The sequence below is a fragment of the Lepidochelys kempii genome, chromosome 24, assembly GCF_965140285.1.
Source record: "Lepidochelys kempii isolate rLepKem1 chromosome 24, rLepKem1.hap1, whole genome shotgun sequence".
Taxonomy (NCBI): domain Eukaryota; kingdom Metazoa; phylum Chordata; order Testudines; family Cheloniidae; genus Lepidochelys; species Lepidochelys kempii.
The window spans coordinates 10,344,356-10,484,693 of NC_136403.1; the positions used below are offsets into that span (position 1 = coordinate 10,344,356).

Below are 140,338 nucleotides of genomic sequence, written 5' to 3' on the forward strand. Positions count from 1 at the left end.
GCCATTTTATTGTCCTACAGAGTAGTTGCGGCCTTGTTTTATATTCTTGTCTCTGTGCTTTTTGTAGTCCTCCTTTCCTTCTCCAGGTGTTCCTTCACTTCCTCTTGGATGTGGTACACTAGGTCCAAGGCTGATGGATTGGAGGAGGATGTGAGTAGTTATGGGTGAAATGAGTGGGGGTACCCATAGTTGACAAAGAAGGGGCTATGGCCTGTGGATGCCTGGTCTGCATTATTATATGAGAATTTGGGGTATGGTAACAGTGAAGACCAGTCACCCTAGTGATGGTTGGTGTAACATCCTAAATATTGCTCTAGGATCTGGTTGATTCTTTCCATTTGGCCATTTGACTGAGGATGGTAGGCAGAGGACAGGTGCACATAGACTCCTAATATATATAGGGGGCTCATGCCAGAAGTGGGCAGTAAACTGGGGACCCCAGTCAGAGGTGACATGATCTGGGAAGCCATGAAGACAGATTACATTGTTTATCTGGAGCTGGGCCATTTCCTCTGCAGAGGGTAAACCCAGGCAGGGAATGAAGTACGTCTTTTTGGAAAAGCAATCCACCACTGTAAGGATAGTCATCAAATCACTGGATTCTGGCAGTTCCACCACAAAATCCAAGGAAATGGCCTCCCATGACTGAGATGGGGTGTCCAGAGGTTGGGGGAGACCAGAGGTGTTTTGGCATGGGATCTTCATGTGGGCACAAACTTGCAGGAAGAGACAAAGTCTCTGTTGTGGGGCACAGATGGAACTACCAGAAGAACCGGGACATTAATCATTGGGTTTTGTATTGCCTTAAGTGTCCTGCCAGGGCAGAGTCATGGCAGAGTTGAAGAGTCGCCATTCTCACAGGTCTCACTGATGTAGTCCCTTATGAATGTGATCCGCTCCTGGTTGCCGTGTGGTTCTCAGTCGATAATGGCCATCTTGTTGGATGGAGTTCAAGAGGCATAGGCAGAGTGGATGAGAGTGAGCAGATCCTGGCAGTGAGTCGCAATGAGGAAATTATGGAACTTGAGAATGTGGGCTAGTTCTGGTCTGGGGCCTTGTGGGTTGGAGCCATATCTCTGGGACGAGACATCAGGCTTGGCATTTTTAGGTCTAGGGTGATAGGTCAAGATAAAGTTGAATGGGGAGAAGAACAGTGCCCACTGGAGCTGTTGTTGGTTTAGGGCCTTGGCCTTGCAGACACTCTAGTTTGTTGTGATCAGTAAACACTTGGACTAGATGATGGTCCCCTTCCAAGTACTGTTGCCTCTCTTCAAAGGCAGACTTAATTGCAAATAGCTCTTTGTCCAAGATCTCATAGTTTTACTCAGCAGGGGTGAATAGTAGGCGATGGGCTGCATTGCTTGCGTCCATGCTTCTGGAAGAGGACTGCCCAAAATAGCTGTGCTGGGGGCATTGGCTTCCACAATAAAAACTTGCATCATGTCTGGGTGGACCAATACTGGAGAAGTAGTGAAAGCAAACTTTAGCTGCTTGAATGTGTGCTGGGCCTTGGGCAACCAGTGGAACTGGCCGTTCTTCCAGAACAGAGCAGAGAGGGGTTCAGCTTATTTTGAAAAATTCAAGATGAACCTCCGGTAAAAGTTTGTGAAGCCTAAAAAACATTGTAGGGTCACACACATTGCAGGGGGCTGCCCAGTCACAGACAGCCTGGACCTTGCATGGATCCATCTTGATTCCTTCCAGGGACAGGATGATACCCAGGAACTCAGCTGAGGTCTGACTGGATGTGAACTTCTCAAGTTTAGCATAGAGACTGGGTATCATAGTCTCTCCAGAACTGTAAGGCTGTGATTGGTGTGTTGACCAGATCATCTGAGAAGATCAATATATCGTCTAACTGACCCAGTAGGTCTTATAGCGCATCATTAAGGCTAAGATTTTGTCATGCATATTTTTAGTAAATGTCACGGACAGGTCATGGGCAATAAATAAAAATTCACGGAAGCCTGTGACCTATTCGTGACTTTTACTAAAAATATGCATGGCAAAATGGGAAGCTACTGGCTCCCCACATCACCAGGGGGGCCTGGCTCAGAGCTGCAAGATTCCCCCACTGCCTGTGGCTCCCAGCTCAGGACACCCCTGCCACCTGTGGTGGCTCAGAGCTCCAGGGCACCACCACCGCTGACTGTGGCAGCCCAAGAGCTCCAGAGTCTCCCACCGCCTGCAGTGGCTGGGAGCTCCTGGGGGCCCTGCTGCCCATGGTGGCCATGAGCTCAGGGTCTCCCTGCCATTTGGGAGCTGTGGGGCACCCCTGTCCCTCATCCTGGTTGGGAGCTCTGGGGCACCCCTGCTGCCCTCTGTGGCTGGGAGCTTGGGGCCCCCACAGTTCCCAGCCACCATGGGTGGCAAGGGAGCCTACAGCTCCCAGGTACTGGGGGCTCAAGTCACGGAGGTCTCTGGGAGTCACAGATTCCATGACCTCCATGACAAAATCACAGCCCTACACATTGGTAATGTAGTGCTGGAACATTGCTGAGGCATTAGTCAGTCAAAGTGGCATGACTAAATATTCAAAGTGGCCATAGCAGGTCTGAAAGGCAGTTTTCCATTCATCCCCCTCTTGGATATGGACAAGACTGTTGTCAGGGTTCCTTCCCCACTCTGAACTCTAGGGTACAGATGTGGGGACCCGCATGAAAGACACCATAAGCTTATTTTTACCAGCTTAGGTTAAAACTTTCCCAAGTCACGAATTTTCCTTTGTCCTTGAACAGTATGCTGCCACCACCAAGTGATTTAAACAAAGAACAGGGAAAGGACCACTTGGAGTTCCTATTTCCCCAAAATATCCCCCCCAAGCCCTTACACCCCCTTTCCTGGGGAGGCTTGAGAATAAACAAGATGAGCACAAACCAACCTTGAATTTTTAAGACCCAAAAAACCCAAGCAGATTCTTAAAAAACAGAACTTTATTAAAAGAACAAAAAAAAGATAAGAGAACAACTCTGTAAGATCAGAATGGAAGATAATCTTACAGGCGGTCAGATTCAAAACATAGAGAATCCCTCTAGGCAAAACTTTAAGTTACAAAAAGACACAAAACCAGAAATACACATTTCCTCCAGCACAGCGAATTTCATAAGCCAAAACAAAGAAAACCTAATGCATTTTCTAGCTAGATTATTTACTAACTTTACAGGAGTTGGAGGGCTTGCATCCTTGATCTGTTTCCGGCAAAGGTATCACACAGACAGACAAAAGCCTTTTCCCCCTCTCCAGATTTGAAAGTATCTTGTCCCCTCATTGGTCAATTTGGGTAAGGTGCCAGCCAGGTTACCTGAGCTTCTTAATCCTTTACGGGTAAAAGGACTTTGCCTCTGGCCAGGAGGGATTTTATAGCACTGTATACAGAAAGGTGGTTACCCTTCCCTTTACATTTATGACAACTGTAAACTCCCCAGAGATTCAGTTCAATGAATATGTGCGTGACCCCCACGCAGTCTAATAACTCAGTGTTTAGGGGTAGTGGGTAACAGTTCTGGGCTGTTATGTGATTTAGGGCTCAGCAATCGACATAGACGCAGAGGCTGCCATCATTTTTGTATGAAAAGGACTGGTAATCTGGGTAATTACTAGATAATCTGCTTTGATCTGTTTGTTATCACTTCTAATCACTTAAAATCTTTCTGTAGTTAATGAACTTGTTTTATGTTTTATCTGAATCAGTGGGATTTTGAGTGAAGTGTTTGGGAAAATCTCAGCTCAGCTAGCAAAGGCTTAGTGCATATCTTTCCCACATTGAGGGGGAAGCGAACTATATTAATGAGCTTGCGTTGTACAGATCCCTGTGCAGTGCAAGACAGTATAATACTGGCTGTATACTCCAGCAGGGGTGCAAGGCTGGGGAACTGGAAATTGGCTGGTGCTCCATTATTGATCTAAGAGTGGCTTAGGTAAAGCACTCAGGTAACTCAGTTGGATGTGTGGCGCCACCTGCTGTCATGTTTGGTGATAACAGGGCCTGGCAAGGCTGGCTGAGTCACCAGCAGAGCCATGTGAGAAAGGCAAATTTGTCACCATCAGAGATCCCTTGACATTGGAGGATGATTGTCTTCCATAAAATGATAGCCAGTTGTTGCTGGAGGATCCGCAGGTGGCTAATGAGACTGATCTGGGATCCCCAGCTCTTGCACTATTGGGTCAGACATTTCCCAGTGGAAGGTGTGGATCTGGATTGTTGAGTCAGGCTGTGACACGTTCCTTCCTCCTTTTCATTTTCTCCATTGCCTTTTGTCTTTGTTGGATCTGGAAATACTGGGGTCCTTGCCCCAGTGCCCATTTCCATTTTGGTCAGTCGTGGGCTTGGGTTTCCCATGAGTTTATGTCAGTATTGCACTGGAAGTTACAGTCCCAGGATTAAAGTTCCCCCAAGCCAATAGCTTAGCAGGTGGGTGCAGTTGTGACATCTCTGTTTCATAGCCAATGGTACACAGGAGAGGGACGTGCCAGGATCAAGTCCAGCTGCCTTTGGGTGCCCAACCCGATGGATTGGTGCCCTTTTTGCAGCTGGGTGAGCTAGCGGTGGCCTTTCATTGTGAGACTGAGCAAGTGCCAAACCCACAACTTTCAGGATTGTAATCAGGCATCGTGACCACTCAGTCACCACAGTGCCAGCATGCTGAGACATCACGCTGTGTTTGTTTCCATGGCAGTGCTAGCGTCTCCATGCCCTACCCCTGTCTTAGCCATGAGGGTGAATCTGGTTGTCCTTGATGGGAAAAGGACCAAGCTAGGATTCATTCTGTGCTGCTTCCCAGACTCCAGCTCCTCTGGTCTTTTTGCCCTTCTGTCTCTGGCTCCGCTGCACTCTCCCCTTCTTGGACTCTCCCTTGGTTTTCTGCTTCCTGGAATCTGATCCCTGCTGGGCCTTCTTCTTTCTGGGGTTTGTTTTCCAGGGCTCATGTCTTCAGCTCTGCTCTCTGCTGAGCTCTCTGGTACTAAAGAGATCCCTCACCATGGTGACAGCGGAATCATTGAGATTGATCATGACCTCATTGTGTGGATGATCTTCTGAAAGAGCACAGCATTTTCTGGCCACCATGAGGGCTGTGGAACTATCCAAGTGGTTGTTGGCTCAACTCATACAGCTGGGCACATGCTGTATGTTTGCGCTGGCAGCTGTGGGGAGTCTTGAAATGATTCCTTTGTTGGCGGGCCTCAGGCTCCACCTCAACAAGTCAAATCTCGTTCCCTCTTAGTCAGTGCAGTTCATGGGGGCAGTTCTCGATTCAAAGGCAGAGAAAGCCATCCAGCCTTCTACAGCCAGGCCCTCAGACACCACAGGACATGCTCTGAGAGAACGTCCGGCATAGACACCTTAACACACTTAAAACCACCTTCACCAAACAAGGACACTCCACCAGCAAAGTCAATCTCATCATGGAATGGACCATCCAGCTACCCTGAGAGAACCTGCTTCAATACAGAAAACTGCCCCAATGACTACACACCCCGGGTTGTCACCTAGCACGCTACACTGAAACGTATATGGCGTATCATCAAACAGTTACAACCTGTCCTTGATGGGGAGCACATCCTGAAAGAAATCATTCCCAACCCCTTCTTCTGCCTTTAAACAATTCCCAACTTTGCCAAGCTCATCATCAGAAGCAAACTCTCCACAGACCAGGACCCCCCAACTCAAAGCAGCACCAGCCCCTGCCCAAACAACAGATGCAAAACCTGTAGCCAGATTTCCACTACTACGATGATCAACACCTCCTGTTTGACTGCTCACCCACCTGCTGTGAGGTGTAGTTGAATTCATCGCACAGATTATGAACAATTTTCTCTGGACACAAATACATTGATTCAGAATCACAGTCTATGTACATATCTCATGATAATTATTGAATTTAGAACATTACATGCTTTCATAAAAGACCTTATGTGATGCTGTATGGAATATGTGAGACACTTTATATTATTATTAATACCAATATTATTAAATTGCAATGAATCATGCCAGATATGCTGTGTAAGATGTCAGTGGAAATGTGCGATTTGCCAAGTATGATAGGCTTGTTTATATGTTTGTATCACCTTTGCATTGTGAGTTATAGATATACTGGGTATATCTGTATTTCAAAACTTGTGCTGTGTTTCTGGGTGACACCCCCAGACAGATTGGCATCATCACTGCCTAGCCTGTTCAATGGCCTGTCAAGGGTCATCAGCTGTACAAAGAACCCATTGAAAGAAGCAGGGCCTACACCTTAGAGTCAGCAGGACTTGTAGGGGCATGCCTATGCACAGGGGACTCCAAGGTTTTTCCATGTCATGTGCTATGAGTTGTTGTTTGGGACAAAGGAAGTACAAGCTGCGTGGCAACGGATATAAAAAGGCAACTGCATCATCTCCATTTTGTCTTCAATCCTGCTTCTCACCTCTGGACTCACTTCTCTGCAAAATGAAGCTCCTAACAAAGGACTGAATGACCCATCCAAGTTTTGGATGATTCCAGAGGTGTCAAGGATTCAAGCCATCAAACTCACCAATACTGCTAAGAACCTGATATATGGACTTTGAAGTCTCTGTATGTATGTGACTGCTTTACTATTGAACAACACTCTTCCTGTTCTTTCTTTTTTCTTTATAATAAACCTTTAGTTCTAGGTACTAAAGGATTGGCTGGCAGTGTGGTATTTTGGGTAAGATCCAAACTAACATTGACCTGGTAATGTGACTGGCCCTGTAGGTCAGAAGAACATTTTCTATAGTGAGCAGAGGTTTGAAATAACTTCTCACTGTGCTGGACCCATGTGCTGATAGGAAGCCAGACAAGTGGAATGCAATAAAGGGGGCCTGCGTGATTTCTTTTTCAGCTTCTTGATAACCAGTGGCGGGGATCAGGAGCACAGTTTGTGATGGTTGGTGAATATAACTGCAGTGTTACCCACCAGTTTTGGGAGAATCAGCTCTCCTTTTTGCAGCCTGCCCTGACCTTGGCATTTTCAGTGAGGGCTACCCTAGGCACCCCGGGTCACATCTTCCTTGGTATGTTTTTATAGTCTAGTAACAGTGTATACAATCAGAGGAATTTAACTACTTATTTTGGGAGTTTAAACCTTCTTTTCTCTTCTTGGAGTGTCTGGACTCTGATTGCCTCAGGGGAATCTTCAGGGAATTTAGTGGTCACAATCAAAGAAGCTTCTACTGAGCACCTGTGAAGTGCAGTTTTCCCAAAGGCTTATACTCTGGCCGACTTTGGGCTGATTTTCACCAGGCTGGCAAAAGGCACATCCCTGACCCAAAGACCATCCCAGCTCCACTACATGGCGGGCTAGAGCAGTTCAGCTAAAATGTTGTTAGAATGGCATCACGTGGGGAAAACAATGTTCTTGGTCTCACAAACCGCTGAACCATTTGGCTGAAAATAGTAATGATAAAAAAAAAAAAATCTGCCATGAGGCAGACAGCTGGCATGGAAAACTCCAGCCCAAAGGGTTGAAGTCTGGCAAAGTTAGATGGAGCTGAGAACAGGGTCTTGTCGTGGGCAGTGTGAGGCAATAATAATTGGGTGCGCAACCAGCCCCACCAATAGCAAGGGGAGGGAGCATAGCCTAGTGGATGGAGCATTGGACTGGGAGACTTTCGGTCTATTCCTGGCTCTGTCAGTGGATTGCTGGATGACCTTGAGAAAGTACGTCTGTGACAGATGCAGAACTACAAAGACAGGGACTATTCAAAGACTTTTGTATCAACTTTATCCGTGTGATCGGTACATGTAGGGGCTGGCTAGTGATTGTATTCCTGGCTCCATGGATGAAATAAAAGTTTTTTCCCAAGGAAACAAAGACATCAGGTGGGTAATTAATACAAATCTCCAACACTGAAACAATGCCAGTAACAAGGCTTGTGAAATTTGGCCCACCTGGGGAATATCATTGACTGGTCTGACCTGGTTCAAGAGGCATAAGAAAAAAAAAGTAATTATACTGTATAAAAGATCAACCTGATCAAAGGAGGGTCCAAGAACTGACTTGAATTGGTGACCAGACAGGACCTGTGGCAGGATCTGAAGTACTTAAAAACCTGACATGGTCACCCTGGGGGCAGTGGTGACCACCAGCTGAGCTAGACCTCGGATATGTCGTTTACTGGGTTCAGAGATGTTTGCTCGGAAATGCTTTTGTTGTGAATAAACGGGACTTTGCTTTCTGAAAGCTGGCTGGTCACTGCCTAACCCAGCCATGGCCCGGCAGAGAACAGGGCCGCAGATGCTGAACTGACCCCACCTCTGCTGAGCTGATCGTTGTGAATTGCAGCCTCAGGCCCCGCTCTGAAGGCAGGGGATGGCAGAATCCAGCCCCAAGAAGAGTGACACTCAGAACCTCTCAGCCCCCTCTGTGTCTCAAGGGGAGTAAATCACGCTGAGACCCCAGCCCACTTCACATTCTTTATTTGCATCACAGATGTCTACAGCTGAGGCCATAATTCTCCTCCCAGGGAGCAGCTTTGGCTGGAGCCAAGTAGCATCCTTCACTGGGTCACGCTAGCCTTTCCAGACTCAGCGGTAGAACAGCAGCACTGCGGATTCAATCATCTCCTTGGATACGCTCCAGTGCTGATGGGTTCCGTAGCCGTTCCAGTCAAAGGCAGGGAAATCGCCGCACTGAATCGGGTTCCCTTCTGGGAAGAACCCTCCTCCACCTATGCAGTGCTGGGGAAAGAACAGGAGTTGCCAGGCAGGAGCAGAGCAGGGGCCCATCCAGCTGCTCTCCTGTCTCCAGGCCAGTGCCAGCTGCTTCAGAGGAAGGTACAAAAATAATCTGCCCACAGAGAAAGTTACCTCCTGACTCCCTGCAGTCAGAGGTCAGCTAATGCCTTGAAGCATGAGGGTTTAAATCCCTTCCTAACTCTTGGGACCAGAGCCTCCATTGCCCTGACTCTTGTGAAGTCATTTACCCTTGTGCAAAGTGGGTTCAAAGTGCTCCCAGATGCCAGCGTTTGCCACTCCCTTTGTACTGGTGTGAACATTTGCACAAGGGGCAGGGCCAGTTTAGACCATTGGGTTTTGTTGTTGTTATTTATTATTTGCATTGCAGTACTGCTTCGGAGTCCTAGTCCTGGGTAGGCTCTCTGGTGCTAGGTGCTGTACAAACACAGAACAAAAACATGGCCCATTCCCCAAGTTGCTCACAATTTATCCCTTACCATTGGAGTTTGGGGGAGACCTGCACTGGGAAGGTTGGCAAGGGCCAGAAAGCCTGATGAAAGAATCCCTGGGGGAGGTTCTCTGGCATGTGCTATGCAGAAAGTCAGACTAGGAGATCCATCATACTGACCCTTGTGGCCTTGTATCTGTGGATCTGTGAAGTCACCAGAGAAGGGGCTGCTGGGGAAGGGGCTGCATTGGTGTGTATCACACCCTAGAACAGAAATCAAGTCTTGAGCTGGGGAGGCAGCATGGCCGAGTAGATACAGCACAAGACTGGGACCCCCCTTAAATAACCTTGTGACCCTCTGCAATTCCCTTTTTGGGTCTGGACCCCCAATTTGAGCAATGCTGGTCTCCCCCGTGAAATCTGCATAGTACAGGGTAAAAGCCCACACAAGATCAGCTTTCACGGGGGAGATCCGATTTCACAGTCCATGACACATTTTTCATGAGCATGAATTTGGTAGGGCCCCAGCTACACCTCCGAGCCCCATGGACCTCTGTGGGTCTGTTGGATCATATTAAAGAAGTTCTGTATTAAAATCACAAATGAGTTTGATTCCCCATTGTTTAAATTCCAGGGTATTACTAATTAAGAGGTCTCTTGGTTTTTGGTACTGTTTCTCTCCCTCTATGTGTGAAACTTGCAAGCTGCTAATTGTGTTAGTACATCCTAAGACAGAGTCTGTTCTCAAAGCAATTCTTTGTAACAACAACCACTCACACAGAGAGAGTCTCAAAGCAATACTCTGTAACAACAGAAACAGCGCCCAGAGACTCGTCGCCCTTTTATTGTATTCATCTCGCTTTGTTAACAATTGTGATTAAAATAGAGATAGAGGATGTATGTGGATGGATGCTTGGTGTGGATAATAACTGAATGATCAGGGAGGTGCCAGCCTAAGAATGCAGTGTCCATCGGCTGAAGAAGGCGTCAAGTGGAAATAACCAGAGGATCCCCGGAGGGCAGACTGGAATCCACCCAACAGCCTCAAGAATGGGAGAACCAAAGAACAAGAAAACATCTGGCAGCACGGAGCCGTCAGGAATGTGACATCTGCTGATTGATTCAGCAACAGCATGATGAAGCAATTCCCATAGACTGGCATAGGAAGAAATGCCTATAAAAATGGACTCTAGAAAGTGAGAACTTTGGGGTCTGATTCTGCAAACCAACTTCCAGGAGCATCAGATGTGCATCTGACAAGGCCCTGCTCCCTCCTCATGTCCAGGCCACTTGGCCAGTGGCTTGGCATGAGCAACTCTAAGGCTGGTAACTATGATAACAACCTTACAGAACCTATGTGTGTGTGTGTCTGTGTGTATGTATGAATGAATGTGTGAATAAATATGAGATTGAATGGAATGTTATAGCTATAACTAATTGCTTACTATGACTCTTACTGTATTCACAATAAATGTGGTATTTTGCCTTTTCCCCTTTAATAAGATCCTGCTGGTTTTTAATTTATTGGTATAACAGGTCAGGAGCAGACGGTGAGTGGGTTTGATTCACTCTTGGCTACCCATGGCAGATGCTTTGGCTGCAGGCCTCCTGCTGGCAGAAATTACACCTGGGAAGACTTCCCAGTGGTGCAAAGTGCCCACAGCAGCTTCTGACATCAGAGCTCCTGTGAGCTGTTCCCTCCCAGCAAGTCTCCCCAGAGGAGAGATTTATCATCCACCCCCTTGGCCTGTCCTGGGGGATGATTGCCTCCACGGGTACAGCTGTCCCTGCTGGCACAGGGGGCACAAACTGGACCTACCCTGCGCCAGTGCCGAGCTAAAAGCAGTTCTTTTGCAGCCGGCCAGCTCTGGCAGTGACCCTCGGCAGCCCCAAGGCTGATCTTGCTCCCCAGCTAACCCCCACGCTGGCCAGATACTCACATGCTCGGTGTTACAGCCGGTGACTTTCACCCCAGCACACAGAGCCATGGCCGCCTTCTCAGTGTTAAACACGCGGAACTGGATGTAGCCGGGGATGAATTCAGCTGGTGACAGAAAAGGGCAGGTCAGGACCATTGTTTGCTATGGAGAGGCAGAGAGAAGGAACAGTGCGCCGATCTCAGTCAGCCCCCTTCTGTAAGTCCCTGTGTGTGAACTGGGAATGCCCGGGGACTACGGATCAGGAACTCCAGACCCAGAGATGATCGGGAATTACCAATCTCAGCTGGGCTGGTCACAGCTCTGTCACTTGCAGGTCATCTTTACCTTCCTAAGAGCTGTTTTGTGTGCAGTTGCCATGTAGCAAGTTAAAGTGGGGAACACACACCATGCTCTCTCCTGGGGATTTTCCATTTGCTCTCTCTTGTTTCATTGTTTTCCCTTTCTCTAAATCGGTGATACTCCGACTGCAGCTTGCCAGCTTAATTATTAACCCGTCTGAGTCATTAACCAGTCAGGAGGCTTTTACTGTGTTATTAACCAGTTAAGTTGTCAATTGGCACTACGTTATTAACTTCTTTGCTGTGAGAATAATATATAAATATTTTGCCTTTCATACTGTTGAAATATGACTAGTAGTATAATAAAGGAAACAATGAATTCACACCCCTGGGCTCTTTTGGGTAATGTTGATCACCAATTTGACTCCTGAATCTGTGAGGTCTGAGTATCACTTCTCTAAAACGATCCTCCAGACTGGAACAACAGGCCCAGGGATTAAATTCAGAGGGAGCTGTCCAGGGCAGAGCCCTGGTAATTATTTTCAACCCCCCTGGAGCTTTTATAGCATGTTGTGGGCGGGGAGATGTGGTGGGGGAGGCTCCGGGAAATACTCCTCGGGGAATTCTGTGGCACTGTGCAATGCAGAATTTTGCAGAAATTAATGTTTTTTGAGCAAAAATTCCTTTCCCCCACAGAAATGGGCTGCAGTGCTGCTGGCCACCAGTAGGGGCTGCTGGATCCAGCCTAGCCCAGCTCGCCCACAAAAGACACTGCCAGGGCAGGGGGAGAGAGCTAGAGGGTTCCCAGCAGCTAAGGGAAGGAGACAGCACCCAGGAAACTCTGTGCAAGCCCTGCCTGGGACCCAGCATTAGCTTGTGTCTCCCTTTGGATCCCTGGGCTCTGAGGAGGAGGGGGCGGGGGCGGGTGCCTGGGCTGGGGGGGCCCTGCAGCTGGGCTCTGAGTGGTAGGGGGTTCAGGTATACTGGCTGGGGGGGCCTGCGGCTATGCTCTGGGAGGAAGGGGGTTTGACTGTCTGTCCCCCCGGTTGGGCTCTGGGGGACAGGAGGTAGAGAAGCAGGATCTGGGTTGTCATAGGGGTTTCTTTGAGTCTCTACTCGTGGGGGAAATGTTCGTGTTTCTGTATTGTTACAGACATACTTGCTGACAGGTTTTTTGAAATAAATTGCCAAAATAATTGAAACGGGCGTGATAAGTAAAATTTGCAGAATTTTAAAATATTGTGTGCGGAATTTTTAATTTTTTGCACAGAATTCCTCCAGGAGTGAGAATTTAAGCCCAGGGCAGGGCTGTGTGGCGGGAGAGGCAGAACCCGCACGCTCACTGCCAGACTTACTTCGGCCGTTTGGAGAGTAATAGTTGGCAGTTTTCTGGGCATCGCCATAGTCGTAGATGACGGGCACGACGGGGCCATTGTTGGTCTTGCAGACACCAGCGCCGTATTTCACTGGGTATTTCTGGAAGACACAAACGCAGTGACAGTGTTTCCCCCAGGAATTGAAATTAGGGGTGTGTGTTTCAAATGTACGGGGGGGAGGGGAGTCAGGGCCGATGAGGGGTGAGACCATGAGGGTGAAGGTGGGCTGTGTGGCACCATAGTAAAAACTGTTTCATGACCATTTTATTAGATTTTAAAATCATCACACAAATTAAAGTTGGCTATTCAAGCCTTCTATGAAGCACTACGTCTACATCCTTCTTGATTTCTTGTTATAATTTTGCACAAGTCTGTTAATGAACTTCTTGAATGCAATGCATTCATCTTTGGTGGCTTCTCGTGTGTATGGTACTTCCATTCCTTCAATTGATATGCTCATTACTTCATTCACATGATCAGGCAGAAGGCGAGTTCTTTCAAAACACAAAATTCTATTCAATGATGAAAGAGAACGCTCAACTGTAGCTGTTGTGACTGGGCGTAGCAAGAGATGAATTCCTACTTCTTTCAGCCCAGGAAACATAACATAAAGATCGGGTCAAGCCACTAGTGATGATAAAAAAGAAGTTGAAGTCAAATCTTCATTCATTTCTCGTATGATATTCTACTCTTTGTTCAAATTCTCTGTTCTGTCGTGAGCACATGGCAGCCCCATTGCTGGTCGTGCCTCACTCCACTCAACTGTCCATGTTTTATAGGACAGGGATCTGTAAAAGCTCCAAAGAGGTTGAGTAGAATCTAGAAGTTGCTGTTGTAGATTTAAGAATCAAGTCTGTGTACTTTTTCAGTTGTCTTAACAAACACTTCTTGTCCTCTTCACTTAAGGATTCAATATAAATGCCTTCATTAGTCAACTTCTGAACTGAAGTCTTTGCTTCTTCCAGTAGTTTTTCAATGGATAGCTCTCTGATTGATCCAAATGTAGCTTCTATTGCTGGACAAAGATCTACTACTGTTGTAGCAAATGCCTGGATGGCATTGTTTAATGACCCAAGAGGTTTCAACAGTAGACTTACAAGAGAGAGAATGGCAATAGTCTTCTCTGAACGTAGAAGCAAAAGTAATCCACCAACCTCACTACTTAGATCCATCCCATAGAATATCAGGGTTGGAAGGGACCTCAGGAGGTCCATCTAGTTCAACCCCCTGCTCAAAGCAGGATCAATCCCCAATTTTTTTCCCAGATCCCTAAATGGCCCCCTCAAGGACTGAATTCACAACTCTGGGCTTAGCAGGCCACTGCTCAAACCACTGAGCTATTGCTTCCCCAATCTTGGTAGATACTTTCCAAAGCCAGTAATAATGGCTGGAGTAATTTTAAGACAACAGCCAAGGATCGCTCATGAGAAAGCCAGAGGGTTTTCCCAGGTTAGACTAATTTGAACTTCAGTCCCAGTGTATCTTCTATATTTTCCAAGATATTCAGTCTTTTTGGACTCTTGCTGAAAAAAGAATATAATAAAGACATTAAATGTATAGGTTTTTTTTAATGTCTTTTGAAGGGTCTGCAGCTCGTATTAGCGCTACTTGGAGTAGATGGCCTCTGCAGTGTGGACAGCAGGGACTAGGGTTACACCTTTCTCTGAGCAAAGCTTGTGCTCCACCATGTCTTCCAGAGAAGTTTGCAGCTCCATCAAATGCACAAGTAGCCATCTGTTTGGGGTCCAATTGACAAGCATTTAACTCTTCTAAGATGTGGGTTGTCCCAGATGTACCCAATCTGTCTTCTATAACTTGAACATCTAAAAATGCATCTACTGGCCTATGACTGACATCAAGATAATGTACACAATGACTTAATACTTTATGACCATTTGCACTGGTGCATTCATCAGCCATGTATGCAAATTTTTTGAATGTGGTGAGAGAGTTCTTCACTTTTTCAGCTGTTGAGTCTTTCACTGTTGTACCACAGGCATCTAGCCCGTCTGTTGAGTTTCTTGCAGAAAAATAGTGAGCGTTTGCTGATCTTGTTCGGAACCAGTGTTCAACTTCAGGATGAACAAGTGACCATGCACTTAACATTGGCCTCCAGTTTGCAGTGTGTGGTATCTCTTGCCTAAATAGAAAGTAGGATGCCACAGCCATGTTTGTTCGCATGAACTGTGTTGTGTCTCCAGCATTCTTAACAGCCTCATTAACACTCACCAGTTGGTCAGTGGAGACTCAGAGTTCAGAGGTGCTTTCACATGAGTTCACCTCCCAGGTGGGGGGCAAGAAGGCACCTTGCTCGTTCCTCCAGCTGCTCACTGTTCGCTCTGGCCATGGCCACTGTTGTTCGTTGTGCCACTGTTCGCTCCATCACTCTGTTGCCAATGGCCCTGCACCGTCACCTTCTGCTGCCACCTGCCACTGTGACCTCTGCGAGTTGGTCTCTTGAGGTTCCACCCAGCTCTCAGTGATTTCAGCTGAGCTCTCAGTGGGGGAACCTCTCTGCTAGAGCAGACTGGGCCGTCTCTTCCACAGAAACACTGTCCCACAGCAGGTCTAAGCACTTAGACCTGATTCTCAGTGATTTCAGCTGTAGTGATCACTTAACAGAACAAAAGACTCTCTATGGAGCCTAATCAGCTCTGTCTTTAAACGGTGGAGAGGGGAAGATCAAACAGTACTTGTGACTCAGGCAGACCATCAAGCAAAACACCTGTCCCCACCCTCTCTCTTGATGCCCTCAATCGGCAGAGGCTAAGTACAGTTCTAATGCCCTTTACTCAGACAATAAGAATAACAACATTTCTTTACCCCCTGCATTCAAGTGATTTGTAACCCAACCCCAGCCAAAATCTATCACTTGGGCAACACAGCTCTATTTGCTGGATACCTAGGTAGGTTAAGTGTGAATGTAAATACAAGCTGGTCCGGAAGCCTTTCTGCCCAGCTCATCAGTAGCTGTCAGGGAGAGCTCATTTAGACTTTTGTTTACAAATCATAATTTGAAACTATTAGGTTGGCCAACATCACCAAAATGAATGCACTGACATGGCCATAAAAACAACAGCTGTATAAGGAAGCTAGTCTGTGTTCATACATTTCAAATCTATTATACTTTTTCAGATACACGTATTTTATCATACACTGTATATGCTTTTAAAATGTGTATTAATGTTTCAATTTCAATTCACATTTCCAAACAATCACTAAATTGGTAACACTGCATGTAACTAGTTCACAAAACTGGGGGCAGGAGGCGTGTTGGGGAAATTCAGGAGGGGTAAACACCCCCACAGCGGGGGTGTAGGGAAATCCCTGCACAGCGAGCATCCAGTGTTAGTTTCCATCCCTGTGTCAGGGCAGCTCCAGCACAAACAAGGCAGCCTTGACTAACACATGCTCGCTGGGTGATTTGTTCTGTCACGGCTGCTGCTGCTCACACGGACCAGCCCTGGGGCACAGCAGTGATCCCAGCAGTGGGCAGGGAATTCTGGCATGTCAAGGTGCCATTTGGGGTGGATTTATCGCAGCCTGTTTGGGGCAGGGACTGTTGTTCTGTTCTGGGTCCGTGCAGCCCCTCGCACAGTGGGGCCCTGGTCTCTCGGGAGTCTGCTAGGGGCTGGCACAATGTGGGCAGTAAGTGATAATAGGTGAGAATCACCATCTGTCAAGCCCCATTGCCCACCAGCCTGGCACTGAGGAAATACCCCTGCTAGGATGCCTGAACCCCAAAGGGCTCAAAGTTGGGTCGAGGGCTTGGTCTAGCACCAGAGCACCTGTGTTCACTGGCCCCCCATCTCCAGGGTGTGAGGTGAGGTCAGTCTCCGTGGACCGTTCAGCCTTTCTGCTGTGTCTGTCAGCACGTCAGTGCCAAGGGGGCGGCGGGTTTGAGACGTGAACACCAGCAGTTGTCTGAGACCAGCCAGCTCATCTCATACCAAGGTCACAGTCAGATTCCAAAGGCCTGTGCCGAGGAGAAGGCTCCTTGTCCCATTATCAGCCCCTAGTCCCCCAGCATGGAGCGCTTATAGAGTGTTGAGGGTTTGCCCACCCCAGCTCCTCCATCTACACTGGGGCCAGCAGAGCCACCCAGCCCCTCCTGCACATGCCCCTCCAAAGCCCCCAGCCCAGAACCATCACCTGGTAGAGTTTGAAGAGGTTTCCCCCCTCTGAGGACAGGAAGCCAGTCTCAGTGTGGTACCTCAGGATGGACCTGTTCTTCCATTCTTTCAGGGGTGTCTTGTTGGTTACATGCCACACGGACAGGTCCTGGGATTGCAGATCGTAATAACCGGGGTTCTGAAAAGTGAGGACCCAGTTGAAACCTCTCAACCCTGGTACTTATCCAGACCCCCCATGACCGGGGCACATCACCAGCTGTGGTATATTTATTGTGACACCCGTCCTGTGAGGCAAAGAAGCATCTTCCCCCATTGTACGGGGGAGAACTGAGGCACAGAGACGAGGTGACTTGCCCTAGGTCACACAGGGGGCCTGTGGCAGGGCAGGGAATGGAGCCCAGGGCTACCAAGCCTTATGCTAGTGCCTTGACCACTGGGCCATCCCTCCATATAACCCCCATGCCGGTGTCCCCCACCTCCCCATGTGCATTCAACCACTAACACACCCTCTCTCCCCAGCAGGGAGCTATTGGCCATGGAGAAGGGGATCCCACCTTATAGTCATCACTGGTGGAGCCCACCGCAGAGCCGAAGGTGTTGTAATTGGCCCAGTTGCCCTCTCCCTCTGGGTAGTTGCTGTTGCTCCCCTGCTGGCTGGACCAGCGATCGCCTGCGGTGCACTTGCCATAGGCGTTGTTCTCGTGCACGCTGGCCACCAGGGTCCAGCCGCCCCCCTTGGTGGTCATGTCGCAGAAGGTCTGGTAGGTCTCGCCATTCTCGGTGCGCAGGGTGTAAATCCCATCTGCAGGGAGCGGGGTGGGAAGGGGGAGCACCGAGCTGGTCAGCCAGGGCCGGGGAAAGGCCCCCTCGGAGCCAGCCATTAAATGGGAAACACGCCCAGGTGAGGAGCTTCTAGTGCGCTGCAGCAGGACGCAAACCCATAGTCACTGGAACAGGACGTGCCCCTGCACCCGGGAGCAGAGCGGCCCGATTCCCAGGGATGCTAAAGCCCCCTTGGCAGCGGGAAGTGAATGCAAATTAAAGGAACTCCAAAAGGACAGGGTGATGGGGCCTGAGCCTTTCCACACACGAGCTGAAGCACTTTCATGATCCCGGTGTAGTTACAGTGCTACAACTCCTTAGTGTGGACACAATTTATACTGGCTTAAAGGGGGTTTATACTGGGCTAGGGGAAGGGAAATAGACTATCCATGTCTAAGGCATCTTTCTCCCAGTATAACTGTGTTCACACTGGGCCAGGATTGGTATCAATATATCAGGAAAAACCATCCCCCGGCCTGACACAGTGACACCGGGACAGATGCCATGCGCAGACCAGGCCTAAGTGTAACTGAGAATCAGGCCCAGGGGCAATTTGTACTAAGGAAAGGACCCAGGCCTCACTCAGAGCCCCCTGCCCCTCCTGCTGTCCATGTCCCCACGCTATGTCCCTCCTTTGGGCCTGAGCCTGCCATGACTCGATCTGGGGGCTGCACGATGGGTGGAACTGAGCCAGGCAAAGAGTCTGCCTCCCACTGGCTACGCCCGGACTGTCAAAGGGGCTGAGCACCTGCCCTGGCCTGGATGTCACCTGGTGCTGGAGGGGCTCAGCTCCAAAAGCAGCCTCTGTCCTCCCTGTCTGAGTCCTGCACGCCCTTCCTCCAGCTGAGACTCACACCACGGTCCATGGGGGAAGGGGAGGGGAGATTTTCAGAGGCACACACTGGGCAATGGGAGTTGGGTGCCTCTGTGCCACTTGTGCCTCTGAAATTCTCTGCCAGGGGAGACCAGCTGGACCCTGATAAGGCAGCAGGAGCCCTGAAAAGCTTTTCTCTGCCGGCAGCTGCTGTGCGTGGCAGGGGCCTAAGCAGCAGGGCGCTGGCAGACAGCTGAGGTCTCGTGTCACTCGTTTGCATTGTAAAAATCACCAGCGGGGCAAAGACAGCCTGGCACCTGCCCCAGCAGGAACAGGAACACTGGCCGGATCCATTTCAAAGGCTTATTGGGCTATAAATTGAAGTTTCCTTCACCTGAGGAGACAAGGAAAAGCAGAACCTGGGACTCATGAGGATCCTGACTAAGAAGTAGCCAACCACTGCTGGGAAAGGAAGTTTGGTCGGGAAACACCTGGAACAAACCTTGTGAAGTTACGTCTTTGCCGTTAGAAAGTGTAGTTTTACTTTTGTTTGTTGGGAGCCCTTTCTGTCTGGAGCCCGTCTACGGGAATTCATTTAAAACCTCTCTCGCTTTACTCCAGTCAACTGGTTTGACTGTTTATCTAACCCAACCCCGTGCTTTGACTGAACTGAGGTGCTTGTTAGCTCCAGTCAAGATAGTTCCTGTCCTGTGCAGTGCTAGGGGCCGTGCACTGTGGAGAGACGTCTCCACAGAGCTCAGGGGCCGGAGTTTACTGAGTTACTGGCTAGGCGAGGTTTAGGCTGGGAGAGCCCTGAGAAGTTTGCTGGCAAGGCAGACAGGCTGGAGCAGAAGGGAGCTGTCAGCTGCAAATGGGGCTGGCAGAGCTTGCCGAGTGTCTCACAGCCAGCCCTGGTAATGCGGTTCCCCACTTTGCCCACAGGCAGACAGGTGCTCCTGCTCCCAGCACAGAGCTGCGCGGGTGCATCTGAACTGACTGGACCCAGCTGTGGCCTTTACACTGGGTCTGGAGAAGGCACCCAACAGAGGCAAAGCAGCTTCTGCAGGTCTGGGGATGTCGCCTCCGCACTCACCTCCAGCCTCGTCCCACGTGGCTTTAATTTCCTTGCAGCTGCAGGGCAGGCTCTGGTAGCTCTGGCCACTCTGGGAGCAGGACGTGTCTTTCCAGTTGTCCAGCAGGTCACGGATGGCATGTTTCAGTTCAGCAGCACCCACGCTCTTGGCTGCACAGGGGGTGACTTGGGGTTAGTTAGGAGTTTTCTCTATTATTATGTATGGGGCCAGAATGGCTTCAGAGTGAAACGTTTTATACTTAGATTGTCAGCCATTAGGGGCTGTTCTGGGTTTGTACAGCGCCTGGCACCACAGGGGCCTGGTCCAGGACTGGGGCACGTAGGCATGACCGTAACACAGAGTAATAAAAGTAATACCTTTTATGTGCCCTCCTCTGCAAACCTGGGCTCCAGGATATGGACAGAAGAAATTCACTGGAGCAGGTTCCTTGTGAGCTAGGGGTGGACGGAGGCTGCCTGCCAGTTAGGGTTGTTATTGCCTCAATTGTGTATCAGCAAAGGCTTCCCTGTAGCAACCCCGCCCAGCTCGTCCCCTGCACTTATCACCCGAGAGGCAGGGTCAGAGTTTGGGAGAATTATTTCCCAGAAGAGGAAAACTAAACAGCCACTTACAGCAAGGGGCCACTCTGGTCACTGAGATGAGCAGCAGCAGGAGAGCGAGTTGCTTCATTATTGACTTTGCAGCAGAAAAAACAGAAAATCATCTGGTTAATAGCCAGGCTGGTGCTAGTTAGTGTCACAGAACAGAGGGTGGGGGTGGCTCCTCCCCAAATCTCCTGCTCCCAAGGCTGTGGGCAATGTTGGCTCTCTGCATAACCTGCCCATGGCACTAAAACACCCTGCAGCCCTTGAGTTCAATGGGGTTTTGCCAGAGTGGGGATGGCCTTGCAGTGACATCCTTGGAGCAGTTTTCATCTTCAGAATGCACTGAGGGCTCAGCGATGGCTCAGTGATGGGCTGGTGGGGTGGGAAGCTCAGGGGAGCTGTGCTGGGAGGGGAGCACCGGGGGAGTGCTTCTTGGGGTGCCGGGAGGAATCCAAGTCTCATCATGTGCACAGAGCAAGCCCTGACCCTGCACTCCCTCTGCTAACGGAGCCTCGCATCGCCCCTGTAGGGTGGACAGGTCTCGTTATATCATTTTGCAGATGGGAAAACTGAGGCAGATAGAGCCTGACCTGAAGCCCATTGAAGTCAATGGAATGCCTCAGACTGGCTCCAGTCAGCGCTGGGATCAGGTCCAGAGAAGGGAAGCGAGGAGATCAGAACCCAAGTCCCAGCTCAGGCCTTTTTCTAGGAGTCTCTCCCTTTGCTTTGCAGCAGAACTGGTGCCCGCACATTTCACTCATGCTGTGGAACCTGCATGCCCACAGCCCGGCCGCACCGTCATGAGCCCAGCCAAAGGGCCCTGCCACACAGCTACCCAATGCGAGAGGGCGGCTTGTTAAGGCTCAGATCAGGAGAGCTGGGTTCAATTCCCCTCTCTGTCACTCACTCCTCGGGCAGGTGATGAGCTCTCTCTGGGCTCAGCTCTCCAGCTCTCCAGCTCTCCAGCTCTCCAGCTGTAAAATGGGTGAGAACTGTCCCTACTTCACTGGGTGCTCTGAGGATAAGCCCACTGAGGCTCATGTGTGCTGGGGAGCCAGACGGACCCATGCTGATGCTGTGTAATAATAATGCCCAGTGCTGTTCATGAATGGATCTCAGAACACTTTACAGAGCAGCTCAGTAGCATTATCCTCATTTTACAGATGTAGAGAAACCAACAATGTCTTGGGCTTTTTAAAGCTACTATTTGTCCTGTTGCTATATTGCTACGTGACATCACTGAGGAACATACTAAGGGGAAGGCTCAGGACTCACCTGGTCCCTCGTTCCAGTGTCGCTGAGGGGTCTAACTGCAGATTTCAGCATCAGAAGCTTCTGACCAGAGAGACAGAGCTATTTCTCTGTTGCACCAATCGCAAATCTAATATTTATACAGAGTGGAGCCACCCAATAAAAGCAAACACTACTTACAAATACCAGAACTCTCCAGCCACGTATGCAGAAGCTGGGCAGAGGGTTTCCAGCAAAAACACTAAACAGGGTCAGATCTAGTTCATGTTTTAGGTACCTTGGAATCATAGAATAGAATCATAGAATACCTTAATGTACAAATACCAATGTATTGCCCTTCAAAACAGCCTCCTCCAGTCCAGCCAGGAAACTCCGGGTTGATGCACTAGTACGTGACAGGCCTGACATTACCGCATTATTACTGATTATTTGCATACTGTGGCTGAGTGTTGATTCAGGTGGTGGAGTTGAATGCTCCTGATGAAGCCAAGAAGGAAGTTGGAGCTCTGTAGATCCTCCACGGCTATAATAACAAGGCAGGTGAAAGCAGTAACTTTGCTATTTAGGTTTCATTTAAACAGTGTCTCTGCCCTTTGTCATAGCTCTGGAACAGTCCCTGTAAGGACTCCTTCAGTGCACCAGACCCACTTTAGGGACACACTCTCACTAGGGGAAGCCACCGAACCTTGGAGCATCCCTGTGTCACACTGTGAGCTCCGTTCCGCGAGTCCGCCTGAGTTGAACACCTGAGAGAGACTTGAACACCCAAAGGGAGCACTGCACCCCCATCTTCAGCATGTGCAGTGGACTCTCAGCCAGCATGGTGAAAGCAGCAGGGTTTATTAGCTGTCTGGAACATAGCATGGCAAGTCCTTGGTTAGCCAGAGAACAGAGAGTTACAGCCTGGTCCATCTGGGTCAGCCCAAAGCACAGAGCCCTCGGACCCCACTTCAGTCCCAGTGCAGGAGCATCTCTTGACATTCCCATTGGGCGCCTCTTCTATACTTTGTTTTTGTTCCTGGCAGTAGTGCAAGTATCATAGAATCATAGAATCATAGAATCATAGAATATCAGGGTTGGAAGGGACCTCAGGAGGTCATCTAGTCCAACCCCCTGCTCAAAGCAGGACTAATCCCCAATTAAATCATCCCAGCCAGGGCTTTGTCAAGCCTGACCTTAAAAACTTCTAAGGAAGGAGATTCCACCACCTCCCTAGGCAACACATTCCAGTGTTTCACCACCCTCCTAGTGAAAAAGTTTTTCCTAATATCCAACCTAAACCTCCCCCACTGCAACTTGAGACCATTACTCCTTGTCCTGTCCTCTTCTACCACTGAGAATAGTCTAGAACCATCCTCTCTGGAACCACCTCTCAGGTAGTTGAAAGCAGCTATCAAATCCCCCCCTCATTCTTCTCTTCTGCAGACTAAACAATCCCAGTTCCCTCAGCCTCTCCTCATAAGTCATGTGTTCCAGTCCCCTAATCATTTTTGTTGCCCTTCGCTGGACTCTCTCCAATTTATCCACATACTTCTTGTAGTGTGGGGCCCAAAACTGGACACAGTACTCCAGATGAGGCCTCACCAATGTCGAATAGAGGGGGACGATCACATCCCTCGATCCGCTCGCTATGCCCCTACTTATACATCCCAAAATGCCATTGGCCTTCTTGGCAACAAGGGCACACTGCTGACTCATATCCAGCTTCTCGTCCACTGTCACCCCTAGGTCCTTTTCCGCAGAACTGCTGCCTAGCCATTCGGTCCCTAGTCTGTAGCTGTGCATTGGGTTCTTCCATCCTAAGTGCAGGACCCTGCACTTATCCTTATTGAACCTCATCAGATTTCTTTTGGCCCAATCCTCCAATTTGTCTAGGTCCCTCTGTATCCTATCCCTGCCCTCCAGCGTATCTACCACTCCTCCCAGTTTAGTATCATCCGCAAATTTGCTGAGAGTGCAATCCACACCATCCTCCAGATCATTTATGAAGATATTGAACAAAACTGGCCCCAGGACCAACCCCTGGGGCACTCCACTTGACACCGGCTGCCAACTAGACATGGAGCCATTGATCACTACCCGTTGAGCCCGACAATCTAGCCAACTTTCTACCCACCTTATAGTGCATTCATCCAGCCCATACTTCTTTAACTTGCTGACAAGAATACTGTGGGAGACCGTGTCAAAAGCTTTGCTAAAGTCAAGAAACAATACATCCACTGCTTTCCCTTCATCCACAGAACCAGTAATCTCATCATAGAAGGCGATTAGATTAGTCAGGCATGACCTTCCCTTGGTGAATCCATGCTGACTGTTCCTGATCACTTTCCTCTCATGTAAGTGCTTCAGGATTGATTCTTTGAGGACCTGCTCCATGATTTTTCCGGGGACTGAAGTGAGGCTGACTGGCCTGTAGTTCCCAGGATCCTCCTTCTTCCCTTTTTTAAAGATTGGCACTACAAGTAGGGTGGTACTCTCCAGTACAAGATTTACAGTTTGCACCAGTGTCAGTGAGAGGAGAACCAGATCTGATATTTGAGGTTTAAAAAGCAAAGTAACAACTGCAACAGAATCTTTAGAAATTCATTGCTGTATTTTCTATCCAGCTAGGGAATGAAATTCTGACATTTGGTAGGAAGCTCAGGGGATTTCCTGGGGATGTCGGGGTCCTGTCTCCACTTCCCTCCATAGAAGGTGTCTTGATCTTTCTCTCTCCTCCTCTCTGGCTCATTTCTCAGCATCCACCTCGAAGGCTTTGATCAGCACCCTCTGGACATTGGCAGTCACCTCATCCATGAAACTCCTCAGCATCTTGTAAGTGGTAGCAAAAGACAGTGCTCCAGATGCCATGGAGTCCAGCACAGGGACAGAGCGCAGCACCTCCTTGGATAGCTTTGGCACCTTGCCACCTGCCTGAATCAGCAGCTGCACCACCAGGTTTCTGGAGATCTCCTTGGACAGTGGTGCCCTGATAACAGCCTTCATCTGTCCCACCGGCTGCCCCACTTCTGCCGCCAGCTTCTCCAGAGAGTCATCGTCCAGGCTGACCTGGCACAAACCCTGTTTTGCAGGTCACTTTTAATTTCACTTCTAACTCCGTGGTTAGTTAATTAAGGCTCATTAAGAGCTTGCAGACGCTCAGGTGAAATGGACGGTTTAAGTGCAACGTTATGGTTTGAAGGAGAAGAGTCACTAACTGTTTTAGTAACCTTGCAGGGTCCTGGCGAGGACGTCCACATCGCAGGAGATCAGGAGCCCTGGGATGGGCGCGGCGTGGACACCGCATGCCACAGTGGAGACCAGCCACATCTGCTTCAGCATGGCAGCCTTCTTCTTCTCCAGGATGTGCAGGGAGATGTTGGGCAGGGCCATCAGGAAGGCATGCTGCTTGTGGTGGCTCAACTCCCTCTCCAGCGTCTCCCCCAGGAGGTGGAAGTCGTACTTGCTGAAATCAAAGGCTGAGAGGAGGAAGACCTGGGGTGAGCGAATGCCTTGGGCCTGCAGACCCTCCAAGCAGTTCTGCCGGATCTCCTGCAGCACCCCCACCTCACTGTAGCTGGATGGCCGGCGCCTGAGGGAGGAATCCAGGTCCACGTCCACCTTGGAGTGGACAAAGTAGAAGCTCTTGTCCATGGCCTGGATGTGGCAGGCCAGAGCAGCGTGGTTGGTGGTGAAGCGCTGCGAGGCGATGATGAAGAAGATGTCGTAGCGTGAGAAGCCGACCTGTTCCAGGTAGGCGTCGGGATGGAAATTGGGTGTGCCAATCCCTGGCAGGTCCCAGATGGTCAAGTTGGGGTACTGGGGATGCTGGTATGGAGTCGGCTCCCTGGTGGTCTCCACCACACCGGTGCAGGCGGCACCTGCATCCTCATCACCCAGGCCCCGCAGGGCGTTGATGAAGGACGACTTTCCGGAGCCGGTCTCACCCGTGATGCCCACGTCCAGCTGGATGCTCTCCAGCGACTCCAGCATCTCCTGCAGCCTGGAGGCCACTCCGGCGAGGTTCCCCTCCTCAAAGGCAGCTTTCAGGGCCTCCAGCTCCTCCCTCGACAGCTTGATGATGCCCTCACTGCTCTGTGAGGCCATGTCGGCTCCGGCAAGCTGCTGCAGCCCCTGCCTTAAAGAGGGAAAGGCCAGTTCTTGTGTGAGTTCCTGGGAATGCTGAACGCTGAAACCCTTGTCTAGGTCTTTGTCTCTAGGCAGCTCCTCCCAGAGACCCAGCCCCATCCTAGCCTCCATCTTCTCTGGCCCAGCCAATGGCACCCCTCTGACCTCCCAGAAATCCAGCTCCCCCTCAGCTGAGATTCCCACCCAGGCCTCCATCTCCTCCAGCCTGGGCTATCACAGCTCCTCCCTCTTCCTCGCTTCCAGACCTCCACTCAGCAGGGATCCCCCCTCCCAGCCTCCATCTCCTCTGGCTTCCAAGAACATCCAATGCCAGCATGGGCTGGCTTGGGGGAAGGGCGTGGGCTTGAAGCAAGAGCAGAAGTGAAGCCATTTCTGCTGCACCAAATTGTCATGTGAAGTAATGAGCAAGGAGGAACTTTTCACCAAGGCCAGTGCCACAGAATGGGGCAGAGCCATCAAGGAGGAAGTTGGTGACTCCCAGTGGGGCTGAGAGAAGATGGAAACTGAGGCTCGGACTGAGCGAGGATCCCTTACTCTGACAGTTACATTATCAAAGGTGAACGTCCCACCCTGATCTAACCACTAGACCTCACTCCCCTCCCAGAGCCGTACATCGAACCCAAGTGTCCTCACTCCCAGCCACTCAGCTCCCTCACCCACCTGCCCTCCCCAGGGAGCTCTGAGTGCAGAGATGGTTCTGGCGAGGGTTGTTTAATACACCAGCAGGGAACAGGCTTCTTCCCACACCTCAGGGCAAGTTACTCTCATTCCCACTGGGCCGGCCTCTGTCCCCAGCTCTGCCTGAGGGTCCCCCAACATCTTATCCCCAGGGGTGTCTGCCACAGGATATGATCACATCTTATAGCCACATGCTGATTGGCTGCCTGTGCCTTCTTATGTGATGTCACTGGCTGTGGTGCCACCAGACTCATCACTGATTTGCATAAAGGGTAACCCTTCGCCCATTCGACATAAAATGGGTATCCCTCCGCCCAATATGTGCATAAGACAGGACAGAGCAGGGAAGGTACAAACAAAACAGTTAGTGACTCTTCTCCTTCAAACCATAACGCTGCACTTAAATCGTCCATTTCACCTGAGCCTCTGCAAGCTCTTAATGAGCCTTAATTAACTAACCACGGAGTTAGAAGTGAAATTAAAAATGACCTGCAAAACAGGGTTTGTGCCCCACGGGGCTTGTTTCCTGCACAGGGGACCCACTCCAAGGCTCCTTTCCCCTGCCAGAGCATTGCAAAGAGGCCTTGGTGTAATGGGGAATCAGGCCCTGGATGGTGAGAAGATGCCTGGCAGCGCCCAGGAGCCACAGCCGTGGAACAGGACCCCATGGAGCTAGGCGCTGTACGTTAGTTATTAGGTGCATTACGGTAGCACCCACGAGCCCTGGCCATTGACCAAGTCTCCTCCTGCTGGCATAGGGTGTGTCTACACTGAAGCACTTCAGCAGTGCAGCTGTGCGACTGTAGCATTTGAAGTGTACACATGGGTGGCGGGTATAATAGGTTAGGGGAGTTTTTGCTTTATTATGCCACATGCAGCTTCCGGGGTGGCTGAGGAGGCAGTGTCTGCTATTCAGTTTCCTGGGTTCATCAGTCATCTCCCTGGACTCCAGAGAGATTACTGCTGAGCCCCAGAAGCTGAGTAACACATACCAACTCCTCAGCTGCCCCAGAACCTGTATGGGGCATCTCAAAGCTTCTTCAGACAAGAGTGAGAGGCTTTTCCTGCAGCGGCTTGAGCTCTGGGGAGGGGAGGTGTGGCACGGCTGTGGCTGGCCCAGAGCAGCTCCAGGCAGGTGGGCGGGGGTCCTTGGGGCACCTCTGGGCAGTGTGGGGGAGGCTCAGGGCTCCGACTGTGGGGGAGGGGCCCGGGCGGAAGGGCAGAGCCGGGGGCTAGCCTCCCCTAAGGGGGGCTCCATTGGCCACCCATGAGTGTACACAAGCCCTTAGTTGGCACAGACATTGTGTGTTCAGGCTGGCGATCTACTTACCTCCCTAATCCTGTTTTACAGGCCTCCCCCACGTTAATTTGGGGGGGAGGGATAGCTCAGTGGTTTGAGCATTGGCCTGCTAAACCCAGGGTTGTGAGTTCAATCCTTGAGGGAGCCATTTAGGGATCTGAGGCAAAAATTGGGGATTGGTCCTGCTTTGAGCAGGGGGTTGGACTAGATGACCTCCTGAGGTCCCTTTCAACCCTGATATTCTATGATTCTATGATTCTATAATTGCTCACGTCAAGTCTGGCCTACACTCCAACGCCTTTTCTTTACTTTTCTTTTCTTTTCTTTATTAGCGTTTCTTTCATTGGCACCAGAGCCCTGCCTTTCAGTGCTTTCTTTTTCACATTCATCACCCAGCAAGACATACCCGAAAGCACAATCGTCTCAATCCTTTGAATGACCAAATGAACCCCTCCTAGCGTGGGCCTCTATAAAGGTACGTATAGCTATTCCCATATGGGAAGGGGAATCAAATAGACCACTAGAGGGCACCTTTACATTAGTATACACTAGGCGTGTCCCTGTATAACTCTTCTGGTGAGTGGGCCGCTTCTACCCCAAGAGTTATACAGAGCCTCAGAGTGACCAACACTGGAGTTGAGAACTGACCGGTCAGCCACACACCGTATTTGGAACGGGAAGTATGCACTCAGGCAGCAGCCGGGACAGCAAGTACAGTACAGTCCTGTGTTAAAAGTAAACTACTTAAAAAAAAGGGAAAGCAGCGTTTTTCTTCCGCACGGTAAAGTTGCGAAGCAGTCACGGTTCAGCTGTAAACTTTGGAAAGAATAATGACAATGTTTTGTTCAGAGTTACGAACCACCTCCATTCGCGAGGTGTTCGTAACTCGGAGGTTCTACTGTGCCGGGACAAGAACTGTGGACAGACCTGGCCTGAGGCCAGAGGTAATTAAATTACCTGTGAGACCTTATGCTGAGCAGTGCACACACGTGCATCCTGGGCGTCAACCCCTCCCTCCCACCAGGAGCACTCAGCACTGGGCTCAGCCTCTGGCAGGACAGGGACCTGCGCAATGCAAGGGGAGTCCCCGTGACTCGCAGAGAGGGAGGTTAGATTAGAGAGGGGAGCATATGAGAGGAGAAGGGGGAGGGGGCCGACTTCCCATTTCCCCTCACTCTGCTCACACTTCGTGTACCAGTGGGGAATAGGATGAATCTGGCTGGGGACCTGCAGGATGCTCTGTCCAGGGTTAATAAGGTTCCCTCTAAAAGGCGATCACTCAGAGGGGTGTGGGTGTTGGGGGTGGGGGGTGCATCCTTTTGAAACTTGTCCCTAACAGCAATATCCTGCATTTATACGCCACCTTGCATCCTAAAAGGTATGAAAGGACTTTGCAGATTGCACGCATAAACTCTGGGGTAGGACACAGCAGCTGTTAATAGCACAAAGCAACACTGCACAATGGCTTAGGACAGAAAGGGATGATGGATCCTGTATCCAATTTAAACTATTTCAGGAAGCTGATTGCAAATTGCCCAAGGTGGAATATGGCCAGGACACTGACTTCATATCCCCTCCTCTTGAGAAAAATCCTGTTGGCTCTTTAATGGGAATTGCAAGTGATCCAGACCTTGATTTCATCCATTAGGTTCATGACACCAAACCCTGACACCATGCTGGGCTTTTCTCCAGTGTTGACTCAGAGAAAGGAGCCTGAGTCACTCCTTCCGTTTCCAGTACCAGCTGAGTTTTCCCTGGGGGGGTCTCACCACCACATTAACTTTGTTTTGCTGGTGAAATCTGATGAGACTGCAGCCCAAGGCTGTACTGCTGTGAGCACAAACAGGGGCAGGACCTCTTTAAGGGACTGATTTGGCTCATCTTGAAGTCAGTGCCAAAGTTCCCATGGACTTTAATGGCAACAGGATTGGACCCTTAGTCCTTGACCAGCCAAATGGTCCCTGAGCATGGGCGCTCAGTCCTGGCACAACATGTTAAGCAAGTTCTCTGGAGTCTGGCTTACAGACCTGCTGCCTGTGGGAGCTACTACTCTGACTCAGCAGCTCTGCAAGGCTGGAGAAAGGCAGCGGGGAGAAGATGAATGGACCTAGGATGCCAAGCCTTTCCCAGGCTGGCTGAGTCTTTCGTGATTACCACTGGTTTGCATTTGGTTTGACAGCTCCAAGCCAAACATCCTGTTCCTGTAACGTTATCAGAAATGAAGGGGAAACAAAAGTAATGCAGGGCCTGAAATAGGCTTCAGTGAAAAAGCCGGAAGAGAGCTTTGAGCAGGCAAAGTGACCACGATTTCCTGTCTCATTCTGGCCCTGGCATGTTGGTCAATTTTGTTGCTCTGCAGCTGAGTATAGACACATGAAGCAGGCCAGGAAATTCCTCCTGACTGTCAATTAAAAGCAACTCTTCAGTGCCCTCAAGAAGGATATTTTGGATGGGTGATTTTTCTCGAAGTGACTCACCCCTCCCTCTTTAAAATGAACTCCAACCTCTGCTATTTACTGGTCCAAGCTTTCAGATGCATTTATTAAGAGACAGAGCAAGGTTTCCTTCCATCTGATGCTCTTTGCTGAAATGGGAGAGGATGGTTTAGTGATCTAAACTCCGAGATCCTCTGGAATTGCAGGTTCATACTCTGGCCACCAACTCATCTTAGTCTGTCCCAGCCCTCGCTGCTCTGCATGGACATGACAGCTCCCCTGGCTCTTTTGTGTAAGAGGAGCTGTGCTAGCCCTTCTGTCCTTGGGGAAAGTTTCTCTTCCCCCCTGATTTGCAGCATGCTGTGCTGCTCTCAGTTGACACCCTCCACCCCAGAGGTGACTGCATGTCCAGGGGCCTATAAGAATGTGGTATGTCAAGATCTTTGGAATAAAAGGCATTCGAGAAATGTACTAGTGCATCATTATTAGGAGTACCTGGTCCTGGAAGGATACCAGGGAGGAGGAGTGTGTTATTTGTATAGTGCAGTAGCTCCCAGAGGCCCCATCCGGAACATTCCTCCTTCAGCTAGATACTGTACAAACACATATGAAGACACATCCCTGTCCCAAAGAGTTTACAGTCTAAGGCAGCGAGGGTAGCAAAGGTTGAGTGACACAGTAACGCACATCCATTGCAGCTGTATATCAACCTTCATTTGACAATATTACTTTTAATTCCAGCATCATCTCATGAATGAGACTGCGGCCTGTCATGCTAACAGGTCATGCTCATTTGTGCTCCTCTGTCTCTCATAATTTGTATTGCCCTCTTGTCTCATAACCCCACCCCACCCCATGTAGACAAGCTGTTAGATTGCAAGGTCTTTGGGGCAGGGACTGTCTTTCTGTTCTGTGTTTGTACAATACAGTCCTGCTCCATGACTAGAGCTTCTCTCCGCTGCCACATTCCGCAATGATACCACTAATTATCATTATTATTACTGTATTAACTAAGTGCTACCTCCCCTCATGTGTCACTCTACTCAGCCTCCCTGATTTTTTGTAGGTATAGTGGGAGGGGTGCCTGTGGGAGGGATTTAAAGGAGACATTAGTGACTTTCCTGCAGAAAAGAAGGTATGGAGACATTTGTGCAAAGAGCTGGGAACAAGATGGATGGACCCGGCCCCATAGGCAAAGCAGAGGAGGCCAGAGGTACTGCGAGAAGAGACAAGAGCGAACACATAGGTCTGCAAAGGGCCTTGAAGACGAGCACATGACATCTGGATTTTGACTGCAATGAAACGTGGTGTTGATATATTCAAAGAGGGGGTCAGAGCAGAAAGCAGGCAGGCGATCACAGCAGCTGTGTTTTGAATTGGTTGAAATGGGGCGATGTGGGACTTAGGGAGAGGAGGTGGTTATAGACAGATGATTCCCTGGTTTCTTCATTCCCTCCGAAGCACCTGGTGTTGGCTGCTGTTGGAAGACAGGATACTGAGCTAGGTGGACCATTGGTCTGACCCAGTATGGACATTCCTATGTTCTTATAACAAACCAACCAGGCTCTGGCGCAGGAGTGGATGATGGGTTTGGCTGTCTGAAAGAAAAGGAGAAATCTTAGAAATGTTCTGGAGGGAGAAGCACCAAGCTTCAGACACACTGAGATGGATGGGACAAGAGAGAGGAAGGAGCTAACGGGAGACAAGGAGGAGAGTGATGTTCTCAGCTAGGACAAGTTGGAAGAGATCCAGGAGATTGGAGAGGAAAGAGCAGAAGTTCAGTTGAGGCAATGTTACGGTGAAGCTGATAGCAAGATCTCCTGGGAGCAAGGTCAGAGTCAGCCTGCGATGGAGGGAGTCGTGGAAAGTCAGAGCAGGGGTTCATCAGCACATAGGAGCTAGATGGAATCGTGTGAGAAGACCAGAACACCCAGAGAAAGGGTGAGGGGGAAGAAGAGATGGGAGCTGGCTTGGAGCCCTGTGCCAGTCTCCCAGAGACGGGTAAGAAGGAGGCACAGCCATGCACCAAATGAGACGATGATGCTCCAGTCAGAGCGGCAGGGAAGAAAGAGGCAGGGAAGCCCAGGAAGAATAAGAATTCCAGCAAGAGGGTGTCCTCGTCCAAAGCAGCAGAGCCTGGTGTGCCCAGCAGGGTGTGCCCAGGCCCTGAGGTTTGGCCAGGAGCGGCTGTTGGAGGCCGTGGGGAGAGCAGGTCCAGTGGAGCAGAGGGGGTGGAAGGCAGCTGAGGGGGCAGGAGGTGGAGGTGCAGGAGAGGAGCTCCAGGCAGCGGTTGTAACTGTGGTGTTCAGTGTTTAACAGTGAAGCAAAGGAGGACGGACCGGTAACTGCAGGGGTGGCGTGCGGGGGCTGTTAAGGTGGGGGGAACAAGGCACACTCTTGCTGTGAGGGAAACAGGCCAAAAGGCAGCAGCCGATGAAAGGAGAGGGGCAGAGAGAGGCTAATAGCTGGGAGGGGCTGAGGCCAAGAGAGCCAGAAGTCGATGTTAGAGAGGAGGGAGGATGGGGTGGGGGGGGTGACAGGTGGCAGGGGAGGGGGAAGAGTCAGGGGCCATGTTGTTGGAAGGAGCAGGAGGTGGGAGGGGCGGATGCAGAGGACCAGAGGTGGTGGCAGGGTCTGTGTTGGGCGATAGGTATTGGTAAGAACAGACAGCGGGGAGCCAGGACTCCTGGGGTCAGTGCCTGGCTCTGCCATTGGCTCACGGCCTGGCAGCGGGTTCAGTCACTTCGCTTCTCGGTGTCTTACGTAGGGGGCATCGATGCGCCAAACCGCAGCAGCCAGCATTAACCACCCATCCCCCACCAAGGCCAGGCAGGTAGGGAACCTTCCCACTCCATCCTGAAGGGGGCTGAGGACCTCCACAGTCCTGTACCCCAAAGACCTGCGGGGCTCAGCCACCGAGTCATACTCAGCACAGCCCTGGTGGATAGGACCAGGCTGGAGTTTGGGTGAACTGGGTGTAGAGGGCTGGGGCTGCCATATAAATCCTTTGCAAGCCTCCTCCATTCTCTAAAATATGCTGCTTTTTCCGCACCTCTCCCTGGACGCTGACTCTGTCAATGAGTGATCATAGCTCAACTTCCTGATATTAATGAACACCCCCCGCAGCACCCCAGAGGCAGGTTAGCAGCCTCCTATCACCACCCTTGCCTTTCTTGGGGTATGTCTACACTTACAATGCTACAGAACCACTGCTCTGCTTCAGTGTAAACACTACCTACGTAGATGGGAGGGATTCTCCTGTCGGCGTAGGTAATCCAGCTCCCCAAAGGTGATAGCTAGGTTGATGGAGGAATTCTTCTGTCGACCTAGCACTTTTCTCTCCAGGGGTTAGGTCGCTGTAGCGCCGTCTCTCAGGGGTGTGGATTTTTCACACCCCTAAAATATGTAGCTATACCAGTGTAAAGTCCGAGGTGTGATGGGGCAAGGCCAGATGGCTATAGAAAAGTAGTGGGAGATAGATATATTAGCTCCAGGCTAAACAAATCCCTGGTACCAGGATAAGTGAAATGGCAGCTGCTCCAGGTCAATTAAGACACCTGGGGCCAATTAAGAACTTTCCAGAAGGCAGGGAGAAGGCTAGGTTGATTGGGACACCTGAAGCCAATCCGGGGCTGGCTGAAACTAGTTAAAAGCCTCCCAGGCAGTCAGGGGGGTGTGCATGTCAGGAGCTGTGGGAGGAAGTTGTGCTGTTGGAGAGACTGAGCAGTACACACCATATCAGGCACAAGGAAGGAGAACCTGAAGTAAGGGTGAAGTGGAGCTTGAGGAAGTGAGGGCTGCTGTGGGGGATGTAGCCCAGGGAATTGTACATGTCATGTTTCTAAAAGGTCAGCTACCATAGCTGATACTATTAGGGTTCCTGGGCTGGAACCCGGAGTAGAGGGTGGGCCCAGGCTCCCCCCCCCACCTTTGCCCCCTGATTAATTACTGAGACTGGGAGACAACAGAGACTGTGCAAGGAAGGATAACTTCTCCTCACCTCCCTCGCTGGCTTATGATGAAAATGGCTCAGTAGACTGTGACCCTTGTCTCTAGAGAGAGAAGGGTTACGTGCAGGGTCACAGTGAGCCTCTGACGCTAGCGAAATCTGCAGGGGTGCACGGTCCGTCACAAGAGTAAATCGCCGGCCTAAGAGGTAATAACGCAGTGTCTCCATAGCCCATTTGACAGCAAGGCATTCTCTCTCGACTACTGGGTATTTCTGTTCTCTTGGGAGCAGCTTTCTGCTTAGGTAGAGGATCGCGTGTTCCTCTTCTCCCACCATTTTTAACAGAACTGCCCCCAACCCGATCTCGGAAGCGTCTGTTTGTAAAATAAATTCCCTGTTAAACTCTGGAGCTATGAGTACGGGGTCATTACAGAGGGTCGTCCGAAGGTCTGTGAATGCCCCCTCCGCTGCGTTGGTCCACTTTACCATGTCTGGACCTTGGGCCTTCACCAGGTCCATTAGGGGACTTGCCCTAGTGGCGAAGTGGGGAATAAAATGTTGGTAGTAGCCTACCATGCCTAGGAACGCACAGACCTGCTTCTTTCAGGTCAGCTGAGGCCAGTTTTTAATTGACTCTAGCTTATTTGTTTGGGGCTTCACTATGCCCCTTCCCACAATATACTCCAGGTACCTAGCCTCTGCTAGCCCTATGGCGCATTTAGCGGGATAAGCAGTGAGGCCAACCTGCCTTAAGGTGCGCAGTACTGCCTCAACTTTCTCCAAGTGGGTTCCCCAGTCTGGCGTATGGATGATGACATCATCTAGGTATGCAGCTGCATAACTAGTATGGGGGCGCAGCAGCTTATCCATGAGGCGCTGGAATGTGGCTAGGGCCCCATGTAGCCCAAAAGGGAGGATGGTGTACTGGAATAGCCCATCTGGGGTGGAGAATGCTTTCTTTTCTTTAGCTTCTTTGGTCAGAGGAATCTGCCAGTACCCTTTTGTCAGATCCAGTGTAGTCAAGAATCGGGCACTACCCAGTCGGTCACCCAGTCCGTCGATGCGCGGTAGGGGGTGTGCGTCAAACTGGGATGTTTCATTCGGTCGGCGAAAGTCATGACAGAATCTCATGGTACCGTCAGGTTTAGGCACTAGAGCAATGGGACTGGCCCACTGACTGTAAGACTCTTCAATAACCCCTAATTCTAACATTTTCTTTACTTCGGCCTTGATTGCTTCTCTTTTGGCTGCTGGGATTCAATAGGGTCTCAATGTTACCTTGGCTCCAGGGATTGTGTGGATATGGTGATAGGTCTCAGTCATCCACCCTGGTTTTGTAGAGAACACATCCTGGTTGCGATTAATCATGTCGGCTGCCTCGATCTTTTGGATCGGCGGCAAGTCGGATGATATCCTCACTTGGTCGTGTAAGTTATCCTCCTGGGGAAGGGTCTCCTGCATGACTAAGCATGCCTCTTGATCATGCCAAGGTTTTAGAAGATTGATGTGGTAAATTTGCTCCGATTTCCGGTGGCCTGGCTGCCGCACCTTATAGTTCACCTCTCCCATGGCTTCGATTACTTCGTAGGGTCCCTGCCACTGGGCCAACAGTTTATTTTCTGCTGTGGGCACCAGTACCATCACCTGATCCCCTGGATGGAACCGTCGAAGCTTCGCTTGGTGTTTATAATGGGTTCGTTGGGTCTCCTTTGCTCTCTCCAAGTGTTCCCATACAATGGGCGTAACTCGGGCTATCTGATCTCTCATCTGCAGTACATGCTCAACTATGTTCCTTCTGGGATTTGGCTCCTCTTCCTAGGCTTCTCTGGCTATATCCAATATGCCCCGAGGGTGGCGCCCGTATAGTAGTTCGAATGGAGAGAAACCCGTGGAGGCTTGCGGAACCTCCCAGATGGCGAACTTGAGATAAGGCAATAGGGTATCCCAACCTTTCCCATCCCAGCTCACCACTTTCCTGATCATGGCCTTGAGGGTCCTATTGAACCTTTCCACAAGGCCGTCTGTTTGCGGGTGGTATGCAGAGGTCCGTAGGGCTTGTACATGGAGCAATGAACAGAGATCTTTCATCAACTTGGACATGAAAGGTGTCCCTTGATCAGTCAATATCTCCTTGGGTAGCCCAACCCGGGCAAAGATCTGTACTAGCTCCTTAGCTATTGCCTTGGAAGCTGTGTTGCATAGGGGGACAGCTTCCGGATACTGGGTTGCATAGTCCAGTACAACAAGCACATGTTGGTGGCCCCGAGCTGTCTTCTCTAGGGGCCCTACCAGATCCATGGCTATCCGTTCGAAAGGAACCTCTATTATTGGAAGAGGTATCAAAGGAGCACGCAAATGTGGATGAGGGCTATGTAACTGACATTCTGGACAAGAGGTGCAGTATCGCCGGACATCTTCATGTACTCCTGGCCAGAAGAACCTCCGCAGGATCCGTGCCTGGGTTTTCTCTACCCCTAGGTGTCCTCCAAACAGGTGACTGTGGGCTAGACTCAATATGGCTTTGTGATGTTTTCGTGGCACCAGAAGTTGTTGTATCTCTTGCTCCTGCATTTGCACCACATGGTACAGGAGATCTTTCTTCACTATAAAGTAAGGTCTGAGACCCCGGACCTTCCCATCCACGGGTATCCCATCGATCTCGGCCACCTCTTTCCTGGCATTATCATATCGGGGTTCATCTGCCTGGTCCCGCCCAAAAGTCTCTCTCCCAGGACTAACCTGCCCAAGCTCCCAGGGGCCGGCTTTTGCCGTAGCTGCGCCTGCAGTCCCTGTCGGCGCCCACACACCCATTGAGTGTGTCCCAGCCAGTGTACTGTGGATCCATGACCTGTTTGTAACATCTGTCTGGGTGAGACACTGCTTGATTCAAATACTGCTTAGTTTGTAGACCTCAGATTGTGAATTTATTTTTATTTCTTAAGTAACCAACTTTGATCTCGACACTTGTGACTTATAAGCACTTAAAATCGATCTTTCTGTAGTTAATAATCCTGTTTTATATTTGACTTAAAACAGTGGGTTTTGGTTGAAGTGCTTGGAAAATCTCGGCTCAGTTTACAAAGACGAGTGCGTGTCCACTCCACACTGAGGGAGGGGCAAACATAATGAAGTTAAGAGGGGAATTCCCTGTGGGGAATCAGATATGTAATTCCCGTGTCTATGGAGACTAGTTCAACATTTTCATGGAAAGCCATGTAGTAGAGTAGGGGCGGGCAAACTTTTTGGCCTGAGGGCCACATCAGGTTTCCAAAACTGTATGGAGGGCCAGTTAGGGGAGGCTGTGCCTCCCCAAACAGCCAGGCATGGCCTGGCCCCTGCCTCCTATCCGACCCCCCCCCACACTTCTTGCCCCCTGACGGCTTCCCCGGGACTCCTGCCCCATCCACCACCCCCTGCTCCCTGTCCCCTGACCACCCCTGGAATCCCCACCCCTGACTGCCCCCTGCTGCCCCATCCAACCCCCACTCTTATTCCTGACTACCCCGACCCCTATCCACACCCCCGACCACACCCCCAAACTCCCCTGCCCTCTATTCAACCTCCCCTGTCCCCTTACTGCGCCGCCCAGAGCACCAGGTCAGGCCATGGCTCTGCAACTGCGCTGCCCAGCCACCCAGAGTGTTGCGCCGGTGGCATGACGCACTGAGGCTGCGGGGAAGGGAGAAAGTAGGGGAGGGGCCGGGGGTAGCCTCCCAGACCAGGAGCTCAGGGGCCGGGCAGGAGGCTCCTGCGGGCCGGATGTGACCCGCGGGCCATAGTTTGCCCACCTCTGTAGTAGAATGTGATTCAGACACTGCTTGGAAGCTGAGGCATTAAATTATGGGGAAACCCACAGATTTTGCAGACCCCAAATGCTGCCCTTAATCTGACTGTAGCTGAGACCATGCATAACTCATGATCTGCAAAAAAAATTTCCCTCATAATCAGCTTCAGGAAAGTTTTCTTCCCACTGAGAAGGGCTGGAAATGGACTCTTTCTTGAAATATTATAACTGAGGTGGGCCTTGACACTGAAAGGGCACCAAAAAGTGAAGGTTTGCTGAATGCCAGCACTGAGCACCAGTGTTAACAGTTTCAGAGTGGTAGCCATGTTAGTCTGTATCAGCAAAAACAACGAGGAGTCCTTGTGGCACCTTAGAGACGAACAAATTTATTTGGGCATAAGCTTTCGTGGGCTAAAACCCACTCCATCAGATGCATGGAGTGGAAAATACACCGGCAGGTATAAGTATACAGAACATGAAAAGATGGGAGTTGCCTTACCGAGTGGGGGGTCAGTGCTAACGAGCCAATTAAATTAAGGTGGAAGTGGGCTATTCTCAACAGTTGACAAGAAGGGGGGAACACCAAGGACGGAAAAATCACTTTTGTAGTGGTAATGAGGCCAATGTAATCAAGGTGACCCATTTCAAACAGTTGCAAGAAGGTGTGAGTATCAGTAGGGGGAACACTGCCAACCACATCTGGCCAGGACACTTGCTGTATGTCTCAGCTAAAAGTCTGCACCTTACCCTTACCCACCTTAACATGCTGGGATATTGACGCAGAGATGAGACGGCTACCTCAAATCAACACACACACACACACCCCAACAGCACAGTTCTACACAACAGCATGCTGAACTGTGCCCCCTCAATCCCTATCACTCACATACAAACCCACCCAAAGCCTAGCTGGATGTCAGCACAAGGTCAGCTGGCTACTGAGACAGACAGACGGCATAGAGCACAAGAAATTCATAGCAAGTAGGTTAAATAATGATGGGCATACTCCCCGTATCCTGTATACACATTTTAATGAGAGAAAAAATACATGAGCCAGTATAGTACAATACATTCAAGACATTAAGGAAAAAATCTTAATTTCTGTAGCACTATGTATATTCAGACATGCCTAGAGCTGGCTGGAACATTTTAAAATAAACTTTTTTTCATCCAAATATGCTGTTTAGTCAAAGCTGAAACATTTCACATAGTTGTACTGATTCTGAAGAAATCAGTTTGAGTGGAAGGTTTCTGAGGTCCAGGGTGGACTATCCAGTCAGAGAGCAAGACAGCAGAATTGAAAACCTGACCTTTCCGAGCGGAAGAAAGACATTTGGACACAATTCTGTTGGAAAGGTTTTGTTTTCATTCCAATGTGGAACAAAACCAAGTTTCAAACCCTCAAAAGTTGTCTTGAGAGGGAATTGCCTTTCTCCAGCCAGCTCTGGCAATGACCTATTCTGCTTTATTAATTCCTATAGACGTGGCACTTTGTCCCCAGTGCATGGCGGTATTTGCCATAAACATTCCAAGGATGGCTTTTATCCCACCTTCTCCAAGTGCAAGCACCCGATTGGCTTTGCAATGTCATGGGGTATAATACCGCTGCTTAAAGCTTTATTTAAAAATAAAATTTTTAAGCATTCAGCTCAATAAAAAAAAAGGGGGTGTCTATTCTTCAAGGAGGACTTGTGGCACCTTAGAGACTAACCAATTTATTAGAGCATAAGCTTTCGTGAGCTACAGCTCACTTCCTCAGATGCATATATGATATGCATCTGAGGAAGTGAGCTGTAGCTCACGAAAGCTTATGCTCTAATAAATTGGTTAGTCTCTAAGGTGCCACAAGTCCTCCTTTTCTTTTTGCGAATACAGACTAACACGGCTGTTACTCTGAAACCTATTCTTCAAGGGTTACATTGGCAGAAAGAGATCCAGGTGCTCCTAGAATAAACAGCTCTGCACACTTCAACATTTTGTCCAAGCATTGGTAGAAACTGATGTACACCTTCTCCTGGTGTTTCTGGAGCCTGTTGCTGGACCAGTGGAGAAAAGTGATCCAGAGGCAATACCCAAAACAAGCCATGTACGATAAGAAGCAATGGGAAGGGAGCAGCATTCAACTATACACACGAAAGCCTTGATCTGATGGCTCAGGAACGCAGAGGGATGATTTGCTCCTGATAAGCCCTAACAGCATGGTCAAAAATTCCCTGCGCTTACTCTAGTTGCGATACCCAGGTATGTTGCTCTTATGAAAAGATTCCAACTGATGCCCAGCTGCAATTGCACCTTTTGGTAGGATTGCTGTGTGCCCGTCTGCCAGGGCTAGGCAGATCCCAAAATGAGATTGCACTTGAAAACCTAATATTTGAAAAGGGGTCCTCTTCAACTTACCTGCGAAGCTCTGAGGTCAGGGGCCTGTCTTTCTTTTGCAGGAGTTTATGGGATGACTTATATCTAACACAGAGCTTTCCTGTGCCTACCACCGGCCCTATCCATCAGCGATGGCACCAGTTCTTTCATGGAAAATACCAGGCCTTGAACTTGGGACTCAGCAGGGGAAGGTGAAGTTTTAAAATGTAAAGCCCTGAGGTTCAGAATTCCATGGACACAAATGGCCCATCACACAGGGAGCAGGGAATGGGTGTGTGGGGGCCAACAGGGACTGCAGGCACAGCTACGGTAAATGCAGGTACAAATCAGGCACCCGAATATTCACAGGCAGTTCTGAAAATCTGGACCTGTCAATAATTTATAAAAATTGTGCTGTAAATTCACTGCTGTGGGTTGCTGAAGGACCACCTTAGAGGTGGGGGCCCTCTGTCTAGTGATGGGCCAGAGGCAGCGCGGGTACCAGCAGGAGAAGTACATTACCTCCTGCTCCACTGGGACCTGGACGGAAACCTACCAACCCTTTTCCCAGGGTGTATTTATTCACCATCAGAGGGCAATGATCTGTGCACCTGCAGCCTGGATGGGATTTGAACTGGGAACCTAGAGGTGAAAGCTAATCGTAGCATCTCAGCCTGGCCCAGTTCTATTTCTGATCTCAAACACTGGCTTCAAGAGCTTTTCAGCTCTTTACAACTCCAGTGAAAGGGGGAGGTGCTATCCTCAGCCTCATCACTCCCTTTATCAACCTGTGTTACTACGCCTACCCATGTGCAAAGGAAGACCAGCCAAAGGGTGACAGCAGAACCTAGCAAATGCCTTTCCTCTGAGTCTGAACTGAGCCGCCCTTTAGCCCCACGCCATCAGGCCATCTAAGGGAAATGTTATACCCACATCTCCATCACTGATAAACCAGCAGCCACCACTGAGGTCAGGCCAGGGAAATAGAGGCCATGTGGCAGACATGGAGCAGGGAGCCGGCATAGTATTAAGTCTCTGTCTGTGGAAGCACAGACGCTGTGGTGTGGGCCACCTCTGTGCACCAAGGCAAAGCCATCAAGGCAGCCAAAACACATGACCAAAGCCAGTGACTTACAAGCACAGAGAAGGGAATATTCCCTGCTCCCCAGGACAGACAATATCATTACCAGGGAGCAAGCGAGAAGTAATTCTTCCACTCTACTCCGCACTGATTAGGCCTCGGCTGGAGTATTGTGTTCAGTTCTGGGCGCCATATTTCAGGAAGGATGTGGACAAATTGGAGAAAGTCCAGAGAAGAGTGACAAAGATGAAAACATGAGCTATGAGGGAAGATTGAAAAAACTGGGTTTGTTTAGTCTGGAGAAGAGAAGACTGAGGGGGGACGTAACAGTTTTCAAGCACAGAAAAGGTTGTTACAAGGAGGAGGGAGGTTAAATTGTTCTCCTTTAACCTTTGAGGAGAGGACAAGAAGCAATGGGCTTAAATTGCAGCAAGGGTGGTTTAGGTTGGACATTAGGAAAAATTTCCTGTCAGGGTAGTTAAATACTGGAATAAATTGCCTAGGGAGGTTGTGGAATCTCCATCATTGGAGATTTTTAAGAGCTGGTTAGACAAACACCTGTCAAGGGTGGTCTAGATAATACTTAGTCCTGCCATAAGTCCAGGGGACTGGACTAGATGACCTCTCAAGGTCACCTTCCAGTCCTACAATTCTATGATTCTCCATTGGTCCAGAGGTTTCCAAGAGATGCTCAGGAGGGTTTAGGTGTTTGCATTATAGTTCTTGACTGTACAGGGTAGACAAGGTGCTTTGCTGCTGAAGGGAACCGTGCATGGAACCGTACCTTCGTCTCACTGGAGACTCGCTGTGTGGCATTGGTGACAGGCACAAGGGAAAGAATATCTACAGATCTTCAGCACCGGAAACACAAGAGAGGTGGGATAGGAAAGGCTGATCCTGCAGAGTCTCGGAGCAATGTACAGCTAGGGGAAGGATGTCTTACATGTAAACGAGCAGGGGCACAACACCCCCACCCCCAGCATTTCAGCATGTGGGGGCAACTGGGAACCACTGGTTTCAACAAAGTTGTTTCTTTGCTGAGACTGGGGAGGAACTCATATAAATCACTCTTGGGACACCTGCTCCCCCTTCAACCTCATTCTGCAGAGGCTGTACCCAGGGCTACAGCTGGGCTCCTAATTGGGCTTGGTCTGGAGGGTTTCATAGGTCTCCTGGTTCTGAGTGCTGAGCCCCTGTAAGGAAGAAGAGGAGACAGAAGTGGTGGTGGGGATTAGGATTTTGGTTCCAAATGGGACTCATGAAATAATTCAAATTAACTAAGCCTGGGGCTAGGGGAGTGAAATCTTTGGGAGAGATGGAGCCGGTGGCTGAGCTCCAAATCCGACTCCAGAAGCAGGGTGGGTTTTCTCTCCAGGTCAGACTAGAGCTGGAAAAGCCTGTCCAGGCCCCCCCGCCCCGCCCCGCCCCGCAGTGCAGGAGTGTTCCCTGCTTTATGTGCCCAGGGCTCAGCCTCCTCTGACAGCCCTTCACTCTAGGTAGAACATCAGCAGCTGTCTCGGCCATTCCCTGCAGGTCTCACGAGATGTTAATACACGTCTGAATCAGGTGCACAGAGCAAGGGCCGGTTTGTGACGCTGCCCAGAAAAACCTCCTGCTCCTTACTCAATACCCTAGAAGAACCTAGAAAAGGGCTCCCGGATATAAGCAAAGCAGCAGAGTCTGAGCAGCACAGCAGCACAGCTGATGTTTGCATTGTGGGACCCGTCCAAAAATACCCAAAACACAGTGTTTTCATGCTGGTGAGAGGGACCAAATTGGCACCCCCGAGACTCGTGCCCTCTAGTCACCCACAAGGCAGCAGCAGCATCTCCCTCTGGTAATGGCCCTGCCCTACAGGGGCACTATCAGGAAGCTCAGTCTTTGTGCTGACTACCAGCGAGGTGTCCAATTAGTGCCGACGGTGGTTTGGTGATGTGGATACCTGCCTAATACACAATGGACTGAAAACAGCCCTTGCAGTGGCTGTTACCACAGTCATCAGATGGAGATGAGTTTCAGCGTTATTATGGAATAACATTGATTAATTAATTCAAAATACAGCTGTGCCATATCAATTGCATCCTCTTGGCACCTTGGGGGCTGGTGAAAGGGACCAAGTCCTATGCAAGTGATTGCATGTGGCAGCAAACAGGGTGGGGAAGTTTGGGTACTTACAGTATAGATCCCTTCTTCTTTCTGCTGCACAAAGAGAAAGAGAAAGAGAAAGAGAAAGAGAGATAAGTCAGAAGGAACAAGAAGCAAAATAACAGAAACAGCCACTTCCTCCCCCACACTGTGTTATGACACAGACTGGGGGGGAGACGGGGTCTGTCTGCACCAACCAACCCCCAGCTTTCACCCAGCTCCGACACTCAGCCCAAAGCTGGAATTCTTGGAAGCTTGAAAAATAAGTTAACTTTCTTTCTTTTTCTTTCTTTCTATGCAGCTGCCTCTGCACGTGTGGTTTTGGCTGGATGCAGAAGTGGATATTCTGAACTATCCTGGGCCTACAGTTTTTTTATTTCATCCCATTCCTCCCCCTTTCCACCCCCACCCCCCACAGAATTCCCCTCCTGTCTTGTGTTTTTCACCTATTGTTTGTTCCCCTGCCCCCCACTAGCCACACCGGACAGAGGGAGCTCCGTCAGCCTTACTCAGCCATTAATGCTTTCAGGCCCCACTCCTCTTTGAATTACCCTCTGCCAGTATCTCCACGATACCAAGGTGCTTACGATGCTGCCATGTCGTATATTGTGGGGTTGGTCTCGCCACTGGCTGTAAAAGAGCGTAAAGGACTCCCAAGATACGATGTGTCTGTGCACACAGCTCAAAATCACACCAGTGTCCCTCCGGCACTGCGCTCCTCTGGCTGGCGCCCCACAGCAGGGCAGCTCTCCTGCGGTCTCTCGCTCACTCTGTCTGAGCATTGGGTGATTTTCCTCTGTCTTCCCATGGCCTCACAACCGGTCCCCACTTAGTATCAATATGCATCAGTACTGGGCCCTATGCCGTCTTCCTCTGGGCCATTAAGGAACGTATTAAATGAGGCAATGCCCAGCACTGATCCCTGTCACCTCCCCCAGCCAATTGCTTTAATCATGTGCCTTTTTTAACCCCTTTAGCCAGTTTTCACTCCATGTGCCTCCATGCCAGTTTACCTGGCCTTTTCAAGGAAGATTTTGACAGAGGATGTGTCAAACACTGCACTGAAATCCAGCCTCTGCTGCATTCTCTTGACCCAGGAAATTCATAACTGCATGCAAAAGGCAATCAGCTCTGTCTGGCATGAAGTGTTTGCTATAAACCCTCTGCGCTGCCCATTCCTGGAGGCCTCTCCATTTCCTTTGGTATGGGGTGCTCATGGCACTCAGTGGTTTATTCTCACATAGCTAACAAGGTGGCTACTGCTGTGCGTGCTCTGTACCAGAGCTGCCTGGCAGTGGCCTGTGCTGTCTTCCTAGCTCAAACAGCCAGCAGCTGAGTTCTTCTCAGCCAGTCTCTCTGGCTTCCCCAATCAGGCTGGGGCTCATTTTGCAGCCAGGGGCATACACGCCTCAGGATGTTTGGAATCACTTGGTGGATTCTCCAAAAGCTTAGATTCTTCTCCGGGGGGATCAGAGTCCCAAATCTCCAGCCAGATTTCTCAGGAAACTTCCCATGCTTCGAAAGAGAGGGAGACACCCTGAGCACAACCTGCCTCCAGACACATCGGGGCGGCTGGTTCAAACCAGGGGCACAACCAAGTTAACTGAACATTTACAAACCACTTCCAGCCTGAGAATGGGGAATGCCTAGGCAGACGGGCATCAGGCACCGTGAACCTTGTTCCCCAGCCCAAGGGGATAGAAATGAGGGTTTGCAGGCTCTATTTCAACTTGCTCAGGTGAAAGGAGGAGGAGAGGCATATCCCACCTAGCCCATGCACCCGGGCATCACGGGACACACTACAGCAACTCCTCCAGGGCTTTGCCCGCTCCAGCTTTGCTCCTGTCTTTTTATATGTGTGTGCGTTTAACGCTGATTAAAGGTGCCACGGGGCGGGAGGGGCATAAGCCTGTCATGGAGTCCCTGGGCGATGCTCTGGAACTGCTCCCTACGAAGCCAGGCAGGACTCTGGGGAAGTCTCCTTTCTGTGAGCAGACTGTCTGCAGGACACACAGCTCACCGGCTTCGACCTTCCTGGGTCTGACCTCGGAGCATTCAGCATCCTCTGCCCCTCCCTGCGCTTCCCCCAGCGAGTCCACCCAGGCAGGCTCCTGGGGAAGCCAGAGGGTCCTGCACCCCAACTCCGCAGTCAGACGTGACTCTCAGCCAGCCAGTAAAACAGAGGTTTATTAGACGACAGGAACATGGTCTAACACAGAGCTTGTAGGTGCAGAGAACAGGACCCCTCAGCCGGGTCCATTTTGGGGGGCAGTGAGCCAGACAACCACATCTGTACTTCACTCCATGTCCCCAGCCAGCCTCAGACTGAAACTCTCTCCAGCCCCTCCTCCTCTGGGCTTTGTCCCTTTCCCGGGCCAGGAGGTCACCTGATTCCTTTGTTCTCCAACCCTTTAGCTCTCACCTCGCAGGGGGGAAGGGCCAGGCCATCAGTTGCCAGGAAACAGGGTGTCGGCCACTGTCTATGTCCAGACCCCTGCACACACCTGCCTTCTAGGGCTCTGCAATGATCATACATCCTTATCCCATCATCTAGATATTTAAGAACTGCCTAGGGGAAACTGAGGCACCCTCACACTATTCAGAGGAAACATTAAGAACAGTCCCACTTCGTCACAAAGCCCACTGAGGACAAATAGCCCCATCCCTTCAAATGAGGGAGTGGCTACAAAGTGCAGAAGCCAAGTGGAACAACAAATGAAAAAAAACAAGAATGGACGTGAAGGGCAAAGGTGAAAAAGAAGGGAACAGGCTAAACCTCAGCAGGACTAGAACAGAGCCGGGACTGTCCCCCGGGACACATTGTGACACAGCACCAGTACATCACGCACAGATCTCAGAGGACTTTGCAAAGGTGGGTCAGCGCCATCATTCACATTCAGAGACAGGGAAACTGACTTGCCTGCAGTCAAACTGCAAATTAGTGGGAGAGGTGGGATTAGGTTCAGGGTCCCTTGAGTGTTTCCCACTGCCCCACATGGCCTTCCTGCTCTGCAGTGTAAGGCCCCAAACATCAGCACAGAACAAACTCATCCTCAATGTGCCCATGCAAAATTACTCCCCACCCCAGCAAAGCCCTTAGCCCCTTGGCCCCACTCCTCCCAGTGGACCCCAAGAGGAGAGCTGTGCTGTGCAGCGCAACCAAAGACCCCGCAGATCTGGGCTCTGTTGGACCAGGGTCAGTGAGACACCGACGAAAGCAAGAGATGCAGTGGATGATTTGAACTGTCTACTACGCCCACAAGGCCCTGGCAAAGGAGTGACCGACAGGAAGCAGAGAGGACTTACACTATAGGCTGTGCTGGGGACAGCTTTTGAGGCATTTCGAACCTGGAGCTGAAAAAGGAAACGAAAAGCATGAATTAAAGAACAAATAGCCCCTGAAACAGTTTGGGGGCAGATTCTCAGCTGAAGGGAGGGACGCGGGGACTTCCAATATCCAGCAATATAGAGCAGCCCTGGGGCTGCACTAAACTGCACCAGCTAAGTCTGGACCACATGCTATTATATCCCTCAGCACTGGGACCGGTATGGTCCCCATCACTGCCATAGCTAAGCACCTCCCACGCCTGGCGGTGTTTCCCTCACACAGCCCTGGGAGGCAGTTCAGTGTACAGATGGGGAGATGAGGCACAGGGGCTCTGGGGCTTGCCTCAGGGCACACTGGATACGTCCACACTGCAGCAGGGAGCGTGCTTCCCAGCTCAGGCCGCCAGACATGCACTAGCTCCACCCCAGCTAGTGCAGCCCCAGCAGCTGGGCCTCGCCACCCAAGGACGAACCCAGAGGCTCCGGGTGGGTTTGTACTCAGGCAGGCACGGGCCTGAGCTGCTGCCGTGGTCCCCCTGGCTACACGGCCTTTTCCACGCCTGTCGACCCTATTGGCGTAGATGCACCTATGGCAGAGCCTGGAATTGGCTCCAGGTCTCCCCCCGAGAGCCTGAACAATTGGGCCACCCTTCTTTCTGAAAGGGAGGGGTGATGCTCCCCCGTGCCAGCTGGGTTTTGCTGGAGTGTCTCATACGCCACTCACCCCTCATGTCTCCCCTCCCACCTCTTCTCCACCCCCTGTGCTGGTAGCCGACAAAAGGGAGGCGTAGGAGTCAGCTGTGCCGGCTGGGAGCTCCTCTAGAATAACCCCAGCAGAGAGGCCAAGGGCCAGCGCGTTGCAAGGGGAGCAGAGCAGTGCTGAGAACTGGCCTTTCTCATCTCTTTTTACTCCCATTCCATTTTTTCCAAAAGGTAAATTTGCTGCTCCTAAACGTGAGAGCCAGCAGTGCTGGCTGGTGTGAGACAGACTGGGCCAGCTTCCCCCACGGCTCTGCCAGTGCACCTCGGTCTGGAGCTGCCGCTCCCCCTGCAGCACTGCTCTGCTGAGGCTCCCCAAGCTTTGCCCGGCAGAGGCCCTTGTCCCCCGAGCAACCACGAGCCACTGAGGAGATGGAGCCTCCCAACCCCATGGTGTTTCTGGAGCAGAAGGGCCGGAACAGTAACCCTCCGCCCCCCGAGCAGCAGGCCCGTCGGGGGTCACCTAAAGAGAGGCGAGAATGGCCAGGCCCTGGGACTCACCTTCAGGCGGCAGTAGAGCACTGTGAGGATGATGCCATAGATGAACAGGATGGCGTCCAGGACGTAACACAGCTCGGGTTCGGCCAGCGCCTCTGCGGGGAGGAGAGGTGTCGTTAGCTTTCTGGTGAGGGGGAGAGGGAATGCTGCATGGGGGGGCTGCACCGCCATCGTCCCGCCAAGCCCAGCAGGAACGGGCATTCCAGGGCACAGAATGAGTCACCGCAATCCTGGCATTTGCTGGAGAGTGGAGCAGCTGCCCAACACCAGGATTTGCAGGCTGGAGCATCGGTGCAGGACCAGGCTCTCGCGCTGCCCATGTCAGAGTGAGTGGGCAGCTTGCCTTCAAGGCAGGAAACATGGGACCTCTGCTGAGGTTTCCTGCTGGGTCAGGGACTGAGCCCCGTCGCATCCAAGCCGGATTTTGGTGTACCCCAGCCCCACCAGAAACGCAGACCCTCGAGGTGGGAAAGGCCTCTCCCAGCAGCTAGCCGCTTCTGCCGCCCACCCAGCCACTGGAGCCCGCTCCTCATTTGGCCAGCCCAGTTTTGAATATCCCAAGTGATGGGGTTTCCACCACTTCCCTGGGGAGGCTCCTCTCCCCTGGCTGATACACCCTTCGCTCAGGGCTGAATTTCCTCATGCTTCCCCCTAAGTCACCCTTCGGAGCTCTTCCCCTCCTCAAACACCTGCAGACGAGTATCCGTCCCACCCACCCAGCCCCACCCCAGGGCCCCCCTGAGCGAAGCTAGACAGTGTCAGCTCCTTCACTCTCCCCCCAGCCCCTGAAACTCACTTTTCTCTGAATTCCCTCCAGTTTGGCTGCATCTTCCTGGCCCTGAGGTGCCCACACCACACTTTACATGTGATCACACCGGAACTGGATGGATAGATAGATAGATAGATAGATATAGAGGGGGTGTATAGGGAGAGAGAAAGAGAGAGAGAGAGAGGTGGGGTGTATGGGGATAGACAGACAGATAGAGGGGGTATATGGGGATAGATTGATAGATAGATAGATAGATAGATTAGATGGGGGTGTATGGGAAGAGTTTGATAGACAGACACAGTCAGACAGATAGCCCTGCTTTGTGATGCAGTGCCTTTGCTGATGCAGCTCGGTATACCCTTGTGCGCATCCTTGCAACCCCACACCCATCACTGCTGGTTCTCGTTACCAGGCTGCCCTGAGCCCCTCACTTAAACCAGGCTGGACAAAGTGGCCCATGGGGAACCATCCCACACTGGCCCCTTGGGGAAGGACTGGACAATCTAATGGGCCTCTGTGGACTTACAGCCATTAGACCAAACAGCTGGCGCAGACAAAACCATATCCCTGCATTAGTTTGGTGCTAACTAATGAAATTCCCCATTGGCCAGTGACAGACCTGGCACCCCTTCCGGACCACGTTAGGCCCTTCCAATACCAGGGCTGAAGTCCTGGCCCCATTGAAGTCAGTGAGAGTTTGGCCATTAACTTCAGCGGAGCTAGGATTACACCTCAGATGTTCATGGCTCAACCAACCAGAGAGTGACTCAAAGCTCTTTGTGGGTCTATCATGTTGCTGGGAGGAACTTGGCGCTCTGGCTTTGTTACTAGAAATAGCTAAAGAGCTTGGCTCCAGACTAACAAGTTTGGAGTTATTTTAAAGTGACACTGTGAAGGGAACAGTCTCCAAATCTGGCCCTCCATGTCCTCTAAAAATACATGTTTACTTGCACAGTATCCTCCTAGCAGACTCAAAGAGTATCACTGGGTTTGAATAGAGATGGGATGATGTTTTAGCCAGCAGGGACATTCTAGTTATACTAGCCAAAATAAGGACAATCAGATCTCATGCTTCAGGGCATTGTGCCTCATGGGTCAGGAAGGAAGTGGCCTTTCTCCTTCCTCGGAAAGATCAGGTTCTGTCCTCTGCTGGAGGCAGGATCATGGGTTGGATGGACAGGTGCTTGATGCACTGTTTCCAGCCCTCTGTTCCTAACTGCAATGATATTATTACCCTCTGCCTGCCTAGCGACAAACCCTCTAGTGCTGTGAGATCTCCAGTTGTCTCACCCTCTGCCCAGGACTCTGGATCTCCTGTGCTCTGGATGTGAAGTGCACCTGACACAAGGAGCTGGGAGATGTGGGAACCTCAAACCTTCCCATTAACACCACAAGGAGCTTGGAATTTTGTCCTGTTTCCTTTCATAGAACAGACATGAGTCCAGGGCACAGTGGGGAACGCAGCATGCTGGAAGCTGGCAGAGCTCAGGGCAATAACAACCAATTTGAATGCATTGGCCCCTCAGGCCTTAAGACATCTGGGAGCCTTCAGAAAAGTTACTCTACAAATAAACCACAGAGGAAGGGCCCATGAGACCTAGTTAGGGCCCTTTGTTTTCGGTTTTTATTTTATTTAATTTTTCCCAGGAATTTATCAGTGTTTATTACTACAACAACAGAAACAGCTGAAAATGGGTGCAAAAAGCTATTAATAATATTTCTGGGTAAATATCAGGGTTTATTTTGGTGGACGGAAGGGCAGGGAGGAAAAGCATTCTGTAGATTAACTCTTTGATTAATAAAAAGAAAAGGAGGACTTGTGGCACCTTAGAGACTAACCAATTTATTTGAGCATGAGCTTTCGTGAGCTACAGCTCACTTCATCGGATGCATCACGAAAGCTTCTGCTCAAATAAATTGGTTAGTCTCTAAGGTGCCACAAGTCCTCCTTTTCTTTTTTTCTTTTTGCAAATACAGACTGCAGCTGCTATTCTGAAACTCTTTGATTAATGGAACTCAGTGTGGTTTGCTGCAGAATTAAAATGCTGACAGCTTGAAATGTGTCCATGGGGGGGGGGTGAGGTTCATCAGCATGTTCAGGTGCACATGCACTTCAGAGCACTACTTCATACGCTACAGGACGCAGCACAGCCTAGTGGTTAGAGAGTGACTGGGAATCAGGAAACTGAGTCACCCACCTATAGCAGTTGCTCAGAGATCTATGAGCTGAATGCACTATCAGCCCTTTGCATGTGCCTAGCAAACATATCCGCGAAACCTCCCGGCACCCACTAGGCAAGTCAGAATCATTATCCTTGTGCTGAGGCTCAGAGGGGGAAGTGACGTCCCCAAGGTCCTTAGCCAGCCAGCTGAGAGCAGACCAGAACCCAGGCGTCCTGATTCCTAGTGCACTGATGTATAGTCCACAGAGAGATCCTGGCGGCAGTCGGCTGCTCTTTTTCCATGTTGGGGTGGGCAGGGACTCAGGGCACAATGCTGATCATGCAGGGCTCCTTGGTGAAATCAGCCTGGCCTTCCCGGAGAACAGACAGTCGGAGAAGAGAGGGAGTGGGGGAGGTCAGAGCTTACTGGGGTACGGCAGGCACCGTACGGCCAGGGCAGAGAGACTCCCTAGCCTCCATCACTGCATGCTGGGAGATGGGGGCTCCAGGAACACCTCGTATCTGGACACAACACTCCGAATCCCAATGGCTCTGGCTGCAGTGGTGGAGGGGGGCCACGCTGTACCAGCGCTTAGCTCCCCGTGCTGCCTGCCGCTCAGATCACAGGTTCGTTTCAAGTCTTGGAATGGGGCTGGAGTCTGGTCACTCTGGGCCCGTGCACTCCCCAGCACGCTCGTCCTTCCAGCAGAGGCATTCGGGCTCACGGAGCCGGGACCCAGCTTTGGGGAGGGGGCGTTGTGGGGGAGGGCCTAATATGGCTGCAGCGTAGCCCAACCCTCACCCTCTCCCCAGGACATAGCAGCACCCGGCCGTTCAGACAAGCGTTATGTGAGGTGCCCGACAGACACAGGCCCCCCGGCCCTGCCACTGTGAAACCAGCTGCACGGAAAGGAAGGGTCCTGCCACCTTGGTCTCACGAGAGGCTCCAATACTGAGATGAGAAACCCCTCCCCCCTGGGCCCCCTACTCCCCTCCAACCCCCCGAAGCCACCCAGGAGAGTCCTCTCGCAGCACAAAGCCAGAAATGAAAACCACGTCCGTGGCAGAAACTTGTTTCGAGCACTTTAGCCAACCGCTAGAGCGTCATGAAACCACAAGCAGCAGCGGCGGCCGGGGCGTTGTTTCTGCAGCCGGGATGTTGTCTCTGTGATCGCACCTGAGGCACTGAGCGGTAACAGGCCTCGCTGACAAACAATGTCTGAATCCTCTGCCCTTCCCCGGAGAGGCGAGCACACAGTGCCATTGCCAGGGCTGTGCGTCCCAGGGGCTGGTACAGGACTGCAGCGGCTTTCCCCAGCACTGGCCTCTGCTCACTCCCATCACCCGCCCGGCACTCACACCGCTCAGGTTTGGCCCGGCTGCCCCGCTGCCAGGACGAGGGGGGGGCCAGGCCACATTTGAGCGAGTGGCATTGCAAGCTGGTGCACGAGGTCACAGTACCATTCAGTTGGTTTGGGGAGTTTTTTCAGTGGTTGCAGGCCCTGAGCTGGGGCCTTGCTCATGACAGCTCTGTTCACTAGACACATCTGGAGGGGTTTCTCTGCTTGCCCCACGAGGAGAGCGCTGCATCCCCAGCAGCCCCAGGTCATCCCGTGACACGCTGGCAGAGGAGATGCTTGTTTTCAATGTATCAGATGGCATGGCTGTGCCCCGCACCCCCACCGGCTCATGGCCTCTATGCACCACAACTTTCTTGAGTTCATCCTTGTCAAGGTTCCTTCCCCACTCTGAACACTAGGGTACAGATGTGGGGACCAGCATGAAAGACCCCCTAAGCTTATTCTTACCAGTTTAGGTTAAAAACTTCCCCAAGGTACAAACTTTGCCTTGTCCTTGAACCGTATGCTGCCACCACCAAGCGTCTTACACAAAGACCAGGGGAAGAGCCCACTTAGAGACGTCTTCCCCCAAAATATCCCCCCAAGCCCTATACCCCCTTTCCTGGGGAAGGCTTGATAAGAATCCTCACCAATTTGTACAGGTGAACACAGACCCAAACCCTTGGATCTTAAGAACAATGAAAAAGCAATCAGGTTCTTATAAGAAGAATTTTAATTAAAGAAAAGGTAAAAGAATCACCTCTGTAAAATCAGGAGGGTAAATACCTTACAGGGTAATCAGATTCAAAACATAAAGAATCCCTCTAGGCAAAACCTTAAGTTACAAAAAGACACAAAAGCAGGAATCTACATTCCATTCAGCACAGCTTATTTTACCAGCCATTAAACAAAAGGAAATCTAACGCATTTCTAGCTAGATTACTTACTAACTAACAGGGGTTGTGAGTCTGCATTCCTGATCTGTTCCCGGCAAAAGCATCACCCAGAAAGACAGACTCTTTGTTCCCCCCACTCCAGATTTAAAAGTATCTTGTCCTCTCATTGGTCATTTTGGGTCAGGTGCCAGCTAGGTTACCTTAGCTTCTTAACCCTTTACAGGTGAGAGGGTTTTGCCTCTGGCCAGGAGGGATTTTATAACACTGTATACAGAAAGGTGGTTACCCTTCCCTTTATATTTATGACAATCCTTTTTACAAAACTATGATAAATTGTTTACAGAGTATGCCTTGTGACATGTCCCTAGAAAACTCATAATTCGCTGATCATTATTGTCCTGGTAAAATATGTATAGCAACATTGTATGTAAAGTTATAAGATTCTCCTGTATGATGTTGCTAAGGCATATTTCAAATCTGGGGAAGCAGCCCAAACCACTTCCTGAGGCTTTGTCTGCACTAGCACTTTTCTCAGCAAAACTTTTGCCAGCCAGGATTTGAAAAAAACATCCCCCTGACCAACATAAATTTCACTGACAAAAGTTTCAGTGTGGACAGAACTATGACGGCTCTCCTGCCGACATAGCTAACGCCGTTCATTGGGGGTGGTTTAATTATGCTGGCGGGAGAGTTCTCTCCCGCCAGCATAGAGCGGCTACACGGGAGACCTGACAGTTGCACAGCTGTACTGGAGTGTAAGGTCTGTAGTGTAGACATAGCCATCTCAGAGACAAAAGGCAATCAGATTCCTCAGCCAGTTGTCAACAAAATCAGATGGACTATCACCTGAGTAAGTGGCCATTCTTTGACAGGAAGAAGGGTGTGAGTGAGAAATTTACATCTTGGCAATCAAACAGCTGGCGGGGGAGATACTGTGTAGATAGACTGGTTGTCACCTGAACCCCAGCTGAAGAGCAGATTAGCAGCTGAAAGGAGGCCCGGAAAAGAAGAAGAAAAGATATAAAAATGAGGAACAGACACCCCAAATGATCTCTCCCTTCATCTCTACTCACAGCATCAACAACATTTGAAAGACAAAGAAAGCATCATTGAATGGGGGGAAGGGTCCTGGCTGGGGAGGAATCCAGCCACACTGCTGTGAGCATGTGGTGAAAGAAATCTTTGCTTTGAATTCACTTAGCTTCTTAAGTTAGGTATTAGTTTGTGTTTTACCTTTTATTTCTTTATAACCAATTCTGACTTTTATGGCTCATTACTTGTAATCACATAAAATCCATCTTTCTGTAGTTAATAAACTTGTTCTATTGTTTGATCTAAACCAGTGTGGGCTTGGATCGAAGTGTTTGGGAAACTTCATTTGAGATAACAGGGCCTGTGCATATAATTTTCTATTGATTAAACGATGGACTTTCTAGGAACTTGTATTGTCCAGAAGGAAAGAGCTGAGCAGTGCAAGATGCACATTTCCAGCGATAAATCTGGGACTGGAAAGTTGTTGGGGGTAAAGTACATGCTAGAGGCTGTGTGTGAGCAAGGCCAGGAGTGGGTGCTCTCACAGCAAAACAGTGTAAAAGGCATTCACGGTTGGAGAATTGAGGGGACACCGCTATTCACCTATCCAGATTGTACTCTGAGGAAAGTCACACTTCTGGTTTCAGGTCCCAGCCCCAGCTGCATCGCTCACCCCACCTCTGCAGCCTTTCCTGGTGGGGCACTGACTTGGCTTGGAGGATGCTCAGAGCTTTCTCTGCTGGCTCTGAAATGTAACCAGAACTGGATCCCCGGGGCCTTTTCTGTTTGGTCTCTCTGCCAACATTCAAGCAGGTGAACTTTCATTCCCACCCATGTGCCAGGGCAGGAACCCTGTGAAGCTGCTTGGGCAACCGCCTTGGGGTGCTGGGGGTGCTCGGGAGGGACCGAATGGGGGGAGGGAGGCATCATTGCAAAGAGGAGCAGCAGTGTCAATGCCAGCAGGTTACACCACGGACTGCACTTCAGCTACATGGGGCTGCCTGGAAGTCTCTGCGAATTCCCGGGTAATGCAGCACAAACACTCAGTGCCAGCCCCCAGGGAGCACCTAGGCACAGTGCCACCACCACGAGCACCTGGGCACCTCTGGCCACTTGGCCACTCAGGGCTGGTGACAACTGACAGGGGGTGGCCTCAGGAGCCCATGAAGAAGCGGGGCCAGAGCCAGCAAGTGGGAAGGAGCAGCTCTGGGAGAGGTGAGGCAGGCCCCACCCTGGAGCAGGAACAGCCACAGGAGCGAGTGGGGAGAGGCAGGCCCCGAGGCCACGCGGGAAACACAGGCGCTGGGCTGGCCTGCGGTTGCTGTTCCAGCCCAACGAGGGTTCTGTGGGGGTGAGGCACTCCTCTGCTCCCTCCCGTGCAGCCAGCTCTGGGGCACTGACTGCCTTCGGCTGGTCACTTCAGGTCACCAGGAGGGAACCCGTCTGCTTTGCAACAATAAGCCAGGAACAGCTGCTTTCCAGCAGTGGTGGGAGGGGTTTGGGGCGCACAGAGCCTGCGTCATCTGCCGCTGCAGGGAGCTGTCGGGGTGTTGCCGTCAGAGGCCACCTTACAGCGCATTGCTGGGAAACAGTAATGAAATCTGCCGGCTCTCCCCCAGACCCTGGGCCACGAACAGCTTTGGGGTCCTGCACAAGGGGACCTCTACAGAGGTGGGTGTAGGAAGCACCTTCGCCCAGCGTGGTCACCATTGCAGAAGGGCCCAAGTCTCATTGACAGTCCCAGGGAGAGTCAATGGACCAGCTAAGGGACACAGGCACCTTCAAAAATGTAACCCCGTGTCTTTGCATCTTCCCCAGGCAGGGTCCTGACACACTGCTTATGTGTGTGCACATGTGCATGTGAGTGGGGTTGTGCGTCTCTGAGTGAGTGTGTGCACACAGGTACGTATCATTGACGAATATACACTGGGCCGGCAGATCTATCTATATATATCACATTACCAATAGGTATTTTCCGCACCATACGTATATCGGTGTGCAGTAAGCACATAATTGTGATATAATGGAAGTTATATTGCTTAAATTGGCCTCACCGTTTTATATACCCCTGCTCACTTGTGCTACGGATCCCTTAACCTCTTGCAATCACTGAAGTAAGTGTTGGCGTAAGTCCCCAGGGAAGCTGTCAAGCCCAGGACAGACGAGTTACCATAGGAACAGGCATGCACCGGAAGGTCCCAAAGGAAGAGGCCAAGACATGACTGTTCTCCCCTGCTACAGAGCTAGTTCCTGCACATCGGGGGGCGGGGAGGAGAAGCAGAGCGGGGCGGCGCATTCAGGGGAGGAGGCGGAGGCGGAGCGGAGGTGAGCTGGGGCCGGGGGTGGGGCGGGGAGCTGCCGGTGGGTGCTCTGCACCCACCAAATTTTCCCCGTGGGTGCTCCAGGGCTGGAGCACCGTGGAGTCGGTGCCTAAGGTGCCACTTTTGGCCGGTTAAATTTAGAAGCCCTTTTAGAACCGGTTGTCCCTCGCGGAACTACCGGTTCTAAAGGGGCTTCTAAATTTAACAACCGGTTCTGGCGAACCGGTGCAAACCGGCTCCAGCTCACCACTGAGTACGGCTACACTCTTTGTTCCTAGCCGTGTTAAAACATATTGTTTGCTTGCGCCCAAGTACCAAGTGATCCAGATCACTCTCTGTCAGTGACCCGTCCTCTTCATTTACCACTGCCCCAATTTTTGTGTCATCTGCAAACTTTACCAGGAATGATTTTATGTTTTCTTCCAGGTCAATTGATACAAATGTTAAATAACATAGGGCCAAGAACTGATCCCTGTGGTACCTCACTAGAAACACACCCTGTCATAAATATAAAGGGAAGGGTAAACACCTTTAAGATCCCTCCTGGCCAGAGGAAAAACCCTTTCACCTGTAAAGGGTTAAGAAGCTAAAATAACCTCGCTGGCACCTGACCAACATGACCAATGAGGAGACAAGATACTTTCAAAAGCTGGGGGGAGGGAGGAACAAAGTCCCTCTCTCTGTCTGTGTGTTGCTTTTGCCGGGGACAGAAGAGGAATGGAGTCTTAGAACTTAGTAAGTAATCTAGCTAGATATGCGTTAGATTCTGATTTCTTTAAACGGCTGAGAAAATAAGCTGTGCTGAATGGACTGTAGTTTTCTGGTTTTGTGTCTTTTTGTAACTTAAGGTTTTGCCTAGAGGGATTCTCTATGTTTTGAATCTGATTACCCTGTACGGTATTTACCATCCTGATTTTACAGAGGTGATTCTTCTTACGTTTTCTTCTATTAAAATTCTTCTTATAAGAACCTGATTGCTTTTTCATTGTTCTTAAGATCCAAGGGTTTGGGTCTGTGGTCACCTATGCAAATTGGTGAGGATTTTTATCAAACCTTCCCCAGGAAAGGGGGTGTAAGGTTTGGGAGGATTTTGGGGGGAAAGATGTTTCCAAACAGGAAATATATATACCTGTTAGACATTTGGTGGTGGCAGAGATAAAGTCCAAGGGCAAAAGGTAAAATAGTTTGTACCATGGGGAAGTTTTAACTTAAGCTGGTAAAAGTAAGCTTAGGAGGTTTTCATGCAGGTCCCCACATCTGTACCCTATAGTTCAGAGTGGGGAAGGAACCTTGACACACCGGAGGATGACAATTCCCCATTTACAATGACAATTGGAGACCTATCAGATTTTTAATCAAACTGTCATGCAGTATCACGCCAAACGCCTCACAGAAGATTACATCCATTACATCAACACTGTTACTTTTATCAACCAAACGTGTAATCTCATCAAAAACAGATATCCCATTCCTTTGACAGGATCTACTTTCCATACAGCCGATCTCCCAAGTCTGAGTCTGGAATCCCATCCCCAGGTTTGTTTGTTTGGATCCCGAGTTAGGCTAACAGGGGCATATGAGGATCCCTTATAGAATCATAGAATATCAGGGTTGGAAGGGACCCCAGAAAGTCATCTAGTCCAACCCCCTGCTCGAAGCAGGACCAATTCCCAGTTAAATCATCAACCCTTCCAGCCTCAAAAACCAGAGGCAGAACACACACATCCAAGGCAAGGGGTTACACCCATCCCCTGGCCAGGCTGGCTTCCCATTCTTATTTAACCAGTCCCTCCCCCCATGCACCCTGCTCCCATTCCCCAACCACGGCCCATCTACCCATTCCCCAGATCTCAAGGGGAGACAGTGGAGTGATTCAGTCAATCGGCTGGTAGCGAAGGGGAGTGTTCCAGGACCCATGGTGTTGCCTTCGGATGGCATCCTTGGAATGCTTCCATATTCCAGACACACTGGGCATCCGGGGGGGAGCTCAGGAGGGGGAAGATCTGGTGTTTATGACCTGCCTTCGACCTCAGAGATCCCAAAGTACTTCCCACACTGGGTCCCAGCAGCCCTGCAGGGGTGGGGCAGCCAGGCGACAATCCCATTGAAGGCAGTGATAGGGAGGAGGGAAAATGCGGGACAGAGGATTTCTGTGCAAACCCTGACTTTTCGGATAGTGGCCCAGGGTCTGTAGGGTCCAGGCTGAAGGGACAGGGCTGGGGAGAGAGTCTCAGCCCAAAGGGAACACTCTAGAGAAAAGGCTTCTCCACTGAGAGTGTATAACACACACGATGGGGTTGGCAGAGGGGCCATGTGGGACAGAGGGGGCTCAAGGTGAGTGGCATGGGGCTGAGCAAGGATGGCAGGGAGCTGAGATGTGATTCCCTCAGTCCTAGAGCTGGAGCCACACTGGCTCTGGGTGCGTCTGTGCATGAGTGACGGGAGCCCTCCGGGAGCAGCCGGTCTGCGGGATGGTTAGTGGGACTGTATGTGGAGAGCCTGTGGCCTGCAAATGCAGATGGCGTGCAAACGAGGGCCAAGGGAACTGGCCCCACCCTAGCCCAGCTTCCCCTGGAACGTAACTCAGAACAGCAGCTGCCGGCAGGGCCTGGGCAGGGGTCCGTGCAAATGAGGGCCAAGGGAACTGGCCCCACCCTAGCCCGGCTTCCCCTGGAACGTAACTCAGAACAGCAGCTGCCGGTAGGGCCTGGGCAGGGGTCCATGCCAAGCCAGGGGGGGAACAACACTGGGCCTTTGCCCCGCTCCAGGGCCACAGCTGCACGTGGAGCTCCCATTAACAAGCCACGTGAAACCATCTGGGTGTCATTAGGGGCTGTTGGGCAGGGGATCACTTGTTTGGGTGTGACTGGCTTCCGCTTGCCCCTGGCCCCAGGCAGCCTGCCTAGCCCCAGCCCCAGCTCTTGGCTGCCCTGGGTGGTGCTCGGTGGGGTTTCACTTTCGGCACAGGGTGTCCAGCCTTGCAGCGGGAGGCGGGTGCAAAACAAAGCAAGAAGCTGCCCCCAGAACTGCCCCTAGTTAAAGCTCAAGCCAAAGCAGGTTGCTGCCCTGTGCCCCTGGCGTGACGGCCCTGGAGGGGCCGGTTTAGCACAGGCCCCTTCACCTCAGGACCACCCCCAGCACTGCGTGACCCCTGAGACGCCAGCCCTGCCAGTCAAACCCGCACTCTGCCCCCTTTCCAGGCCCCTAAAAGCCTCCAAGGTGCTTAGTCACCAACTCCTCCAGATCTGAAGAACCATCACTGCCCCTTTAGAGGTGCCCAGCCCAGGTCTGAAGAACCATCACTGCCCCTTTAGAGGTGCCCAGCCCAGCGCTGGCTCCTCCAGAGCCAGAGGGGAAAGCAGCCCCCAGCCCCACCGCAGAGCTCGCACCCCCGAGGCCATGAGCCCCTGGGGATGGAGTGGCTTCCAGGGACCGTTCAGAACCAGCCCTCGAAAGGCTCGCCAGGCGCAGGGTCGGGCAGGACCCAGCAAGGCCCAATCACAGGCTCAGACCTGCTCCCAGCCAGGCGCTGCCTCCTCCGGCTCTCGGGCTTTCAAAAGACTCGGGACCCCCAGCAGCCGGCTCCCCGGCCTCCCCGAGGGTGCGCTCAGCTTGCCCTGCACACGAGGCCTGCCCCCGCGAGAAGGGCCAGAGCCCTGGGGCCGCCCGCAATGGCTCCCCACCCCTACCTGCGCCTTCGGCCCTGAGGAGCAGCAGCAGGCCGGCCACGAGCCACATCTTCATCCTGGCCGGCGGGGTCAAGCCAAGGAGCCACCGCACGAGTCCGATCGCTCCCTCGCCGGGGCTGGGATGGCAAAGGCAGCAGCGACTGCTCCACTCCGGCTGCTCGGCGGAGACACACTGTCCGGTGTGAGCTGGGGCTGGGCGCTGCAATTGACTCAGCAAGACGCCCCACAACCACAGAGCAACTCCTTCCTGCACTCCCCACTCGCTCCTTAACTCTTCACACAGCCCGAGCCTGGGCAGTTCCCTTTTCTCCAGGCTGCGGTTGCATTAGGGAACTGGCCTGGGTTCACGTGGGCCCAGGTCCCTTCCCGGAAGGGGCAGGGTGGGAGCCCACTGGTAATTGCTCAAGCGCTGGCGGAGCTGTGTATCCAAGGGCTGGGTGATGTCATTGACCCAGGCCACTGAGGGGCCCTTGGGGGCTGGCTAGGGCTCGGATTGGGGGCTGGTGACTCAGGCTGGTTTGAATCCATCCCGGCACCGCTCTTGCCCAGCTCCATCCCATCGCGCCTGCGTAGTCCCCCTAGAGAACGCTCCCCAAGCACTGCGCTCGGGCCCAGCCGGGGGCTGCTGCTCTTTCGCTCTGCTGGGTTTCACACCAGGTTCCTGACGAGGCGGTGCCCAGAGCCAAGTGCCATGGCTGGGTTTGAGCTAGCCCAGGTGGAGTCGTTCACACCTCACGCCATGGAGTCGCAACGGATCCACTTCAGCACCTTGCTGAGGTGCTCTGCCCTTCCCACGGGGCCCCCAGCTCCACACCAGCTGCCCCCTGGCTCCAGACCCAGCGCACAGGCCAAGTCCTTCCTAACCTCTAGGCTTCAGGGCCCGAGTGATGTGCCCCTGCCCTGGTGCCCTGCCTAGCAGGTACCAACCTGGCAGGGGGTAGTTCTCTGCTAAGCGGGATCAGGCTGGGGCAGGAACAGTCTGCCTCCCTCCCTGCAGCTGCCTCGAGCACCCTTTGCCAAGCCCCATGGCCAGCCTGTGCCCTCTCCTCTACAGCTGGGCCTGGCCACTCTGGGCTGGGCATGGGGGCCCTAGCTCCAGCCAAGCTGGACTCTCCTTAACTCTGTCGGGTTCTGACTTGACGCAGACCCTCCCCCTGGGATCCTAGGAGGAGGCTAAAGGCATTCCCGCCCAGCAGGCTGCAGGACAAGCAGGGGCTGTGGGGCTGAGCAGCAAATCCAACTTTCAAGGAAAAAACAAAAGTCTTTTTTTTTTTCCAAGTTTGTTAAAATCGTGCCACACCCTGAAGGGCCGGCACCCCCTGGGAAGACTGGTGGGGGTAGAAACGCAGGGGCTGGTGAGAAGAGGAGGATTGGAGAAAGAAGGGTACAGGCACTCCTTGCTGCCCCCCAGCACAGGGCAGGCTGGGGAAGCAGCTGGTTACAACAGGTCTGACACAGCAAACACAATATTATCTCTGCATGTGACGCCCTGGAGCAGCTTTATCTCAGCATCAGTTTCCAGAGCTCAGGGGAAATGCCCATCTGCAGCCAGAGGCATTTGCACGAGTTTGCAGCCCTCCGAGTCCTCTAGGTGCGCAGGGCGCTCGCCCGCACGGCCCTGGAATGGTCACAGAATCCATCCGCAGCCGCGGGCACCAGCATCTCGGCTTCTAGAAAGGGGAACCAGCCCTCAGGACTGCAAACGTGCCGTGAACATAACCGGCGCAGCCATATCTGAGGGGAGCGCTACCCCAGGGTCACCCTCTCCCACCCCAGTTTATGAACAGAGTCAGGGCAGTAACTGAACCTCATGTCTCCCACCCCCTGCCCCCAAGAGCCGGGTACCCACACTGGGACTGAGACCAGCCCCAGGAGTTTCACAGGAGCCAGCTCGAACCAGAGCAGCGAGTCAGCCAAGGCCTGCAGCTGGCAGTTGCTGGTTGGGCCCCGCAGGCACCCCACACTGGCGTCCCAGGGGATTTAATCCAGCCTGAATCTAGCCCAGTGCTGGAGTGGCCCCGGGAGCTCCTGCCCAGTGCCCAGCCCCCTCCCTACGGCTCCACTGCCCCCCAGCTGTGCCACGGAAGCATCTCCACAGTGCGTGGCCCAGCCGAGGGGGCCAGGAGCTGATCAAAGGGAGTAAAGCAGGATTCCACCCTTCAGCCCTAGAGGATTGCAGCCCCCAGGGGACAATTGAATTGTTAGCCCCCCGCCCCCGCACATGCCTTCTCTGACACATGGCATAATAATGAAATGCCAGCCTGGGAAGGGGAAGGAAGGGCCCCGACCATGAGTCACCATCAGCACAGCCAGTTCCCAGTGCTACCAGGACAGGCAGCTGCAGGCTCAGATCCTTCTACTGCCCCCAGCACCGGGCAGTGGCATACCAGCCAGGGGCCCTCAGATGACCCTGGGATGAGGATTTTACCTTCCAGATACCAGGCAGAGGAATGGCTTGAGAGCTCCTGGGGGGAGTGGTGTAGGGTGGCTTGGGGGCTCTCCCACAAGGCCCTGGCTAAGGTGTTGAACCTATAACAAAGGGTTCATCTTTCTCACCTGTGTCTCACTGCAGTGCACCAAGTGCAGGTGTCTTCGTTATCATCCCACCACAATCCTGCCCCTTGCATTCACCAGCTGCCTGGCACCAGCTCTCCAGCCAGGACCACACCTGACAGCTGGCAATGAGCCACAACACAGGCCGTCCCTCTGCCCACGCACAGCTGGCCACCTGATCAGGTCACCTCGTAAGTGCTGATCTTACCCCAGGAAGGTCGAGTGTCCTTCCCCTCTCCCTCAAGCAGGTTTCCCAGCCCCTAAATCATTCCTGCAGCTCTCTCCTGAGCCCTTTCTAAGCTGGCACCAGCCTGTTGCAGCATGGGCCTCAGCCCTGCACACAGGATGAAGCAAGTAGCGACTTCTGCCGTATCCAGAAGTGATACCACCTCCCTACTCCCGTCTCTACCCGCGAGGAGTGCAGCAGCTCTCGCAGCACCCTGGGAGCTCATCTTCAGCTGGTTCCCCACCTCCTTTCCACTATCCCCCATTCCAACCCAGCTTCCCTTTGCCTCTGCGTGGCCCACGCTGTGTTCCTACCTGCACGGCCTTGGACGCGGATCGCTCCAACCCAAGCAAGGGATCCAGCTGGTGCTGTGTACGGCACCTGGCACGGGTTACTGCTCCACCACTGCAGGGCAGCTGCCGGTCGTACCAGCACTGACTGCGTGTTTTATTTTCCTACAGCCCATCACCTGATACACCAAACCGCAGGGGGCCGAGAACAGAGCCCTACAGGACCCTGCTAGAGCTAACCCCTGGTGTGATGCACCCTCACCTGCACGTAACATCTCTCAGGGACCAGCCCATGGCTAGCGTGACTGTGCAGCATTCACATTTGAACCAGGATGCCAAGAGGGACTACGTCAAAGTCCATTACAACCTCCTCCTCTTAGGCAAGGGCTTTGATGTCAGAACGCAGCAGCGCTGCGGGCAGGACTGTTGGCGAGGAGCTGGGCTGTGCACTGGCCAGAGGCAAGAGCTGCTTGGGCTGCCACTAACGTGCCAGATGTTACAGGCCGGGATAGGCTGGAGGAAGAGCATTGGAGGGGCGGGGGGAAACGAGCGTTCCCTCAAGACCCGCCAACACCCCTTGCTCCAGCTGGGGCTGCAGGGCAGCTTGCTTCCATCAGGAGGGGAGGGCCCTGGGCAAGGGGACGCAGGGGCCAGAGGCTGCGACGGGGGATTCAGAACAAGGTGGGGGTGGGGAGAACGTCCATAGAAGAGCCAGGACCGAGGCTGCAGTCTCAGCCCACAGGGGGAACGGCTGCTCCCCCTCCACAGCAACAGGAAGCTGGTGGGGGAAGAGCCCATTTCACCCAGCCCAGAGCAAACTGCATTATGACAGGGATCCCCCCGACACACATACACACTCACCACATCCCCCGGCTCCCCAGCGTTCAGATAGTGGGGGTAGGAAGCACAGGAGGTGAGAGGTTTAAGAGGAAACTTGAGGGCTAGAGCAGGGGGCAAGGTGCAGGGGGTGAGGAGGGACACCAGGGGGACAGCCGCACTGGAGCTGTGACCCGGATGAAAGGAGGCTGCCCACCCCCCATCAAAGCAGCCACCCCCCCTCCCCACGCCGCACCAGCAAGCTGCCTGCAGCTCCAGCCATAGGGGAAGAAGGCGATTCCTCATTCAGTTTCAGTTTAAGAACCAAACCGCAGCAGGCTGCAGAGAGAGCTTTATTCGTGCAGCCCCATGCACGGAGAGCAGCCAGTGCACACAGATGTGCGTGCACACACGGCACGACGTCCGGCTCAGACAGGCACCATGCACATGGGCAGGGAGCAGAGGTCGATGCACCAGGGCTTGCAGACAGCCGCCCGCAGGCCCAGCAGCTCATCTGTCCACCTCCCCGAAGACGATGTCCTGCGTGCCTGCCGAGGAGAGGGGCTGTTAGATGGTGCAGGGCAGAGACTCCTCTTGGCACCCAGCAAGGCAAAACCAGCCCTCCTGGCCCCAGGCACAAGGCCCCTTGCCCCACGCCAAGCCCCTTCTTCGGGGGTCACGCAGGATGGGCATGGGAGCAGCGCCAGGGCATTGCTGGGGGTTTAAGGCCCGTCACGCAGTTCTGCCAGCCTTGCTTTGGCCGGAGGGGCTCTCGTGGGCCCCCCCCACCAGCAGCCAGGGAGCCAACAGCACCTCTGCAGCAGCCAAACTCCCTCAAGCCCCCTGCAGGGGAGCTGGGGCACCCAGCACACCAGCAGACACTGCCCTACTGGCTCAAGAGGAGCCAGGGGTGCCAGGAGGCATGGTGCTTGGAGTCAGCAGGGCTGTGCCGGGCCCAGAGCACCCTAGATCTGGCTCCCTGCTTAGCCCTGGCATCTCAGGAAGGCTCCTCCCAATCAGCTGGCACCCACACGCCTGCCCAGCAATGCCAGCCACTCTGGATCACCGGCCCCCTCTCCTCTCTGCTGCTCGCTGCCTGCACCACCTCCCTCTCCCTCCCCCTCCCCCTCCCCGTGCCCGTTGCCCTGGAGCCCCAGCACCCAACATACCGATGATGGCCACCACGTCTGCCAGCATGTGGCCCCTCGACATCTTATCCAGGCCAGCCTAGGGGGGAGAGAGCGAGCAAGTGAGGAGCAGCCAGACCCAGGCCAGCTGGCTCCATTACCCCAGAGCCCCCCAGCCAATGCAGAGCTACACAAGTGCTGCCAGCTGGACCCAGAGCAGTCTGCCTGCAGAGTGGGGCAGGAGCCTGGAGCCCGCTGGCCCTGCGAGCTGCTGCCTCCCAGCTGAAATGGCTGCTTTCTGTTCTGGTTTCCCTCGGGGCCCCGCAAAGCAGCTGGGGCAAGGGCTCCGGAGACAGGCCAGCCCAGCTCCGGAACAGCCCTTCCCCCAAGGAAGACACACCCTTGTGCCAGCACTTGGGATGGAACAGCCTGGCCCTGGAATTATCCTGCAGGGAACAATCCTGTGCTGGAGGTGGGGGGCGCCTCCCCCTGGCAACCAGGCAACTGTCTGGAAGTGCAGAGCTACACAGCCCAAGCTGCTGTGGTCAGGACAATCACTGGCCAGGCTGCCATGAGGCCTGGACACCCAGGCCAACCGGTCTCATCTCATGAGTTGGGCTGGGGCGGGGAGGCTCCTTTTCCTTTCTCACTTAGCCCCCTCACCTACTTCCCCAGTGCCATGGTGGGCAACTGGGGTCAGCGCTGACTCCCACGGAACAGCACCCCCTAATGAGCTCCCCAGCACAGTGCTGGGGCCTGTGCTGGCTTAGAGAGAAGAGACCTCCACTGAGCCACCCGGGTTGCTCCTGGGAAGTCTCCCATCCCCAGCCCACTCAGCTTGTGGAGCTATGAGCTGTGGGCACGTAGAACTGATTAAATTGTTTTTAATTGTTCACTTTATTAACATAACTTCATAAATAAAGTTTTATGAATGAAACTACATTCATTCATAAAGCCAGGTACTCCAATAACTGGCTAATTGAGTTTCAATTTCAATCTAACTGCTGCGTAAATCACTGAAACTTGCACTGCTTCAACATTGTAACTTCTGTTCACTGTCTGCCATTCCTTCCACTTGTCCATGGTGTAACCTAAACTCCATTTTAACTTGTCCCAAACTCCATTTTAAAATGCTCACTTCATTTTTGCAAAACCCTGCTGTAATCTGATTCGTGTAGTTTAGATGTGTGAATGATGGAATCAAGCTCCAGCCCCGGCCCGTCCTGATGAAATAATGTGTAAACACCCAGCAGCTGAAGATGCAGACAACAGCCCTGACAAAGTAAGAGGAGTCCACCCTCAAAAGAAGAGAACAAAAGTACAACTGAAGGAACATCAAAGCCAGGTCCCAGGCTGAAAGTCATGTCTGCAATTGACGGGTGATCAATCACACCGGACCCAGAGGCAGCGTGACAAAGCAAGACCTATAGACTCTGGATCCAAACTCAACCCTACAAAAAGGATGGATGAGATGGAAAACTTTGGAGGTAACATTCCGCTGCCAGCATGGAAGGGCATGGGTGCATGCCCCACAGAGACCCAGCCCTTCCTTGTGCCCGGCTTTCCTGGCTGGTTAACTGCCACAAGCTACGAACCCAAGCCACGAACTCAAGCTACATTCAGGACTGGTAACTATCTAGCAGCTGCAGAACGTGTACGTGTGCGTGTACGTGTGCATGAATAAACGTGACATCTTGTCTTGTCCCCGAAACGATCCTGTGTAGTTTTGTCTGTGTAACATTAATGGTGGAGAATGCAGTGGGGGGAGCAAGCACAGAATCCACGATTATTATAAAAAGTGGTGTGCACCCCGCCAGCTTTAGTAAGCCTGGCACTATAGGAAAAAGATTGGAAACTTTCAATTAATTAACCAGAAACTCTGAAGGAAATAGGAATTTTGGTTTGAATCTTAGTTGAATAGTAAAATTGCTGTGCATTGAGAATTATAATTAAAAGGTATACACACCCTCGGTCATAGCAGGGCTGAGAAAAAGGGGAGAGGTTTAGCATCCTTCTCTCCACCCCGGACTGCTGGGGGGAAATAACTGGAGGTGGGTATACCCCCGGTCGTAGTATGGTTGGGCAATAGGAGGAGGACTTAGAGATCCTCGCTCCAAACCGAAAAATCCTAGGTACATACACTCTCAGCTGTAGCAAAACTGAGCTTAAGAGGAGAACTTAGTGTTTCTCTCTCTGATCCTTGGAAGGATTTTTATATTTAGTGTATGAACCCTCGATGGTAGTAGGCAGAGTGATACAGAGGGAGGCTTAGCGTCTCTCCCTCTGGCCCAGAGAGGGTTAAGTTAAGTTGAGATTACTGGTTCTGTGGATGAAGGGAAAGCAGTGGATGTATTGTTTCTTGACTTTAGCAAAGCTTTTGACATGGTCTCCCACAGTATTCTTGTCAGCAAGTTAAGGAAGTATGGGCTGGATGAATGCACTACAAGGTGGGTAGAAAGCTGGCTAGATTGTCAGGCTCAACGGGTAGTGATCAATGGCTCCATATCTAGTTGGCAGCCGATATCAAGTGGAGTACCCCAAGGGTCGGTCCTGGGGCCGGTTTTGTTCAATATCTTCATAAATGATCTGGAGGATGGTGTGGATTGCACTCAGCAAATTTGCGGATGATACTAAACTGGGAGGAGTGGTAGATACGCTGGAGGGGAGGGATAGGATACAGAAAGACCTAGACAAATTGGAGGATTGGGCCAAAAGAAATCTGATGAGGTTCAATAAGGATAAGTGCAGGGTCCTGCACTTAGGACGGAAGAACCCAATGCACAGCTACAGACTAGGGACCAAATGGCTAGGCAGCAGTTCTGCGGAAAAGGACCTAGGGGTGACAGTGGACGAGAAGTGGATATGAGTCAGCAGTGTGCCCTTGTTGCCAAGAAGGCCAATGGCATTTTGGGATGTATAAGTAGGGGCATAGTGAGCAGATCAAGGGACGTGATCGTTCCCCTCTATTCGACATTGGTGAGGCCTCATCTGGAGTACTGTGTCCAGTTTTGGGCCCCACACTTCAAGAAGGATGTGGATAAATTGGAGAGAGTCCAGCGAAGGGCAACAAAAATGATTAGGGGACTGGAACACATGACTTATGAGGAGAGGCTGAGGGAGCTGGGATTGTTTAGCCTGCAGAAGAGAAGAATGAGGGGGGATTTGATAGCTGCTTTCAACTACCTGAAAGGGGGTTCCAAAGAGGATGGCTCTAAACTGTTCTCAATGGTAGCAGATGACAGAACGAGGAGTAATGGTCTCAAATTGCAGTGGGGGAGGTTTAGATTGGATATTAGGAAAAACTTTTTCACTAAGAGGGTGTGAAACACTGGAATGCGTTACCTAGGGAGGTGGTAGAATCTCCTTCCTTAGAGGTTTTTAAGGTCAGGCTTGACAAAGCCCTGGCTGGGATGATTTAACTGGGAATTGGTCCTGCTTTGAGCAGGGGGTTGGACTAGATGACCTTCTGGGGTCCCTTCCAACCCTGATATTCTATGATTCTAAGTTGTAAGTTGCTCTACCAGGAGTTAAAAAGGGGAAATTGCTCTTTCAGGAGTGAGAAGGTTATAGTGTATCAATTTGGTTTTGCATTGTGGTTTGTTGTTGTTCACAATTGTTGGGGAAAATGTTTAAGAAAATACAATCTAAAGATATCCTTAAAGAAAAACAGAAAATATTGCCTTTTGTACAAGAAGCCACAACTTTTGAACTAATATTGCAAAAATTCGGACACAACCCTTGATCTGGTCAAGTGTTAGCTGATGTCCATACAATTTCAGACCTAGAAGACAAATTGGCTGGGTACTTATGGATATATAAACCCTCAACTCCAATGAAAAAGGAAGCAGCCGCAGTTCGGCTTCTATGGAAAACCTGTAATGAGCTATTCCTTCAACTGGCTGAATGTAAAAATGAAAACAAGAAACTGCACCAAGATTTACAAGTCTCTGCTGCAGAAGCAGAGAAATGGAAATGTATGTCCATTAATACCCAAACCCAGTTAGATGCCCTTAAGGATGGGTACAGAGAGTTAAAACAGCACTCTCAGATCTTACAGGATCACACAAAAGAAAAGAAGAGGAAAAAAAAATAAATCAGGAATTACAGGGAATGGTCAAAAAGTTAACTTTAGAACAGGGGAGAGCCCCTGCTGACCATACTCACTGTAAATCACTCATTAAAACAACTGGAACAAAAATTGGGATTTGCAAATAGACAAATTGCAGCAGTAACTTCAGGAGAAGGGACATTCGAGACCCCAGAAGGGGCAGACTTTTGGGACCCCTCTGGAGATTGGGAAGGGGCTATTTGGGTAGATTCCTCCTCCCAGGGCCAAAAATGCCATTGCAACAGTAACAAAGAAATCCACCACAACCATGAGAGAGGGTGGTGAAAGTGAAACAGTAACAACAGTGCCTGTTTCTGCCTCAGATCTCCAGGCCATGGCAAAGTGACTGGGGATTTTAAAACAAGAACATTTTTCTAGATGGAGTATTAATGCCCTTTTACTGGGAGAAAGGGAGGATTTAAACTCACAAGAAATGCACTGCTTAATGAGCATTGGTGCAGCCCCAAGTACCGGACACACTGTGGCAGAGACCGAGCAGGGTCTGCCATGGTGGGAGCGCTGTGCTTATTTGTTTCTAAGCTTCTATCTTTCAGCCTCTGAACCAGAACATCAGGAGAGCTGGTACCAGCTGAAGAGTTATAAAACACCTGGTTATAGTGTCATCACAAAGTCTGTGTTCAGTGTTGCATGTTCTGTGTCCGTCTTTGGTGGGGGTCCTGTGCTAGCATTGAGTCCAGAGAAAGAGAGCGGGGATACTATACTAGGTAAAGGGTAAATGCCTTTTCCTCTCTCTACTTCCCCCATCCCCAACCAAATTATCACTTACACCTCTGCCCAAGAGACTTTGATCCCCAATGCATCAGGTTTATTTTTGTTAGGTTCTCTAATAATCATTTTGTTGTTTATTTTTATTATTGATACATGTGTATTGTCAGTGACATTTGCTTGTATTGTTAATTCCAGACTTTCCTCTATGCACTCTGGTTCTACTTCCCCAAGCCCTGAAGGGTAGTTCATGGGCCCCATAACCTGTAAGACCTTGGCCTGTGATTGTAGGGCCCCATCTTTCAGGTCCCCAGAGACCTCTTGAGAACAACTGTTAGGAATAGGGGATTCTGCAACATTTTAGCAACTAAACGTTAGTTTAAGTCCAGATCAGTTTTACCTTGCATAACAACTGTGGTACACCTACAAAAGCTATTTGTTGTGCGTACTGAAGGGTTAGGGTTCACTTCTATTGTTTGATGGCTAATTGCAGCATCAAACTTGGGCCTCATTTTGTTTGTCACTGTACCCAATTATTGTAATGATGATGGTTTTATTGTATTCCCAATTATTATAGTTATAATTGTGTGCATATAAGTTTATATTATATCTGGTGTTTAGTCAGTTGTAATGGTTTTAGTTTCATTTGTTTGCAACAGATCACCTGTGCCCTACAATGACAACTAATGATCCTAGATCAAGGGGCAGAGTGTTGTAGGAGCAGCCCACCTGGTCAGCAGTTCTAGATAGAATTCTTCAGCCCATCACCGTTCTATTAGTAATCCTGACTGTTAGGGTGGTTCTAATGCTCTGCATGTGCTCCTGGATAAAACAGATGTATTTTAAGCTAAAACCACAGGCTCACATTTATAGCCTTAAAACAATTACATAAAACAAGGATTCACGATGTGACGGAGAGACTGCCGAGACTCATCAAGCCCTCGGATCGCTACCCCTTCCTGATTTGCCACGTGCGCACCAATGATACTGCCAAGAATGACCTTGAGCGGATCACTGCGGACTACGCGGCTCTGGGAAGAAGGATAAAGGAGTTTGAGGCGCAAGTGGTGTTCTCGTCCATCCTCCCCGTGGAAGGAAAAGGCCCGGGTAGAGACCGTCGAATCGTGGAAGTCAACGACTGGCTACACAGGTGGTGTCGGAGAGAAGGCTTTGGATTCTTTGACCATGGGATGGTGTTCCAAGGAGGAGGAGTGCTGGGCAGAGACGGGCTCCACCTTGCGAAGATGCTCTTCCCTCTCTTCGTAAGCAGGCTGGCTAACCTAGTGAGGAGGGCTTTAAACTAGGTTCACCAGGGGAAGGAGATCAAAGCCCTGAGGTAAGTGGGGAATTGGGATACCGGGAGGAAGCATGAGCAGGAGAGCGTGAGAGAGGAGGGCTCCTGCCTCATATTGAGAAAGAGGGATGATCAGCGAGTTATCTCAAGTGCCTATACACAAATGCAAGAAGCCTGGGAAGCAAGCAGGGAGAACTGGAAGTCCTGGCACAGTCAAGGAATTATGATGTGACTGGAATAACAGAGCTTGGTGGGATAACTCACATGACTGGAGTACTGTCATGGATGGATATAAACTGTTCAGGAAGGACAGGCAGGGCAGAAAAGGTGGGGGAGTTGCATTCTATGTAAGAGAGCAGTATAACTGCTCAGAGCTCAAGTATGAAACTGCAGAAAAACCTGAGAGTCCCTGGATTAAGTTTAGAAGCGTGAGCAACAAGGGTGATGTCATGGTGGGAGACTGCTATAGACCACCGGACAGGGGGATGAGGTGGACAAGGCTTTCTTCCGGCAACTCATGGAAGTTACTAGATCGCAGGCCCTGGTTCTCATGGGAGACTTCAATCACCCTGATATGTGCTGGGAGAGCAATACGGCGGTGCACAGACAATCCGGGAAGTTTTTGGGAAGTGTAGGGGACAATCTCCTGGTGCAAGTGCTGGAGGAACCAACTAGGGGCAGAGCTCTTCTTGACCTGCTGCTCACAAACTGGGAAGAATTAGTAGGGGAAGCTAAAGTGGATGGGAACCTGGGAGGCAATGACCATGAGATGGTCGAGTTCAGGATCCTGACACAGGGAAGAAATGAGAGCAGCAGAATATGGACCCTGGACTTCAGAAAAGCAGACTTTGACTCCCTCAGGGAACTAATAGGCAGGATCCCCTGGAAAATAACATGAGGGGGAAAGGAGTCCAGGAGAGCTGGCTGTATTTTAAAGAATCCTTGTTGAGGTTACAGGAACAAACCATCCCGATGTGTAGAAAGAATAGTAAATATGGCAGGCGACCAGCTTGGCTTAACAGTGAAATCCTTGCTGAGCTTAAACACAAAAAAGAAGCTTACAAGAAGTGGAAGATTGGACAAATGACCAGGGAAGAGTATAAAAATATTGCTCGGGCATGCAGGAGTGAAATCAGGAAGGCCAAATCACAGTTGGAGTTACAGCTAGCAAGAGATGTTAAGAGTAACAAGAAGGGTTTCTTCAGGTATGTTAGCAACAAGAAGAAAGCCAAGGAAAGTGTGGGCCCCTTATTGAATGAGGGAGGCAACCTAGTGACAGAGGATGTGGAAAAAGCTAATGTACTCAGTGCTTTTTTTGCCTCTGTCTTCACGAACAAGGTCAGCTCCCAGACTACTGCACTGGGCAGCACAGCATGGGGAGGAGATCACCAGCCCTCTGTGGAGAAAGAAGTGGAATTCTTTATTTAGAAAAGCTGGACGAGCACAAGTCCATGGGGCCGGATGCGCTGCAGCCGAGAGTGCTAAAGGAGTTGGCGGATGTGATTGCAGAGCCATTGGCCATTATCTTTGAAACCTCATGGCGATCAAGGGAAGCCCTGGACAACTGGAAAAAGGTTAATGTAGTGCCCATCTTTAAGAAAGGGGAAAAGGAGGATTCTGGGAACTACAGGCCAGTCAGCCTCACCTCAGTCCCTGGAAAAATCATGGAGCAGGTCCTCAAGGAATCAATTCTGAAGCACTTAGAGGAGAGGAAAGTGATCAGGAACAGTCAGCATGGATTCACCAAGGGAAGGTCATGCCTGACTAATCTAATCGCCTTCTATGATGAGATTACTGGTTCTGTGGATGAAGGGAAAGCAGTGGATGTATTGTTTCTTGACTTTAGCAAAGCTTTTGACACGGTTTCCCACAGTATTCTTGCCAGCAAGTTAAAGAAGTATGGGCTGGATGAATGGACGATAAGGTGGATAGAAAGCTGGCTAGATTGTCGGGCTCAACGGGTAGTGATCAATGGCTCCATGTCGAGTTGGCAGCCGGTATCAAGTGGAGTGCCCCAAGGGTCGGTCCTGGGGCTGGTTTTGTTCAATATCTTCATTAATGATCTGGAGGATGGCGTGGATTGCATCCTCAGCAAGTTTGCAGATGACACTAAACTGGGAGGAGAGGTAGATAAACTGGAGCGTAGGGATAGGATACAGAGGGACCTAGACAAATTGGAGGATGGGGCTAAAAGAAATCTGATGAGGTTCAACAAGGACAAGTGCAGAGTCCTGTACTTAGGACGGAAGAATCCCATGTACCGCTGCAGACTAGGGACCAAATGGCTAGGCAGCAGTTCTGCAAAAAAGGACCTAGGGGTTACAGTGGATGAGAAGCTGGATATGGGTCAACAGTGTGCCCTTGTTGCCAAGAAGGCCAATGGCATTTTGGAATGTATATGTAGGGGCACTGCCAGTAGATCGAGGGACGTGATCGTTCCCCTCTATTCGACACTGGTAAGGCCTCATGTGGAGTACTGTGTCCAGTTTTGGGCCCCATGCTACAAGAAGCATGTAGAAAAATTGGAAAGAGTCCAGCGGGGGGCAACAAAAATGATTAGGGGATTGGAACACATGAGTTATGAGGAGAGGCTGAGGGAACTGGGATTGTTTAGTCTACGGAAGAGAAGAAGGAGGGGGGATTTGATAGCTGCTTTCAACTACCTGAAAGGGGGTTCCAAAGAGGATGGCTCTAGACTGTTCTCAGTGGTAGCAGATGACAGAACAAGGAGTAATGGTCTCAAGTTGCAGTGGGGGAGGTTTAGGTTGCATATTAGGAAAAACTTTTTCACTAGGAGGGTGGAGAAACACTGGAATGCGTTACCTAGGGAGGTGGTGGAATCTCCTTCCTTAGAAGTTTTTAAGGTCAGACTTGACAAAGCCCTGGCCGGGATGATTTAATTGGGGATTGGTCCTGCTTTGAGCGGGGGTTGGACTAGATGACCTCCTGAGGTCCCTTTCAACCCTGATATTCTATGATTCTATAAAGTGTGACCCATTCAATACCCCTGGATTGAAGGGTCAAAAGGGGGACAATGTAGATGGTAAATGGTTTTTAATTGTTCACTTTATTAATATAACTTCATAAGTAAAGTTTTATGAATGAAACTACATTTATTCATAAAACCAGGTACCCCAATAGCTGGCTAATTGAGTTTCACTTTCAATCCAACTGCTGCTTAAGTCACTGAAACTTGAACTGCTTCAACATTGTAACTTCTGTTCACTGTCTGCCATTCCTTACACTTGTCCATGTTGTAACCCAAACTTCATTTTACTTGTCCCAAACTCCATTTTAAAATGCTCACTCCATTTTTGCAAAACCCTGCTGTAATCTGATTCGTGTAGTTTAGATGTGTGGATGATGGAATCAAGCTCCAGCCCCAGCCCGTCCTGATGAAATAAAGTGTAAACACCCAGCAGCTGAAGATGCAGACAACAGCCCTGGCAAAGTAAGAGGAGTCCACCCTCAAAAGAACAAAAGTACAATTGAAGGAACATTAAAGCCAGGTCCCAGGCTGAAAGTCATGTCTGCAATTGATGGGTGATCACACTAGACCCAGAGGCAGCATGACACAGCAAGACCTATAGACTCTGGATTCAAACTAAAGCCTACAAAAAGGATGGATGAGATGGAAGACTTTGGAGGGTAACATTCTGCTGCCAACATGGAAGGGCATGGGTGCATGCCCAACAGAGACCCAGCCCTTCCTTGTGCTCAGCTTTCCTGGCTAGTTAACCGCCACAAGCTATGAACCCAAGCCACGAACTCAAGCTACATTCAGGACTGGTAACTATCTAACAGCTGCAGAACATTTGGTGTGTACATCTGTACACACAGGTATTAGATATTGGTTATTGGTCTTAAATCCAATTGTGTTATTATAATAAACGTGACATCTCAAGCGCACTGTTTTTGTGTAGGTCCTACAAAAACAGCAGTTACAGTTTGCCCCTTTCTCAAGCATCCTGCTTTAGAAGCTGCAGGGCAGCACCACCCTGTGACCCGGCCCAGCAGGAATGCCAGCTGCCGGGCTGAGTCCCTGAACGGAAGCACCTTCCCCAGAGCAGAGTTTCTGGGCCAAGACCGCAGTATATGAAAATTCACCAGGAAAGTGTGTCCTGAGCTTGAGCCATGTGTGTCAACAGCACCCTCGCCTCCAGCTGGCGCCCAGGATGGGTGCTCCGGCCTCCCCTACAACGGCTGCCTGGGGCGTGTCCCTACGGCCTCCCCAGCCCCACCGACAGCCACCACCTCTCATGGCAGGTGGGACTGGGGCTGCACAGGTAGGGCCTGAATCTCGACCCCAGGCTGGGACCCGGCGTTTCTTGCTCCTCGGCCAGGAGCAGATCAGGCTCTGCAGGACTCCGGTGATCAGCACCCTTCAGCCCAGGAGCCCTAGGTCGCAGCCTGTACTGGCCTCACCCCTACGTGGGCCCAGCCACCCTGCACAGCAACGGGGCCCAGTGAGCACTGCCCCCCAGAGCCAGGCTGGAGCTGCTCAGCAACAGACCCAGATCTGTGGGTTGAACCTTGCCAGCAGCACCACTGGCCCAGGGCTGGCCCTGTGCCCAATGCAGCCCCTTGGCGGGCTGAGCTTGGCTGCCCGCACTTCCCTTTTCTGTGCCACGTGCCTTAGCAGCAGCTCGGGGCCCAGAATAAGCCCACAGCTCAGTGCAGGGGAAGCCATCCACAAGGATGGGCAGAGCTCGGATAGTGCTGGGCACCTAGCGCCGAGTCACTGCTCACAGGGGCTCCCCGTGCAACACGGGGAGCTGTAGAGTCCCGGCAGATCCATAAAGCGACATGCCCAGGACTGCCTCCGCGGCACCCCTAAAGGGAGACACCCACCCCCTCCCCCAGACTGCCCCCACGGCACGCCTAGGGGGCAGGATAGCCCAGTGGTTTGAGCATTGGCCTGCTAAACCCAGGGTTGTAAGTTCAATCCTTGAGGGGGCCCTTTAGGGATCTGGGGCAAAAATTGGGGATTGGTCCTGCTTTGAGCAGGGGGTTGGACTAGATGACCTCCTGAGGTCCCTTCCAACCCTGATATTCTATGATTCTAAAGCGAGACACACCCAGGACTGTCCTTGTGGTGCCCTTAAATGAGGCACCCGATCCCCTTCCCCCCCCAGACTGTCCCCGCAGCACCCCTAGAGCGAGAACCCCGTCCCATCCACCAGACTGTCCCCACAGCACCCCTAAAGCGAGAATGCCCCCCTTTCCAGACTGCCCCGGCAGCCCCCATCCCCAGGGAATCTCTTACCAGGTGAGCGAAGCCGGGCGCCTTGATCTTGCAGCGGTAGGGGCGGCTGCTGCCGTCGGAGACCAGGTAGACGCCGAACTCGCCCTGCAGGACGGAGTAGGGAGTCGGCAACAGAGGCAGAGGCTCTGCAGCCCTCACAGCCAGATGGCCGCGCCAGGCAGAGGTGCCCAAGGTGGGGTGGCATTTGGTGCCCTCCTCCCACAGGGCCTCCCTCTGCACCTGCTGGGTCGGGCGAGGCAAGCCTGTCACAGCTGCAGCATGAGAGGGGGGCAGGGGAGCCCACATGGGCAGAAGGCAGCTGGCACAAAGGATTCTGGGACACATCTAAACCCAGCAGCTCATCACATAACTAAGCAGAACCAGCGAGTCATGCGGGGCAAAGGGGCAGGAGCCCCATGCCAGAGGGGAGTGTCTTGGGTTGGGCCTGTCAGTGAGCTACCGGCATAGCCCCAGGACCCCATCTGCAGCCTATACCCACAGCTGCCCCAGAGACGTTCCTGGGAATCCGACCCTCCCCTCCCCGGGGCAGGGGGCGCCGATGAAACGTCACCAGTGCAATTGCCAGCCAGTAACAACACACTCCTGCTGTCCTCTAGTGCCAGCCCATTCCCACGGGCAGTGCCAGCAGTGGCCAGCCAGGCTCCCGCTGACTGGGGGGGGCAGCAGCTCTAATGCACCCCCAGCCGTCTGGACATGGCTGCAGGAGCCCAGACATTTCCCATGGTTTGGGATGGCACCGGAACATGCCCCTGTCCCCATAGCCAGGGCTACATTAGGGCACAGCCAAGGGGGCCATGACTCCGCTGCCCTGTGAGGGAGGAGAGAGCCCAGGGCAAAGGGCTGTACACCCCGCCAACAGAGTACCTTGGGGGCTTCGATGGCTGTGTACGTGGCTCCGGGTGGCACCTGGTAGCCCTCTGTGTACAGCTTGAAGTGGTGGATCAGCGACTCCATGGAGGTCTGTGCAGAAGGGAATTCAGAGCGTCAGACAGGTGGCCTGGACTGCCCCAGCCCTCGGCTACAGACACAGCAATACCCGGAGAAAACATTTCCACGGGTCCTCGCCCCAGCATGGACACACAGCCCCCAGCAGGAAGGACAGCCGCCCTGGGATGCCGCAGCAGGTGGGCAGGCAGCACTGGACAGGCCTGGGACTGGAGCCAGGGCTCTGACACTGACTCATGGCACAACACTAGCCCAGTCACTTTGCTTCTCTGCGACTCGCTTCCTCTCCTCCAGAAACACGGCTGCCGAGATTCCCCAGCGCTGCGAGGGGCACGGATGCTGCCGTGCATATCACTACTCACTACCCAGCAGCTCTGGGCAGGAAGTGACCAGGAATGCAGTTCCCAGGCCTGGGTGCGGGACAAGCACCGCTCCTTCTCCATCCCCAGGAGCCCAGTCTTTAGTGACAAGGGGTCAGGGCCCCCATCTTGGGTCCCATCCGGGCAAAGACATTTCTTCCCCTGTGGGCGACAGCTCCCCTGACCTGCCCCCATCCCAGAGATGGCAACAGTGTTACCAGGGGCCCCCAACTGAAGGCAGTTTCCATCTGGATTGTGAGTATTGCGGTAGGACGAGAACAGCCCCGTCGCTGCACAGAGCGAGAGGCCCCATGCTGAACACACACAGCAGACTCAGGGTGAAAAAAGGAAGGGCCATTCTCCCCCTTTCGCAGATAGGGAAACTGAGGCAGTCTGAGGGCTAGCGACAGCCCAGATCACACAGGGCAGACCTCGGAGCTGAACCCAGGTCTCCCAGGTTGAGTGCTGGTCACAAGCCCATCTTCCTTCTCATCCTCATCAGTGACTCATATTGTGGCAGCACCTGAGAGCCAAGCCCAGCCCCTGATGTGCCAGGTGCTGGACAACTTCGAATCTGCTAACCAAACAGCCCTTTCATTTGCCTGCTCTCCCAGCACCCACAGGGCTCAGTGCTCCATAGCGAAGCGGGGTCACACTACAGGAACAAAGGGAAACCGGAACCGCCCATGGCCAGCTGCTGCCGGTGGCTTGCAGCCATCTTCACTCACCTAGCCAGAGACCCAGGAAGCTGTCACGCCGTGGGGCTGCTGGCCCACTCCCCTTCCAAAGGAACCCCCCTCAGAGAAAGGCACGAGAGCGCAGCACCGGTGTTCTCCAGCTGGGCTGCAGCCCTGTGCCCCCTCCCATGAGGCCAGCGCTGTGCCCACAGGAAGGAAGTGTCACAGCTGAGCCTAGAAGCCAGGCATCCTGACTCCTCAGGGCATCCACCCACCCCAAAGGCAGGAGCCCTGCCCCGCAGTCCCCTGCTCTGACACGAGCCCCTCCTCCCCGAGGCTGTCACAGACGTGTGTTCCCTCCCCGAGAGTCGAGGCCCCAGGAGCGGGAGGCCCCGCGTTCCTTTACCTTCATCTCGGATCTCTTGGGAGGAGAGATTTTGGCATCATCCACTTTGATCTCCCCCTCAGGCATCTTGTTGAGAGACTGCAGGATGATGCGGAGTGACTGGCGCATCTCCTCCACCCGGCATAGGTACCTATGGAAATCAGGCTTAGCCTGGGCAATTCCAGCCTGCCGGGGTCCAGGCAGCAGGACTGACTGGAACCCTGGGCACCGCACGGAGGAGGGTGCTTGGTTTGAGCCACACACAGCCTGGCAGGTGACGCCCAGCCCTGCTGGACTCTCGATGGAACGGACGCTCTGGGCCCCATTGGCCTGCAAAGGGAGCTGCTGTCACGTGGCTCAGGCCACAGAGAGACAGCAGAATGGATAGACGCCTCAGGGGGAAAGGAGTGAGCCTGAGAATGGTCCCTGTGCTGCAAGGGCAGCCTCTGGGCATGTCCCTGAGCAATGAGCACCTCCCACGGGACACGGCCCTCCCAGGTTTAGCCCCCACCCGGAGAACTCAGCATGGGACACGGCTCTACCCATGGTCAGCCCCTCATCCCCAGACAGCTCACCACAGCACACGGCCCTCCCTGGGGTCAGTCTCCCCTCCCTGGAGGGCTCACCATGGGACACGGCCCCACCCAGAGCAAACCACCACCCCACACGTGGAAGGCACCTGTCATAGCAGTCACCCCGTGATCCAATTGGAACGTCAAACTCCACCTGGTCGTACACGTCGTAGGGCTGGGTTTTGCGAAGATCCCACTGGATTCCAGAGCCACGGAGCATCACCCCACTGGGAAGGGCAGAGAGGGAAGGGTTAGCCGAGCAGCGGGACCCAGGCTGTGTCTCCACCCCATCCGGGATCCTTGCCTGGCAGTGGCCAGCTCCAGACACGGTGGACGAAAGCGTAACCCTTCCAGGGGGCCATTCCCAAATCCGCCACCCAGAGGAAGTTTCTACTTTAGCCTGGGCACTTGGCATCAGCCTGGCAAGAGCTTCCGACGCTGATTAAGCCCCACCCTGCCAGGCCGCTATTAGCCCATCATTGCTAGGGAAACCGAGGAACAGCGAGGGGTCAGGGGCAGAGTCAGGTACAGATCTCAGGACTCTGCTCGCCTGGGTCTAGTCACTAGGTGGCGCTGCCGGAGGGAAAACCACCAGCAAGGTATACTGCGGCAGGAGCGAGGCATCCACCTCCTTTGTCCCCAGCCAGCTGCCCGGCTCTCTGCACGTTGGGGGAGAGGGGTGTGGGGGGGCTCCAACACACTGGGGCCAGGCCTCCTCTCCAGGGGACTCTCCACGACAGGAGCTAGCACCCAAGTGGCCCAGCGGAGCTCCGCCTCGCAGCCTCAGCACAGAGCCAGCTGAATGGGCCCCAGACGCAGCCCCCTATCACCTCTAGGGGTGCCTCTGACACTCCTCATGCTGTACCTACTCCAGGGCACCCGGGGGGAAGCCCGAAGCAGCCCCAACGACCGCTGCCCTCCCAGACCACAGGCATCTCCTCAAGCGCATGCGCTGGGGTCTCTCGCTGCTTTCGACACCATCAACCGTCCACTGACAAACCAGCAAGGCCGGACCATAGGGGAGCGTACGGACCTCATCGTCCCGGGATGCTCCCACCCCCACTCCAGCCTGCATTACAACACGTTGCCCTGGGCAAGGACCGTACCTAAAACCGTAATTGAGAGCCTCCTCTGCGGTTATGACTCCAATGTCAACCGTGCGATTCTTCCAGATCCGATTGTTAGTGAGCATCTGCCAGGGGACAGGGAGTGAGCACAGGGAAACGCCACCCGGCACTCGTTCCGAACATTCAGCCCGGCTACTCACAGGCACATGTACGATACAGCACCCAAGCACCTGGAGGCACTTCACCCCACATATATACCCTCCCCATCGCTGGAATGCGGCCAGCTCTGAAGTGGAACACAGCAAGTGTTAACAGACCATGTTCACTTCACACTCTGCACCTCCCTCAATTTCCCCTGCAGTTGGAGATGGGATTCTGCTTTTCCCACTCTTGATAGTGATGTAATCACAGGAGGTTTGACCTCGCCTAGGACACCAGAATCAACACCTTGACTGAGGAAGAGTGCCATAAGGTCGTCAATGACCACAAATTACCTAAGAGATGATCAAGCGGAACAGCCCAGCCGCCAGTTTATAGCACCTCCACACACGGCGGGGCCTGCTAAGTATTTAGCTCTGCCATCAGCCTCCCTGCCCCCAGACACATACAGATTTCCTCCCCCCTGTAAAAGCACACCCCACCCCGTGCTCCCTTCGTGGCTGTATTAGCTGCTCGCTACAAGGAAACCTTGTCTGGACTGACTGAGCAGCGCACTGGGGGCTGGATCAGTCAACACAGATCTGGCAGAGGTTGCAGGGGCCAATCCTATATTGGCCTGACCCAGGGTGGGAGAGGGGATGGAATGCACAAAACCCTTCTCAAACCTTAAGACATGCGGACTCCTGGGGCTGGAGGGGAATTGGGGGGGGGGGGGGAAGAGACACAGAGGATTCCAACGTTCCCAGGTCCCAAGCAGGGGTCCCCTCCCTGGGGAACAGCAGGGGCTGACTGCAGAGAATAATTCCATCCCCAATTCACAAGGCAACTCATCCTGGGAGCCACACCTCTTCCAACTCGTCGATCCGGATGGAGAAGTTCTTGGTGAACTCGTAAATATCATCCATCAGCCCCAAGGGCAGGTCCTGCAGGGGGTTAGCACAGGCAGAATCCGAGTGACGCACACAAGTCTGGAGAACTCAGGGGATCTCTCAGCACTTAAGGAGTGGGGGCCCTGGGGCTGCTGCCACAGCCGAGAGGTGCTGACGAGGTCCCGACGAGGTCCCAGTCACTCCCTACCTTCCTACCACCCCAGCCCAGAGCCCCACTTCTATTCAAAACCAAAACTGGCCTTCACAAGAGGCCATGTGCCCAGCCAGGCGCAGCTGCTGCCTGGCTCTGGGTATCAAGCCAACCTGGAGGAGGGACAGGGGAACCCGGGGTGGGATCCTGCCTTGGCCTGACCAGCCACAGATCCTATTACACTAGTTTATGGGGAGAGCTGAAGGACCCGACTCCCCCAGCCCGGGGCCATGGGCGTGAAACACTCAGCTGCAAGAGTCTCATTTTGCCATCTTGCCTGAGCACCGAGCATCTCCAGCTGGCTGCCTCACAGTCCCTCCATGGTGGGGTGAGGTGATCCTCCCTTGGGGGCCTCTCTCCCAGGGGGCAGAAGGGGGACGCAGTCCCTCCCTGAGTGGAGCTCCTGGCAGTGGAAAGGGCTGGCAAGAAGCCCTCCCGAGAGGCCAGTGTTGCAGGGCTCTTAGCAGCAGGGACTGGACCGGGACTCAGCAGAGACGGGGCTTCCCTCGAGCCCCAGGCTTTGGGGTGCGACTGCAGGAAGTGCCACTACTGAAGAAAGGGGGAGGCGCTTGGGTGCCCATGCCCAATCCAGCACAAGCTCCTTCTGCGGCTCCGCCCATCCCAGCTCCCCCGAGCAGCTGCAGGCAGGAGGCTGGGAGAGGGCACCATGGTCCACAGACAAGGGCCTGGGGCCATACCCGGACCTCATGCTGTAGCGGCCAATCAGGCTTCCCCACGCTGAGCGCATGGGGTCAGAGGGAGGCGGACGCAGCTCTGTATGGACGGGGCCAGCGAAGCGCTAGAGGAGAGCTGCACGCCACTGGCTGTACCTGGTGCACCCCGCCTGGCCGGACGTAGGCCGCATGCATCCGGGCCCCGGAGACCCGCTCGTAGAACTCAAACATCTGCAGGGGACAGAAAGAGCACTGCTCACCCACATGCCCAGCACCCCGAGCCCACAGGGCACAGAGCATGAGCAAACCAGGTTGGCTGGCCAGACATAAAGTGTGCCCCCCCCCAGCCCTGGGGTGATCCCAGCCCCGCAGGATGCATCCCACAGAGCACCCCAGAGATACTGTTCCCGGGGGCATGGGGAACAGCCAACAGCTCTCCCTGCCAACGCCCTGGCATGGACTGGTCACACCCTGGAAGGACCCCATTCCAGGGCCTCTTCAGGAACTAGGAAGCACCAGCGTGTTCCACGGAAGGGGGAAAGGAGTCCGTCTCTCCAAGGCTGTCAACTGAGCCCCAGACAGCGCCAAGTAGGGCCAGGCAGCCGAGCCGCCCGGGGAAGCACCGTAGTGGAGAAAGACAAAGCAGAATACATGGGGCCTGTGCAATTTACCCCTGGCCTTTGGCACACAGCTGCTTAGCACTGGGCTAGGCTGCAGAATCCTCAGCAATGGCTGAGCTAGCAGCTGATTCATGGGCAGCGCCGTCTGACTCAGGTTGCTGTCAGCACACGCCTTGGGCCAAGGGGGAATTCCTCCCTGGGCCAGTCACCCCACTCCAGATCTGGGGCCTTTGGCTCTGCCTGGAACTGAGCTCCAGGGATCCCCGGTGACACTGGGCACTACCTTCCCTGGCTGGGCCAGGGAAATCTCCTTAGACAGCACTGGCCCATTAGCTGCATTTTGGGGCTAGGCACTGGCTGAGGAGGCATGTGCCGTGGCCCGTTCGCAGAGACAGGATGCTGGAGCAGAGGGGCCACCAACTTGTTGGCTTCTGGCTGCCCTGTCCTTCTCCCATGATGGAGCTGCTGGCTCCAGTTAGAGCCAGCTGTGGGGTTTACCTTCTCTCTTTCCTCGAACATCCAGAAGAAGGGGGTCATGGCCCCGATGTCCAGAGCGTGGGTAGTGAGAGCCATGATGTGATTCAGAAGCCGCGTAATCTCCCCAAAGAGAACTGGGGCGGGGGGAGAGGGGGAGAAGAGAGAGCCCCAGTCAGAGAGAGACGGGCAGGCAGAGCAGCATGTGCCCAACAACACACAGACGGGCAGAGCAGTGTGCACCCCTCTCTCTCTCTCACACACACACACACACACAGACAGAGGGGAGGGGGAGACCGGGCAGCGTGCATCCGACACACCCATGCACACAGGGAAGGGGGCAGGCGGGCAGCGTGCATCCGACACACCCATGCACACGGGGAAGGGGCAGTGCCAGCCGTGGCCTAAACCCTTCGCGGGCCCAGGGCAGATCTGTCTTTAGGAAAGACGCAGCAGCAGGAGGTAGGTGCCCAATCCATTGCAGCAGGAAGCCTGCCTTTTTTTTCCCCCTCCCTCTCCCTCGTGCCCTCTTCTGGCCTAATTCAGAACAGCACCAATGGGCTCTGAGGGGCTGGGCACCGGGTGGTGTGGGAGCAGGGGTGCAGTATGAAGGGAAGAATTTCGCCCCAGCTCAGAGGGGAGCCCAGAGGCTTCTCCCCTCCGAACCTGCACTCCCGACGCCCACCAGAGGGAGAGAGAATGCCAGGGAACCCCAGGGCAGTGTTGGGCATGGGACCCCCAGTTGTTAAAATAGCCTCGAGAGTCTTGCTCCCTCAGTGCATTATGGGTGATGAGCTCTGGCCAGAAGCACCAGGGCATAAGCCAGCTACTGACTGAAAGGGGCCTGACAACTCCTATGCTCCTAGAAAGTGCCCAGCCGGCTACCTGGACAAACAAATGGGCATTGGCCTTGGAGACGCCCTTCAAGGGTGCCAGCTAGAAAGCACAGGACAGGTATGGTAGGAAGGGGCATACGGAGGAGGATTGGGGAGGAGCTGACTGTCTTTGGGACCCGCCTCCTCAGAGCCAAGGCAACCAACGTGAGCTCAGGAAGGGGACCCAGGTCAAGAGGAGGGGATCACTCACCTCGGATCCACTGAGCCCTCAGGGGCGGAGTGATGTTTAGCAGCTTCTCCACTGCCAGGGAGTAGGCCTGTTCATTGCACATCATGGACACGTAGTCGAGACGATCAAAATACGGCAAAGCCTGCGGCAGAGAACAGCCTGCAAACGCCTGACCAGCACTCGCTAACCCTGCCCTCGGCAGGACCACCGCCTGCAGACACAGCCTGGCACTGGGAGCACGCCAACCCTCGTGGGGCCAGTTACAAAGCGGGGATCCCTTCACCCACTCCTGAGCAGAGGAACCACACGCAGTGCCACTGCCCAGAGGAGAGGAGGAGCCTAGCAGCCAGCTAGAATTGCAGGGACACTGGGGCCATTCTGGCCTCCCTGAGATGAGATCGGACAACAGCACTTGAGTCAGCACCCCGGCCTCGCAAAATACGCAGAGCGCCACCAGCAGACAGGACTCAATTTCACAGCTCGACGAAAGGCAGCCCAGTGCCTTGGGCACTGCTTCAGCGCTGAGAGGGGAGAGCACCCCCTGTGGACTCACCATCATCAGGGCTAGCAGGGAGTCGTCCACCCAAGGACTGACAAGACCCAACTCCGCTTAGCCACAAGGCCTGGCACAATCAAAGTAACATACATGCAGGCCTGCCACCCTGGGAGCCTGAGAGCAGCCCCACTGTGCACAGGGAGGAGCCCAGCCTAAAGCCTACATCACTGGTCCCCAAACTTTTCCTCTCACATACCCCCTTACGAGTAATAGAATGTATTCGCACCCCGCATTGCCCCGAACCAGGAGCAGACCTGGCGGCCAACAGCGGGGCCCAGGAGCTGGGCCGCAGAGCCAGGGCCATAGCTGCAGCCAGGGCTGGAGCAGAGCTAGGGGAAGAGTGGGGCTGGGTGGCACTTCCTTCCTGCCCCCTTGTGGGGGCTGGCGTGGGCCCCACCGTGTACACACCCCTGGACATTGTTCCATGTCCCCCGACGGGAGCGCGACCCACAGTTTGAGAACCGCTGGCCTAGACAGTTGGAAATTCTCATGGCACATGTACCCCTCTACATGAACATGTAATTCCTTTGCTGAGATGAGAACCAAAGTACGTGGTTTTGTACCGAGATCAGCATGAGGGGTTGGAGAGCCCCGGTGCAGGTCTCCCTCAGCCTTAATCTCCAAGGCCAAAGCAGCACTGCAGTGAGAAATGCCTGCTCCCCGCAGAAGCCAAACATTTCACAGTCCAAAGGAAGTTACAGTCCAACAAATGACTACAACTCCCAGAAGGCTTTGCTCTCCACATTCTTCAGCTTCCTCCTGTTCACCTACAAGTCAATACCTACAGCGACCTGCCGAGCTTGGAGCAGAGGAAAGTTCCTGCCCACCACCGAACCCTGAACTGCCTGCAAGGCCCATATGAACAGCCTTCCAAGGCTGGTGCCTGGAGCTAGGGGGTCAGATCACAGAGCTGAGTCTCCGCAGGGCGTGCACGGACACTGCTCGTACACCTAGGCAGCGGCACTCGGATTGCTGTCACTCAGGCAGGCCGTCGGCATCCCTGGCACAGTACAGCTGGTGGCTGACCCTCTCCTCCGGACCAGGCGACCGCTGCAGGTAAAGCGGGGGAATTGGTGCTATGGAAGCCACGCAGATTCAGTGCTGCCGACGACTGACCAGGGCTCTGTGGTGTAAAGCAGGAGGAGCTCTGCTAAGGTCGATGCACCAGTGAGATCTGAATCCATCCCTCCAGCCCCCAGCTGCTGGCCTAGCCCCTGGACAGAGCTGTACCGAACACGCTCCCTGTGCTTCTAGAACAGTAGCATGCAGAGGAAGAGCACTATCAGATCATCTACACCCCCAGCGTTCTGCCCAGCTCAGCCTCTGGGCAGTCCCCGGGATGCCAGCTGTGCTCAGTCCCCTCCACCTGCTCTTCCAGAGCAGAAGCAGCTCGTCCTCGGCACACGTCACCCTCCTGGTCTCCGCAAAGAACAGAGCAGAGCCTGCCTTAGGGGATCTCCTTTACCACAGGGCTGAATGGTGATTGTCCCTCATGTACAAGCAGGGAAACTGAGACACAGAGGTATGCAGTGACCTGCCCAAGGAGTCAGTGACAGAACCAGGATCCTGACCCTCATATCTTCCTCTAGCCCTCAAACACCCCTCCGTACAGCACTGAGTCAGCATATGAGGACCTGAAAGCGAAACAGAACAGGCTGGCATGAGGGAAGCACCAGCCCACAGCAAACTGAACAGGGAAGCGAAACTTGGCATGTCTCTCCATGGACGTAGGCGCCCCTCTCTCGCCCAGAGCCTGGCACAAACACTGGCTAACGCTGATGAGCTGAACAGCGCCCCCAGAGCAAGTCACCAGCCCAACAGGCCTTCACCATTCACACCTTTTGCTGTCCACCCCCAGCGGGCTCCCTCCCTGCTCCCACGGAGGGCAGCACTGCTTCCCCGTTGCTCAATGCTCGCCCTGGTCCTGCCCCCGCTCTGTGGGCAAACTGGCAGCATGTGCCCGCCTGCCTCCCCCGCAATTTACGGGGCACGAATAGGGACTCGCTCCCTGGGAATCGCCTGTCTCCGAAGGCCAGCCAGGCATTACACTCTGCGCTGCTACAGCCAGCTTAGGCCGCCAAGGGAGCACATCACTAAGCTGCCTCTGCCTTGGCTGCGAGCCCCGAGTGCGTCCAGAGTGCTCTGGCACCCATAACTCTGCCTGGCTCCCGCCCCATGTTTACTGGGCTGGATTACTTCAAGTGCTGATTCCCCGGCAGCTAAAAAGGTTACATCTGATCTGGACAGTAAATCAAGGGAGCTCCATTTACGAGGCCCTAATGCAAAATCTGGCAGGCCGCTCCATCTTCCCAGCTTCCTCAGAGGCTGCTGACGTCTCTTGTTAAACAAGGCACACACACGTGCGCGCTTTTCATTCTGCTTGTGTCACCCCTTGTTCTTTACTCCAAGGGGCAGGACCTTGTCGTTCCCTACCACTGCCCCACCCACAGCGCCTGAGGGTCCCAAAGCGTTTTACAAATGGGAATCAGAGTCTATGACCCCAGGTCAGATAAGGCAGTACTTCCCCTTACAGAGAGGGCAACGGACTTGCCCCACAGTGAGCAAACTGGGACTGGAACCCAGGATTCCTGGCTGCTGCTCACCGACCCAAACCACTGGACAACACGGTGTCTCTTTAAAGAGGGACGCTCTGCTCCCTGCTGCTTCCCCCTGCCCCCCAAGACATCCCCCAAATACAGACTAGACAGCCATGGGAGTCCAGCCCTGCTGCTGAAAGGGTCAGGTCACTCTGCAGTCTGGCAAGGCAGACTGCCTCCAGGGGCCCCCACAGGCCTGCCAGGTGGGGCTAGGTTGGAATGCACTAGGGCAGCTGGGACAGCATTGCTAACTGCAGGGTAGGGCTGTGGGGCAGAAGAGCAGGAAACCCCAAAGCCCTGATTTGGCCCCCGCCTCTTCCTGGGGCAGAGAGAACTTGACACTCACATGCAAGAGGTTAAAGGCCTGAGACAACCCTCCCTTTGGGACATCAGTTGTTTCCAGAATCGCAATCCGGGCTGGCACAGAGGATGGGGCAGGCAGGGAGCAAGCACAGGAAGTAGCTAAACCCCTGGGGTCCCGTCATGTAGCCACTTCGGGGAATTCCCAGGGACTAAAGTGGGAGCTGGGCTTGCAGGATTGGGCCCTCGAGGAGCAGCAGGCCTGGGTGCAAAAGCCCTTGGAGCACTGCGGGAGTGCACTAGGCTGAGGGCAACAGGCCGATGGAGCCGAACACAGTGCTGCCCGGGGATTGGGGTGTCCAGGCAGGGACCCAGGGATCACAGCCCCCCACCCTCGTGGTTACCTGGAGATAGGTCTTGTACTCGATGAGTTTCTCTGTGCCACGGTGCAGTAAGCCGATGTGGGGGTCACATTTCTTCACGGTCTCTCCGCTCAGCTCCATGACCAGCCGCAGGACCCCATGGGCAGCTGGGTGCTGGGGCCCGAAGTTCAGCGTCAGGTTGGAGACTTTCTTCTCCGCCGGAGGGTCCTTGTCTGCTCAGGCATGAGGAGAGCAAGAGAGGCCGTGAGATGGCAGAGCACTCCAGGGAGATGCACGGCCCTCCTGCCCCACTGCACTGGAAAGGCTGAGCAGGACAAGACCTCAGGGATGGAAGGGAATTCAGGCCCCAAGGCGCATGCCCCACGGCTGGGCAGCCCTATTCCACCCCTCCCGGCCAGTGCGATTCCCACCACTTCCCTTGCAAAACTGAAGAGCGGACGAGTCCAGCAGTTCAGCCTTGCAGAGCACTGGGCTTGTCTGTGGGAGTTGCCGTCCCACGCCTGTTGCTCTCCGGCCTCCCTGCTTCTCTCACATTATGCAGGGGGTTCATTTGCTCTCTAGGCGACCCAAGTGAGTGCACCCCACCATTCGCTGTGCCCAGTGCAAGCTAAAGAGCAGTGAGCACCCCACGAGTCCAGAGGCTGGGAGTGCCCGGCTGTGGTGAGGAGGGAGAGCAGGAGCGAAGGGCGCAAGCTGGCTCTTGGCACAGAAGCTCAGCACTTGCCTTGGAGGGGTCACCCAGGAGGAAGCCTCGTCTGGGCCAAACTGTCCCAAACTTGGTCTCTGTCCAGCAGGGGAGCGGGAGGAAAATCTTGCAGGCGTCTCATGAAAAAAAACTGACAACATTTCCCCTCTCTGTACACCTCCAGGGGCTGCTGAAGTGGGAGAATTCCCAACGTGGCCCTTGGGGGCTTTCCCCTTCCAGCTTGAGTCATTTCCCCTTTGCAGATAGCTCGAGAAGAGTCTCTTTAGCTCAGGTTTCTCTTGGACACTCGTGACCCAAAAGTACCGCCCCTTGGAGACGGAGGATAAACTCCGGGGACAATCACAACAGTCAAAGTAATGGAGCTCAATGAGGCCAGTTGGAGTCGCTGTAGCATTCACACATCGTGGAATTTCACCAGCTCGCTGGCAGAGCCCTGACGATGGGTTAAAGGCCCCGGGCAGCCCCACAGTGACTCAGCACAGGGAACCTCATGTACGGGGTTCCCACAACGGCAGGCCTAGAGCTGCTCACCTGGACACACAGCACTAAACCACTGTAACTCCCCCCCCACCCCCCAAACACACCTGAAGAGCAGCAAACTGCTACGGACAACTCCACAGCCACGCAGCTCACCCAGCTCCTCCCCGAATACCCTCCTGCAACAATGTCTCACTCAGAACGAGCATTTGCCTCTTTCTTCCTTCGGCTGCCAAGACCCGAGCATTCACAGGAGGGGAGTATGTCCCTTAATGCATTCTGCATGGGGAGAGAAATCCCTTCCTGACCCCTGTAGCAGTCAGCTTACACCATGACACACTAGTCAGCTGTCCTTAGACAAATATTATAGGTCATACATTAGGCTGCCTATGATTGATTTTCAATCCATTGGCAGCATGTCTCAGTGACTGGAAAGACAGCAAATGCATTCACAGGTCCGTCTGCCTGCTACTGGGACACTTGGCTTAAAGGGACAGGCCAGCTAAAAATCCCAGTCAGTACTTCACACAAAACGCGTTTTCCTTGTAACTAGCAGCAGCATAAATTACAGTAGTGGTTCCCAAACTGGGGCTCGTAAACCCCTGGGGGTTTGCGAAATATTACAGAGGGTTCTCGGGAAAAAATTTCCTAATGGCGGACAGAGTTGTCGCTAGGGTCCCTGGGCAGCACGGGTCCAGCAGCCCAGAGACCCTGCACTTCCAATAGCTAAGCAGATCAAAGCAAACATATCTATCACACTGAGGAGATTTAAACTTCAAGACTCCTTATAAGAAATGGAAAGGAAGGTAGATATTTTTTGCTGTTTTTAAAATTAAATAGGCAGCTAGTATTGTTTTGAAAATTATTATGAAGAACAAGTTTAAGCTTTGTTGTAATGTGCGTTGTTTGCCTGGACTGCTCAAGACCTGAATGCTTGTGTAGGGGGAACTCTTTGTGTTGGCTTCTTAAATATCTTCATGCACTTTCATATCTGATACTCTTTGATGAAACATAGGAGCCTTGTCTTATAACAGGCTTATTCAAAGTGATACAAGCTATGAAAGTGAGATCTTGGAAGAGTGTTGCTGTTTTCATAATGTAATAAAAATACTGTAATGATCATAATTAATAATAAATAGTGTGTAATAAGCATGTCAAAAACAAATTTTATATTTCCAAGATCACTGCTTTTATCATTTATATTCAGATAAAGGAGAAAAACTGTGGAAATATTCCTTTTTTAGGAGGGGGTTCGTGAGACTTGACATTTTAGTGAAAGGGGTTCACAGATGTTAAAGTTTGGGAACCACTGAATTACAGCAATGGGAAAGCTTCTATCCTGACTTCTTCCCACTGACGCTCTCCCCCCCACTTCCTGCGTTTGGGGTCTTATCTCACACGCAATGCACAAGGGTCGAGATTTCCAGTGCAGCTGAGGTTTCAGAGTAGCAGCCGTGTTAGTCTCTATTCGCAAAAAGAAAAGGAGTACTTGTGGCACCTTAGAGACTAACCAATTTGTTTGAGCATACGCTTCCATGAGCTACAGCTCACTTCATCGGATGTTTTATGGACTTTAAGACCAGAAACGACTATTCTGAACTTCTAGCCTAACCCTCATGGCACAAGCCAGAGGATTTCATTCCATGATTCCTGTGTCCAGCCCATATCTTGGGATGGAGCTACAAATCTCTGAAAGAAAATACCTTAAAGACTTCTCCTGACAGAGAATCCACCACACCCCTCAGTACATTGTTCCAGTGGCTACCTGCCCTCACCAATAAAGATTCATGCCTTATTTGTAGTCTGAATTAGGCTACCTCTACACTAGAAACTTCAAAGCGCTCCCACAGCAGCGCTCTGAAGCGTGAGCATGGTCACGTGCGAGCGCTGGGAGACAGCTCTCCCAGCGCTCCTGGTAATCCACCTCCACAAGGGGAATAGCTCCGAGTGTGGCTCCCAGCACTTGGAGCCTGTCCACACTAGCGCTTTAAAGCGTTCAGACTTGCTGCTGAAAAATCACCCCCCTGAGCCAGCAAGTTAGAGTGCTATAAAATGTAAGTGTAGACGAGCCCTTTAGTCTAGCTTCAGTTTCCAGCCACTGGATCAAATTATGCCTTTTTCTGGCAGACTGAAGAGCCATCTTTTATCAGAAACCTCTTCCCCAGGTAGCTGCCTGTAACTGAGCAAGTGACCCCTTAACCTTCTGTGGATAAACTAAACTTAATCAGACTGACCTTTTTTAAGTCTCTCCGGCAGGTTTGCCAGACAGTGGATCATTCCTGTGGCTCTTTTCTGAAACTCTTCCAATTTGTCAACAGTCTGAAGCACAGGCACCAGTATTACACACAGTATCCAGTAATGGTTGTTCCTCTGCTTATACAGCTAGAGGATCACATAAGTCCTCTTAGCTACTGCATCACACAACTCCTATCCAATTGGTTATCTACCAGGATACGCATACACGCAATGCCCAGCCCAACTAGAGCTGAGCACAACTTTTTTAAACTAAGTTTTCTTTTTGGTTTTGGGGTTTTTTTCTTTGGGGGGCGGGGGGGGAGAGAATGCAGCTTCAGGTCAACTGAAACAATTTGTGACTCAAATCGATTTTTTTCCCCCAGCATGGCCAGCAAACCCACACATCAGTTATCCAAGCAGCTCTATTCCTACATCCTATTCAGAGTCACTGCACTCCAGGATACTACCCCCCATCCTGTCAGCGTGACCTGCAGTCTTTGCTTGTGCTTGGCTGTGTTAAAACATAGGTTTAAATCAGCCCATCTTACATGGCGATCTCTAGCACTCTGTATAAGTGACCTGTCCCCATCATCACTTCATGCACAGAGCATTTGTGTTTGGGTTTCAGATGCAACAAAATGACGTCTCAAATCCAAAATCTTGTTTCCACTTACATTAAAATAAAAGCCATGGGATCATTCCTATAAAAAGGGAGATGCTAATTTAAAAAAAAAAAAATCTTTAAAAAAAACAGACCCAGATCTATTTCTTTAACCAGATCACCTTAAACTAAGGAAGCTCCCTCCATGCTGACCACATTTGTTTTCCCACTATCTCAGGTTGGACAACGTAAGGCAATACGCTCCATGAAGATGCAGGGGTCCATCTACACAGAGCTCACTACAGGATTGGGCCCAAGAAGGCCACTCAGCTGCAAGTCCAGCGATGTCCACAGAGGCGGGACTGCACACCCCAGGGGCAGGTTTGGCTCCAAACTTAAAACATGACAACCACCAATACAAGAGCATCCGCATGATGACAGTGCATTTAAGGGGGCAGGCACCTTCGACAGAACTCACCGTTCCAGGGAGGAGGCACCCACTTCTCAGTCTCCTTGGTGGGGTACATGACCGCACCTGCAAACTGCTGGGCCCACTCGACATCTGGCTGCCACTGCTTTGAGCCTCTGAACACAGAGATAAGGAAAGGGTATCAAACACGGCAAGTTCATTCAACCTGCCTGACTCTAGTCTCAGATTCTGTGGGTTTTAAAGGAGTTGTTGCCAGGCAGATGGGGGAGGAAGGGAGAAGATGGGGATTGAAAGTGAGACTCTGTCTTGGCTGAGTGAGCTTCATCCTTGGGAATGCAGCGGTTTGGCAGCCCGAGAGCCTATTTCTCCATAGTTTGGGGAGCTGCAGTACAAGCTGCCCACACATTGCTCCCCACCAACCGCTCTCAAGTCTGATCAAGGGGGCCTGTCTAAGGATGAGGGGAGTTCAGTCTCCATGGCCCATTCAATCCTTGGTTTTGCTTCTCTGCCAAGGGGTCAGTTAGCATCCACGGGGTGGTGACTTTTGTGCCATGGATAGTCCTGCAGTGGAAGGAAGACAGCCTCTCCACTCATTTCATAAACCATCAAAGTCCAGACTTACGCTGGCGAGATTCAAAGAGGTAACCATGCAGAGAAAAGCTTCATGGCTCATTCCCAAGTGCCTGAGCTAGCTAGTCTCCCAGATCAAGTGTCATCAGCAAGGAAGTCTGAGGAAAACCTCAAACATGCCTCAATGCGCAGTATACCCACTCTGTCACAAGGGCACCGCGTACAACTGCCCCACAAGCTAGGGGGTTTGTATGACAGCCACCCAGTAGCCACCCAGTGACAGGAACCAGTCAGGAGCATGGTAGTTTGTTTCCTGCAGGAGGCAAGTTTGCAGCAGCAGGAGTACCAAAGTGGACAGCCCCACGGCATGCGCAGAGACCTATGGTAAGAACCAAGATCCAAGTACAGTGTCCTTACTAGGGGGCTGGAGAACGGGTCCCCATGTTAGGAGCTAGCAAAGCCCAGGGGGAGGGGATGGGTCCCCAGGGAGAGCAGGGTCTCCAGGGAGGGGATGGCAATGCCTAGGAGGGTCCGGGGAGGGGGCAAGGGAAGGGTCCCTGAGGAAGAGGAAGATCCCAAGAGAACAGGAGGCAGGGGAGAGGTGCCAAAGAGGCAGAGGAGGATTCCCTGGGGAGGGCAGCGGGAGATCCCAGGGAAGGTGGGGTCCCCACCAGGGGAGATGACAATGTCCAGAGGATCCTGGGGGTTCAGAACATGGGGGAGGGGTTCCAAGGGAGAGGCAGGAGGCAGAGGAGGGATCCCCGAGGAATGGGTCATGGGGGCAGGCAAGGGGAAGTCCCAGAGGAGAGATCTGGAGGGTGGGGTGCAGGAGGCAGGGAAGGGGTCCCGAGGGAAGGGGGGCTGCCGGGGGGGGTGCTTGGAAATGCCCAGAAAGGTCCGGCGTGGGGGAGAAGGCAGGGGAGGGGTTCCCGGTGGGGAAGGGGGCAGGGTCCCTGGGGAGAGGGAAAGGATCACGAAGGGGGCAGAAGGGGAGATCCCAGGAGAGGGAGAAGAAGTCGGCGGGGGGAAGGCAGGCGAAGTCCTGGGGGGACGGTCGCGGGGGGGCAGACGAAGTCCCCCGGGGGGACGGTCGCGGGGGGGGGCAGGCGAAGTCCCCCGGGGGGACGGTCGCGGGGGGGGGCAGGCGAAGTCCCCCGGGGGGACGGTCGCGGGGGGGGGCAGGCGAAGTCCCCTGGGGGGACGGTCGCGGGGGGCGGGGCAGGCGAAGTCCCCCGGGGGGACGGTCGCGGGGGGGGGGGCAGGCGAAGTCCCCCGGGGGGACGGTCGCGGGGGGGGGGCAGGCGAAGTCCCCCGGGGGGACGGTCGCGGGGGGGGGGCAGGCGAAGTCCCCCGGGGGGACGGTCGCGGGGGGGGGGGCAGGCGAAGTCCCCGGGGGGAGGGTCGCGGGGGATCCGGAGAGGGGGGATCGGGGGTGCGGGCAGGCTCCGGGCTGGGTCTCACCTGCTCGGCGCTGCCCCCAGCCGGAGCCCCGGGAGCCATGACCCTGAAGGTGCCCGCAGCCTCCGCAGAGCCCTGAGCGCCGCCATCTTCCCAGCGGCGCCGCGGCGAGCCGGGACAGAAGTACACGGCCGCCCTCTGCAGCTTCAACCCGGTAGGAAAGGCTGGCGGTGAGCCGCCATATTTAGTGAGGGCAAAGAAGGCGTCTTCGAAATAGCCAGAAAACCGGGCCGACGCCGCCACCCCCTACAGCGCAGCTGGGCGCCATGTTTATTACGGGCAACATCCGGGACACCAGCTCGAGTCTTTCTCCGTTGTGGGTGCCTCCATCTTTCCTATGGGTAATATCCGGGAGACTGGCCTGGCTTCACTGCCCATAGAACCCGCCATGCGGAGTGAGGGTGGGACACCATCTTTACTATGGGCACTGGCAGCCTCCCAGCTGGGTCTCCCTCCCAGTGGAGCGGCCTGAAGAGCCGCAGGAGCCATGCTGGATATGGGCATCCTGGGAGTGATGAGGGACCTGGCCTGGCTCTATGATCAACACCATGGGGGCCTTTCCTGGGGCTGGCCCCCAGGGCAGGGCCTGGGCAGCCACAGGCTGGGCCCAGCCCCCGAGTGCGGCTCCCCCAGAGCTGGGTGCTCAGTGGGAGGTGGATTTTGGGTCCCCTCCCATTGCCCCCCATAGTTCCCTGCCCCTCCTTCTGCAGAGCCCCCAGCCCCGCATCCTCCTCTCAGCCCTGCCCCCCCCCCTCCAAGCTGCCTGCAGCCCTGAGTCACGGGGCAGCTGGTGCCAGGGATTCTGGGACACGTCCGTTCAAAGGCCCAATGGCACATGGCTATGCAGAACCAGAGCGCCATGGAGCTGGGCTTGGAGCTCAGTGCAGCGCTGGGCCTGCGGAGCGGGAGGAGCAGGACCAGGGGCTCCTGCCTAGTGGGATTCCCAGGGATCCTTGGCAGCTGGTTCCTGCTGACTCCAGCTGGCAGCACCGACAGAGACCAGCAAAGGATCCCAGACTTTACTGAGCCTTCTGCTAAGCTGGGAAGTGCCAGTTCAGCTCATGGCTCAACCCCCTTTGTCTGTCCTTGTGTAGATTATCTACAGCAATTACAGCAACTGCGCTGCTGCTGCCCTTGGGCACTGGGATGGGGCTGCGGAGAGCTGGCAGTGCAGGGGGACACAGGGTCAAGATGCTGCTCTTGGGGTGAAACCCACCACACTAAGCATCTGGGAGGAGATTTAGTCAGCTGCCTGGAGAGCCCTGAATGGGACGTCAAAGGGCTGGAACCAGCTGTGACACCAACTGCAGATGTCCGGGAGACTGGCAACAAGATGAGGCCCCCGCACCACTCAGACCTTATTGGAGTAGGGCTCTGCTCTGACCCTGCTTTCAACAGTGGGAGCAGCGCAGGCAGCCTCTGAGACACCACACGGGGCAACAGCCAGAACCCCGAGCTTGTGCTCTTCTGAGGGTCAGCGAGGATGCCCGGGAGCCAGAGCTGCTGGGGGATTGTCCTGCAGGAAAAGCACTGAATCAGCCCTGGAGAGGGCACACGGAGCAGCCGTCCCAGCCGTTCTCCTGGCAGGTAGGGAGGCAGCCACAGGGTGAGGAGATGGGCTGAGCATGGAGAGAGGGGCTGAGTGTGGAGTGAGCTCAAGGCCTTCGGAAAGGAAAAAGTCCCTTCAGTTGGGTTCTTCAATCAGCCACTGGGAACTCACTGCTGCAGGAACCGATGGCCACAAGGGGGCTCCTGGAGCAGGTCTTCAGGCTGAGTCTGACATGACTCCAGCACCTAACCTTTGTCTTTACCCAGCTACGTGCGCCTGGCGCCTGCCCTGCAGCCTTCTATCCCGGGCGCCTGGCTCCTGTCCTGCAGCTTTTAACCCTGGGCACCCAACGCCTGCCTGGCAGCCTTTTATCCTGGGCGCATGGCTTGGAGGAGGTGCTTGGGGAACTGCTTTGTGAAGAGCTGTGTGATGGCGGGTGGTGCACGGGGCTGTGTGTAGATTGTGTCAGTGTGCGCGATGGGGGTTGTGCGCGGCGTGCACATCTGCAGGCACAAGGCTGTGTATAGATTGTGTCAGTGTGTATCCGTTTGTGGTGGGGGCTGTATGTGCTGGGAGGTTGTGGCACGTATGTCTGACTCTGCAGTAGCCTGTAGCGGGGTCATTGGGCTGTATTGCGGTGGGGTGCTGGGGATGCTGCTTGTGTTGCTGGGGAGGCTGCGGTGAGTCAGTGGAAATCTTTACTCCCATCCTTAGCCACCGGTGCCAGACAGGCCCTCTGCCCTCCCCCGCTGGGCTGCAGTTTCATCCCTTGCAGACATTCCTAACGAGGCTGGGGGGAGGGGATGGGGCCTGGGCTGTGGTTTGTGGGACTCTGTTCACTCTTCAAGTGCTGACATCCCATGTGCAGCTGGGACAGACACTGCACCGGCCAGCATCCTCAGCCCACTGCCCTCCTGGCACAGCGCTGGCTCTCCAGCTGGGGTCTCGCTGACAGGGGCTGGCTCCCGTTCGTTCGGGAGGAGCAGAGATAGCCAGGGGACAGGCTGGTCTTTGCTGCCTGGCTTTCCTGTAGGATGCGGGAAGGGCTGGCGCACGGGGGCCCTGGTCAGCCAATCCCACAGGCAGCCTCAAGTGACCCAGCCAGGAGAGGAAGCTGCTGCCTCTGCCTTTTCCTTCCTTGCACATCCTCTGTGACTGCCGCTCAATTTAGCATCAGTGACAGGGCCCTGTAGGGAGCCTCTGTTTACCCACAAATACGGTAGGGTGGCCGGCTGCCGCTGGGCCCAATGCCCATGATCTGGGGCAGCCTTTACACCTGGGCAAAGTAAGAGGCAAATGCCGCCAGCTGGGGATTCCCCACTCACGCTGGGAGCCTTGCACCCAAGTCAAGCCCACTGTGCTCTGGTCCTGATGGCAAGCGACTTGCAACCGGGGCAGAAGGGGACGTGAGTTGCCATGGACCCTTGCTGAGACCGCAAGCAAGGGGGCCGCTGCTTGGCCAGGACTGAGCCTGGCCCCTGTGTTTCGCAGCATCTGAGAATAGTGCAGCCCTGTCACCGCTGGGCTGGGCAGCACGGGGGCTACAGCCCCAGCACGGAAAGGTGCCATCAGGTCCCTGTCTGATTGCTGTGCCTTAGAGGGAGTGTTCTGCAGAACACCTGAGCGGCCTGCTCACCCTTTAGCCATGCCACTGGGCTGCATCTGAGCTCACACCAGGATTGGTGGCCCCAGAGGATCGATGCCCTCAAAAGAGGCTGATGCAGGAGGAGGCACAGACTCCTGGTAATGGTGTTTTGGAAATAATCTGGAAAGCTCCAAGAGGAAGCAACCATGGGGTCCAGCCCTACTCTCTAGCTGGAAGCTGTGTTAGCTACTGGCTACAGAATTCCTGGGGCTGGGAACAAGTGTTCTCCAGTGTATTGAGAGGAGGACTGACAGTCAGGCCTCCTGGGCACTATACTGGCTCTGTCATTGACTTGCTGTATGGTCTTGGCCCAGCCACTTCCATGTTCTGTGCCTCAGTTTGCCCACCTGTGAAATCAGGGCAGAAGCCCAAACCACCCCGCTTCCAGCCTGTGGTCATGTGGGTTTGGTCAGTTTGACCCAGCTTGGGCTTGGCTGTAGATTTGGGTTTAGTGAAGGGCAGCATAGTGAGGGTTCAGTCACAGTGAGACTGGGGGTTTGGTTAAGCAGTGTGCTTCTCCCAGCTCCTTCCTAGCACATAGCTCCTCCCCGGGGGTGGTTGGCACGGGCATCTCCATCCAGCTGAGACCTGCAAAATCCCACCCGGACAATCCCCATTGCTCTGGAGTTGGAGACTCCCCCAGAGGAGCTGAGGGGCCCCATCACTGAACCTAGAATTCATGGCATTCCACGTGGCCTGGGATTTCAGTTTAGTGACCGCCCTCCTGCTCCAGGGGCTGGGAGCTCACCGAGTGTTTGTAAAGGGCTTGCAGGCCCCCTTTGCAGTGGTGAAACGAGGGGGGGGCTCTTATCACGCCTGCTAAGCAGGAGGGGGAGCAGGACTCAGCCTGGCCATACCCCTAGCTATAACCAGGCAGCATCCGAGCCACACCCCTCTCTTTGTTTCGTCCCAGGGCAGGAGAGATCAGCTCTTACTGACAGTCGCTGCTGCCTGGTCGACACTAAGAACTTAGAGTAACAGCCGTGTTAGTCTGTATTTGCAAAAAGAAAAGGAGTACTTGTGGCACCTTAGAGACTAACCAATTTATTTGAGCATAAGCTTTCGTGAGCTACAGCTCACTTCATCGGATGCATCCAATGAAGTGAGCTGTAGCTCACGAAAGCTTATGCTCAAATAAATTGGTTAGTCTCTAAGGTGCCACAAGTACTCCTTTTCTTTTTACTAAGAACTTAGGTCGACCCAGCTACGACACTCTGTTGTGAAAAATCCACCCCCCTGACAAATGTATTTAAGCCGACCAAACCCCCAGTGTAGACAGTGCTCGTATCCGCCCAGCGTTTGCTCTGTCCCAAGTCCATCCCAGGTCAAGGCTTTAGTCAGCATGGTGCCAATCTCCCTGCTCAACAAAGCTCCTGTTTTCCATCCCACCCAGCTGAAGCTGGAGCTCCCAGGCCCAGCTCAGATTTCCATCTCATCCCTGCTTTTTCACATGCCTGGACCGTGTACACTGGATAAATAACGTCCTGTCTCCAATACAGCTGAAGGCCGATTTGCACCTGGGCTTGCACTGAAGGTGTTCCAGGGCTTATCTCTTGCTGTCACGTTTCTTCACGTTGCAGAGCTGGAGGGTGGCTAACCCCTTGTTTGAGCTGAAGACAGAATCTCTCAGGTTTCACGAGGGGGAGGCGGCTGGAAAGCTCAGGCCAAAGAAGCTGAGCTCTTCAATGTGGGTTTGGTTTTTTTCCCAGCAAAGATGTTCCTCATGTTTGGCTCAGAATCCTCTCGGCAGCGGTCCCAGCTCCAGGCTAATGTTACTAGCGCAGACAGCACTGGGGCTTGGAACCGCTGCTGCACTGGCCTTCCTTGTCTGAACCCACTATGCTGGGCAGGGTGAGCCACAGGGCTGGTGTGTGTGTCAAGACGGAGTTTGGGTCTGGGCCCAGCCTGCAAGAAGGGCAGAGCCATCCCTAGGACATGGCAAATCGGGGCGACCGTCCTGGGCCTCGCGCTTTGGGGGGCCCTGTGCTTCGTGAGGAGGCGGGCAGGGAGGTGAGGCAGGAGACGGGTGGGGGGTGTCAAGCCAACCTCCTCCTCCCCCCAGCGCCTCCTGCCCACCTGAGGACCCTGCCAATCAGCACCTCCCCCTCCCTCCCAGCGCCTACCGCCAATCAGCTGTTTTGCAGCACCTGGAGGCACTGGGGGGAGGAGCGAGGGTGCAGCGCACTTGGGGGAGGGGGCAGAACTGGGTGGGGAAGAGGCGGGGCAGGTGGGAAGAGGCAGGGCACGGATGGGACCTTGGGGAAGGGGTGGAGTGGTGGGGGGCCTGGGCGGAGCCAAGGGGGGAGCACCCCATGGCAGATAGAAACTCAGCACCTGTGTCCCGGGCCCCACACCCCTCTAGGGACAGCCCTGGAGAAGGGTGCTCTGTTTCGGCCACTGGCAGGGCCAGGGCATGGGGGCCCTGGACTAGCAGTTCACATCGGGTGCGAGTCAAAGGTCCAGAGGTCAGGAGCCAATTACCAGGGATCAGACCGGGTTGGAATGCCAGTAGATCAGAATCAGAATCGAGAGGGAAACCAGAGGGCAGGGGTCAAGAGTCAGTTACCAAGAGTCAGGATACCAGGTGGTCAGGAACCGGGCACCAGAAACAAGTAACCAGACCAGGGGTTCCGTGGCAGGGTGAAGCCCAGTGGTATAGAAAACTTCCTGTTTCCTCCTCTGGCTTAAATAGGAGCTGCAGACCAATCAGGATCCTTGGTTCTCTCCGCATCAGAGCACAGGGCTGGGGCTTGTGATCTAGTTGGCCTTCATGGACCCTGGTCTCAGCTACTGTCTGTGAGCTACGGGGTGGAGGATTGGAGTGTGGTGATTCCCAGGACCCCCATAGATGCAGGTTTGACACCCACAGGCCTGACATCAGCCCCTCCCCAAAGGTGTCCTCTGGGCACTGTGGGTCCAGGCTTCTCGGGGTGGTTCTCATGGATGGCTTGCATTAGGGTGGGTGCATGAATGTTTTCCACAGGCTCCCATGTATGCTCCTTAGAGCCATAGCCTTCTCAGTCAGTCAAGTATAAACCTTTACCCTGTTGGTGTTTAGAATCCAAGACCTCACACACGACATATTCCTTGTGGTCTTGTACGTGTATTGGTGGGAGAGGCGAATACTCGGTATGGGGTTTCAGGAGAGATATGTGAATTCCAGATAGATCTTGAGAGATCGGAGTAGGCGTAATTCAGCAGTGACCAGGTTAACTTGGCAAAGGATTTGTTAAGGGCCAAGGAACTGGAAGTACAATTTATACAAGGTTACGTTAATACGGACATGCTCTGCCGAGAACTACAATTTTTGTCCCACTGAGTAGATGGGGCCTGGTTGACAAAGGTCTGTATGTCGCTTGTGGTTGTAGCCCTTACTTCTTCTGGATTTGATGAATCCTCTGCACCAAGTCCAAGAGAGTCAGGTTAGGAGAGGACATAGGTAATTGTGGGTGGAAAGGGAGAGTTGGCAAAGAACTGTGATCTGAGTTATTGTATGCATACTCCACATAGGGTAATAGTAAGGACGAATCATGCAGATGTGGTTAATGCAACATCGTAGGTATTGCTCTAAAATCTGATTATCTCTTTCCGTCTGGCTGTTGGACTGTGGGCGGTAAGTGGTGGAGAGGAGCAGCTGGACCCCCTGGAGACATAGGGCCTTATGCCAGAATTGGGATGTAGAGTGTAACCATCAGTCAGAGGTGATGCGATCCAGTAGACCATGGAGAAGAGCCACATGGCTAATCCACGGCTTGGCTATCTCTTTAACAGAAGGTAGCCCAGTGCAGGGCACATAGTGGGCCATTTGGTGAGATGGTCTACCACTGTCAAGATTGTCAGGAACCCACTGGATTCTGGGAGCTCCATGATAAAATCCAATAGGGGCCCGGGTTGGGTGGAGTGTCTAGATCGGGGTGGGCAAACTACAGCCCGGGGGCTGCATCCGGCTCTCCAGACGTTTTAATCTGGCCCTCAAGCTCCCGCCGGAGAGCCAGGTCCAGGGCTCGCCCTGCTCCATGTGGCTCATGGAAGCAGTGGCATATCCCCCCTCCAGCTCCTATGCATGGGGCAGTCAGGGGGCTCCGCACGCTGTCCCCGCCCCAAGTACCAGCCCCCGCAGCTCCCATTGACAGGGAACCACATGTTCCAAACCCCACAGCCCTGCCCAGGCAGAAGTCAGGTTTGTCCTAAACAAAAGAAGGAATGTGTGCTTGTCTTAATTTGCATTTAAGCAGTAAACGGTCATCAAGCAGGGAGAGAAAACAAAGGAAGTTCAAACAGGTGGGAAAAAACAGCAGGGAACATCCTTCCACATCGACTCTTTGTCTCCTGGGTCTCAGCAAGAAATGTTTTTCCAGAGGAGAGACAAACATCCCAAGGCACCCCTCTCTCTTTCTCCCTGTCCATTGCATTCACTGCACCCGAAGAGACAGAGGAAGCAGACTTTGGACTCTGAGGGAGGGATCCTGACCTAAAGACTGCTGAAAGAATGTGGTGAGAAAAACTTTGTTTTGAATCTAACCTAGTTTAAAAGTTAAGCACCAGTGCGCGTTTTATCTTCATTTTTCTTGTAACCATTTCTGACTTGTATGCCTCATTACTTGTATTCACTTAAAATCTCTCTCTCTGTAGTTAATAAACTTGTTTTACTGTTTTATCTAATCCAGTGTGTTCAAGATGAAGTGTCTGGGTAACTCCATTTGGGGCAACGAGTTGTTTCCATACTATTCCCTTCAAGGAATAATGGACTTAATATATTTGCACTGTCCAGGAGAGGGCTGGGCAGCACAGGACATTTCGGGGGGAAATCTAGGATTAGGTGTCACCCTGCAGTATAACCAAGGTTGGTAAGAGCCAAGGTGTGACTGGCTGGTTGCAGCACACACATAGATATAGCTGGGAGTGACTTGCACGCTGGAGGCTGTGAGTTGCCCAAGCTAGAGCAACAAAGCAGTGTAAACGGCACCTGAGGTTACAGGGCAGTTGTGACACAGCTATTCATTGGTCTGGACTGTACCCTGGTATGTCACAGACCCCCTCCCAAGTGTCTTGTGGTTCCCTGTCGATGGCAGCTAGTTCGTCAGGCAGGTTCAACAAGGACAAGTGCAGAGTCCTGCACTAAGGAAGGCAGAATCCCATGCATCGCTACAAGCTGGGGACCGAGTGGCTAAGCAGCGGTTCTGTAGAAAAGGACCTGGGGATTACAGTGGATGAGAAGCTGGATATGAATCAGAAGTGTGCCCTTGTTGCCAAGAAGGCCAATGGCATATTGGGCTGCATTAGTAGGAGCATTGCCAGCAGATCAAGGGAAGTGATTATTCTCCTCTATTCAGCACTGGTGAGGCCACACCTGGAGTACTGCGTCCAGTTTTGGTTCCCACACTACAGAAGGGATGTGGACAAATTGGAGAGAGTCCAGCAGAGGGCAACGAAAATGATTAGGGGGCTGGGGCACATGGCTTACGAGGAAAGGCTGAGGGAACTGGGCTTATTTAGTCTACAGAAGAGAAGAGTGAGGGGGGATTTGACAGCAGCCTTCAACTACCTGAAGGAGGGTTCCAAAGAGGATGGAGCTTGGCTGTTCCCAGCGGTGGCAGATGACAGAACGGGGAGTAATGGTCTCAAGTTGCAGTGGGGGAGGTCTAGGTTGGATATTAGGAAACAGAATTTCACTAGGAGGTTGGTGAAGCACTGGAATGGGTTAACTAGGGAGGTGGTGGAATCTCCATCTTTAGAGGTTTTTAAGGCCCGGCTTGACAAAGTCTTGGCTGGGATGATTTAGTTGGTGTTGGTCCTGCTTTGAGCAGGGGGTTGGACTAGATGACCTCCTGAGGGCTCTTCGAATGCTAATATTCTATTATTCTAATTGCCAAGGCCAAGGGAGAACGAATCAGTGTGACTAGGTTCTGGGGAAGAGCAACATTCAGGAATTTGTGGGGCTTGAGGATGTGGGCTGGTTCCTGGCTAGGTCCATGTGCTTCAGTATCAAAGCTCCAGGACAGGGCTTCAGCCTTGCCATTGCAGGTGGTAATGATGAAGTCGAATAATGATGAAGTCGAACTGCATAAAGAATAGAGCCACCAGAACTGCCATTGGTTTAACGCCTTTGCCCTGAACAAATACTCCAGTTTCAGTGGTCAGTGTATATTTGGACTGGATGGCGAGCCCCTTCCAAATAACATTGCCACTCCTCCAATCCCACCTTATTGGCTAGGCACTCCTTATCCAGGATCCCATAGTTATGTTCACTGGGGTAAGCTTCTGCAAATAGACACATGGGTGTAGTTTTTGTTCGGGTCCGTGTCGCTGGGTCCCAATTCCCGTATTAAAGGCATTGGCTTTTACCAGAAAGGCTCATGTGGCATCTGGGTGGGCCAGTAGGAGTGCAGTGGTAAAGGCGTTTTTCAGCTGATCAAATGCACACTGGGTTTTGGGGGACCATGAGAACTGGGCATTCTTCTGGAGCAGAGCAGTGAGGAGCCCACCTTGTTTTGAGAAGTGTGGGATAAACTGCTGATAAAAACTGATGAACCCTAAGAAGCGTGTTAGTCAAAAGTCATGTGGGGGGTAGTGCAGTCACGAATGGCCTGGACCTTACATACCTCCTGGTATTTTGGGGGAAGATCTGATGTAGCTTTGAGGCCTCCCCTGCATGGGCCATCACCCCTGCCTGCACCTCACAAGATCCAAGTGCTGGAACAGCATTTACCAGCCTCTGTACACAGAATGCAGCTGGAAAGCAGATTTCTTGTTTTTGCAAGTGGATGAGGGGATGATGGGTCAGCCAGGGAATTCCAAGAATCGGGGGAAGTTCAGGGACTGAAATGTGCTGAACTTTATTGTCTTGCGGAGCCCTTAGATCGCTGCTTCCAGAAGGGCTGAAGACAGAGGAGACCCAGCAGTAGTCTCTCTGGAACGACCTTGCGTTGCCAAAGGATTTGCGGCGCCAGGGCTGTTGCCACGTCCATGAAGTTGTCGATTCAGGAACTGCTGACAAGAGCCCATTGGAGCAGAATCCATTTGTCTGTCTAGGGAATGTGCATCTGATCAGGTACCTGCAAGGGAAGGATGTCCTGATGGAGTGCAGGACGAGTCCCACTCAGGACTGAAGTGAGGGGACTCTCTTTTCTTCAGAGCCTAGGCCCTTTTCCCTTAGCAGGCCTAGGCCATCTTGTTTCCTGGACCCTTTGGGGCTCACGTGGGACCGACAGAAATAGAGCAGCCCGATTCCCCACAATAGAACCACAGGCAGTATTGACAGCAGCATTCCCTTTCCTCTGGGCTACGTCCACTGCATCAGTTAGGCAGGAACTATGGGCATCAAGGAAACAACACGTGGATGGGGCGTTTACAGGGATCCCCTTTTTTTTCCCCTTCTTTCACACAACTAGTTAGCTATACAAAGAACAGGCATTTCAACTTCCAGGCATCTCCACACAGGCCACCTTTTATTTCTGCCAGCCAACTCCACAGAAAGTGAGGCAGTTGCATTGCCCCATTCCATTCGATACCTGCTGTGAGACTGCAGAAGTGCACCGCATAGGTACCCTGCCCTACCGGAGTTTCTGCGGAGCAGCCTTGGCTTTTGGAGCCCGGTGCAGATCGTTGGATGTTACAGACACGGACTGGAGGAAAGGACTCCAGTTCAACAGCACCAGGCTGTCCAGCATGGGGGAGGACCTGTCTTGTGCTTCTCCCATCAGTAGGCTGACGCCCAAACTCACCTTGGACAGATCAGAGGCACAAGTCTGGGGGCACGTCAGGAAAAGGAACATAAAGCCCAGAACCGCTGGCAGGACCCATCAAAACGTTCTGGCAGGGGAACATAGGACCCTGTTCAGGGCAGGCCACTTCAAAGCATTCCTGGAGTGCAATGCTGTCTGCGTGCAGCTGGTCAACTTGTTCCTGGAGTAGCTGGTTCACTATGGTCAGCTGTGCACTCCAGTCCTGCTGCCTGACGGTGGGCAGCCCGTTCAGGTGAGTCCGATGATTCCACAGGCAGTGGCTGGGCTGCTGGGTCCATTCCTCTCACGGCAGACCCATTCCTGCAGTTACAGTGGTCCATACAAGCTGTCAGGGCCAGGACATGGGCAGCTTGGCTTAGCAGTTAGTGTCAGGCGCCGGCTGAGGGGTCAGGAGCCATTTACCAGGAATCAGTCGGGGTTGGAATGCCAGGAGATCAGAATCAAGAGACAAACGGAGGGCAAGGATCAAGAGTCAGGGAACTGGGAGGTCAGGATCAGAAGGCAGGAAACAGTCTATACCAGGCTAGCAGTCCACAGCAGGGTGAAGCCCACTTGTACAGACAACTTCCTGTTGCCTCTTCTGGCTTAAATAGGGGCTATGGACCAATCAGGACCCTTGGATCTCTCCCAATCAGACTGTAGGGGTGGGGCTTGTGCCATGGTTGGGTTTCATGGACACCAGTCCCAGCTGCTGTCTGTGGGGGCTGCATGGACGACTGGAGACGTGATGACTCCTAGGACCCCCAGGCAGTGCTGGGTTGACAATGGGGCCAGTGGCACCGGGCCCATGCTCAGAAGGGGCCCCGGCCTGCTCTGCTTGCACTGCGCCCTGAGACCCCACCAGCCCGCAGGCTCCCCCTGAACCCCTTGGCAGAGGGCTCCTCTTCACCCCCTGGCCCCACCCGCCGGCTCCTCTCTGCCCCCTGGGCAGACCCCAGTGTACCTCCGGCTCCGGGCAGTCTCTGCTTCCCTCCACCTGTGGGGCCCGCCTGTCTCCCTGGAGCCGAGCCGCCTGGGACTGGGGCAGAAGATTGACCAGTCTCGGCCAGTTGTGGGGGGGACAGCGTGGGGGCCTTGGCTGGGCCCCTCCAGGCAAGTGAGTCTTGAGGGAGCCCGTCCGGGACAGGCCCTGGCCTGGCTGATCGCACCACTCCCGAGGGGCTGGAGCGATTCCCCAGCCTGGGACCAGCCCTGGCTGCAGCTGGCAGCTCAGCCCGGCAGGTGCAGTTGCCTCCCAGAGGGCTGGTGAGTGCGGCCGGGAGGCAGGGCATGGGGGAGTGGATCTCTGGAGGGTTGGGGGGTGGGGAAGATCCGCGTGTGTTGGGGCACTAGAGAGTGGGGGTTCTGTGTGGGTTGCTGGGCAGTTGTGGTGGGGCTGTGGGCAGGGGGTCGCTGGGCAGGGGTGGTGTTGGCCAGGGTGCTGTGCATTTGTGGCAGGATCTGGGGGGAGTGATGGGCATAGCAGGTCTGGGGGCCTCTGGTCTTAGGGAATCGCTGGGTCGGGGGGTCCTGCTGTTAGGCAGAGGGGATGAGTGGTGCCGCATGGCCTGCCCCTGAGGGGAAGGGGCATGCTGGCAGCACAGGGCCGGGGGCAACTGCCGGTTTGTAAATAGCGCCCTCGCACTGGTCTGGGTGGAGCAGGGCCGCCCCTGCCATAGCACGTCCCCGGCCAACCCCTCGCTCCGGGGACCGACCCCCCGGCGCCATGCTCCATTGCCCTCATGGGGGCCCAGAAATATGCTTGGCGCCAGGCCCACGAATCCAGCCATGGACCCAGGTTCGAGACCTGCAGAGCCTGATAGCCACTGGCACAGCAGGGAGGATTGTGCCTCTGCAGAGGAAGATGTTGCACACAGGAAAGGGCAGCTGGGTCTGAGAAACCGGGGACATGGAGGCCTGAATGACGGGGCAGAGCTGTCAAATGCAGTCCCCAGCCCAGAGCTTCAGGCTCTTTGAGATCCTTGGGCCCAGGTCCTAGACCACCTTGAAAACAGGGACCGAGACCTTCAACTTGACTCTGTTCTAAGGGAAGCCAGTGCAGGGCATGGAGGATGGTCAACTGTGCTCATGGTAGCCTGTGCTGCTGAGGGGTTGTGCTGCGGTTTTCTGCAGACATTCGAGGGCCTAAGGGCTGTTGGCTTCCTGCCCAGGCCAACTGCCTTGCTGTCCGCCAGACACGGGTGACAACGGGGCGTATTGCTGACCCAGCGCCTTTGCCAGAGGAGTGGAGGAGACCAGCTGCAAAGCCTGGAACCCTCCGGACAGGATCCGACGCTGATGCCCACCTGCCCTTGACTGCACACAGCAATCCCCGAGGAGCGGCTCTCTCTTGCAGTCACCGTGGGATGTGGAAAAGCTGATGCCACTAGTAATACACCTCATGAAACAGGCAGGATGACTGGGAGCTCCCAGAGGTGTGGTTCTCCTCCCTGGCTTTCCAGCCCTTGTTCTTGAGCTGCTTAATCCGCTTACTGCTGCCAGCCTCTTGGCTAGTTCCCGCTATGCGTGGTCATTCCAGGAACCCATGCTGAAGTCAAACATTTCGCTGGCCTGGCACCAGAGATTCACTGAAATCTGGCCGTGCTTCCGCTACCAGGGAGCAGCACGCCTGGTAAAGGGCTTCTTCGTGTCAGTCGGTGGCCGTTGCAAACACAGGAGGAGGCTCTCTCGGCTTGCCGCTCAGCGACCACAATAAAATGGAAGGGCTAAATACAATGGGTTGAACCAGGGGCCTGCTTCCATTTTCTGGGAGTCAACTGGCCAGTCTTGGGATAGAAAGAACAAAGGGCGCAATCCCAGGGGATTGTGGGATGGCATTGGAAGGCCATTAGGACCCCAGTCTGGGGGGGCCCAGTCCCAAGCCCGAGATGAGTCCACACCGCAAAATGAAGGAATTTGGACCCTGAGACCTGCAGGGCATAGGCACTGACTCTGTGGGTGCTCCGGGGCTGGAGCACCCAAAGGGAAAAAATGGTGGATGCTGAGCGCCTACCGTGAGCCCCCCCCAATCAGCACCTCCCCCTCCCTCCCTCCCTGTGCCTCCCGCCCACAGCAATCAACTGTTTTGCAGCATCAGGAGGCTCGGGAGTGGAGGAGTGAGGACGTGGTCCTTGGGGGAGGGTCAGAGCGAGGCAGGGCAGGGGTGGAGCGGGGCCGGGGACAGGGCAGGGGTGGGAAGAGGCAGGTGGGGCCTTGGGGACAGGGGTGGAGTAGGGGCAAGGCCTGGGGCAGAGTCAGGGATCGAGCACGCCCCAGCACATGTGGTATGTGCCAGCCCCCAGCCGGGGGGCCCTGTGCTCCCTAGGTGACGACAATTGGGCTGCAAACTCCTGCCCTTATGTTTGGGGCGCCCCCTGCTGTCCAGATGCAGAATTGCAGTGGACTTGGCCTCTCATGGTCCTTGTGGTGGCTACTTGCTTGGACTCAGGATAGTCCCAGCCAATCTCTTCTCTGGATTCCCTGGCTGGGCTCAGGCCTCCAGCCACGTCACACACAGTGCAGTCCCCTTCCGGGGGTTAGTCCTAAGCCAAAAGGTCCCTGGCCTCTCCTGGGCTTGCCTCTGATCCTTCCCCCTTTGTCAGGGGGCTGGCCAGGCAGGCTGTCCCCTGCAGGGAGTCTACCCTCTAATCTGACTTTCCTCCCCTCATGGGCGTCCACAAACCCTCGCTCGGGGTTCCCCCACCCGCTAGGAGCTCCGCCCCAAGGAATGAACCCTACCCAGAGCTCTGTCCCAGTCAGGCCAGTCTTAAACTGCCAGGCCTTTCCCTAGTGCGAGAGAACTCCCCCTAGCGCCTCTCCTCCAGCACAGAGCTCTCTCTCAACTCCTTGTCCCCGCTAGCCCTGGCTCCTCCTGCCCGGGGCAACCAGTTAATTAACACCCATCCCTGATTAGGTTTTCTCGCTTGCCTTACAGGTGATGGGGATGAAGCCATGAGCACTTGGGTGGGTTAGGCCAGCAGTCTGCCAGCTGGGGGACTGGATTTGGGAAGGGGAGGATGCAGGGATCTCTGCACTGTGGGATCTGTTCCCATGCATCTCACTGTGTGGAAAGCCTCTCTCCAGTGCAGTCCGTCTGTGTGACCGTGTTGCTGCGCATTTAGAACACCCCCCTTAGCACAGTGCTGGGGGGGGGCCCTTGGAGACCGTCTCCTACGAAGCCGGGGCTCTGCTGGGGGGCCAGGGTCTGGGGCTGAGAGGAGGCTGCTGGGGAAGCCCTTTAATGCAGGGCAACCGACAGCAAAGCAAGACTCTGTTGGCTTGGGGAGGGGACACTTTAAAGGTTCTTGGGGGATTGTGCTGTCATGTGATCTCGCAGCCCGTGGATCAGCTGGGGTGAAGGGCTGGCTATGCAGGGAGGCGGAGCAGCGCTGGCTGGGCTACCAACACTGAGGCCACCCGACCAGCACCTTTTCCCGTGCTTGGAGCCATTAAATCAAGAATGGCCATTTTCCTAGGAGCCCCGCCCTGACTCCACCACCAGCCATTAGGCTCAGTGCAGGCCCCGCGGGAGCTCAGATGGGGTAATCGACATGGTCCTTTCTGGCCTTAGAATTGGCATCTTTCAGCCCCGGAGCACGTCGGCCTGCTCCTACTGACACACTGCCCTGCCTGTGACACCTCCCTGCAGCCAGCCAGGGCCAAGCAATGACGCGCTTCATGGCGCTGCAATCAAAGGGAACATCACCCGGAGGGGAAAGCAGTTCTTCCCAGGCAGCGCTGCCAGACAGCCCAGGGAGGAGCAGCCACTGACCCGCAGAGCTGCTGTGAGCACGACCGCCTCGGCCAGCACTGGTTGCTGCTGGCTAACTCGCCGCCTTCTTCTCCTAGCTATCAGTCCATCCCAGACACCCCCCTCTATCTATCCTCAGACACTCCCCTCTATCTATCTATCCCCATACACCCCATCTGTCTATCCCTGTACACCCCATTTATTGATCTATCCTATTGATCCATCAATCTGTCTATCCCCATACATCCCATCTATCCATCTCTATCCCTCTACACTGCATCTATCCATCTATCCATCCCCATACACCCCATCTATCTATCCATCCCCAGATGTACCTCTCTCTCTCTCCAGACACACCCATCTATCTATTATACACAACCCGCTTCTTATTTCTTGTTTATTCTTCTCTCTTTCTCTCTCTCTCTCCCCAGGCAGCTTGCGTCAGGGCTCAGTGTCCCGCATCTTGAAGCCCTGGCATTGAATGGGAATAGGTCTGCCTGGGATCACAGACGCACAGAGACAAGCCGGGCCTTCCCCCTCGCTACCCCCCTCCCCAGCCCCCTGCCAGTGACGCAGTGCAGCTGTGTCACTGCAGCGCACAGCTGGGCCATGATTCACCCGGGAACAGTCCACTCTGTCCCTTTCCTAGGTGAACATGGGAAGAGTTCAGGACGTTTCTTACTCCTCACTGGTATCCACAGAAACCCCCCAAAAAAGAGCTCACAATTGCCAGATGCCTTCCCCTCCCCCCTCCCCTGGAGTCCTTGTGGAGAGGCAGGAATTAGATCTATTTACAACACTGATGGTTTCCAGATGTGACTCAAACCTGTGTCAGCAAAAGAAAAAAGGCCAAAGCGACTCAGGCTAGAGAGAGGGAAATAACAATGGAGGGGGAGGCAGAGCACACCAGCTCCAGAGAGCAACAAAGGAACTGAGCGAGGATGCTCGGCGCCCCCCTGCCCTGCACAGAGCGCAGCACTGGGCTGTGGGGATGGGGGATCACAGCAAGGAAAGGAAAGTGCAGGACCAGGGGGCTGGGTTGGAGCCCCGTTGGGGGACCTTAGAAGCAGGGCTCATGGAGATGTACAAATACGGTGACACAGCACAGCTGTTTGTCGGAGCTGGGTGAGCCAGGCGTCTCAGGGCCTGCTAGCAGTGGTGAAGTAGTCACCGAGCCAACAGGGCCGTGTCTGGGGGCCCTGGAAAAATGGGCGCCCCAAGTTGCTCTGCCCACCTGGAGCTCCTGCTGAGGAGCAGGGGAAGCCCCCGCACCCTGACCCCACTCCCCAGCAGGAGCACAGGGCAGGGAGGTGGGATGTGACAAGCCCCAGCACCCCAACCCCATTTCCCCAGCAGGAAGAGGTGGGGAGGAGCCCCCAGTTGCTCTGGCCCAGGGCCCCAAAAAATCATAATCCACCTCTGCTGCTAGGAAAATGCAGCTGTCTCTGTAGTGTGGATGGCATGTGCCTCAGTCCCCGCCTCAGTTTCCCCATCCGTATTTTTGTTTTTCATGGCCCTTCTCTGACCACATCCAGATCTCAAAGCACTTTACAAACCCCAGTGAATTCAGAAGCCTCACACTACAAGGGGGTGGCTCCCACTGGGGAGATGGAGGAATAGGGATTTGGCCAACGTTACAGAGGGAGTCAGTCGCAGAGATAGGGATAGAACCCAGGTGTCCTGGTGCTTTGTCCTATGCTTGGCCCAAGACGCTCCTGCCCTGCTTCCCAGGGTTGTTGTTAAGCAGAGTCACTGATACCCAGGCAGGAGGCAATACACCTGGGGGTTGCACAGTTATTACTGGAACATGCAGCAAGCTCTCCAGGCCTGGAGGGTGGGGGGGGGCAGAGGGTTTAACCCACCTGGAGAGGTGCTGTGCCCTGCAGGTCCTGGACGCTGCTGGGCCCACAGGTGTGTCCATGTTGAGAGGTTTCTCCAGCCGCTCGCAGCGCTGGGTGGGGCTAAGCAGCAGTTCTGCAGAAAAGGACCTGGGGATTACAGTGGATGAGAAGCTGGATATCAGTCAGCAGTGGGCCCTCATTGCCAAGAAGGCCAACGGCATATTGAGCTGTCTTAGCAGGAGCATTGCCAGCAGATTGAGGGAAGTGATTATTCCCCTCTATTCAGCACTGGTGAGGCCACACCTGGAGTACTGTGTCCAGTTTTGGTCCCCACACTACAGAAAGGGATGTGGACAAATTGGAGAGAGTCCAACAGAGGGCAACGAAAATGATTAGAGGGCTGGGGCACATGACTTACGAAGAGAGGCTGAGGGAACTGGGCTTGTTTAGTCTGCAGAAGAGAAGAATGAGGGGGGATTTGATAGCAACCTTCAACTACCTGAAGGGCAGATTCGAAAGAGGACGGAGCTCAGCTGTTCTCAGAGGTGGCAGATGACAGAACAAGGAGCAATGGTCTCAAGTTGCAGTGGGGGAGGTCTAGGTTGGATATTAGGAAACACTAGTTCACTAGGAGGGTGGGGAAGCACTGGAATGGGTTACCTAGGGAGGTGGTGGAATCTCCATCCTTAGAGGTTTTTAAGGCCTGGCTTGACAAAGCCCTGGCTGGATGATTTAGTTGGTGTTCGTCCTGCTTTGAGGAGGGGGTTGGACTAGATGGCCTCCTGAGGTCTCTTCCAACCCTCATCTGCTATGATTCTATGCGCTCTGTATTCTTGCTCTGAGATTGATCTCTTCCAAGTCTCTCACTCTCATTTTATTTCAGGCCACATTACCTGCCATTACATTCCATCAGCAGAACCCCCCATGCACCCAGCTGCAGGATGTACAGGCCCTGTCGGCGAGGGAGCTCGCTCGCTGTGCATTGCAGGACCGCCTCTGCGCCCGGCTGTGGGATGTGCAGACCCTGTCTGCATGGGAGCTCGCTCGCTGTGCATTGCAGGACAGCCCGTGCACCCGGCTGCAGGACATACAGACCCCACCTGTTCAGGAGCATCCCACCTGCTGGTGACAGCAGGGCCAGGGGTCCCCCAGCAACCTCCACCCTCAACCGTCCATGGCTGCAGGCAACAGGCGCGCAATGCAGCAGCTGCCCCGGGTAAATGCAAAAAGAGATTTGGACAGGACTAAACAGGGAGCGACTGTGAAGGCTCCAGCCAGCACCAGACCCGAGTGGGGACTCGGGGACTGTGGCCAGGTGGCTTTGCAGTGCCCCAGCCAGGCTATGACAGCGAACACCCCCAGGGAGAAATGCTCTGCCAGCTCTGGGGATCTGCCCTGCAGCCTCTGGCAGGCATTGCTGCCTGGGTTGCAGCCTGGAAAGGTGACACGAGGGAAATCCCCATGCCAGGCCCTGGCCCCTCACTCTCCTATAGAAACTAGAGGTCCCGGAGCCTGGTCTGGGATCACAGAGTCTCCGCATGCTCGGGGCTCTGGCCCGTCATGTTCTACAATGGGGGTCTCAGGCCAGCTGGAGATTTAACCAGTCCCAGTGATGGGGCCCGACTCCCAGTTTAGGAGGCTCAGGCTGTGCAGGGGGGTTAAATAGCAAACGCAGGTCTGGCTTGTCCCATTAACACTGGGCAGGGGCCGGGAGGGCACAGAGAGCACAGGGCAAGCTTCCCCACCACCACCACACACACCACACTGTGCCTCCAGGGGTGGCCGGCTCTGTTGTGTGCAACCGCTCGGAGAGACCCAGGCGCCTGCCCCTCACCACAGCATCATGGCTCCCTCTCGGCATGCAGCCAAGCGGCTCAATAAAACTGGCATGAGGAGCCCCCTGCGAGCCAGGATCAGAGCCCTGCTCAGGATCCCGTGTCCCCGGAAACTGTCACCTCCCAGGGGAATCTGTTCCCAGGCCCTCCCCAAGTCAACACATATCGTCCCTCAAAGACAGAGCCAGCCTGCTCCCCTGCCAGCACGGGGCAGCAGGGGCTTCTCCAGCCAATGCTACTCAGCACTGAGAGGTGCTGGGTGGGGTTGGCAGCATACGCTATACCGGATTAAGTGGTAGTCCCTTCCGGCCTTTACCTCTGTCACTCTAGGAGAGGTAAAGCAGGGGACTGGGCGTCAGGACTTTGAGGTTCTGTTCCTGGGTCTGCCCGTGAGTGTGAACGCAGGCAAGTCACTTTCCTGCTCTGTGCCTCACTTTCCCCACCTGTAAGCTGGGGTGATGCCCCTCCCTGACAAAGCCCTGGCTGGGATGATTTAGTTGGGGATTGGTCCTGCTTTGAGCAGGGAGTTGGACTAGAACCTCCTGAGGCCCCTTCCAACCCTGATATTCTATGATTCCCCTGCAAAGCACCAGTACTGACAGTAATGAAATGCCCAGGCATAAGGAAAAATCGTTGTTATATTGCACATTTCCTCAGTGCTTTGCAAACTTTCCATGATGAGCCATGGCTCCTGCAGTGGCCAGCAGGGGGTGCTGCTGATCGCCTCTTTGCTCTGGGAGAGAGAAATCAGCCCACTGGGCCCCAGGCACCCCACAGTCTGACCTCCCCGCTCCTGCTGCCAAACCCCTCCAGCCAAGCAGAGCACACGCGGGCCAGCAATTCTCCTGACACAGCATTTCCCTCCCTCCTGCTCCATCTCTTGCTGTCACCAGCTCCAAGCCTGGGAATCTGCTGCTGAAAGGCCCAGTGGGACTCGCAAACGTTTAGACTCATAAATTCACCCCACAGCCCCGCTCAGCCGGGCCTTGTGGGGCTGGGCAGCTCAGGCGATGGGCTGCAGCCTCTAGGCTGGGGACAGGCCTGCACGGGCAGTGCCCAGGGAACAAAGCACTAGCCCCAGGTCCCCTCCCTCTCTGTGCTTTGTCTCCCAAGCAAGCACTGTAGGTAATTAGTAAAGAAAATGTGTCTGTCTTTCCTGCCTCTCCTCCTGCCCTTCCTGCCACTCTCCCCTGTACTCTGCAGCTGGGGCCCCGGGAGCCAAGAGACAGTCCTGCCAAGCCTGACAACTCCCTGCACTCATGGCCATGTTGGGGAATCCAGAACCCCTCCCTTACCAAGGGAGCTGGCGAGGGGGGGAGATCCCAGCACCCAGGGCCCTTCACTGGTGCTCAGACATCAGTGATGGGTGCACTGCACAGCAGACAGATGCTGGACTGCCATAGGAAGCTGGGCTGGGATCCACCCCCAGGGAGCCACTTCTGTGCTCCGAGGAAAGCAGAACTGGGGCAGGGGAGGGACCGATCCTCCAGGGTGTGCACCCCAAAAGAGCCACCCCAGTAGTGCAGACAGATGTGGGATGTTCCCAGCCTCCGGCACCCTTGTCAGAGCCTCCAAGCTCGTGGAGACCCTGGGCGTATGAAAAGGGGGAGGAGCTCTTCAAAGCTCCATCCACAAAGTGAGATCCACCTTTGTGAGCGGGCAAATTGAGAGACCACTGGCTGGACAGGTCAACAGCTGATGCTGAGCTCTCCTTTGGCCAGGACCCCACCCTGCCCCACTCCAATCTGCCAGGACCCTGGCCGCCCTACCTCACCCTGCTGGGACAGCTGAGAGCCTCCTGCCCTTCCCATCCCCAGAGCCCTGCAGTGCCTGGTCACATGGCTGTGCAGGGGGCTCCCAGGAGAGCCAGACACCAAGTTGGGGATTCTCTGGTGGGAGGGGAGTGACCCTTCCTCTCCAGCCAGAACCTCGCCCCCGAGGCAGCCAAAGCCCCGAGGCCATTGGGCATCCCCAGCCAACGCTGGCAAAGAGCAAGACGGGGGGGCTGAACTGACCCAGGGCGGGCATTTGCTGGAGGGTGGCGAGGGCAGAGAAGCAGGACACGGCCTGGCGAGCAGAGAGGGCAGGCTCCTAAGACTGGCCTGGTGAGCAGGGTGCAGAGAAGGCCAGGCCAGGGGAGACTCAGGTGATGATGGTGGGGCCGAGGGGCTGTCCGGCAGGCTCTCAGCTGGCCCCTCTCCTGGCAGCTCTCAGGTTTCCCTCATTTAAGGCAGCCGGTGCCCCCAGGTAGGAGGGACCTGTCTATCACCTCCCATTGTGTGGGGGGGTTAACTCGGACTCCACCCCTTCCATGGCACAAGGGTGCAGAGGAGCCACTCGCCCTCGGTGAATGGCCTGTAACATTCTCATGCATGGCGTGACCTACTGGGCTTGGCATTGGTACCCAGAGAGTGCCAAAAGGTTAAAGGGCACCTTTGGGCAGAGGAGGCTCACTGCGGACTGGTTAGACCTGCCCCCAACAATGGAGGAGCCGGCAGGACCCCCGAGCACTGGATAGTTGACACCAACATGGGGAGCTCCAGCGGGTGGCCTCGGCAGGAGGAGGATAATGGACCGAGCTGTGCCAGGTCCCCGAGACACAGCAGAGCCCACCTGGGACTGGCAGACCAGGAGTTTGGATGGTCGATGGTTCACCACAGGCACACTGAAGGTTCCTCCCCGGGCTCTTCCAAAGCCAAGGCAAAGCTCCAGGCCGGTGGATCCACAGCACCTTCCCAGGCCCTGGAAACTCAGAGCCTTTGGCCCTGACTCATGCCTGCCCCCTGGCCCTGCTGTGTCAGCAACTGGTGCCTGCACTGACCAGAAGGCAGTTTTGACCCAGCCCAGCCACACCCCACAAGGGCCCATCTGTCAGCGAGGTCACCTAGTAATAGGAGCCTGGGAGGTCTGAGGAGCAGCTGCAGGAATTTCCTGGCAGCCAGCAGCCTTTCTTGTCCCCCTGGCTGGAGAGCATGAGTCACTGGGGACTCATTCTCACCCCCTTCCCGCCAGTGTCCTTGTCTGGGGCAGGACCCAGCAAGGTCTCAGGGCTCCTGCAAGGGGGCAGCTGTTTGACAGACCAGCCAGAGCCCGAGGCTCACCCACAGACCCAAACAGGCTGCAGAGCAGCCCCTCCAGGATTGATCCTGCCTGGCCCCACCTCTCTGACCATCGCCCTCCCCCTGAAACTCCCCTGGGCTGGGGTGTCTCCCCACAGCCCTTCCACAGACAGCCCTGGCACTGCTCTCCCCTGCCCTGCCCCACAAGCTGCCTCCGGCAGCGGGGCTGGGACCAGGCCGGGAGGACGCTCTGCTGGAGCCACCTTCCAGCTACAGCTGCCCTGGTGTGTTCTGAGGCCCTGGCAGCACCGGTCTCATTGCGCCTCACGCTGCTGCTGGACAGCGGGAAGCCTGGCATTTGGGGATGGAGCTGGGAAGACCCAAGGCAGTCACAAGGCCTGTGGCTTCCCAGCTGCCCCAGAGAGCAGCCCCTGGTTCAGGCAGACCTGACTGACCTGCTTCTAGGCTCAGCAACCCCAGAGCAGCCTGCGCCTGTGAGGCCCCTGGGGCAGTGCCGGGCACTGGTGCCAGGCTCTGGGCAGGCCTCACAAGCCAATGGCAGTGGGCGTCAGAGTGCTGGCTGGGGTGATGGGGCAGGGAGAGGCTTCATGGGATCACTCCCAGCACCCGCGGTCAGAGGCAGCTGCTCTGTCCAGCTGCAGGGGTGCCAGCCACAGTGAATCCAGGCCCGGTGGCCTCCGCAGCAGCTGCTCCGCAGCCAGCCGCAGGGCACCCACACCCAGATGCCATCGCATGACTCACGTCCGCCTGCACTAGATGGGAAACGAGGCTGGAGAATGCCCCCTTCCCCGCTGAGGAGCTGCCTGCAAGTGTCACTTCAGAGCCATTCGCCAGGGCCCGAAGAGCCATCCCCACCTGCAGGACTTGTGACTTTGCCTTGTGACTCCCACGCCTTGACTCCCACGCCTTGACTCCCACATTGCCTTGTGACTCCCACGCCTGTGCCGATATCACATCTTAATGCAGGGCCCAGCCTGGGCAGACCCACCCGGCAACCATCCCTCCAGCCACAGGCACCGTCCCTGCCCCTCTCACCCCTCACGTGGCAGGCTGCCGTGGCCCTGGTGACGTGCCCTCCATGTTGAGTGCAAACCGAGGTGGGGGGAAAGGGACAGGACTCTTGGGCTCTGTTCCTGACCCTGCCACTAGCTCTGTGTATGACCGACGGCAAGGCATTGCCCCACTCCATGCCACAGATTCTCTGTGTGCCTTGCACTTGCTATAGTATCTGCAGTCCAGGTCTGATCCCCCCTTAGGACGGCGTGGCTGTGTCCGTGTGTGTTTAACAGGCTCAGCGCTCCCAGGATGTGTGCTGGTCAGAGACGACTCTTACTGGTCCTAGACCCAGTTCTGGTCCGTATTTTCACCAACGAGCTGGGAGCAGATGCAAACTCACTGCTGACAGAAGGCTTGGTGGGGTAAAGAGGAGGGCAGGGTGGGCATACAGAGCGAGCTGCACTGCTGGGGTGTTTTCCCTTGGAACACCTGGCCAGGGAGCCTGGCCCAGTGGGGAAAAGGGGAATCAGGCCCCTGAACTACAACCCCCAGGATGCACCACATGGAAATGCAGCCTGGTGCTGAACACACTCCAAACAAAGCGTTTTGCTTTGGGCCCCTTGGCACATTTCAGCTGGAGCGAAAAGGCCGGAACGGACGGCTCCGGGCCATCACCCCCACAGTCACGTTCCGTGGACATTTATGTTCCATGAAGAATTTAGATATTTCAACGGCTTGTCCTGCTTCAGAGCGAAAATGGGTCGAACCCTCAGCCCCTCCCGCCGGATGGAAATTCCAGCTCGGCTCAGCTCTAGCAATAGAGCAGCGTGGGTGGTTAACCTAGGGAACAAGCTGCCAAGGGAAGTGCAGGATTCTCCGGTTCCTGACAGCTTCGGATCCCGCCTGGGGGGTTTCTGGAAATAGCATTAGTCCAACAGCAGTTCCTGGGCTCCACGCGGGGGTAACTGGGGAGGTGACTGGCCTGTGCTCGGCAGGGAGACAGATTGGGTGACCACATCGGTCTCTTCTGGGCTTACGCTCTGGGAATCCCGCCCCAGGCTGGGAGCTGGGAGCAGCGACCCCGCTGCTGAGATGACTCAGGATCAGACAGCTCATACAGGAAAGGCCCTGCTGGCGCCGCTGCCCCAGCCTGGGCATAAGGAAGGTTCCCTCCCCCAAGCAATTCCCAGCTCAGAGCCCCCGGGGAAGGACAATCCACTTGTTGGAAAGGTGCCTGCAGCCTTTGTGAGAGGAGATGCTGGGGGTGGGGGGTGGGGGGGAAATGTCTGGCTGACAGACCCAGACAGAGCAAAAGTCCCAGACTGGCCCAGACCCCAGCAGGCCAGGCTGAGGGGAGGGTAGGAAAGGAGCTGTCAGAGCCAGGCTCAGCCCTAGGTCTGTCACTATATGGGAAACGCCAACCCCCCGCCCCCTAAATCCCAGAACAAAGTCCCCCTAGACCTCCTCTTCCTCCTCCCAGGCCCCCCTGGGCTGGAGGGGTATCTCAGCCCCACCTCCCGAACTCGGCTGGAGCCTGCGGCCCCCTCCTAGCAATCTCCCCCCTCCTCGCTCCCTTCTGATCGTCACAGGGCAATCACCTGACCCCGCCCAGACGACCCCTTAGTATCACAGCTGGCTGGCCCCAGGCCCTAGGGCACTCCCCCTACACTCCCCTCCCAGGGTAGGGGTATCGTCCTCTCGCTCCCCAGTAGCATCTCCTCTCTGTACCCCCAGCCCAGACGGGAAGTTTGGTTCTGTTGCCCAGGTGCCCGGCCAGGGAGGAGCGGCCAGCAAGGGCTCCGGGCAGGCCACACCAGGAGCAGGAGGCTGTGCAGGTCATATGGGCCACCCAGGACATTGGGCCCAGGAAACAGGACTCCTGGGTTCCATTCCCAGCCCTGTCCCAGCATCACTGGCACAGGTAACAGGCCGTGTCTGTGCCTCAGTATCCCCATCTGTAACATGGCTCAATAGCTCTCCGCAAGGGGCAGCTGGCAGGGTTGGACGGGTGTGGGGGAGGGCAAGAGCTGCCCTGCCCCAGTCCACCCCTGCCGGAAAAGCTGGGGAAACTTCCAAACCCGGATTGCAAAAGCTGCTAATGAGACGCAGATAAACCTGGGTTTGCACAAGAAGGTGACACTGATGGGGAAGCTGAGCATCTGGTGCAGGGCTGCCAGCCAGGGGACTGGGTGGGGCTGCCAGCTGGGGGAGGGCAGGGGTAATGCTGTCAGCTGGGGGGTGAGGGAGATGACAGGGGGGCTGTCAGCATTCGGGCGGGGGGCTGCCAGGCAGGGGGAGCCTGTCAGTTCCTTTCTCCCTGTCCCTTCCCCATGGCTCTGCCTGCCCCTCTCCCCCCCCCCCCCCCCGCCGAGCCCACTTGCTGAGCTAGCAAGAGGCCTGGGCCCCTGTGAGCATCTGCCTTGGTGCCTCCCCCAGCTGATGACGAGGCCACAGGCCTGGCTCCCCACTCCTGGCTTGGGTGCGAGGCCGTTACCAGCACAAGTCTGATCCACCCCCCGCGCCGCCTGCAGGGGATCACCTGGGTATCCTGGCCCTTTGCAGATCGGGGGGCGGTTTGGGAATCCAATGAGGTTTGATACATAACGGGGCTGCGGAGACACTGCCCTGCTGGTGCCCCAGCCAAAGATGGTAGCAGGGAGGCTCCCTGGGGGCTCGGGGCGGGGGACGACCTGCTGCTCTGTGCATGGGTGAAGGGTTTCCTGGGAGTGGGCAAAGCCATGTTTGAGAGACATGTTAGCCGCAGCTCAGGGCTAATCACTGCATGGGCTAAGCTGGCCCTGGCATGCTGGTCCCAGCTCCATTGGCTCAGGGGGGTGTGTGTCCCGCAGGGCGTGCCAGGCATCAACAGCAGGCTGGGAGATGAACCCGCCACCTTGCTGCAAACGGGGTAACGGCAACAGCACCTTACGTCAGTGCACCCAATGGAAATCCCGCCAGGCAGAGGCTGGCTCTCAGTGTCTCTCTCCGCACCCAGCAGCTCCCAGCAGGCGCAGGGCAAGGTGACGCTGAATCACCCTCCCAGGGTCCTGAGCATGAGCCAAGAGGTTGGACCTCGGGGAGCCCCTGGGTTTACGGGAGACCAGGTCATCCAGGAGAGCATGGGTGGGGGGACCCTGCCTGTCCCAGAGCGCGAGAGCAGAGTGTGTCTAAATCCTGGTCCTCAGCTCACCCAGCTCCACGAAGCTCTGTCACCCCTGAGCAGATAGCCCCGTCTTGCTAGTCAAAGCGAGACCAGGAGGGAAGCCAGGGGGCAGCTGTAAGCATCAGCCATCTGATTCACAGCCCTCAGGAGACAGATATAGCAGGGGGAAGGGGACAGAGATACATATCTCTATGGTCCAGACCCCTAGATTTCACACAGCACCTTCCCCCCACCCCGAAGAATCCCACAGCATCTCATAAACTACGTAGAGGGATCACATCACCCATTGTGAAAATGAAGCCACTTCTGGGGTGGGCATAGCAGCTGTTTAACAACCACACAGAATAATTTGGGACAGGAAGTGAAGGAGACGCCGATATCCCATGGAGAGTGCAGAGGGATTTTAGGGAGGGAGGCTGACTCCAAATTGGACTTTCTGACTCCTGGGGGAAGGCGCTGGGAGCTGAGGCCTGGTCAGTGAGGAGCAGCCAGCGCCTCGTCTGTAGGACGTTGTACCCTCACGCATAGCTGGGGAGCAGTGTACACAGCTGCCTCCACACCACGGGGTGTCCCACCGTAATCTGACACGGAGAGTTACAGCAAGACGAGGTGCATGTTCAGAGGAGGCCTCTGCGGAGCTGCAGCTGGGGCAGGGCTGTGACCACTGGACTCCCAGTGCCAGGCTGAGTGTTCTGCGCTGTGTCCCCAGCTGGGAGGCAACTTGATTGGACCAGGCGGGATCCATCCCTGCCTCAGGAATGCTGCAGCCCTCCCCCCCGCCCCGTGACTGAGTGTGTGTGATTGTGTCAGAGTGTGACTGTCTCTGGAAGCTGGTGAATGTGTGTGATTGTGTCACAGTGTGACTGTCTCTGGAAGCTGGTGAATGTGTGTGACTGTGTCACAGTGTGACTGTCTCTGGAAGCTGGTGAATGTGTGTGACTGTGTCAGAGTGTGACTGTCTCTGAAAGCTGAGTGTGTGATTGTGTCCCAATGTGGCAGTCTCTGGGAGCCATGAATGTGTGTGATTGTGTCAGCGTGTGACAGTCTCTGGGAGCCCGTGAGCAAGTGTATGTCAGAGCAAGTGTGCACACAGCCCTGGGGGAATTGCAGAGTTTTCTCACCCTTTCCCTATGGCTGGGCCAAGCAGAGAACCCCCTTTTGAAATCTTCCGAGAATTCAGTGTTCTCAGTGAGGTGTGACGTCAGGACTGCTCCTAGCAGCAGCCTCCAGCTGGCCTGAGCCCAGGGCCTTCCAGCCAGCCAGAGGATGTGGGAAAAGCAGAAAAATTAGCTGTAAATTGAGAAAACATCTGCTAATGGGGGGAACACGCCATCTGGGCAGCATCAGCACCCCCGTCCCACAGCTGGGAGATAACAGCTCTGCAAGCAGCCAGCCCCAGGACCTGAGTCCTCAGAGATGTTTGCAGCCATTTTCCCCTTCCTGGAGTCAAATGCAGCAAGGAGCCACCAAACTACCCCCATTCTGCCCCCCTGGGGGTTCCCCTTCCCCCCAAAGACAGTGTGGCAATTAGAGGCCCCCAGCCTGAATCGGGGGTACAGGGAAGAGTGGGGAGAGTCCCCGGCACTTCACACTCATGTAACGACAACACAAGGTGCAGAGAGTTGAGAACCCAGGGTTCCCCAAGCCCTGGCATGGATCAGCACAACGGGCCCTCTCCCACAGGGCCCCCACTATCGTTAACTCTCTCGCTGCGTGGCCAACCCTATAATATAAAAACAGCAGATCAGGTCCCCCAAGACCAAGATATTGGCTTAAACATCATGAGCTTTGACCACTATTAGACATAAAGCCTATCATTCTCCTCCTGGCCTGGCAGCCAAGAGAGGCCACATTTTTAGGATGGTCTCAGTCCCCAGGAGGGCTAGAAACCTACTTCTCTTTTTACTGAAAACTATGATTTTCTAGGAACCTCCTCACTCCAAGCCCCACAGTAAAACCCCAAGATTGAGAGGCTTGCGTTGAAATCACAAGAGGGCATCCATCCAGCTTGGTGCTCGGGAGGTCAGGCACTCGAAGGAAGGGGCCTGTTGACTGTCCATCCTTCGGGGCCCAAGTTCATGAGCTTGGTGTGAAGTTCATTTCTGGATGCTCATGCCTTGCCTTGCCTTGCCTAGCTCTTGCTGTGTCTATTGAGGGATACTCACTCTTACAGGTAAGGTGCCCAGATGCTGCAGTGCAGGAGCACTCTGAATTAACTGCCACTGGGCACAAGCCACCAGGAGAGCTGGGCAAGAAACAGGTTCTTGGTTCACTGGGAATTCTGAAAAACTGGGGGGGATGGGACACATGACATTTTGGGTCAAACTGAAAATGCAATGTATTGAAATTTTTGGTGAATCGAAAAGCTGGGGAAAAAATGTCCTTCATTTTATTTGACCCCAAATGAAACATTTTGTGCTGATTTTGAGTGGGATTTTTAAAATACTTTTAACATTTTTAAAATGACATTGAAGGACATTTTGGCCCCAAAAGTCAAATGTTTTGTTTAGAAAATGTTTCAACTTTTAAAGAATTTTTTAACATGAATTTACATGAATCAACTAAGCTGCATTTTTCAACAGGAAAAGTTTTGGATGAAAAATTTCACGCAGCGGCCACCAGTCAGCCAACTGCAGCACCGGCCTTGGGCCCCCAGGCAGAAGGCTTCTGTCCTACTGAGTGAGCCCTGAGTGAGGGACAGCGGCTTGGAGCAGGATGCTGTTGGCCCTGCAGTCCGAGCTGTGAGTGCGGGTCGGGCAGACGCACTCTAACTTACCCCGCTAGCATTGCTGAAAATAGCAGGGTAGCTTTGGCAACATGGGTTCAGAAACACAACTAGGCGGCCTGGGTTCTGGGCATGCTTGTACTGCCCGCACAGCCGCAGCATCACTGCTATCTTCAATAGCAGTAACAGGTAACGCGAGCGTGCGTACACCTGCCCAAGCAGCAGTCGCCCCCCGGCCTGCAGTGCAGCCGGACCCTGTGATGTGTCCCTGCCGCGGGGCATCCAGACCAGGGTTTCAGAGCAATACACAAGAGCATCAGGAGGCCAGACAGGGTCAGACAATGGTCCACCTAGCTAGTGCTACAGTGGCCAATCCCAGCTGCTTCAGAAGGAATGAACAGAACAAAGCAATTATCAAGTGATCCATCCTCCGTCATCCAGTCCTAGCTTCTGGCAGTCAGTGGCTTAGGGACACCAGAGCAAGGGGTTGCATCCCTGACCATCTTGGCTCATAGCCATTGATGGACCTCTCCTCCAGGAACTTCTCCAATTAGTTTTCGAACCAGTTATAGTCCTGGCCTTCATAACATCCCCTGGCAAGGAGTTCCACAGGTTGACTGTGCGTTGTGTGAAGAAGTACTTCCTTATGTTTGTTTTAAACCTTTCATTGGGTGACCCCCTGGTTCATGTGTTATGTGAAGGGGTAAATAACATTTCCCTATTCTCTTTCTCCTCACCAGTCATGATCTTATAGGCCTCTATCATATCTCTTTTCCAAGCTCAACAGTCCCAGTCTTTTTAATCTCCCCTCTGGTGAAAGTTGTTCCATCCCCCCAATCCTGTTCATTGCTCTTCTCAGTGAGTAATAGGGTCAAGGTTTGCTTTGAATCAGCATTAGAAAGCTGGCACAGCAACTAGAGTTTGCAAAACTGGATTGAGAAATCTCTCCGGAACCCTGGATTGGAGGGGGCAGAAATATTGCAATGATGGCCATCCTGGAGCTGACCCTCATCTCTGTCATGAGCCCGACTCAAACCCAGCCCAGAACCTCAGCTCCGTGAGGGGACAAACAGATCGATCTGAGCTCTCCTGAATGTGGAGAGTTCAGACCCAGATTAACCTCTGAACTTCCCCAAGGGTGGGGTTGGGTTCCCCCTCTGTAGAGAGAAGTCTGCCGGACTGAACCTGCACCAAAGATTTGTTTCAACCACAGAGCCAACCTAGTTCAAAGCTCCGTGTGTGCAACCTGGGCTTTTGGGTCAAGTCTGAGCAGAAGAAAGTCTGAGTCAATTCTGTTACCCATGGGGCTGGCTCATGCCCTCACCCAGTCATTGTAGTGCTGTTGCTCCCTGTCAATCCGGGCCCAACGGTTTCAGAGCAGATGTTTCTTGCACAGAAACCATGTCAGAGTCATGGCAGGAATTCTGCCTAAACCAGAACCAGATGGGGATTTCTAAATTAAGCCCCAACTCTGCCCCAACTCCACCAGGGGCTGCTCTCAGAGTTTGAGGAGGTCTAGCTGAGTGGTCCTGGCCCGGTTCTGTGCCAGCCTGGGCACAATGGGCCAGGGCACTTCCATTCGTTATTGCACAAGTCAGCAACTCAGGGGAAACAGTTCGGTGTCTCCATCCACGCAGAGCTGACATCGCATGCCAAGGGCCCGGCACCCACCGAGCTGGGAACTGTGTCTCCAACGCCTGGGGTAGCTGCTGAATACAAAAACATGGCCAACGGCACAGAGACCACTGGGCCATGTTCTCCTCTCATTCCCACCAGGGCAGCACCCACGGAGGCTGCTGGACCTGACTCTGACCTGGAACCAGAGGAAATCTAGAGTAACTCCACTGAGCCAGATTCTCAGCTGGTGTAAATTGGCACTGGTTTCAAACGAGTAATGCAGGTTGACATCAGGTGAGGAGCTGGCCCATTCGTGGAGTTACACTGGTCTAAAACCATTTATGTGACAGGGATTCAGCCCCACTGAGCCAGGGAGTCATTCCTGATTTACACCAGGGTAGGTAGAGGAGCGTCAGGCCCGCACCGTCCAGCCCAGCATGTTGTCTGCTCCCTTTCCCGGGGTTCAGCCCCAGGCGTTTCGGCGAAAGTGAACGCAGTCTGTGCCCCGGAGCCCGGGCAGTTCTGACCCTGGTTAACACACGGCTAGCGCCACACGACAGTCCCAGGGCCAAAGCGTGCACCCCGCACACCGCCCTCCAGGGAGCCTCCTGCTGCAGCCCGGACAGCACCACGCCTGGGTCCCGGGAGAGCGCCCAGGTCTCACCCCGACGGGGTTGCGTGGTGGAGCTCACAGGAGACTGGGAGCTGCTGCTCCTATGCCCAAGCAGGAGCCCTGTCTGCTGCCTCGCCTGGCGCAGAGGAAGCTGCTGCCATGAGGTGACCCAGGGGAAGTAAATCTCTCCCCAGAAGGAGGGGCTCAGTCCGGGCGACTTGCAGCCAAGCTCTCAGCGTCCCTCTCAGCGAGGCCCCGGATGCGTCAGAGCGGGGAGCAGGGCACCAGCGCAGAGTCAGCATTTGGAGGTGGTAGAATCTCCTTCCTTAGAAGTTTTTAAGGTCAGGCTTGACAAAGCCCTGGCTGGGATGATTTAATTGGGGATTGGTCCTGCTTTGAGCAGGGGGTTAGACTAGATGACCTCCTGAGGTCCCTTCCAACCCTGATATTCTATGATTCTATGATTTGCCCAAGGTGGGTTGGGGGAAGGGACCCCTCAGGGACTGGAGCTCCTTGGTGGTCAAGGCTCTGGTCAGCCTGTGGGGCTGAGGGACACAGCACGGGTGGGGGAAGCAGACACGAACTCTAACCCGCAAACCTCAAATTCCCATGGAGCCTCCCAGCTCAGCCCAGCCATGAGGACCTAGGCGAGGCCACGGGGGCAAGGCTGGCTCCGGTGACTCGGCCAGGCCTCTGTCACTCTGCTGCTCCATGGCGAAGGTGGTCAGCTGGCTGGATGGCTCATCTCACGTCGTGTGCTGGGACCCGTTCCTGCTAAATCGGGAAGCATGTCTTCACCGTGTGGGTAATGAGGAGTCACTTCTGTCCAATGCCCTGGTTTGGGGTCAATGCAGATCTGCCACTGACCTGCCAGTTTTCTCACCACTACCAGCTGCTGATCCACTTGGTCCTAGCAGAAGCGGATTAGGGTCTCCTGGGGCCCTGGGCCAGAACAAGTGGCCGTTTCTGTCCCTTCCACCTGCGACCCCACCCACAGCCCCAGCCCATTCCACACCTTCACCCCACAGCCCTGCCCCTGTTCCAGCCCCACCCTGTCCCTTGCCCCCATGGACCCGCCCCATTCTGCCCATGGCCCTGCCCCCCGCTTGCTCCTTTCTGTCCCACCTCCCCCTCTGCGGCCCCAAGACTGGAGAAGCTCTGTGCCCCAGGGCCGTGGGGGGGGGAGATTTTTCCGGGGACCACAAATTGGTCTCTACAGTAATCAGCAACTGAGTGCTAATTTCAACAGGTGGAATGACGCCTCTTTGCAGGTTTGCCAGGTCCTTCTCCCGTGGCTCCATCCGAGCTTGTGGCAGACTCACAGCCTGCATGCGAGCGTTGGTTTTGAACTTCAGCTCGCCATGTGGGTGTCCATGCCCTGGCAGCACGTTCTAGTCTCCTAGAACGCTGGGCAGGGCCCACGGTCCCTGTTCTCTCTCCTCTCGCACACTGTGGGTTTCGTGGAGCTGTACTGACAGCGAATCCAGGGCTTGCCCTGCCCTGCTGCCCAGCAGCTGGTGGTTCTCCTGTGTGTCAACTGCTGGAAACCCCAAGCAGCAACAACTCTTGGTTTGTGGGTTTCTTGTCAACAGCCTGCATTTGCCCCCCGGCCTCAGCATTGATTGACGGCACAACCCCAGCACCCGGTCACATTTCTACAGTCCACTACTGCTGCTTATCGGTGTTGCTGGGACTCCACTGCAGTCGGTTCCACAATCCAGCTGGACTTGGACTGGCTGATGTAATAGCATAGCTGTGGACATGGCAGTTGCGTGGCTGGCAGCCTTCTCCTTCATGTCAGGTGCACGGAGAGTCTTTGGATCTGCTAAAGTCGCACTGCAGAGATCTCCCTCTCGATCACCACCTGGACTGCTGCTCTTTTCAGCCTGGGGCAGCTGCAGGCCGGGGTTCTGTTTCCCACATCCCTTGGGCTGCTCCCCTTAGGGCAGGCATTTGTCTTTCAGCCTTTCGGGCTGCTTTCCACAGCACTGGCCTTATGCTGCCTGCATTCTTAGTCCAGCTCTCGCTCCCGCTTTCTGGGTTCCTTGAGCTTGAGTCTGCACTAATGGCTGGCTGTGTTTGATCCTTTCCTTGGACAGTTCAGCTGCTGTTGCTTTTTGGAGGCATTTCTCTGGTGTTAGATCTGCTTCTCTCAACAAGTTCTCCCGTAAGCAGGACTCCTGCACCCCACAAACCATCCTGTCTCTAGTTAGGGAATCTCTTATGTCTCCAGTTACAAGTGCATGCCAGAGTTCTCAGCTCTGTAACGTCAGGATCTGTTCCCCCGTCTGTTTCTTGGGTTTGTGTAAAAAAGCAGCCTCTCAGGTTCAGCTTCTGGGGACAGGAGCTGACTCTGAGCATGCCAGGGTGGGGGGCAGCTCCTACTCACTCAGCCACTGTCCGGGAAGCCAAGCCTAGGCAGGGGGCAGCCCGCTACTGCCACCTCCAGGCACTCTCCCGGGCAGCTAATGTGCTGCACTGGGCAAAATCCAGAGTGGCTCTGGGGCCTGGCTGCTATGGAGAGCTCCCCAGGTAACATGGGGTGGGGAAGGGACGGGGAGAATGCAGGGGCCCCAGGCTGGGGATGGGGCAGGGAGGAGTCGCATGGGGAGGTCACGTGGGGAGGTCACATGTCCTCCCCTTTATCTGGTGCCACCCAGTATGGGGAGGCACTAGTCGTCTATGCTCTCTCTCCAGTCTGTCTGGGATCAGACACCTGGGGCAGTATTCCTGGCACATGTCTCACTCACTTCTCCTCCTTTTCCCCAGTGATACAGTACAAAAGTTTCCCCCTTAATTTTCTCCTCTTTCTCCCCCATAAGCAGCTCTGTGCACAGATTCAGTTCTTGCTCCCAGGCTTGGGCGAGGTTTTTGTCTCAAAATCCAGCATTCCTGGTGCGCTGAGTCTCTCTGTGCTGCCTGTTTGTTGTGGTTCTAGATGCTGCTATATTTGCCTGTTAATCGTCCTCTCTTCTCACTAGACTGGGTGCTGCCACCATGTTTCCTGCACCTTGTGTTGGGTAATAACAGTGCTTGTAAAACTAAACAGACTCTTTATGAAGAAAACTATTTACAGAGCTGCTGCAACTGCAGCTGACATTCCAGACATGTGCACACAGACTGACTCCTCCAAACTCTTCCCTCCTGAAACCTGTGTTTCTCCCTCCAAGTTCCAGGCATGTTGCTACACTGCTACACTGCTCTGGGTGTTGATTCTTATACAGCTGGTTAAGAGCCTCCGATTTCAGTTTAGCTTAAATCAGGAACAAATCAACTGCTTTAGTTCCAGTTTGTGTGTGGACAAAATCTTCAGGCTTGTGTGTGTGTGTGTGAATCTGATGTGTCCAGGCATATATGCATGCTGTATGTCTCTCTTTCTGGCATTTCCATGTGAGTGTGTGCCTGTCACTGATGTGCGTGTGAGAGAGAGAGCGAGAGAGAAAGGAGGTGACCACGTGTGTGTCACCATTGTGGTGTCACCGGCTCCCACAAGGTTATTGCTGCTCTTGCAGGGTTGGGGGTTTCCCCATAGCTCCGGCAGGCGAGGGGTATGGAAGACTCTCGCCTTTCATTTTAAAGGACATGATCGGGTGCCCTGGCTGGGGAGAGGCATGGACTCCATTCAGGCCAGCACTGGGAAGACCTGCCTGGGCTCCGTGATCCTCAGCACAGTCAGCACCAGGAATCCGTCAGTCAGCAAGGGGCATTCTGTGCTGGGCACTGCAGTGAGCTCACTGCACCAGTGCTGGCGTCCCCCCACCAACGGCAGGAGATTCATCATGTCCTTCAGTTTCCTTTACAAAGGGGAAGAACATCTCAATTAGAAAAACTGAGTTACAGCATGTTCTGATGTAACCAACAGTCAGGATCCTGGCCCAGAGCCCAGGGCGATACCAGTTCCCCAGTGACAGGACTCACCATGCCACACACACACACTGGCCAGAGTCCTGCATTGTTCCCTTATGGGATTCTGCTCTGGAAACACAAAGATACTGGCACAGATGGGGTTCATTGCTGTGTCCCAGCAATGTTCCACGAGGAAGTCCCCAGAGTGGAACGGGATGTCCCAGCAGCAGGCAGCACCAGAGAAAGGCAGGAGAGGGGGCAGAGGGCAGGAGAGCGCTGTGGTCCCATTCGGACCGGAGCGGGGCCATGCTGGGAATGTTCCAGCTGGGAGCAGAAACTGACGATAGAGTCTTTGGTGCAGCCTGGCTGATGCACAGCAGGGAACGTGCAAAGTCCTTGAGGAAGCAGGCAGACCCCAGCCCAGGGAGAGCTTCTTGGCTCACAGCTCAGGCTTCTCTCAGCCAGCCATTCCCCAGCCCCGAACCTTCCTCTGCGCTTCTCCCAGCGTCACGCCCTGCTTCCAGGCCACTGCTCGGCCTGGTCCCTGCCTCTGCCTCTACTCCTGTCTGGTTCTATGGGCCACCTCATAGGCGCTGACTCTGTGGGTGCCCCGGGGAGGCTTAAGCACCCACAGAAAAAAAATAGGGATGCTCAGCACGCAGGAGACAGAGCTTGAGTGTGGAATGTGATGAGTTCTGGGCTGCTCACAACTTCCGCTCTTGGGGCAGGGAGTTTGTTTATAAACAAAAAGAACAGGAGGACTTGTGGCACCTTAGAGACTAACAAATGTATTAGAGCATAAGCTTTCGTGGGCTACAGCTCACTTCATCGGATGCATAGAATGGAACATATAGTAAGAAGATAGATATATACATACATTGAAGGTGGAAGTTGTCTTACAAACTGTGAGAGGCTAATTAGTTAAGATAAGCTATTATCAGCCGGAGAAAAAAACGTTTGTAGTGATAATCAAGATGGCCCACTTAGACAGTTGACAAGAAGGTGTGAGGATACTTAACATAGGGAAATAGATTAAATATGTGGAATGACCCAGCCACTCCCAGGCTCTATTCAAACCCAAGTTAACAGTATCTAGTTTGCATATTAATTCAAGATCAGCAGTTTCTCATTGGATTCTGTTTTTGAAGCTTTTCTGTTGCAAAATTACCACCCTTAGATCTTTTATGGAGTGGCCAGAAAGGTTGAAGTGTTCTCCTACCGGTTTTTGAATGTTATGATTCCTGATGTCAGATTTGTGTCCATTTATTCTTTTACATAGAGACAGTCCGGTTTGGCCAATGTACATGTTAGAGGGGCATTGCTGGCACATGATGGCATATATCACATTGGTAGACGGAGTGGATGGCTGTGATGGAGTAGCTGATGTGATTAGGTCCTATGATGGTGTCACTTGAATAAATATGTGGACAGAGTTGGCATCGGGCTTTGTTGAAAGGATAGGTTCCTGGGTTAGTGTTTTTGTTGTGTGGTGTGTGGTTGCTGGAGAGTATTTGCTTCAGGTTGGGGGCCTGTCTGTAAGCGAGGACTGGTCTGTCTCCCAAGATCTGTGAGAGTGAGGGATCGTCCTTCAGGATAGGTTGTAAATCTTTGATGATGCGCTGGAGAGGTTTTAGTTGGGGGCTGAAGATGACAGCTAGTGGCATTCTGTTATTTTCTTTGTTGGGCCTGTCCTGTAGTAGGTGACTTCTGGGTACTCTTCTGGCTCTGTCAATCTGTTTCTTCACTTCAGCAGGTGGGTATTGTAGTTTTAAGAATGCTTGATAGAGATCTTGTAGGTGTTTGTCTCTGTCTGAGGGATTGGAGCAAATGCGGTTGTGCTTGGCTGTAGACAATGGATCGTGTGGTGTGGTCTGGATGAAAGCTGGAGGCATGTAGGTAAGTATAGCGGTCAGTAGGTTTCTGGTATAGGGTGGTGTTTATGTGACCATCGCTTATTAGCACTGTAGTGTCCAAGAAATGGACCGCTTGTGTGGATTGGTCTAGGCTGACGTTGATGGTGGGATGGAAATTGTTGAAATCATGGTGGAATTCCTCAAGGGCTTCTTTTCCATGGGTCCAGATGATGAAGATGTCATCAATGTAGCGCAAGAAGAGTAGGGGCATCAGGGGACGAGAGCTGAGGAAGAGTTGTTCTCAGTCAGCCATAAAAATGTTGGCCTCCTGTGGGGCCATGCGGGTTCCCATCGCAGTGCCGCTGACTTGACATTGTCCCCAAATGTGAACTGGGTGAGGACAAACAGAGGCAGGGTGATTAAGCTAACAAAAGGCTTTTCAGTTAAATTAAATTAAGGATCATTAGATGATCCTGAAAGCATTGCCAGGCACTCTAGTGAAAAGAGAGGAAACAAAGCGTAGGAATAAATGGCCCATTTTCAGCATGGAGAGAAGTAAATAGAGGTGTCCCCTAGGGTCTGTGCTGGTCTGGGATCAGGGCTGTTCAACATATTCATAAATGATCTGCAAAAAGGGGTAAACAGGGAGGTGGCAGATGATACAAAATTACTCAAGATAGTTAAGTCCAAAACAGACTGGGAAGCGTTACAAAGGGATCTCACAAAACTGGGTGACTAGGCAACAAAATGGCAGATGAAATTCAATGTTAAATGCAAAGAAATGCACATGGCAAAATATAATCCATTCCCAACTACACATACAAAATGATGGTGCCTAAATTAGCTGTTACCCATCAAGAAAGAGATCTTGGATGCACTTTCAGTACTCTGGAATAAATTTGTTAGTCTCTAAGGTGCCACAAGTACTCCTTTTCTTTTTGGAATCACTATGTTTCCAAAGTACTGCAAATGTGTAAGAATCCTTCTTACTGTGCTTGTATCATCCTGAACTCATTCTCCAGCTTAAGACTTAAAAACTATCTCCAGTCATCCACGGGACAGATGCAACTGAATAATGTACCTGTCCTTAACATGCATCAAGACCGTATCAGGGAACTACACTTTCAGTAACGAGAATATTCAGTAACAAGAATATGAAAGAAGTGTGAAAATATGCTGAAAATAGCTTCCCTGCAAAGAAACTGGCAGAGCACCCCCCTAAACACACACACCTCTTCAAAAGCACCCACCAGCAAAAACAAAAGTCAGTGCCTATGGTCTGCCTCCCCGCACACACACCCACACAAAACAAGCCTCAGCCAAAGCCCTCTCCACCCACCCAGTCCAAACCTCCAGGGTGGTTTACACCCTCCTTTTGGGATTAGGGGGTTTGGGGATTAACTCCTCTTTACAGTGATCCAAGTGACAGGTGAATTCACACCCACGAGGCTCAATGAGGAGTTAATCTCACCCCAAAACCAGGTTTCACCCAGCTTCATAACGGAGCCACTGGGAAAGCTGGAGAGCGGGACAGAGGGAAAGAAAACAAGCTGAGCCAGTCTGGGATGGGAGCTGCCCCCTGGCCAGATTGGTAGGGGCCACATTGAGTCGGACCCAGTTGAGAGCCCCCCGGCAGGACTGGTAGGGGCTGAGCTGGTCTCAGCTGAGAGCCCCCCAGCAGGGCTAGTGGAGGTCACGCTGAGCCGGTCCCAGTTGAGAGCCCCCCAGCAGGGCTGGTAGGGGCTGAGCCGGTCCCAGCTGAGAGCTCCCTGGCAGGGCTGGTAGGGGCTGAGCCGGTCCCAGCTGAGAGCCCCCAGGCAGGGCTGGTAGGGGTTTGGTGAGCTATGCTGGGGGTTGCTCTCTGATGATCTCACATTGATGTAAAGACACTCAGAAGTAGAGAGAAAGCCAAAGAACCATGACATCAACCTATCAGACAGTGACGGGGACCTTTGAGAAACCCCAGAGCGACACCTTGCTGGGCAGCAGCCAGGGGGAAGGACAGGGCTCACCTTCCACAGGTACTTCCTGGAGAAAAATGGGTCTTTATGGAGTGACAACATCACACAATGACTCACTCAGCAGGGCATGACACCATTCAGTGCCCTCACCAAGCCATGCAATGACATCACTCAGTGCTGCAGTGCCCCCAAGCCATGTAATGACATCACTCAGTGCTGCTGTGACCTCACCAAGCCATGAAATGACATCACTCAGTGCTGTTATGACCTCACCAAGCCATGCAATGACATCACTCAGTGCTGCTGTGACCTCACCAAGCCATGAAATGACATCACTCAGTGCTGTTATGACCTCACCAAGCCATGCAATGACATCACTCAGTGCTGCAGTGACCCCACCAAGCCATGCAATGACATTACTCAGTGCTGCTGTGACCTCACCAAGCCATGAAATGACATCACTCAGTGCTGTTATGACCTCACCAAGCCATGCAATGACATCACTCAGTGCTGCAGTGCCCCCACCAAGCCTTGCAATGACATCACTCAGTGCTGCAATGCCCCCACCAAGCCATGCAATGACATCACTCAGTGCTGCAGTGCCCCCATCAAGCCATGCAATGACATCACTCAGTGCTGCAATGCCCCCACCAAGCCATGCAATGACATCACTCCGTGCTGCAATGCCCCCACCAAGCCATGTAATGACATCGGTCAGTGCTGCAGTGCCCCCACCAAGCCATGCAATGACATCACTCAGTGCTGCTGTGACCTCACCAAGCCATGTAATGAGATCACTCAGCAGCACAATGACATCACTCAAAGCTGCAGCGACATCACCCAGCCATGCTGTTGCACTGGCCACCCCCTTGGCTGACCCAGCAGGGTCTGAACCGGCCACCTTGAGAGCTAAAAGCAGACGTCTTTTCAGCTTGAGCTAAAGAGTCACCTGTGAATTGTACCAGTCATTCCTGTGCGATGTGGGCTCCGCAGGGGACACACGGCACATGCTGGCATCACCCTGCGGTGCAGTGACATCACCTGGTGAGGCAATGTGGTCACACAGCAGCACAGTGGCATGTGGCAATGCCGGACGCTGTGCAGAGGCATGGCCCTGCAATGGGATGTTACTCAAGGACACAGGCACATCCTGGACAGCCCGGACCAGGCGTGGGACACAGCATCTGCTAAATGAGGAACAAGCGCTGCTCAAGCAGGAAGCTGAGACCACTGTAGCAAATGGGGCTCGGGCCTCGGCTCCGCGATTTGGCCTTTCCAATGCAAACAACTCTCAGTCATTAAAGGGGGTGAAGGTGAGATCGGTGGGAACCGCAGGGAGCTTTGGGTTGAAAACAAGAGATGCCCCCAAACTGAGGGACACGTGCGACGAGGGGTGATGCAATGTCATGTACCAATGGCCCAGCAGGAGGCAGCTGTGCAGTGCCATCACGTGCATCCTAGCCCAGCCATCAGAGCTGGGCAAGATGCTGGAATCCCTGGGGCCAGGTCTCCAGCCTGGGTGGTGCAGCAGGTCAGCCGGCAGGGGCAGAATGGAAATCTGGGACTCTGACTACTAACTTATGTCTGTCCCACAGGCCAAACAGCCAGCAAGCAGGTGCATTGTGAGCTGCACTGGAAGGACCAACTACCCCAGTGCAGCTATGAAGCATGTGGGTCCCGCCCTCTCTCGTGCTGTGGTGGTTTGGACAGAACTGTGGGACAAGGGGCTGGGCTATTCGCTCGGAGCTGGGGCCATCGGAACAGTGCTGGGAATTCTTGTGGCTACTGGCAGCTCTTTGGGGCTGGATTCACCAGCACTCGCTAGTGCAGACAGGGCTTGACCTTACCAAGCCTTGGGAGACTTTCCCCAGGCACCTGGCTGGTGCTGGCCTGTGGCCATGCAAGCAAATCACAGCGTCCCTTTGTGCTCATGCTGAATGAGGAGCTGTATGGGAGAAGCAGAACAATGCGGTGTCCTTTAGGCCAAGTGTTAGCCAGTCTCCAGGCCCTTGCCAAGCCTTTTCTGGTAGACATTGATGCGACGAGTCAGGTATTGCTTGGGTGCAAAGTCCTGTTTATTTACAAAGAATGTACAAAGTCCTGCTTCCCTGAACACAGCAGGAACCAACTGCGGCAGGCAGTTTCCTGGCTCACTAGTTCAGACATGCCAACTCTGGCGAATTCATTAAGCAAAATGAAGTAAAATGAAGCCTGGCTCGGGAGCTCAGGGCACTGTTTACACCAGCACTTTACAGTGCTGCAACTCAGGGGGGTGTTTTTTCACACCCCCAAGCAAGAAAGTTGCAGCATTGTTAATTGCCAGTGTAGACAAGCCCTTAGAAATGGCTGTCAGCCATGGCAGGTGAGGGTCCAGATGTCAGCCCACCCCGGGCAGTAGGGTCTCCCCTGACAGGTAAGCTTCTCTACCCCTTCCCACCTCACCCCACTGCCCTGGCTCAGCCCTCCATCCCCCACCTCTTCCTGCCACCCTGGGGTGCACCTTGTTTTGGGAAGCCACTTCAATACACCCCCTTCTGCCGTGGCTCTACATTGCCTCCCTCGGCAGCTGCTTGGAGCTGTGCTGGCCAGGTCACTCAGCTTCCACCAGCACCTCCTTCTCATTTCCCCAGGGTTTTCCTTCCTGCGCTGCTGCTTCCAACCAGGAGCAAAGCAGAGTTCAGATCCCATCATCTCCCTTTGCATCCCCCAGCCCTGAGAGAGGGCTTTCTGCAGGAGAGCAGCAGGATATGAGGCAATACTAGGGCCACAAAAGGTATGGAGCATTCATTGACTTTTGGGGGGAAGTAAAGTTTTGTGCAATTCCATGTGTGATGTTCCCCATCAGTGAAGTATCAGAGGGGTAGACGTGTTAGTCTGTATCCACAAAAACAAAGAGGAGTACAGTGGCACCTTAAAGACTAACAGATTTATTTGGGTATAAGCTTTGGTGGGTAAAAAACCCACTTCTTCAGATGCATCAGTGAGTGAGTCTTTAATGTTCCTCGTGCGGTTGTTTCCCCACATCCCCCATTGGGATGGGACCATTTATGATGATGAAAACCACCCTAGAATACTCAAGGAGCTGACTGAGGAGATATCGGAGCCATTATCTTCGAAAAGTCATGGAAGACGGGAGAGATTCCAGAGGACTGGAAAAGGGCAAATATAGTGCCAATCTATAAAAAGGGGAATGAAGACAACCTGGGGAATTACAGACCAGTCAGCTTAACTTCTGTACCCGGCAAGATAATGGAGCAAATAATTAAGCAATTAATCTGCAAATACCTAGAAGATAATAAGGTGATAAGTAACAGCATGGATTTGTCAAGAACAAATTGTGTCAAACCAACCTAATAGCTTTCTTTGACAGGGTAACAAGCCTTGTGGATAGGGGGGAAGCGGTAGAGGTGGTATATCTTGATTTTAGTGAGGCTTTTGATTCTGTCTCACGTGACCTGCTCATAAACAAACTAGGGAAATACAACCTCGATGGAGCTACTCTAAGGTGGGCAATGGAGCAATAGGCCAGGTGCCCAGGAAGGTTGCCCTGGAGCTGCTGTTCCAGAAGAGCAACGCAGCTGCTGAGCGAGGACTGGCCGAGAAGGGAGAGGCCAGGCCTGGGAAGCTGCCCGAAGCAGGATGACCAGAGACCCCTGGCAGGGAGGCCGTGAATCCCTAGGACAAAGCAGGGGCTGAGGGACTGGGCTTTGTTTGGTGATTTGCTGATGTTTGGACAATAACCCTGCTGACAGGAGGCTGGGTGGGGGGCGTCACGCCAGGAGAACCTGCCACACCACGGGGCATTAGTGGGACTTTGCTGAGCCCTGTGAGGTGCTGAGCGCTCCCTGCAGTCCCTGGTCACCCAGTGCCCTAGCAACAACAGGGACCAGGGACCCTCTGACTCCACTCCCATGGGTGGTAAGACACAGAGCCCCCCGGCGAGAGGCCTGGATTCCGTGGGGCTGGGCCCCAGGAGCTGTCAGGATGGGGCGCTAGGCAGTGAGGTGAAGGGGTAGTGGCACTGGGCACAGACTCATAAGGCCTGTCCCCTGGTAGCTCCTCCCAGCCCTGGCAGCCAGAGACCAGCCTGACCAGGTGCCAGCCCCTGGCTCCTGAGCTGAGCGTCAGGAGTAGGGGGCCGGGTTGGGGTCCCAGGGCGAGAGTCCTGCAGCCCCCTGATAAGGAGAGGCCCAAACAGCCACACAGCTGCTGGCCCTGGGCAGAGGAGAAGCCTGAGACACAGGCTCAGGCAGGACCCTGAGGGGAGAGACAGCTGGGACACAATGGGGGCCCACCAGGGTCTGGTCTGGTGCAGCAGGGGGATATGGGGTGGGGGGCTCTGCTCTGGGGCAGCGGGGGGATATGGGTGGGCATATTGCTCTGGTTTGGTGCAGCAGGGAGATATGGGGTGGGGGGCACTGCTCTGGGACAGCGAGGAGATATGGGGTGAGGGGCCTTGCTCTGGTCTGTTGCAGCTGGGGGGGCACAGTGGTAGTCAGAGTCCCAGCGTCTTTGGCAAGCCAGCTGGCAGCGGGCTGGTATGTCCTGGCCCTGCCCAGGGGGTGGCACCATTGGCTCAGTGACCCCACGGTGTCAGGGGCACTGAGGCCCTTTGTTGTGGGTGCTCGTCACCCTCCTTTGTTCTCATTCTGTGACACGGGTTTGTTTGTCCTTTCCTGGCCCTGGGTGCAGAGACATCTCCTCCCGACACGGCCTCATTCCCCCTCCCCCCGCGCGCTGCTGAGAGCCTGCTCCTTGGGACTGCCAACCTGTGAGAGCCCCCAACCACTGCCCCCCTACGGTGCAACCAGGCCCACGGGCCAGACACAGCCAAGCCCTCTGCTGCCTCTCCTTGCTGCCGGGGTGGCCACGGCCCTGGTACTGCCTGGGCCTGTAGGGGCCCCCCTCCCCCAGCAATACTATCAATGCCATCTGAGCCCCCCACGCTGCGCGGGGGAGGGGGACAGCCAGAGGGACCCGTGCCCAGCATGGCTCTGACCCTGGAGAGTCTGGAGGGGAGGGCTGGGCTGTCCTGGAGACCCTGGGCGTGGGGTAATCACAGTTTGGGGTGCTGGACCTGGAGTCCTCAGCCATGCTCTGCACTGACAGCGGGGGGTGAGATGGAGGGGGTGAAGGAGCAAGAGGGCAAGAGAGCAGGAGGGGTGGGGCAGTGGGTGGAGGAGGTGGGGCAGCCAGGAGGGGTGGGGGGCAGAAGGGTGTGAAGTAGGAGAGCTGAGGAGTAGGGGCAGGGAGGGGTGGAGGAGAGTGAGGAGCAGGAGGGCTAGTGGTGGGGAGCAGGAGAGAGGGAGAGCAGGGAGCGGGGGGCAGGGAAGGGGTGGGGAGCAGAGTGGTGGGGAGTAGGAGGGGTGGGGGCAGGAAGGGTGGGAAGCAGGGAGCGGGGAGCAGGAGAGCTGGGGGAGGGAGGCAAGGAGGGGATGGGGGTGTTATCCATCAGTTTCCACCGGGCTTCCGCCCTGCTGACAACTCCCCGGGGTCAGAGGCGGCTCAGGCCCGGTTACGGGAGAGGATGAGGAAACCAACTCACCAGCAGGAAATTCCCAGCTTCCAGCACCACTCTGGGGCTTCCTCCCTCCAGTGCTCAGCTTGTCACTGGTCCGGTGGGGTGGGGCCGGGGCCAGGAAGGGGAGCTGCTCATGGCCCCTGGGGCAGGGCTGGGAGAGGATGCCCCCCAGCCTGGGACTGGCAGTGATTCGCCTGGGCTGTGACACAGTGAGTGACGGGAAGGGAGCAGGAGGAACGGAACCTGCTCATGCATCCTGAGGAGGGAGCACAGGACTGGGTGTCCCCTGCGGACCAGCCTTCAAGCCCAGCTCTGCTCACCGGTGCAATGAGTTGGGAGTGACTCTGCAAAGTCCCGCCTGGCCACTCGGTGACCTGGAGCCCAGCGCCCAGCCCGGTCCCAATTGCCCAATGCTGCTCTGCTCCAGAGAGACCTCCGCTATGTGCTAGGACCAGAGCTGTGCATGGCCCCTGTCTGGACCAGCAGGGTGGGGGGCTGCGAGTGGGCATTGAGGGACATCAGCTGTGCTGCATGGGGTCCCCAGCCTGGCTTGTAGGTCACATTTTAGGGCAATAATAATAATCCAGTTGCCTTGTAACAATTCCCTAGATCTGGTGTCCAGTGTCCTGCCCAGTCCAGCTGCGTAGCTAGTGACTAGGAGAGTGGGAGTCAGGCCAGCCAGGTTCTAGCCCTGGCTTCAGCAAGGTGTGTGGGCCAAAGGTTAGAGCCGGGCTGGTTCTAGTCCCAGTGTA

The 140,338-nt window shown here is 53.9% G+C and overlaps 4 protein-coding genes across 5 annotated transcripts; all 4 read right to left on the reverse strand.

The window, feature by feature from the left end:
• Window positions 1–8,414: 8,414 nt before the first annotated feature.
• LOC140902724 (intelectin-like protein) lies at window positions 8,415–21,547 on the reverse strand. Its single transcript, XM_073323103.2, has 8 exons — window positions 21,448–21,547; window positions 20,200–20,263; window positions 19,588–19,737; window positions 17,413–17,660; window positions 16,878–17,036; window positions 12,705–12,825; window positions 11,072–11,175; window positions 8,415–8,686 (listed from the first exon to the last, which is right to left on the reverse strand). Exons 1-8 carry the CDS (start codon window positions 21,496–21,498, stop codon window positions 8,534–8,536), a joined length of 1,050 nt encoding a protein of 349 aa, XP_073179204.1. The 5' UTR covers window positions 21,499–21,547; the 3' UTR covers window positions 8,415–8,533.
• A 3,077-nt stretch (window positions 21,548–24,624) lies between these two features.
• Window positions 24,625–25,509, reverse strand: LOC140902711 (interferon-inducible GTPase 5). The gene has a single exon (XM_073323072.2). It carries the CDS (start codon window positions 25,507–25,509, stop codon window positions 24,625–24,627), a length of 885 nt encoding a protein of 294 aa, XP_073179173.1.
• Window positions 25,510–39,572: 14,063 nt separating this feature from the next.
• Window positions 39,573–61,285, reverse strand: FCER1G (Fc epsilon receptor Ig). Of its 2 annotated transcripts, none has more exons than XM_073322976.2 (5): window positions 60,072–61,285; window positions 47,866–47,957; window positions 46,585–46,632; window positions 43,309–43,329; window positions 39,573–42,326 (listed from the first exon to the last, which is right to left on the reverse strand). In XM_073322976.2, the coding sequence occupies exons 1-5, from the start codon at window positions 60,124–60,126 to the stop codon at window positions 42,270–42,272; spliced, it is 273 nt and encodes a 90-aa protein (XP_073179077.1). In that variant the 5' UTR covers window positions 60,127–61,285; the 3' UTR covers window positions 39,573–42,269. The 2 variants fall into 2 exon arrangements, with proteins under 2 accessions (XP_073179077.1, XP_073179076.1); XM_073322975.2 differs by having other exon boundaries at window positions 43,309–43,332; window positions 60,072–61,281.
• Window positions 61,286–64,296: 3,011 nt separating this feature from the next.
• NDUFS2 (NADH:ubiquinone oxidoreductase core subunit S2) lies at window positions 64,297–95,056 on the reverse strand. The gene is made up of 14 exons (XM_073323511.2): window positions 94,871–95,056; window positions 92,888–92,994; window positions 88,412–88,602; window positions 84,576–84,696; window positions 83,514–83,626; window positions 82,552–82,626; window positions 81,487–81,564; window positions 80,522–80,607; window positions 79,523–79,642; window positions 78,865–78,994; window positions 77,342–77,437; window positions 76,478–76,561; window positions 65,126–65,183; window positions 64,297–64,504 (listed from the first exon to the last, which is right to left on the reverse strand). Exons 1-14 carry the CDS (start codon window positions 94,954–94,956, stop codon window positions 64,467–64,469), a joined length of 1,383 nt encoding a protein of 460 aa, XP_073179612.1. The 5' UTR covers window positions 94,957–95,056; the 3' UTR covers window positions 64,297–64,466.
• Between the last annotated feature and the right edge of the window lie 45,282 nt (window positions 95,057–140,338).

What these genes read in the sequence shown, in the direction of transcription:
- LOC140902724 (XM_073323103.2), bottom strand. Translation starts at nt 21,498, where the DNA reads ATGCTGAAATCTGCAGTTAGACCCCTCAGCGACACTGGAACGAGGGAC. An exon ending in ACACTGGAACGAGGGACCAG is followed by an intron (nt 20,264 to 21,447) that starts GTGAGTCCTGAG and finishes TCTGCTGCAAAG; the next exon opens with TCAATAATGAAGCAACTCGC. An exon ending in CACGTGGGACGAGGCTGGAG is followed by an intron (nt 17,661 to 19,587) that starts GTGAGTGCGGAG and finishes CGCTCCCTGCAG; the next exon opens with ATGGGATTTACACCCTGCGC.
- LOC140902711 (XM_073323072.2), bottom strand. Translation starts at nt 25,509, where the DNA reads ATGGCCTCACAGAGCAGTGAGGGCATCATCAAGCTGTCGAGGGAGGAG.
- FCER1G (XM_073322975.2), bottom strand. Translation starts at nt 60,126, where the DNA reads ATGAAGATGTGGCTCGTGGCCGGCCTGCTGCTGCTCCTCAGGGCCGAA. An exon ending in TGCTCTACTGCCGCCTGAAG is followed by an intron (nt 46,633 to 47,865) that starts GTGAGTCCCAGG and finishes TTCCTTTTTCAG; the next exon opens with CTCCAGGTTCGAAATGCCTC. An exon ending in AAGAAGAAGGGATCTATACT is followed by an intron (nt 42,327 to 43,308) that starts GTAAGTACCCAA and finishes TCTTCCTTACAG; the next exon opens with GGGCTCAGCACTCAGAACCA.
- NDUFS2 (XM_073323511.2), bottom strand. Translation starts at nt 94,956, where the DNA reads ATGGCGGCGCTCAGGGCTCTGCGGAGGCTGCGGGCACCTTCAGGGTCA. An exon ending in AGTACAAGACCTATCTCCAG is followed by an intron (nt 84,697 to 88,411) that starts GTAACCACGAGG and finishes TCTCTGCCGCAG; the next exon opens with GCTTTGCCGTATTTTGATCG. An exon ending in GGCCAGGCGGGGTGCACCAG is followed by an intron (nt 81,565 to 82,551) that starts GTACAGCCAGTG and finishes AACCCCCTGCAG; the next exon opens with GACCTGCCCTTGGGGCTGAT.